Genomic DNA, 121,697 nt, shown 5'->3' with positions numbered 1-121,697 from the left:
GAAAGAGGGAAGGCGAGAAATGCGCGCAGCTGCGTGGAGCCTGGGAACCGAGTGAGGAGCCTGGGGCCGAGGATTTGAAGGGTAGCTGCCCGTGTTGAGAGAAAACTCAAAGGTCCGCGTCAGGCTGGCGGTCGCGGCTGAATCACCCAAGCCCCCCAGCCGCAGCCTGAACCCCTTGGTCCTTCCTGAAAAAATGGGCTGATTCGCAGTTCCAGCTGTGAGGATGAACCTCAGGGAGCTTCGAGGAGTTTCTTGCCGAAGAAGCCACATAGCGCATCCTTTCGGGGTAGATCCAGGCCCGGGCCAGGCCGGGGGGGGCAGTGGATGGGGGGAGGGGAAGGCAGCACCTCGGACGTGCGGCGTCCCCGGGTCCCCGCGGCCCCCAGTGCCCTCCCAGCAGCCCGTTCCCTGGTGCCTCCAGGGTTGGCCCCGCTCACCAGTCCCAGCCCCGCTTCGGCCCCGCCCGGCCCCGCCCTCTCCCCACCGCTCAGGGCAGACCCGCCCGCCCGCCCCAGCCGTAGTTACAAGAGCCGCCTCCGCGGGCGGGGGCCGGCCACTCGGAGCAGCTCCGCCGCGGGGACTGCACCGCCCGCCCTGCCGGACCCGCCCCGACCGGGGCTCGCCGCCCTCAGCAGCCGCAGCACCGCGACCTCGGGCCCCGCGCTGGCTATGGCTGTGCCCTGGGGCTGAGCGCGCAGGTAGGGGCGCCGGGCGCACCTCGGCGCGATCGGGGAACGGGACTCCGGGAACGCGCGAGGGGAGGTGGGTGGCAGGGCTTGGGCGAGGCGCCTTGGCGGGTGTCACTGGGAAGATTCAGTTCGGCGCAAGGTGGGCAGCCCCGGGCAGCTCGGGGAGGCGACGCGTCGCGCCCTGGGAGCCGAGCTCTGCTTCCGGAGTTGGGGCGCTGCTAGGGGCGCAAGTTGGGCAAAGTTGGAAAATCGCTCCGAGGTGCGCTTTGCTCCAGTCTGTCTTTCTCTCGAGGGCTGACTGCGGTCCCTGCTGCACGGCCAGGCGCCCGTTCTTGGCCTGGTGGCCCCTGTCCCACCCCCTCCTTCTCTGTGGGGCGGTGGCTCAGCGCGCTGCTCCGTTCCTATTCCATGTTTACTGGAGAAGTTTCCGAGATCGCGGCGCGGCCCCTCGGCCCCGCCCGGCGCCCCAGCGCCCCCGCGCCGCGCACCCCCTCCGCCGTCCCTCCCCGCGCCCCACACCTCCGCCCCTGACTTCGCGTCCCGGGTCCTCCCGGCCCCACCCAGTTCTGCACCACTAGCCTCTCCTTTTCTTGCTCCGGGCGGCCCCTCAGCCTCCCTCCAGCTGCCCCGCCCTAGTCTTGCCCCTCTGTGTTCCCAGCTCCAGAAAACTCTCTTCTTCCGCTGGGGCCGCTGAGCCTAGGAGTTTGCAGCTCGCCCGGCAGCGGGACGGGTGGGAGTTGGGGGGGGGGGACATAATTGGGGAGATGCCTGCACTGGGGTGGGCGGGGAGGGGGGCTGTGCCGCGGCATAGCCCTCGGGACCGCCCCTTCCCCTTCCGAGGCGGTGCTCTCTCCCCAACCCCACTCCCAGACCCGGCCGGGTGGGACGGCCCCCGCCCCAGCGCCTGGCTCGGCGCCAGCAGCCTGAGGAATGTGGTGGTTGGAGCCGGTGACTAATTCAAACCAGAACTCGGGGAGGAGTGGTGAGGGGCAAAGGGGAGGGGGGCGAAGGGGCTGGTTAGGGAGGCGGGGGCAGGAGCCCGGCTGGCGTGGGAGGAGGGCTCAGCTGCCCTCCCTGGCTGGAGCCCTCTTCTCCAGAGACGCGCTCCTGGAGAGGCGGCTGGGGGGCGAGGTCCTGCCGTGGAGTTGGAAAGGCACTGGGCTTAGGGTGTGTTCAGAGAACTGTGTTATGTAAGGCTTTCCCATGCAGGGAGAGGGTGTGCAGTGTGCGAGGGCCGGCCCTCCGCTGGCGGGCTCGGCGCCCCCTGCAGTGCCAGGGCCTTGGGAGGCGGGGGCGCAGCCCTTTGGCGTCTCCGGCCACGAGGGACACGTGGGCTCTGAGCAGGGCTGACTGTGCCGCATGCGTGGGAGGGGAGCCGAGTGGGCAGTGGGGCATCTCACGGCACTAGCTGGGCCCCAGCACCACGTGGGGACAGCTCTGGCGCCTCTGCACGTCGTGGCCACGGAGAATTGTGTGCCTTGTGTGTGTGCCTTTCACAGGGCGTGGCTGCCACCGAGGAGGAGGTGAGGCGCCCCCAGGGAGCCTGCCGCTGGGTGCCCTGCTCTGTGGAGTGGATTTGTGGAAAGGCAAAGTGGGATCCTCCCATGGCAGTGAGGTCCTTAGAGAATGACCTGGACTTTCAGGAGGAAAAGGGACCCAGATATTTACCTCTGGGTCCCCAGCACAGCGCTGGGCTGCCAATAATTGGTTTTGAAACAGTTTATTGGAAGCCAACCTCTGACTGCAGGGATCGCATGCCCTGTGCACAGCCTAGCACATGATAGGGATTGGATTGATTTTGTGGGACACAGTGACGCATTGGAGGGCTGCGGTGACAGGTGACGGTGAGGGATTTCGGGGAAAGGAGGGAGAGACTGAAGATGCCTTGGAAGGCATTTTAGGGCCTCCTCACCTGTAATGGGTCTAAATTCAGGGAGTAGATTCTGCTTTTATTCCCCCTCTCTTCCCCTGCCCCCCATGAGGGAAATCCCTGGGGCAGGGTGTGGCACTCACTTCCTTTCTGAGGCTGAATGGGGCAGCTTCCTTCTCCTTGGCACCCAGGGATGATGGGTTGGGCCAGCACTTGGTTGGTGTGTGTGCAGAGTGGGGAGTAGAAGGGAACCCCAGGCTCAGGGGGTACCTCCTTGCTCTGAGCTGGGAGCTGTGGGATGAGGTAGGGGGGAGAGGACCTGGGACCGTGAGAGCTGGGCTAGCAGAAGTCAAAGGGTCTGGAGTGTTGGCAGTGGGGATTGAAGGGTGTCTGAGCCCCTCTCCAAAGCCCTGTCTTTAAAGGTTATATGCAGGGACATTGTTCAGAGAACCAGGACACAGAGGGAGCCACAGAAGTCATGTGGGGCTTAGTGCTGCAGCTGTGGGCCCACAGCAGTGATTCAGGGGTCCTGGTTTGGGCAACTTCTTGCAGAGCTAACCCCACAGAGCTGAGAACTTGTACCAGCCAGACTTGGTTGAGGGGCATGCGACTACAGGTCCAGGGCTCAAAGTGGGACCCAATAGAGTGAACCATGGGAGACCTGTGGAAGGAGAAAGCCAGCATCAGTCAAGGGCAGGGAATGGGCTGGGGGTCCCCGGGGTCACCTTAGTCCCAGGAAGGCCGTGGGTGGAGGTGCCCGGGCACCGCTGGGCTGGATTCTTAGGCTCACTTGGAATTGGCTGGCTGGCCCTGGCAGAGCACGCCACCCAGAGCCTGAGGTGCTTGTTTGAGAGGTTGGGGCAAAGCTGTGGGAGTGGAGGAGTGTGTGGGGCTCTGGGGTGTGGCCGTCACCTTCCTCAGAACCTGGGAACCGCTGGGGGACGGACAGAGAGGCAGACTGGGAGAGCTAGTCTGACTCCTGCTGGGAACTCTCCCATGCCGGCTGTGTCCTCCCCACCACACCTGGAAGCCCCAAGCTTCTCTCCCTGAAGCTGGGCTGACCAGGTACGTGTGCACACGAGGAAAGGAGGTGGCCCCTGGAGAGCGGTGAGAATGGGACGTTTCAGCTGGTGGGTGTCTAGGGCCTTCTGTTCTCCCTCTGACCCCCATGGCCTTTATCCAGGCTCCCAGGGAGCTGGCATTTCCCTGGGCTCCGACCACCCACTGGGCTCCCGCCACCCGCTGGGCTCCCAGGCCTTCCTGAGAACAAGCGGTTTCCTCCAGGCCTGGGCGAGCCGGAGGAGTTGTGAGGACCACATTGGGGGGAGGGGGCACAGCGGGCTCAGCAGGAACGTGTGTTTTGATTGAGCCCCTCTTCCTCCCTGCTGGCCTCAGTCCACACCCGGGGGCCCGCTGGGCTGTTGTACTGGAGGTCTTGGGTCCGGGGTCCCTGTTTCACTGTGGCCTTGAATCCCTGTGACCGCTAGTGTCACAGCAGAGAGAGATATGTGTTATGACCTATGAGAAGGTGTCTCTGGCTGTGCTCACTGGTCCTGGATGTGTCACCTCTGCTTGCGTCTGGGGTTTATAGGGCAGGGGACAACAGTGGGACTCTGTCCCAGTGGTGGAGCTTTCATGGGGGCTTCAGGGGCTGTAGGTAAGGACTCAAGTAAGTTTCTCCGTCCTGGACAAGTTCCAGGCCCTGGAGTTTGTGTCCAGAGGCCCCAGGGAGGCTGAGCACAGCCGTGGGAGTGAGGCTGCGCCGATCCGGGCTGAGCGAGGCTCCAGGCTGAGCCGATCCGGGCTGAGCCGATCCGGGCTGAGCGAGGCTCCGGGCTGAGCCGATCCGGGCTGAGCGAGGCGCCGCACAGGGCCGGTCAGGGAGGGGCATCCTGCCCGGTCCCCGGGGGCTGGAGCGGAGGTTCTAGGGAAGGGGAAGCGCCTGGTTTTGCGTCCTGGCCGGGCTGGGGGGGTTGGCTCTTTGGCAGCTGAGCCGAGTGGCCTGGCCCCGAGCCCCTGCACTAGCGTGACCCGACCGCTGGGCGGAGAGATCCGCCTTGGTCTTGTCCGCGGGCAGCTCCCAAACTGTAATCTACCTCCCGGGCGAGACCCGGTGAGACAGCGAGCTCTTCTTCACCCCTTGCCCCAGTCAGGAGCACCGCCCCCCCATCCCCCATCCCCAAGCTGCTGTCTTAATCCCAGCCATCCAGGGTCAAGGCCCACTCTTCCCTGGCGAGGTGGCCAGGTGTGGGGACTGCCCGCTGGAGAATGGAAGCTGCCCCCAGTCCCTGCCACAAGGAGAGGGGAGTCCATCTTGGTCAGGGGAGGAAGAAGGAATCTCTCTCCCTGCTGGAAGCTTGAACTTGGAGCGCTGGGCCTGCGGGAGTGGGAGGGGCCAGGGGACAGAGGTGGAGAAAGGCGGCTGGGCGGAGCCCTGAAAGCGGCTGGCTGGCTGGCTGGCTGGCTGGCTGGCTGGCTGGAGTGGGGGTGGGGGGCTGCCCTGGAAGTCGAGGGGCAGGAAACTCTAGCGTGATGGTGAGGGGCCAGGGGAAGGGGCTGACGCGGAGGAGAGGGCTGGAGTGATGAGGCTGGAAAAACTTCCTCCAGGTGGGAGGTGTGGGCGGGGCCAGCAGCCCTGGTAGCCAGGGAGGAGCTAGGCGGGCGCACGCGGTAGCGGGAGGCACGGAATCTGGGCACCAGGTTAACAGGTATAGGCTCCCTCTGTGATGCGCAGGGCCTGGGGCTGCCCAGATAGGTGTCTGTGGTGAGCTGGGGGAGGCAGGGGCTGTGGGCCTGCTCTGGGCTGTGAGGAGGGGGGACTAAGGAGTGTGTCTGCGCGCCCGGGTTGTGGGTGCTTCCTTGTGTGTCTTTCTTTGATTGTTTCTCCAGTGCCCATGTTGCCCGTGTCTTGCAACATGTTCGTCAAATTCTCCCTGATAATTCGACCTCCCCAACACACACATCCCATTCAAGTTGAAAGTGCCCCCTGGGGGTGTGCCGTCCAGAATCAGCTGACCTCAAAGTTCTTGGTGCCAGCTTAGACTCTGAATATAACTGGCGCAGTGCTACTCCAGTTAGAATGGGGCAGATTGTTTTCCAGACCAAGGTCTGGCGGCTGCATATGTGGAGGTCCATTTGGAGGCTTCGGCCCTGGAAGAGGGGCGCCCCTGTATTCCTCCTTGTTCCTCTGGACCTGGGATTTCCCAGTGAGTGGAAATGTTTGCCTTGCCCTGCCGGTGCCTGTCTCTAGAGTGGGCCTGGTGCCTGCCAAGCCCCAGAAGGGGATGATTCTCTTGGTCTTCAGGGGTCCAGAGAGTCTACAGGTGAGCTGGGTTCTGGGTGGCTCAGGGTTTCTGACTCCTGGGGACACAGCGTTGATGAACCTCAGAACCAAAAGGGCCCTCAGATCCTGGGCTCCGGGATGCCCGGGACTCTGCCCATTCTGGGTTAGCTGTCTCCAAGCTGGGCTGGGACAAGGCTGGTGTGTGGGCAAGGAAGCTGATGGCCACTCACCCTTCCTCTTGTGCTTGTGGAGCTTGATGCGCGTCACTGCTTCCTGGGGTCTCTACCCGCGCCCCTACCCGAATCTCAGCCCCTCTCCTTCTGTGTGTTTCTGTCCCTCGGAGACACCTCCTCGCACCATGTCTGCCTCCCTCTGGATGAGCATGGAGGCCTCTCCGCCTTCCTGTGGATGTGTCTCTCCAGCTCTCACTCTGCCCCCCTCCAGTATGGGTCTCTCGGTCTCTCCCTCCCGTGTATCTCCCTTGTGCATCTTTCTCTGTGGTTTCTCATCCTCTGTGTGTGTTTATTTGTGCCTTTGTTCCTGTCAGGGGGTAAAGAGGCCATGGATTCAGAGAACCCCGGGCTTGCATTTCAACTCTGTCTCATACTCGGGCAAGTCATTTTACCTTGGGGCCTATTTCCGCACTCTAAAATAAGGATATCAATTCTTAATCACATAGGGTTGTTTGGGGAAGGAAGGGGACCCCTTGGTGCCCCAGGCATGGAACAAGCACAGTCCTGGGGCACCATAGGAGCTCTGCAAAATTCTCTTTCACTCCCCCTGGGGCAGGGGGGGCTGGCGGTGGCGGTTTCTTTTAATGTGGAGCTTTCTCTTCCTTTTTACTGCCCGGGGAGTGTTCAGGAGCGTAGATGGCCTCTCCGGGTGTGTCTCTCTTTTCTCCGAATATCCCAGCCCCTGGTCCTGGTTATAAGTGTTCACAGCTTTCCCGCTGGTGGAAGTCTCTGGCTCTGGTTGTGAGTCATCTCATTGTTCTGAGCTTGGGGACTGCTTCTCCCTGGCCTGTGTGCGTGGTGGGTCGGTTTGCTCGTGTGCTGGGTGGAAGTTTCATTGCTGTCAGAGTCCTCTCCACCGTGGGTGGGTGTGCTTCTTTCTGCCTTGGAGTGTCACCTCCTACGTCCCGCCTGTGCTGGGCATGTGAACCAACTTCTGTCCCTCTGCTGTGTATCTTGACTTCAGGGTCGGTGCGCGGAGGCCTTGAGGCCCGTGGGCCTGACTCTCGGGTGTGTGTATGTATCAGTTCCTGTCATCTTGACACTGACGCTGGCTGCGAGGTTGTCTTTGGCTGCTGCAGCAGTTAGGCTGGGTCCCCCTCCCTGGCTGTTTTCATACTGGCTCTTGGGCAGAAGGGGCTCTGTTTCCTGGGAGCAGTGGGAGAACATGTTCCTCTGGAGGTAGCACCTGGCGGAGACCATCTTCCTGGGGCAAAGAGTCTGTTTCCTGGGCCTTCTCCCGGATCTGCCTGGGCGTTGCCCCCAGTCTGCAGAGGTGGCACGGGCAGAGCCCTGCTGCTCTGCACATCCTCTTTGCGGTTTTGAATTGTCAGGGCAACTTCGCTCTTCTCGAGCTGCTTCTGGCCTGAATTATACTCTGTCCCTGCAGCCTCAGGTGCGTGTCCTCTCTGCCTTGAAGCTGGAGTGGCCTCACCATATCACTCCTTTTTTGCCCTCCAGGCAGCCCTGTGTCTTAGAGGGTCTCCACTCCAGCCCAGCCCATCACGAAGGTTACTGTGAGCCAGTGTCAGGTGGACTGCGGGCAGGGAGCTAGCAGTCCTGGGTTCTAGGGCCCCAACACTCCCCCATTCTCAGGGCTCTGGACCTCACTCTCCCCGTCTGTAAATAGCAGGCGGTGCTGTCGCACAGGACTTTGCAGCGGTAGAAATGTTCTGTACTTGCGCTTCTAATACGGTAGCCCTGAGTGGCTGTTGAGCTCTTGAAGTGCGGCTACTATAACCAATGGACTAAATGTTTAAGTTAAATTAACTTACATTTAAGCAGCCACATGTGGCCTAAGGTTTCTTCCACTCCGAGTGCTTATGCCACTTGACTGAATGTGCGGAATTCCCCAACGCTCCAGAGACCCTGCTTTGGGTAGCAGCAAGGCGGAGCCCCCAGCCCCCCGGGTAGCTGGCTTAACCTGACTTGTGCGAGAGGAGAAGGAAGGCCCATCTGGGCTCGGTACAGGCCCCAGGGGTGGGCGAGATGGAGGGCTGGGACCCAAGTGCAGAAGATAGGCCCTTGCCACCGTGGCCTCTAATCCCCTATCAGCACCCCCGTGTCCAGCCAGGTCAAATGAAAGAGGAGGGGAGTCTTTCCTGGCTGTGCCAGGAGGTGAGGCCTGAGGCAGAGCAGGCATGGTGGTTGGCAGCCCTGCCTAGCCGGGAAGCCAGCGGGTGCCCTGCCAGGGCCAACCTGCAGCCTTGGGCCCAGCGCCTCCTCTTCTCACGGACTGTGGCCCTTTCTCTGCTCGCGATGGCCTCCTCACTAGCCCCAGGGGTTGAGGCATGTGGCAGGTCCCTCCTGAGCCTCCCAGCTGTGCTTCCCGGGGCTCCGGGCCTGGGGCTCTGTGCCGAGCAGCTGGCAGGGAAGCCCACTGCCTCTCACCGGGCCCCAGCCCCTCTGGCACCCGGGGGTCTGGCCCGTGAAGCACTTGGTCGATCGGGTTTTAGGCCTGACCCTTGGCGTGTCTGGAGCTATTGCGGCCGCAGTGACTCACTGGGGAAGGAGGGAAGGAGGGAAGGTGGGGCTGAGATGTGGGCGAGGGTGAGCTGTCTGGCTTGCTGCCCCATCGCCGCCTGCTGGCTCAGCACCAGGATGCTGGGCTGAAAAAAAGGGGCCCTGCTCAAGGAGGAAGAGGGGCGTGCCAGTGCAGTCGGTGGCTTCGGAGATCTGAGAAGCCCTCGGGTGGAAGCCCTTTCCTTCCCTGCCCTGCCTGGCTCCTTGTCTGCAGGGCTGGCTTCTCAGTGCTGGACGCCGGGGGAAAGCACCATTTCAGCTCCAGCTTGCTGTTTCACTATGGGTAGGGTCAGCGGGACTTCCAGTAGGAAGGGAGGAGGTGATTTCCACAGCTCACACCTGTGCCTACTGGCTGCCTGCTGGCCTCCTAGCCGGCACCTGTGCTGACATAAATACTGCGTGAGCGAGTGCAGGTGGTTGGCGAATAGGGTGTCTGCGGCTGTCTTCACCGGTGTTGTGATCTGCCTGACACTGGAAGGCCTAAGTGCCTATGAATTTCCATGAATCCCGTCCTCAGAGGCAAACTCAGCACCTTCAAGACTCCATGTAGATTTCATTCCCCCAGAAGTCTCCCAAGCCTTCCGGAACATTCAGAGGCTAAATTGGTCACGCCCAGAGCACCTTGCTCATAACTTATATCCGGGACAGGAGCTAAGTCTTTTAACTCTCCATATCTGGCACGTGGAGTGCATTCAATAAATGTTTGGAGGATGCATGAGTGAAGTTAGGTAATAGCCTGATGAAGTGTACAGTTCAGTGCTGGGCTGAGCTGTGTCCGTCCCTTGCCAGTTTCCTCGGCAGAGTGTCCTGTACAACGTTGGACATACAGGAGACGATCAGCATGCATGTATTTATTGATTGGTTGGCTAATTTCTGAGTGTCAGCGGACTTAGGGCGGAGCTTTGGGCGAGGTTCTCCACGATTTATAGCACCCCCCGCACGGTTTCACAGGCGTACTTCTGGGTGTCTGGAGGCTGGAGGCCTGCCTGGTGTCTTCCCCGGCGCCTCTGCAGCCGACAGTTCATCCTGTGGCTGGAGGGTGTCTTTGCTCCTCAGCGGCCGCACCTATGGGGGCCTGGTTTCAGGGCCCAGCAGGTGCAACCAGATGGGCCCTGACTCACCACGTCCTTGAGGCAGCACAGCTGGACCGCAGCCTCTTGGGCTTGGGCGGGTGCTGGGGGGCCTGGGGCTTCCATTGTTTGGCCTCTGCCTGTGGCAGGGCTCCTGGAGCTCCCAGCTGGCGAGCGTCCCCCTGGTTCTGAGGCCGGGGTTAGGGTGACCCAGAGTCACTCACCGTCGGCCACTGGGGGAGGGAGGGCACCACCAGCCCTGCTTGCAGGTGGCCAGCGGCCCCCAGTGCTGGAGACTCTGAGGAGGGGTCTCGCACCGGTTAGAGCGGCAGGCCTGATATGGCATCGGAGGAAGAGTTACAGGCTCAGAGCCCAATAATAGTTGCTCTCTCACGGTGCACCCCTGGCCGGCTGGCCTCTCCGAATCTCGGTTTCCCCACCTGCACTATGCGGGCAGTAACATCTCCCGCCTGAAGCTGTTACAAAGGACCTAATGAGAATGTGGATGTTGGGAGGCTCCGGTGGGCCAGAGCTTTTCTCACATGCTTTCTCTCGCTCCTTCAGTCCTCATGGGAATTCTTTATCGTCTCCATTTTCGCAGGTGAGGAAATGGAGGTTCAGAGAAGTTAAGTGACGTGGCCCGGGTCACGCAGCCGGGAAGATGCAGAGCCAGGATTTGAATCTGAGTCTGGCCTCTTCCAAACCCCCTTCCTGTGTTCCCAGGCTGGAGAGTCATGTGTGAATGGAGTTGATGACAGTAGCGGGGTTGGGGATTTGGTTTGGCCCGGGGGGCAAAACATCCAGCCATCTCTTGCACAGCAGCTGGTCGGGGTTTCGACAAGCCGACTGCTGAGTGTGAGCCTGATTGTGACCTTCTCCCTAGGCTGTGTGACCGAGATTCCCAAGAGAGAGACGCTCCGAGGAGAGGAGAGGAAGGAGGGGCGGGCTTCTGGCAAGGCATCCGCTCCTGAACCACGTCCTGCGAAGGTCAGTAGGAGGGAGGGTGACGAGGGCGGGGGAGGCGAGAGGATGGGGAGGGTAGAGACCCGGAAGGCACGTGCTATCGGGAGGCAGAGCCGGGGGGGACAGGACGAGGGGCTGGTTACCTCCGCTGCGGTTGTGTCCACCATCCACCTTGGGAGCCCACCCACAGTGGAGGCAGGCACCTCGGAGACGGTGCCCCACGCCCAGGGGGATCCCTGGCTTCCTCATCCCCTCATGCCCCCACTGCTCCGTTTCCTTACCTCATCCAGATGGAGAAGGAGGAAGAGACGACCCGGGAGCTGCTGCTGCCCAACTGGCAGGGCAGTGGCTCCCACGGGCTGACCATCACCCAGAGGGACGACGGCGTCTTTGTGCAGGAGGTGATGCAGAACTCCCCTGCGGCCCGCACTGGGGTGGTCAAGGAGGGTGAGTCGCCTCGGGCTGCGGGCTGCTGCGGGGGTGGGGTGGGGGAGGGTGGTGGAGGGAAAGGCAGGGGCAGCACAAGCGGGTGGGTGGTTGTGGAGGGCCGGGTCCCAGTGGCATCAGGGTGGCCGGTACCTAAGCCCTGCCCTCCCCTGCCCCCTCCCTATCCCTCGTTCCCTCACAGTCCTCGCGGGAGGTGGTCCTGAGGGCTGGTGGACACGTCATCCTCTGTGCTGACTCCACCACCCATGAGCTCTGCCACTTTGGGCAAATTAGTTGGCCTCTCTGCCTCAGTTTCCTCATCTCTACAATGGGTGTTACCACACCTGCACGTCAGTCCGAGGGCCCAGCACAGAGTGGTTGTGTGTTGTTTCCCCGAGACCCTGGGTGGTCTTACCCACTTCCTGCTCCTCCCTGCTCAGGGGACCAGATTGTGGGTGCCACCATCTACTTTGACAACCTGCAGTCGGGAGAGGTGACCCAGCTGCTGAACACCATGGGGCACCACACCGTGGGCCTGAAGCTGCATCGCAAGGGGGACCGTTCCCCTGAGCCTGGCCAGACCTGGACCCACGAAGTCTTCAGCTCCCACAGCTCTGAAGTGGTTCTGGTGAGTGCCTGGCTGGCCGGCCGTGCCCTTAGCTCCCCCGACCGCGCTGACGGGCCGGTCCCCCTTCCTGAGCCTCTGTCTGCCTGCTGGACCTTGCTCGCTCGTCCTTCCTGGCTTCTCTCCTGCTCTCTGTAGAGCCAGCCTGTTTCTCCTTTTCACGTGTGGCTGCCGCTAAAAGTCTTCCTTCAGTCTCTTCTGAGGGTCCCCGTCTGGGGACCCACTCATTGGTCTGGTCCTCGGTGCCAGGAGGAAGTCGGCTGCTTTGCAAGCATCTTTGAAATGGTTTCACAGGTGCCCAGCTCTGCCTCACAGACATCATTTTTCTACTTCCAGAGGCCTGGACTCATCTGTGAGTCAGAGGCTGGGCATCAGAGTGCCTGAGGGACATTTCTCTGCTCCTTCTGATGGCTTGTTTATTTAACAAATAATGAGTCCTCAAAGTGGAAGTGTTAACCCCGGCACAACCAGGCTCAACAAGTGCTTTCCGAAGGGTCCCTGGGAGGATTCCCCTCCAGATTAAACAAACAAGCCAGGCAGTCGAGAGGTGAGAGGTGAGAGGTGAGAGCTGAAGGTGCAGTCAACACGGAACTAGTCACCAGGAGGTGTCCATGAGACCTGCTGGGCCGATTCGAATCTAAAATTGATTGTAAATCCTTCTCCCAGACTCCACCGTCCAGGAGTCTGCCTGTCCCCACTCCCCATGGCTTTTGCTTACCAGAGATTCCCCAAGTAATTTCTGTTTTCCTCCTGTGGTGTGGCTGTCAGCCCCTCTCTCAGTCCCCTGTGCTGTGTCCCAGGAGGCTCCGTGGGCCTCCGTTATGGTCCCGGCTTCTTTGGGAAACAGGCAACCACGCTGTGGGCTGGGCTGCGGCCAGGCGGCTGTCACTCACGCAGACTCCGCTGCAACCTGTGGGGGGGCGTGTGTTTCTGCAGAGCGGGGATGACGAGGAGTACCAGCGCATCTACGCCACGAAGATCAAGCCTCGGCTGAAGTCAGAGGATGGAGTGGAAGGGGAACCTGGGGAGACTCAGAGCCGCACCATCACGGTGACTAGGAGGGTCACAGCCTACACCGTGGATGTGACAAGCCGCGAAGGAGCCAAGGACATCGACATCAGCAGCCCTGAGTTCAAGATCAAGATTCCACGGCACGAACTGACTGAAATCTCCACTGTGGATGTGGAGACCCAGCCTGGGAAGACAGTGATCAGACTGCCCTCGGGCTCGGGGGCACTGTCCCCCACCACAGGCTCCACTGTGGACATCCAAGCAGGGTCCATTTCCACTTCAGGACCAGAGCTCCAAGGTGCTGGCCACTCGAAGGTCCAGGTCACCGTGCCTGGGATAAAGGTGGGAAGCCCGGGTGTTAGTGTCAGTGCAAAGGGCTTGGACTTAGGTAGCAAAGGAGGGGTCCAAGTCCCAGGGGTGGACGTTTTGTCTTCTCTTGGGGGTGGGGCAGCAGAGTGGCAGGACCCAGCTCTTGAGAGTGGCAATAATGGGAAAATTAAATTTCCCTCCATGAAGCTGCCAAAATTTGGTGTCTCAACAGGGCTTGAGGGTCAGGCCCCAGAGGCAGGGTTGAGTGTTTCTGCCCCTGAATTCTCTGGGGGGCACAAGGGTGGCAAGCCAGGCTTGACCATTGGCGGGGACATCCAGACCCCTCAGCTAGAAGTCAGTGGTCCCTCTGCCAGTATTAAGGGGCTTGAGGGGAAGCTGAAGGGCCCCCAAATCACTGGGCCATCCCTTGAGGGTGACCTGGGCCTGAAGGGTACCAAGCCACAGGGGAGTTCAAGGGTGGACATCTCCGTGCCCAGAATCGAGGGCAGCATCGCTGGCTCCAGGGTGGAAGTTCAAACTCCTAACGTTGATATTCATGGGCCAGGGGGCAAACTGAATATGCCCAAGGTGAAGGCCCCCAAATTCTCTGTATCAGGTTCTAAGGGAGAGGGAGCTGGCATTGATGTGACACTTCCTGGGGTCTCTGGGGATGTTGGCCTGCCTGAGGTTGCTTCTGGGGGGCTGGAAGGGAAGATGAAAGGTCCTAAAATCAAGACTCCTGAAACGGTTGTTCAGACACCTAAAATCTCCATGCAGGATGTGGATCTGAGCCTCAGGTCCCCTAAACTGAAAGGAGACATTAAGGTTTCCGCTCCTGGGGTTCAAGGTGATGTTAAAGGCCCTCAAGTGGCAGTTAAAGGCGCCAAAGTGGACATAGAGACACCCAGCCTAGGGGGGACCGTGACTGACCCCAAGTTTAGTGGTACTTCTGGGAAAGAAGGAACCTGCAAGATCTCTGTGGCAGACGTAGACTTAAATGTGGCTGCACCAAAGGTGAAAGGGGGTGTGGATGTCATGCTTCCAAAAGTAGAGGGGAAAGTCAGTGTCCCTGAAGTTGATGTCAGAGGCCCCAGAGTGGATGTCAGTGCCCCAGATGTGGACGTTCATGGTCCGGACTGGAACCTGAAAATGCCCAAGATGAAAATGCCCAAGTTCAGCACTCCAGGAGTCAGAGGGGAAGGGCCAGATGTAGATGTGAATCTTCCCAAAGGTGATGTCAGTATTTCAGGGCCCAAGGTCAGTGTGGAAGCCCCAAATGTCAACATAGGGGGCCTGGTGGGCAACCTTAAAGACCCTGATGTTCAGCTGCCTGAAGTGAGTGTCAAGACACCAAAGATCACCATGCCTGATGTAGATTTGCACGTGAAAGGCCCAGAGGTAAAAGGGGAGTATGATGTAACAACAACAAAACTTGAAGGAGAGCTGAAAGGCCCCAAAGTGGACATTGATGCCCCTGATGTGGACGTTCATGGCCCAGACTGGCACCTGAAGATGCCCAAGATGAAAATGCCCAAATTCACTGTGCCAGGGTTCAAAGCAGAGGGCCCCGAAGCGCATGTAAACCTGCCTGCGCCTGATGTGGACATTTCTGGGCCCAAGGTAGATGTCTGTGCTCCAGATGTGAGTATTGAGGGACCAGAGGGGAAATTGAAAGGACCCAAGTTTAAGATGCCTGAGATGAATATCAAAGCCCCAAAGATCTCCATACCAGATGTGGACTTACATTTGAAAGGCCCTAGTGTAAAAGGAGAATATGATGTCACAGTGCCGAAGGTTGAAGGTGAGATTAAAGTTCCTGATGTTGAACTTAAAAGTGCCAAACTGGACATTGATGCTCCAGATGTGGACACTCACGGCCCAGACTGGCACCTGAAGATGCCCAAAATGAAAATGCCCAAGTTCAGCATGCCCGGCCTCAAAGCAGAGGGCCCAGAAGTGGATGTGAACCTGCCCAAGACTGACATTGACGTCGCTGGACCTAAGGTGGATGTTGAACTTCCAGATGTGAATATTGAAGGACCTGAAGGAAAGCTGAAGGGTCCCAAGTTTAAGATGCCTGAGGTGAATATCAAGGCCCCCAAGATCTCCATGCCTGATGTAGATTTGCATATGAAAGGTCCCAAGGTAAAGGGGGAATATGATGTTACAGTGCCAAAGCTGGAAGGGGACCTGAAGGGGCCAAAGGTAGACGTCAGTGCCCCAGATGTTGCAGTTCACAGTCCTGATTGGAACCTAAAGATGCCAAAGATGAAAATGCCCAGATTCACCAGGCCCAGCCTTAAAGGAGAGGGCCCAGAATTGGATGTGAACCTGCCCAAGGCTGATGTCGACATTTCTGCACACAAGGTAGATATTAGTGCTCCAGATCTGAGCCTTGAAGGACCAGAAGGGAAGTTGAAAGGCCCTAAGTTTAAGATGCCTGAGATGCACTTCAAAGCTCCCAAGATGACCCTGCCAGATGTTGACATGGATCTTAAAGGACCCAAAATGAAAGGGAATCTAGATGTGTCTGCACCAAAAATAGAAGGTGAGATGAAAGCTCCACATGTGGACATCAAAGGCCCCAAAGTAGATGTTAAAGCACCAGATGTGGAAGTTCAGGATGCAGACTGGAGTCTGAAAATGCCCAAGATGAAAATGCCTAAATTCAGCATGCCAAGCTTCAAAGGCGAGGGCCCAGATGTGGACGTGAACCAGCCCAAAGCTGACATTGATGTCTCCGGACCCAAGGTGGACATTGAAGCCCCAGATGTGAGCCTTGAGGGGCCAGAAGGAAAGCTTAAGGGTCCCAAGTTTAAGATGCCTGAGATGCACTTCAGGGCCCCCAAGATCTCCATGCCTGATGTGGACTTACACTTGAAGGGCCCCAAAGTCAAAGGGGATGTGGATGTGTCTGTGCCCAAGATAGAAGGTGAAATGAAAGTGCCAGATGTGGACATCGAAGGCCCCAAAGTGGATGTTGATGTCCCAGATGTGGACGTTCAAGGCCCCGGATGGCAGCTGAAGATGCCCAAGATGAAAATGCCCAAGTTCAGCGTGCCCAGCTTCAAAGGAGAGGGCCCTGAAGTGGACGTGAACCTGCCCAAGGCTGACATTGATGTCTCAGGACCCAAGGTGGACATTGAAGCCCCAGATGTGAGCCTTGAGGGTCCAGAAGGGAAGCTCAAGGGTCCCAAGTTTAAGATGCCTGAGATGCACTTCAAGGCCCCCAAGATCTCCATGCCTGATGTGGACTTACACTTGAAAGGCCCTAAAGTCAAAGGGGATGTGGATGTGTCTGTGCCCAAGATAGAAGGTGAAATGAAAGTGCCAGATGTGGACATCAAAGGCCCCAGAGTGGATGTTGATGTCCCAGATGTGGACGTTCAAGGCCCCGACTGGCACCTGAAGATGCCTAAGATGAAAATGCCCAAGTTCAGCATGCCTGGCTTCAGAGGAGAGGGCCCTGAAGTGGACGTGAACCTGCCCAAGGCTGACATTGATGTCTCAGGACCCAAGGTGGACATTGAAGCCCCAGATGTGAGCCTTGAGGGGCCAGAAGGGAAGCTCAAGGGTCCCAAGTTTAAGATGCCTGAGATGCACTTCAAGGCCCCCAAGATCTCCACGCCTGATGTGGACTTACACTTGAAAGGCCCTAAAGTCAAAGGGGATGTGGATGTGTCTGTGCCCAAGATAGAAGGTGAAATGAAAGTGCCAGGTGTGGACATCAAAGGCCCCAGAGTGGATGTTGATGTCCCAGATGTGGACGTTCAAGGCCCCGACTGGCACCTGAAGATGCCTAAGATGAAAATGCCCAAGTTCAGCATGCCTGGCTTCAGAGGAGAGGGCTCTGAAGTGGACGTGAACCTGCCCAAGGCTGACATTGACGTCTCAGGACCCAAGGTGGACATTGAAACCCCAGATGTGAGCCTTGAGGGGCCAGAAGGGAAGCTCAAGGGTCCCAAGTTTAAGATGCCTGAGATGCACTTCAAGGCCCCCAAGATCTCCACGCCTGATGTGGATTTACACTTGAAAGGCCCCAGAGTCAAAGGGGATGTGGATGTGTCTGTGCCCAAGATAGAAGGTGAAATGAAAGTGCCAGGTGTGGACATCAAAGGCCCCAAAGTGGATGTTGATGTACCAGATGTGGATGTTCAAGGCCCCGACTGGCACCTGAAGATGCCCAAGATGAAAATGCCCAAGTTCAGCATGCCTGGCTTCAGAGGAGAGGGCTCTGAAGTGGATGTGAACCTGCCCAAGGCTGACATTGACATCTCAGAACCCAAGGTGGACATTGGAGCCCCAGATGTGAGCCTTGAAGGTCCAGAAGGGAAGCTCAAGGGTCCTAAGTTTAAGATGCCTGAGATGCACTTCAAGCCTCCGAAGATCTCCATGCCTGACATTGATTTAAACCTCAAGAGCCCCAAGGTGAAAGGTGATGTGGATGTTTCTCTGCCCAAAGTTGAAGGGGGTCTGAAAGGGCCAGAGGTTGACATCAAAGGTCCCAAAGTAGACATTGATGTCCCCGACGTGGATGTTCATGGCCCAGACTGGCACCTGAAGATGCCCAAGATAAAAATGCCCAAGATCAGCATGCCCGGCTTCAAAGGAGAGGGCCCTGAAGTGGATGTGAACCTGCCTAAAGCTGACATTGACGTCTCAGGACCCAAGGTGGATGTTGAAGTTCCAAATGTGAATATTGAAGGTCCAGATGCAAAACTAAAAGGTCCTAAATTTAAGTTGCCAGAAATGAATATAAAGCCTCAGAAGATATCCATGCCTGATGTTAGTCTGCATTTGAAAGGCCATAAAGTGAAAGGAGATTATGATGTTACGGTTCCAAAAGTAGAAGGAGAGATTAAAGCTCCTGACGTTGACATCGAAGGTCCAAAAGTTGACATTAATGCACCAGATGTGGGAGTTCATGGTCCAGACTGGCACCTGAAGATGCCCAAGATAAAAATGCCCAAGATCAGCATGCCTGGCTTCAAAGGAGAGGGCCCAGAAGTGGATGTGAACCTGCCCAAGGCTGACATTGACGTCTCAGGACCCAAGGTGGACATTGATGTTCCAGATGTGAATATTGAAGGTCCAGAGGGGAAACTAAAGGGTCCCAAGTTCAAGATGCCAAGCATGCATATACAAACACACAAAATCTCTATGCCTGATGTTGGACTTAATCTGAAAACCCCTAAACTGAAAACTGATGTAGATGTTTCTCTTCCCAAAGTGGAAGGAGACTTGAAAGGTCCTGGAATTGACATAAAAGCCCCTAAAATGGATGTGGATGTTGGTGATATAGATGTTGAATGTCCAGAAGGAAAGCTTAAGGGTCCCAAGTTTAAGATGCCTGAGATGCACTTCAAAGCCCCCAAGATCTCCATGCCTGATGTGGACTTAAACTTGAAAGGCCCCAAAGTCAAGGGGGATGTGGATGTGTCTGTGCCCAAGATAGAAGGTGAAATGAAGGTGCCAGATGTTGAAGTCAGAGGACCCAAAGTAGACATTGATGTCCCAGATGTGGACGTTCAAGGCCCTGACTGGCATCTGAAGATGCCCAAGATGAAAATGCCCAAGTTCAGCATGCCTGGCTTCAAAGGAGAGGGCCCTGATGTAGATGTGAACCTACCAAAGGCTGACATTAATGTTTCTGGCCCCAAAGTGGACATTGATACTCCTGATTTGGATATTGAGGGACCAGAAGGAAAATTAAAAGGTTCTAAATTTAAGATGCCTAAGTTGAATATCAAAGCTCCCAAGATATCCATGCCAGATGTGGACTTGAATTTGAAGGGACCCAAACTGAAAGGAGAGATGGATGCTTCTGTGCCAGAACTAGAAAGTGATCTCAGAGGTCCACAAGTTGATATCAAAGGTCCTAGTGTGGATGTGGAGGTGCCTGACGTTGATCTGGAATGTCCTGATACGAAGTTGAAAGGCCCTAAGTTTAAGATGCCAGACATGCACTTCAAAGCCCCCAAGATTTCCAGGCCTGATGTAGACTTACACTTGAAAGGCCCCAAAGTCAAAGGGGATGTGGATGTGTCTGTGCCCAAGATAGAAGGCGAAATGAAAGTGCCAGATGTGGACATCAAAGGTGCCAAAGTGGACGTTGATGTCCCAGATGTGGACGTCCAGGGCCCCGACTGGCACCTGAAGATGCCCAAGATGAAAATGCCTAAATTCAGCATGCCAAGCTTCAAAGGCCAAGGCCCAGATGTGGACGTGAACCTGCCCAAGGCTGACATTGATGTCTCAGGACCCAAAGTGGACATTGAAACCCCAGATGTGAGCCTGGAGGGGCCAGAAGGAAAGCTTAAGGGTCCCAAGTTTAAGATGCCTGAGATGCACTTCAAGGCCCCCAAGATCTCCATGCCTGATGTGGACTTACACTTGAAAGGCCCCAAAGTCAAAGGGGATGTGGATGTGTCTGTGCCCAAGATAGAAGGTGAAATGAAAGTGCCAGATGTGGACATCAAAGGCCCCAAAGTGGACGTTGATGTCCCAGATGTGGATGTTCAAGGCCCTGACTGGCACCTGAAGATGCCCAAGATGAAAATGCCCAAGTTCAGCATGCCTGGCTTCAGAGGAGAGGGCTCTGAAGTGGATGTGAACCTGCCCAAGGCTGACATTGACATCTCAGGACCCAAGGTGGACATTGAAGGCCCTGATGTTAATATTGAAGGACCAGAGGGAAAGTTGAAAGGTCCTAAGTTCAAGATGCCAGAGATGAACATCAAAGCCCCCAAGATCTCCATGCCTGACTTTGATTTACACCTGAAAGGTCCTAAGGTGAAAGGAGATCTGGATGTTTCTCTGCCTAAGGTGGAAGGTGACCTAAAGGCCCCTGAAGTTGACATCAAAGGCCCCAAAGTGGACATTGATGTTCCAGATGTGGACGTTCACGGCCCAGACTGGCACCTGAAGATGCCCAAGATAAAAATGCCCAAGATCAGCATGCCTGGCTTCAAAGGAGAGGGCCCAGAAGTGGATGTGAACCTGCCCAAGGCCGACATTGATGTGTCAGGACCCAAAGTGGACATTGAAGGCCCTGATGTTAACATTGAAGGGCCAGAAGAAAAGTGGAAAAGTCCAAAGTTTAAAATGCCTGAAATGCATTTTAAGACTCCAAAGATACCCATGCCAGATATTGATCTTAATCTAACAGGTCCAAAGATGAAAGGAGATGTGGATATCACATGCCCCAAGGTAGAGGGAGATTTTAAAGTACCTGAAGTTGACCTCAGAGGCCCCAAAGTGGACATTGATGTCCCTGATGTGGATGTTCAAGGCCCAGACTGGCACCTAAAGATGCCTAAGATGAAAATGCCCAAGTTCAGCATGCCTGGATTCAAAGGAGAGGGCCCAGAAGTGGATGTGAACCTGCCCAAGGCCGACATTGATGTGTCAGGACCCAAAGCGGACATTGAAGGCCCTGATGTTAACATTGAAGGGCCAGAAGGAAAGTTGAAAGGTCCTAAGTTCAAGATGCCTGAGATGAACATCAAAGCTCCCAAGATCTCCATGCCTGACTTTGATTTACACCTGAAAGGTCCTAAGTTGAAAGGAGTTGTAGATGTTTCTGTGCCTCAGGTGGAAGGTGACCTAAAGGCCCCTGAAGTTGACATCAAAGGCCCCAAAGTGGACATTGATGTCCCTGATGTGGACGTTCAGGGCCCAGACTGGCACCTGAAGATGCCTAAGATGAAAATGCCCAAGTTCAGCATGCCTGGATTCAAAGGAGAGGGCCCAGAAGTGGATGTGAACCTGCCCAAGGCCGACATTGATGTGTCAGGACCCAAAGCGGACATTGAAGGCCCTGATGTTAACATTGAAGGGCCAGAAGGAAAGTTGAAAGGTCCTAAGTTCAAGATGCCTGAGATGAACATCAAAGCTCCCAAGATCTCCATGCCTGACTTTGATTTACACCTGAAAGGTCCTAAGTTGAAAGGAGATGTAGATGTTTCTGTGCCTCAGGTGGAAGGTGACCTAAAGGCCCCTGAAGTTGACATCAAAGGCCCCAAAGTGGACATTGATGTCCCTGATGTGGACGTTCATGGCCCAGACTGGCATCTGAAGATGCCTAAGATGAAAATGCCCAAGTTCAGCATGCCCAGCTTCAAAGGAGAGGGCCCAGAAGTGGATGTGAACCTGCCCAAAGCTGACATTGATGTGTCAGGACCCAAGGTGGACATTGAAGGCCCTGATGTTAACATTGAAGGACCAGAGGGAAAGTTGAAAGGTCCTAAGTTCAAGATGCCAGAGATGAACATCAAAGCCCCCAAGATCTCCATGCCTGACCTTGATCTTAATCTGAAGGGCCCCAAAGTGAAGGGTGATGTGGATGTGTCTTTACCAAAAGTGGAAGGTGAGCTTAAAGTTCCTGAAGTTGACATGAAAGGCCCCAAAGTGGACATTGATGCTCCAGATGTGGACGTTCATGGCCCAGACTGGCACCTGAAGATGCCCAAGATAAAAATGCCCAAGATCAGCATGCCTGGCTTCAGAGGAGAGGGCCCAGAAGTGGATGTGAACCTGCCCAAGGCTGACATAGACGTCTCAGGACCCAAGGTGGACATTGATGTTCCAGATGTGAATATTGAAGGTCCAGATGCGAAACTGAAGGGTCCCAAGTTCAAGATGCCAGAGATGAATATCAGAGGTCCTAAGATATCAATGCCAGATTTGGACCTTAATCTTAAAGGCCCTAAAATGAAAGGAGAGGTGGATATTTCACTTCCAAATGTAGAAGGTGATTTGAAAGGGCCTTCTCTTGACATCAAAGGCCCGAAGTTAGATGTAGATGTGCCAGATATTGATATTCATGGCCCAGACGGCAAATTAAAAGGTCCAAAGCTGAAGATGCCTGATATGCATGCAAACATGCCCAAGATCTCCATGCCAGAAATTGACCTGAATTTGAAAGGCTCAAAACTTAAGGGAGATGTTGATGTTTCTGGACCCAAATTGGAAGGTGACATTAAAGCTCCCAAGTTAGATATAAAGGGCCCAGAAGTGGACATTTCTGGTCCTAAGCTCAATATTGAAGGCAAGTCAAAGAAATCTCGTTTTAAGCTTCCCAAATTTAATTTTTCAGGCTCCAAAGTTCAGACACCTGAGGTAGATGTCAAAGTCAAAAAGCCAGATATTGATGTAACAGGTCCAAAAGTTGACATTAATGCTCCCGATATTGAGGTCCAAGGAAAAGTGAAAGGACCCAAGTTCAAAATGCCTTTTCTGAGTATTTCGTCTCCTAAAGTGTCTATGCCTGATGTGGAGTTAAATCTGAAAGGTCCTAAAGTCAAAGGAGACTTAGATGTTGCAGGTCCTAATTTAGAAGGTGATTTTAAAGGACCCAAAGTGGACATTAAGGCACCAGAAGTTCATCTTGATGCACCTGATGTGGATGTTCATGGTCCAGACTGGAATTTGAAAATGCCCAAGATGAAAATGCCCAAGTTCAGTGTGCCCGGCTTAAAAGCAGAAGGGCCAGATATGGCTGTGGATCTGCCAAAAGGAGATATCAACATAGAGGGTCCCAGAATGGACATTGAGGGCCCAGAAATCAATGTGGGAGGTCTAGAGGGAGGCTTAAAAGGTCCCAAATTCAAGATGCCTGATATGAATATCAAAGCTCCCAAGGTCTCCATGCCTGATGTGGACTTACACTTGAAAGGCCCCAAAGTCAAAGGGGATGTGGATGTGTCTGTGCCCAAGATAGAAGGTGAAATGAACGTGCCAGGTGTGGACATCAAAGGGCCCAAAGTGGACGTTGATGTCCCAGATGTGGATGTTCAAGGCCCTGACTGGCAGCTGAAGATGCCCAAGGTGAAAATGCCCAAGTTCAGCATGCCTGGCTTCAAAGGAGAGGGCCCCGAAGTGGACGTGAACCTGCCCAAAGCTGACATTGGTATTTCTGGCCCCAAAGTGGACATTGATGCCCCAGATGTGAATATTGAAGGTCCAGATGCGAAACTGAAGGGCCCCAAATTCAAGATGCCAGAGATGAATATCAAAGCTCCCAAAATCTCCATGCCTGACATTGACTTTAACCTGAAGAGCCCCAAACTAAAGGGTGATATGGATGTGTCTTTGCCAAAAGTGGAAGGTGACCTCAAGGCCCCTGAGGTGGACATCAAGGGCCCCAAAGTGGACATTGAAACTCCTGATATTAACATTGAAGGCCCAGAGGGGAAATTGAAGGGGCCCAAATTCAAGATGCCAGAGATGCACCTGAAGGCGCCCAAGATCTCCATGCCTAACATTGATTTAAACGTGAAGGGGCCCAAGGTGAAGGGTGATATAGATGTTTCCCTTCCAAAGACTGAAGGAGATCTGAAAGGCCCTGAGATCAACATCAAAGGTCCCAAAGTGGACACTGATGCTCCAGATGTGGATATTCAAGGTCCAGACTGGCACCTGAAGATGCCCAAGATAAAAATGCCCAAGATCAGCATGCCCGGCTTCAAAGGAGAGGGCCCAGAAGTGGATGTGAACCTTCCCAAGACCAACATTGATGTGTCAGGACCCAAGGTGGACATTGAAGGCCCTGATGTTAACGTTGAAGGACCTGAGGGAAAATTGAAAGGTCCTAAGTTCAAGATGCCAGAGATGAACATCAAAGCCCCCAAGATCTCCATGCCTGACGTTGATTTGCACCTGAAAGGTCCTAAGGTGAGAGGAGATCTGGATGTTTCTCTGCCTAAGGTGGAAGGTGACGTAAACGCCCCTGACGTTGACCTCAAAGGCCCCAAAGTGGATATTGATGTCCCAGATGTGGACGTGCATGGCCCAGACTGGCACCTGAAGATGCCCAAGATAAAAATGCCCAAGATAAGCATGCCTGGCTTCAAAGGAGAGGGCCCAGAAGTGGATGTGAACCTGCCCAAGGCTGACGTTGATGTCTCAGGACCCGAGGTGGACGTTAGTATGCCAGATGTGGATATTGAAGGTCCAGATGTGAAACTGAAGGGCCCCAAGTTCAAGATGCCTGAGATGAACATCAAAGCCCCCAAGATCTCCATGCCTGACTTTGATTTGCACCTGAAAGGTCCTAAGGTGAAAGGAGATGTGGATGTTTCTCTGCCTAGGGTGGAAGGTGACCTAAAGGCCCCTGAAGTTGACATCAGAGGTCCCAAAGTGGACATTGATGCTCCAGATGTGGACGTGCATGGCCCAGACTGGCACCTGAAGATGCCCAAGATAAAAATGCCCAAGATCAGCATGCCCAGCTTCAAGGGAGAAGGCCCAGAAGTGGATGTGAACCTGCCCAAGGCCGACATTGATGTCTCAGGACCCAAGGTGGACATAGACACTCCTGACATTGATGTTCATGGTCCAGAAGGGAAACTGAAGGGCCCCAAGTTTAAAATGCCTGACCTGCACCTCAAGGCACCCAAGATCTCCATGCCTGAAGTTGACCTGAATCTGAAGGGCCCCAAGGTCAAGGGTGATGTGGATGTTACTCTGCCCAAAGTTGAAGGTGACCTCAGGGGCCCTGAAGTTGACGTCAAGGGCCCCAAAGTGGACATTGATGTCCCAGGTGTGGACGTTCATGGCCCAGACTGGCATCTGAAGATGCCTAAGGTGAAAATGCCCAAGTTCAGCATGCCTGGCTTCAAAGGAGAGGGCCCCGAAGTGGACATGAACCTGCCTAAGGCTGACATTGACGTCTCAGGACCCAAGGTGGATGTTGATGTTCCAGATGTAAATATTGAAGGTCCAGATGCGAAACTGAAGGGCCCTAAATTCAAGATGCCAGAGGTGAACATAAAAGCCCCTAAAATCTCCATGCCTGACCTTGACTTTAACCTGAAGGGCCCCAGAATGAAGGGTGATGTTGATATCTCTCTGCCCAAAGTTGAGGGTGATCTCAAGGCCCCTGAGGTGGACATCAAGAGCCCCAAACTGGACATTGACACTCCTGATATCAATATTGAAGGTCCAGATGGAAAACTGAAGGGGCCTAAATTTAAGATGCCAGAGATGAACATTAAAGCCCCCAAGATCTCCATGCCTGACTTTGACTTAAATCTGAAAGGGCCAAAGGTAAAGGGGGATGTGGACTTTTCACTGCCTAAGGTAGAAGGCGATCTGAAAGGGCCAGAGGTGGACATTGAAGGTCCTGAAGGGAAACTCAAAGGACCCAAATTTAAGATGCCTGATGTCCATTTTAAAACCCCACAAATCTCCATGAGTGACATTGATTTGAACTTGAAAGGACCTAAGATAAAAGGAGATTTGGACACTTCCATCCCTAAACTGGAAGGAGATCTGAAAGGCCCGAAAATAGATGTTAAAGGCCCTAAGTTGGACATAGACACTCCTGATTTTGACATTAATGGTCCAGAAGGGAAACTGAAGGGCCCCAAGTTTAAAATGCCTGACCTGCATCTCAAGGCACCCAGGATCAGTGTGCCTGGCTTCAAAGGAGAGGGCCCTGAAGTGGATGTGACCCTGCCCAAGGCTGACATTGACGTCTCAGGACCCAAGGTGGACATTGATGTTCCAGATGTGAATATTGAAGGTCCAGATGCGAAACTGAAGGGCCCCAAGTTCAAGATGCCAGAGGTGAACATCAAAGCTCCTAAGATCTCCATGCCTGGCGTTGACTTAAACCTGAAAGGACCCAAAGTAAAGGGAGATGTGGATGTTTCTCTGCCTAAGATGGAAGGTGACCTCAAGGGCCCTGAAGTTGATGTCAAGGGCCCCAAAGTGGACATTGATGTCCCAGATGTGGACGTGCATGGCCCAGACTGGCACCTGAAGATGCCTAAGGTGAAAATGCCCAAGTTCAGCATGCCTGGCTTCAAAGGAGAGGGCCCCGAAGTGGATGTGAACCTGCCTAAAGCTGACATTGACGTCTCAGGACCCAAGGTGGACGTTGATGTTCCAGATGTGAATATTGAAGGTCCAGATGCGAAACTGAAAGGCCCCAAGTTCAAGATGCCGGAGATAAATATCAAAGCTCCCAAAATCTCCATGCCTGATGTCGACCTGGATTTGAAAGGATCCACAGGCAAAGGAGATTTCGATGTGTCTGTCCCTAAGATTGAAGGGACTTTCAAAGGCCCAGAAGTAGACCTTAAAGGTCCAGGTCTGGATTTTGAAGGCCCTGATGCCAAACTCAGTGGCCCACATTTGAAGATGCCATCACTGGATATATCTGCCCCTAAAGTAACTGCTCCTGATATTGATTTGCATCTCAAGGCACCCAAAATTGGAGTTTCTGGTCCCAAATTAGAAGGCGGTGAACTGGACCTCAAGGGACCCAAAGTTGATTTAGAAGCTCCAAGCTTAGATGTACACGTGGAGAGCCCAGATATTAACACTGAGGGGCCAGATGTGAAAATTCCCAAATTTAAGAAACCCAAGTTTGGGTTTGGGGCAAAAAGCCCCAAAGCTGACTTCAAATCACCTTCGCTTGATGTGACAGTTCCTGAGGCAGAGCTGAATGTTGAGGCTCCTGAAATTAGTGTTGGTGGCAAGGGCAAGAAAAGTAAGTTTAAAATGCCTAAAATTCACATGAGTGGTCCTAAAATTAAGGCCAAAAAACAAGGATTTGATTTGAATGCTCCTGGGGGTGAGATTGATGCCAGTCTCAAGTCTCCTGATGCAGATGTCAACGTTGCAGGGCCGGATGCCTCACTTAAAGTCGACATGAAATCTCCCAAGACCAAGAAACCTATGTTTGGAAAAATGTACTTTCCAGATGTAGAATTTGACATTAAATCACCTAAATTTAAAGCTGAAGCTTCCCTCCCTGGCCCCAAAATGGGGGGTGAAATCCAGGCACCTGACCTGGATATTTCCTCACCAGGGATTAATGTGGAAGGTCCTGACATCAAGCTGAAGGCTCCCAAGTTCAAGGTGCCAGGTGTGGATGTGTCAGGGCCAAAAATAGAGGGCGACTTGAAAGGCCCCAGGGTGCAAGCAAACTTGGATGCATCTGACATCAACATTGAAGGCCCAGATGCTAAAGTCAAAGCACCGTCATTCAGCATTTCTGCCCCTCAAGTCTCCATCCCTGATGTGAATGTTAACTTGAAAGGACCAAAGATAAAGGGTGATGTCCCCAGTGTGGGACTGGAAGGACCAGATGTAGATCTGCAAGGTCCAGCATCGAAAATTAAGTTCCCCAAGTTTTCAGTGCCCAAGATCGGCGTCCCTGGTGTGAAGATGGAGGGTGGGGGAGCTGAGGTCCAGCTGCCCTCTCTAGAAGGAGGCTTGAGCGCACCGGATGTTAAGCTTGAAGGGCCCGATGTGTCTCTGAAAGGGCCAAAAGTAGACTTGCCTTCAGTGAACCTCTCTGCGCCGAAAGTCTCTGGACCTGACCTTGACCTGAACTTGAAAGGACCAAGTTTGAAGGGAGGCCTGGATGTATCTGTTCCCAGCATGAAGGTGCATGCTCCCGGGCTTGACCTCAGAGGTGTCGGTGGAAAGGTGAAGGTGGAAGGTGATGGTGTGAAAGTGCCTGGAATCGATGCCACAGCAATGCTTGACGTCGGTGCGCCGGATGTGACCCTGAAGGGACCAAGCCTGCAGGGAGACCTGGCTGTCTCTGGTGACATCAAGTGTCCTGAAGTATCAGTAGGTGCTCCTGATCTAAGCTTGGAGGCACCTGAAGGTGGTATCAAACTTCCTAAGATGAAGCTGCCCCAGTTTGGCATCTCCGCTCCAGGGTCCGACTTGGACATCAGCGTCAAGGGGCCACAAGTTGCTGGAGAACTAAAGGGGCCCGGCATAGATTTGAACCTCAGAGGCCTGAACCTGAAAGGGCCTCAGATCTCTGGCCCTCAAATCTCAGCACCAGATGTGGACTTGAACTTGGAAGGACCAAAAGTAAAAGGCAGCCTCGGGGCCAGTGGTGAGATGAAAGGCCCCACGGTTGGAGGAGGTCTTCCGGGCATCAGTGTTCAAGGCCTAGAAGGAAACCTCCAAATGCCTGGAATTAAGTCATCCAGATGTGAGGTGGAGCTGCCAGGTGTGAATGTGAAACTCCCAACCGGGCAAATTTCTGGTCCTGAAATCAAAGGTGATCTGAAAGGTTCAGGAATGGGTTTCCACGGGGCCTTTCCTGACATTGGCATGAAAGGGCCTTCATTTAACGTGGCATCTCCTGAGTCAGATTTAGGTGTCAGCTTGAAGGGCCCGAAAATCAAAGGAGGCATGGACGTTTCAGGGGGTGTCAGTGCCCCAGATATCAGCCTGGGCGAGGGGCATGTGAGCGTCAAAGGTTCCGGGGTAGAGTGGAAAGGACCCCAGGTCTCCTCTGCTCTCAACTTGGATGCACCTAAGTTTGCCGGAGGACTTCATTTCTCAGGACCAAAGATAGAAGGAGGTGTCAAAGGAGGCCAGACTGGACTTCAGGGTCCTGGGCTGAGCGTGTCTGGGCCTCAGGGTCACTTGGAAAGCGGATCTGGAAAAGTAACATTCCCCAAGATGAAGATCCCCAAGTTCACCTTCTCTGGCCGTGAGCTGGTTGGCAGAGAAGTAGGGGTGGATATTAACTTCCCTAAAGCGGAGGCCAGTGTCCAGTCTGGTGCCGGAGAGGGCGAGTGGGAAGAGTCTGATGTAAAACTTAAAAAGTCCAAAATCAAAATGCCCAAGTTCAGCTTTTCCAAACCTAAAGGGAAAGCTGGTGTCACCGGCTCACCGGAAGCATCCGTTTCAGTGTCCAAAGGTGACCTGAAGAGCTCCAAGGCCAGCCTAGGCTCTCTGGAAGGAGAGGCAGAAGTCGAAACATCTTCGCCCAAAGGCAAATTCTCCTTATTCAAAAGCAAGAAGCCACAGCACCGCTCAAATTCCTTCAGTGAAGAAAGGGAGCCCTCTGCATCTTCTACCCCTCCGGGAACTTTGGAGTTCGAAGGTGGGGAAGTGTTGCTGGAAGGCGGGAAAGTCAAAGGGAAACATGGGAAGCTGAAATTTGGTACCTTTGGTGGATTGGGGTCAAAGAGCAAAGGTCATTATGAGGTGACTGGGAGTGATGATGAGGCAGGCAAGTTACAGGGGAGTGGAGTGTCCTTGGCCTCTAAGAAGTCCCGACTGTCATCTTCTTCTAGCAGTGACAGTGGGACTAAGGTTGGCATCCAGCTTCCCGAGGTGGAGCTGGCAGTTTCCACAAAGAAAGAGTAGCAGGTTTCCGTGTGTGTGTGTGTGTGTGTGTGTGTGTACATATATGTATAAAAATACATCAGCCTTGGGTGTGTTTGTATATAAACTCCAAAGAGAAACACGCCAACAGCCTCAGCAATAACGCAAACATCTGGCCTCTGGCAGGGGCAAGCGCTGAAAAGCCAACCGCCTTTAGGCGCCTCCTGGAGCTTTACGGATAGGTAAAGAGTTCTAAGTTCTTCGTCCAGCCCGTGTGCAGAGTCAACAGTATTTGCCTTAAGATTTCTGTTTTTTTTTTTTTTTTTTTTGCATCGAACGCTGAGAGCTCCTGTTTACTAAGCAAGCTTTTGTGTTTATTATCCTCATTTTTACTGAACATTGTTAGTGTTGGGGTCATGGAAACCCACTTTTTCATTGTAATGACTTTTGGGGCTTATGTTAGTAAGGGTGGGGGGTGGAGAAGGCAGTAGAGGGGGGCCAGACCTTCATTTCTCCTACCGTCGGATCTACTCAAACAGGAAACACCCAAAGATGGCTGCGAGGAGCCGCCAGGCAGGGCGTGTGGGTGTTTCTAGAACTCTTTAGCGTTGCTTTTTCTTCCCCAGGGGTGGCGGTCCCAGCCCGTTTGGTGCTCACAGGTGAGAGGGAATTTAGAATCTGTTTGCAAATTAGCCAACCCACCAACTCAACACGAGGGCCTTCCATTCTGTGTGTTGTAAGAGAAATGTTTTCTTTGTGATCGCCACGTTCCTGATATTAATTCTGATTTCTTTTAACCAATGTTATCGTGATTAAGAAAATTTCCAGCACTTTAATGGCAAATTAATTGAGAATGTAAGAAAATTGATGCTGTCAAGGGCAAATAAAGCTGTTTATTAACCCGGATGTCCTGGGCCTTTTCTATTCTGTGATGGGAGGACGAGGCTTAGGGAGGCTGCCCATCCAGCCCTGACAGGTCAGACTGGGTCCGCTCAGGGGCATTGCTAGTTGCATTAGTGGGTAATGGGAGGGATTCTTTGCTTCTCGATTCTCATGGTGAGGCTGGTTGCACCACTGCTGAGAAATCAAGAGAGGCTGGGCACACTGGCAGCCCGAGCCCCAGGACCTGCCCACCAATTTGGCATCCTCAGATAGGAATATATGATTCAGAAATGGTTCAGACATGAATGGAAACAAAGGCCTATTGGAATGGCAGAAAGGGATCTGGCCGTGGGTCACAGGCCTGCCAGCTATTCCGAACTTGGCTGTAGGTTTGCTGGCTGGCCTCGTTACCTGCCCTTCTGGGCCTCAGTTTCCTCTTCTTTGAAATAAGGGTGCTGATCTCGAATTACATGTGTTTCTGGTTCCTTCTAGTCCTTGTGAGCGCTAAACTTTATGAAAGATCTCTTCTGACAGAAGTCCCCTCCCCCACCGTTTTTTTTTTTTTTTGGCCTTCCCCTGGCAGCATGCAGGATCTTAGTTCCCCGACCAGGGATCGAACCCACGCCCCCTGCATTGGGAGCACAGAGTCTTAACCACTGGACCGCCAGGGAAGTCCAAAAGTCCCCTTTTGATTTCCAGCTCTGTAGACAATACACAGTGGGGGGGGGGCCTTCTAGAAACTGGCTTCTGATGTTGGTCATTGCTGGGCAGAGGGCAGTGCCTTCTTAGGCCAAAATGATAGAACCAAGCTCATCCCCCTTGCCATTCCCCAGAGCTGCTTCCTTTCTGCCAGTGGAAGCAGCTCTGTACCTCTCCCATCAGCCCTGGAGCGGAGATACCAGCTCCAACCCCCTCCTGCCCTCTCCAGAGCCAGCTTGTCTGCGGGTCTCAGCGCAGCACCTGCCCTTGCTTGGATTTCAGACGGGCCTTTGCCAGCTTCATCCACTCCCACCTCAGCCAGCAGAGCCTGTGTCCCTGGGGGGGGTTTGGAGCTCACGGGTGGCTCTTGGTTTTGGAAAGAGATAGGTAACAAGGGAGGTGCTTGATCCCCTGTGGCTTTTTAAAAAAAATTTTTTTAAATTTTATATTTTTATTGAAGTATAGTTGATTTACAATGTTGTATTAGCTTCAGGAGTACAGCAAAGTGATTCGGTTTTAGATATATAAATATTTATATATATATATATAAATATATATATAAATATATATATATATATATTCTTTTCCCTTATAGGTTATTACAAAATATTGAATATAGTTCCCTGTGCTATACGATAGGTCCTTGTTGGTTATCTATTTTATATATAGTAGTGTGTATCTGTTAATCCCATACTCCTAATTTATCCCTCCCCCAGCCCCCGTGACTTTTTAAAAGCTGCTTGTGTGAATTGGGCAAGAGTTTCCTCACCCATAAAACAGGGGTAGCACCCACAGGACCAGAGTCTGTCTGTCCAGGTATTCGGGTTGTCTGTTGTGCAAGGGCGTCGCATTTAAGGGTATAGCATTCATGTCACAGCCATATGTTTGTTTATTGAGAGCATGAGGGTGCGCATGGAGTCCTAGAGAGGTGGGTGTGAGCCCCTGCACACACACTGAAAAGCTAGAGTGTGCACACGCCCACTGGCACACGTGCCTACACGCAGCTGCCTTCCGTCCTAACCAGGTCTGGGCTCCCCACAAGTGTGCTTCTTTCAACCACGGCTCAAATCCCAGTTCTCAGTTCTGAAGCTGATGAGTGTGGAGTGGGACAGAGTGTGCCTGCTGCCTGAGATGTGTGGTCCTGGCATCTGGAGGGGGGATAAGTGGGTGACAGTGCGGTGCACCTGTGTACACAGCCAGGGGGATGCCCACTGGGACGCTGGAAAGATCTCCCGGGCAGAACTACCCAGGTTGTCCAATAATATGGCAATTAAAAAAATTTTTTTTAGCTTGAGGAAGGGGTGATGTACACTAGTGTGGCCCTCAGCGTCCATTCATTCAACAAGTATTTTTAGAGCATCACGTGGTTAGATGCTGTCCCTGCCCCCCCCCCCCCCCCCCCCCGGTCTCAGAATCCTCCTCTGCTGACCTCCACAGACCAAATGATGTGATGGATGTGGGACACTGGAAGACTGGAAATACACACGTGTAAGTGACGCTTCTACCGGGGATGATGAGGATGATGGTGATGTTTCCTGGACCCTCAGGGTGAGACCTCATTGGCTGGGACAGTCGGGGTAGTGGGTCAGGTGGATCAGGAACATGGCAACGGGCCATTCAAATGTGAGAAACTTCCCAGCTGCCCTCCTCCCACATCAGACCCAGGCTGGAGGCAGTGACCACAGGACAGGAGTCCTCCCTGCTGCAATGACTGTCACCACCGGAAGGGGAAACATGGAGGAGGTGCCAGGGGGTGGAGATGCATATGGAGGGCCCATCCCAGCGAGCTTTCCTTTGCTTGTTCTGCCCACCCACTCTGAGTTCCCCCCTTCCTCCGTTCTTCCTGACGCCTTCTCACCGCCTACCTGATGGGGATGGTCCAAGTTATTCCCCAAAGTCCTGCAGGGCCCAGATTCAGGAGGTCTTAATACTCTGAGGTCCCAGTTCCTGCATTTGAGGGTGGGAGTGGTCTCAGGAGACCTGGAGGGGGCTGGGCTGGGCTCCTCAGGGTCCTTCCTTGGAGTTCCAGCGCGGAGCCACGGCAGGGCCTGCCGTCTGGCAGTGCACCTTGCTTTAAGCAGTGTGACTGACTGTGGGCGTGGCTAAGGGGACATTTGGCAAATTCAATTCTTTTTTTTTTTACTTTTTTTGGCCACACCCCACAGCATGTGAGATCTTAGTTCCCCGACCAGGGATCGAACCTGAGCCCCCTGCATTGGAAGTGCAGAGTCTTAACCACTGGACCGCCAGGGAAGTCCCAAATTCAATTATGTTGAAATGCACCCCATGCTCACAAAAGGCAGTGTATGTTTTTCAGCAACTCAAACTTATTTCTGTACGTCAGGGTCCCTACAGGAAATGTTCGTGAAGACAACTCGGCCACAGAGAATTTAACAGTGGCTGTTTACGCAGTAGTGGGCCAGGACCAAGCAGCCAACAAGGGGTGGTGAGGCCCCCAGGGACAGCGGGAGGCTGGTGCTACCCCTGGGCCTGAAGGGCCCTGGGAAGAGATGGTATTCCTGGAATCTAGCCACGAGGGGCCACAGCATCTGCCAGAACTGCCCACCATGAGAAGCAGGAATAAGCACCCTGACCTTTCCTTCTGCTGGTGCCTTGCGCTGAAGGGCAAGCGAGCCCAGGTCTTTTTTAAAAAAAAAAAAAATTATTTATTTGGTTGTGTGGGGTCTTAGCTGCAGTAGGCGGGCTCCTTAGTTGCGGCATGTGAACTCTTAGTTGCGGCATGTGAACTCTTAGTTGCGGCATGTGAACTCTTAGTTGCGGCATGCACGTGGGTTTTAGTTCCCTGACCAGGGGTCGAACACGGGCCCCCTGCATTAGGAGCACTGAGTCTTACTGCGCCACCGGGGAAGTCCCAATCCCAGAACTTGCGGGTAGAGGGATCGGCCTTCTGGAGGCACACAGCAGGGCAGAGAAGCAGGGAGAAGGGGCCTCAGGGTGGATGGCGAGATAGAGAACGACCAGGACAATGCCCTCATCCTCATTTTTCTGTTTGGCAAGTGTGACTTTCTATGTACTGAGGTTTTTTAAAATAGCCACAGTTATGTGGGATGTATCTAAGGTATGATCATAAAGTAATATGACAATTTTTGTTTTAAACAAACACACTTATACTAGGAGGTGCTACACTTACTTCTGTGAAAATTTTACTGTTAAGAATATTTTTGTCCCCTCTCTTTTGGAACTGCCCTCAACATCACTTGTGCATTAAAAAAAAGTAACAATTTCCTTGGGGAAGCACAAATCTTCCTCTCTTGAGGCCTGCAAATAGCCAAAGGGCCTGGAAGATCCTCCAGGGTTCCCAGGACAAAACCCTGAAAAAGACCACTAGCCTGGGAGTCAGTGGGATTCGCCATGACCTTGAACAAGTGAAGGTCCCTCTTTGAGCCTCGGTTTACTCATTTGTAACATGGATACGGCACGCATTCTCTAAGGTCCTTGCCAGTTCCAATAGTCTATGATATTTTCAGAAGCAAGGCTGGTTAATTAGGTGGCTGGGGCTGTTTGGGGTCAAAAGCAAGGCATGATTATAATGTAGTGCAACTAATTTTCCCATGTGGCTGGTAAGCCAACTCAAATGTTTTGAGTAACAGAACTGTTGAAATACTGCTATGTCTCTAGTGGCCCAAAGCCAAGGCACTGCACCCCCAGGACTTTGCATGTTGCTGGCACGTGCGTCTCATTTCTCAAGTCCCATCTTAGCTCTCTGGCGTTGCGTATTAGCTGTGACGTGAGAGATGCTGCTCAGCTTGTAACTGACGTTCCTATTTTTTTTTACAGTGTATTTATTTTGAATTCAAACCTACAGAGAAGTTGCTAGAATGACACAGTGAATATCCATATAACTTTCACTTAGATTTCCCAGTTTTACCTTGTTGGTTTTAATCTCTCTCTCTCTAGATGTTATAATTATCATTATATCTGCTGAATCATTTGAAAGTGAATTGCAAACATCATGACCCTTTACTCCTAAATCCTTCAGCAGGTATGGACATTCTCTTATATAACCACAAGATAAGAGCCAAATTCAGGAAACTTAACATTGTTATTATTATCTGACATATTGCCCATATTTAAATTTTACCAATTGCCCCAGTACTTACAATTTCCTTGTATCAATGTCTTTTTTCCCATTTAGGCTTCAACCATCTGTGATCCCATGTGACATTTAATTGTCATGGTCTCTTTAGCTTCTTCAGTTTGAAACAGTTCCTTTGCTTTTTGCTGTCATTTGTGACACTGAGATTTTTGAAAGTGTACACGGCCAGTTGTTTTGCAGAAACATCCCTCGGTGTGGGTTTGTCTGAGGATATTTCCTCATGCTTGGGTTCAGGTTATGTGTTCTGGGGCAGGGATCCCACAGAAGTGGAGTGGGGTCACTGCTCAGGACCCTCATGACTTGGATCCCTTGGTGAAGGAGGAGATTGCCAAGTTTCTCCATTGTAACAGCGCCGTGTTATTTTCCCCTTTGGAATTAAAAAGTAAACCCAAGTTTTCAAGAAAGAAGTCCAAGTTTGGGCAAGTTTATTCTGCAAGCACACTTGAAAGGGCTGGTGGCCTGCATGCCTCGGCCTTGGTGTGCTTTACGGCTGGGGTTTGGAAACGGGAGTTCTGGCTTTGGGCTTTGCAGGACAGAGCAGCTCTCTGTCCGTCCTCATCAGGACAAAGAATTCAGTGCATGAATGCTTGCCACGGGTTGGGAATGCCAGAGCTGTTTACCGGCCTCTGAATCGCCCCGTGGCGTCAGGCATTTGCTAGCGCTTCCCAAGGCTGACTGATGCCAGCAGAGGTGCTGCCGTGCATGGGCCAGAGCAAATGTGTGTGGACCATTCTGCTGAGGCCGGTGGTTTCAATTCCCTTTAAAAATCTCTGTTATTTTCCACCACGAACTTGAGACCTGGCCTTAATGGAAAAACCTCCCAGCAGCGGGGCCGAGGATCGGAAAGGGTTAAGAATGAAGAGCTTCTCTCGGGACAGGGCCTGGTGGTCCACAAGGTGCCCATCTCTTGAGATCTCATGCTGAGTTCTCACTCGGCCCCTGGCCAGAAGGCTATAGAAAAGTGAGGTTCAGAGAAGTGAAGCAATCCGTCTCCACCCTTAGAGCTGGAAGAGGTGACTCTCTCTAGGTCAATCCAAGCTTTCTAATCTAAAAAAAAAGCATTTTGGGACTTCCCTGGTGGTCCAGTGGTTAGGACTCCATGCTTCTACTGCAGGGGTTCCATCCTTGGTTGGGGAACTAAGATCCCACATGTCAGGGTGCGGCCAAAAAAAAAAAAAAAATTTAAAAATTTAAAAAATTTAAAAAAGCATTTTTCCCCCTTTCCCTGATGCCGTTGCTGCTTCCCTGAGGAACCCGGGAATTTTTTTCTGGGGAGGTTTTAGGAAATGGAAGCTGTCTTTCAAAATTTGTAGGGCCTTGACCTTTTGAGAACTGAAGCAGTTATTAAATACTTATGGGCAAAGCCCGTTTCCTCAAGGAGCCTACAAGGGAATAAGTAAGGGAATAATGATGATGGAATAAGGGAATAATGATGATGATGATGATGATAAAGATGATGATGATGGTAGCTATCAGTTCTGCCACTTCCTAGCTGTGTGATCTTGGGCAAGTTATTGAACCTCTCTGTGCCTCACTTCCCTTATCTATAAAATAGGGATGATACATTATCTCTCTCATAGCAGTTCTGTGAGGATGATGTAAGTTAACACATACAGTATAATGTATTTGGCATATAGTAAGTACTGGAAGTGTTAGCCATTTCTATTGAATACTTACTTTGTGTTAGGCATTGTATATGTATTGTACGCACTTTATCTCTTTTGATTTCTACAACCCTATGAGGTGGGTATTACTTTCCTCAGACATAGAAACTGAGGCTCAGAGAGGTTAAGCAATTATGTTCAGGGTCACACAGCTAGTAAGTAGCAGAAACTGGAGACCCCGGCAACTTGGCTGGTTTCTGGTCCAGCCCAGAAAAGGCTCTTATTCACTTGCCCATTTGGGGGGTAGGGGTTAGGCTCCAGGCCTGAAGTGAAGTGAACCCTTGGCCCAGGTTCAACCTTGTCAGCTGCTGCCAGCCCCTCCTCCCCAGTGTTACCCTGGGTCTTTTCCCCTCCTGAGTATTCACTCTTCCAGGATGATGATAAACATGGGAGAAGACAGTCAAAACACTTGCATTATAACTACCTCACCCACTGTCCCTGACGGCCGTCCAGGAAGCCTGGAGGCCCCTTCCACCACCCCGTCCCCTGGGCTGGCTGCCCCCCAGCTGCGGGAATGCAGGCCAGCTGAGGCCTCTGGGGATCCTCTCTTGGGGAGGACCCGGGAATGTGAGGGGGCCCCAGAGAGGAGTTTTGGGCAGGAGAGTTGTTCCCAACCGTGGACAGTCTCCCTCATCCCTTCGCCTGCCGGCCTCCTGGTCTCCACAGCTGAGGCCAATCGGGGAGCCCAGCTTGGGAACTCGCTAACCATCAGCGGTGTGAGCGGCTGAGCGGAGCACTTGCTCTGTCCCACCCACCAGCGGCGCCCCGCCCAAGGGGAAGGAACTGAGGCCTCCACGAGTTTGGACCACTGGCTCTTTGCTCCGGAGATTATGGGGGCCCGAGGGGAGAGGGAAGTAAAAAGCAATCTATGGGGAAAACAGAACAGCGAGCCCGGGACCGGGCAGAGGTGGATGCGGCGTGGCCGGTGCCGGGAGGGAGAAGGCAGCTGGGGAGGAGCAAAGCCCCGGGAAGGCGGACGATTTGGAACGAGCAGCTGGGAGCGCGTCAGGGCGTGCGGAGGGAAGGACAGGAGAGAGGACCTACAGGGAGCAGGGGCTGCGCCCAAGGGCTCTGAGGGGACTTTAGCCCCGCTCCCTATCTAAGTCCCTCCTAGCGCCCCAAATGAATTTACCACCTAAATAAAACAGCATTCTTGCAACTTCAAGCTCTTCCGCTCCAACCAGAAACCAGGTGACACCCTTAAGCCCCCCATAATGTAATCGTGGGGCCGCCATTTTCCAGGGAGTAAGAGAGCCTTCCGGAGACTCGCGGTCCCGGAGAAGTGAGAGGGAGCGTGGGAGGGAGGGACGGGGGGGGGAGGGCCCCCCCCCCAGGACAGTCTCTAGGGAGCATCTGACGCCACGCCCCGTTCGGCCGAACTGCCAATTGCCAGGCCGCATCCAGGTCCCCGTGACTCGTTGCCTGGCAGATTTCTATCCACCTCTGGGCTGCTGCGAGCCACCAGCCCTGCTTTGGCCGAGTGGGGTAGGGCGCGGGGCACAGCAGGGAGGAAAGAGGGGAAGGAAGACCGGGGGTGGGTGAGGGGGGCGGTGCGTCGGGAAGTTGCTGGAGGCCAGGTTCACACCTCCAAGGGAGGGCGCGGCCGTGGGAGCTAGCCACCTTACCCCGGTGGGTCCCTAAGCCCTAAGCCTTGCAGGGACACAAGCTTTTCCCTTAGTCAATCGACAGCTTTGTACTCTGAGAAACTGCTGTGCTGGAGAGTGCCAGGGCCCTGTATGTTAATTCTTTGGGATATTTACATTTAAAAAGAGGACTTTTGGGCCCTGAGATGTGGGTCCCTCTTGGTGGTTATTTCAGGCCTTTGGGCAGGCCAGCTCTGGGTATTTTGGGCCTGGAGAGCCTTTTAGCAAAGCCTCACAAACAGCATGGGTAGGTGCCCGCCTTGCTTTCCCCTCTGGGGGCCTGACATGGCCCCTCGCCTGTAGCCCGGCTTTCAGACTCCTGCCTGTCTTTTTGTTTGTTTTGTTTTGTATGGCCACGCTGTGCGGCTTATGGGATCTTAGTTCCCCGACCAGGGATCTAACCCATGCCCCCTGCAGTGGAAGTCCAGAGTCTTTACCACTGGATCGCCAGGGAATTCCTGTCCCCTGCCTGTCTTAAGGTCCCCCACTCCAGGCCAGGTGAGGGAGAAGGCTTTTGACAACCCCTGGCTTTCTAGCCAGTGCCCTGTGGCCTGGGTTTGGGGTCTTATCTGGGGGTGTGGTCTCCACCGGGGCGCAGGGCCATCATCCTGGCCTGCATCATCTGGCTTAGTGGCCAGGCAGTGGGGAGGGCTGGAATGTGAACAGGCAGGAGAGAATAATACCAGGGCTTTTTCTGCTTGTAAGAGTACAAGTTCGCTCACAACTTGAATTTCAAGTGGGCCCTTCAGGCAGATTAGGGATGTTAAGTGAGAGAGTGGAGGCATTCGGTGTGGATTGACTAAATTCCTAGAAAATAAATTCTAGGAATTTAGCTGCGGGAGGGAGAAGTGCCAGGTGGGCATTGTCGGTGCCAAGCGTGACTGGGGTAAGAGCTGGTGGTCCAGGAGGCCTGGAGGGGAAGAGGTGGTTTTTTCCTTTCCTTCTTCTATTTAAACACCCTGTGTTCCAAAAAGTACTTGTTTCTTGAATCTTATCTAAGAGAGAAATGAATGCTTTTAGCTAAAGTTAAAAAAAAATTATTATTATTTTAAAAAGCTGAGCTGCAGTTCTCTTACGGAGGAGAACCTGTCCCTCTAAATAATGTAACCGCCCTTTGGTAACTGCCATTTGTTTGAAGTAATTATTGTCCCTAAAAATGGGAAATTACACGTTACTGTTTATCAAAAGGAAATAAACACCTTGGGCTAACAGGGTTCTTGCCGCTGGATGGTGATTCCAGACCTTGCCAGCGACCCAGGGAAACAGCCTGCACTGAATGTTTTGCTCACACACACTTTCGGTGTTTTGCGATTTTTAAAGGGGAAACGGCTGGATTCCGTGTGTCCCCCAAAGCTTGCTTGCCCTGTTCTTGTTATGTAATCATGGAGAACCTTTGCTAGGGCTTTTCTGGCGGCCGAAATAAGTACAGGAAAAAACATGGGGAGTGGGGCGTGTCTCCCGCTCCCTTTGCTCTGACGTGGATTGGCCGCTTCTCACTAAGTGAGTGAAGAGTTGGCTAGGGATGCTTTATAGAGACAGCATGTAGGTTCACAGAGGGAAGAAAAGGTCTTGGAGGTGGCTCTGGGCGTGTCTCAGCCTTTCCGGCTCCACCCAAGGCCCCAGGGAGTCCTCAAGCACTCCCCTATTTTTTTTTTTATACTTTTATGAATTTTATTCAATAACACATGTATAGATTCATGTAATTACCACCACAATCAGGAAAACCTCCTCACCCCCTGAGACCCTTAGCTCTCCCTTTATAGTCACACCATCCCTTGATTCCCTGGTAACCACAAATCTGTTCTCCCTCAGTATAGTTTTGTTTTTTTGAGAATGTCATATTAAAGGAATCACACAGATCATGTGGTAGGTAACCTAACACTGGTTTATTTCACTCAGCATAATGAACTTGAAATGTATCCAAGTTGTGTATATTGATAATTCATTCCTTTTTATTGTTGAGTAGTATTCCATTGTATGAATGCTGCCATAGTTTGTTTATCCATTAAACTGTTGAAACACATTTGGGTTACTTCCAGTTTGGCACTCCCCTCTTTTTAACTCTGGTCCTTGTCAGCCCCTGCAGCCTCAAGCCCGGCCTCTCCAGCCACACCCAGCTCTTTCATCTCCTGCTCTCTGGCCCACTGGCTTTCAACAAGCTTCTCTTCCGCAATCCTTCGGGTTTCAGCTTAGGGAGCGTTTCCTCCTGGAAGTCTTCTTCCCCTGACACACAAACACCCCCCACATCCTCCCCCCACAGTCTGTGCACCCGCGTTGCTCTGTACTTTCCTGTTCTCAGCACTATTCATATTAGATCATCAGTAACTGGTTGCTTGTCTAGCTGCCTCCGCATCAGACTGTCAGCTCCGTGAGGGAGGGAGGCGGTCAGCTCATCCACCATCATATCGCCAGCGCAGTGCCAGGCACATGGTGCACAGCTTGTGGCAGAAACTCCATCAGCCCTCCTATCCCTGTCTTATCATTTAATACACTTCCCCTTAGCGACATGGACTCCTATTTTCCTTCTGTCCATTACTGCATAGTTCTCTGATCTCCAATGCATTCCCTTAGACTTCGGGTAAAAACAATCCAACAAAAACAAACAAAATGAAATCCAAAAGCAAACAAAAGAAACAAACACCAGAAATGATTCCCTAATAAGTTATTACGCAAGTTGTGCAAATCAGCTGTTCTCCTTGAGCTGTTGATGAGCCTGATTTAACTTCAGTAAAGGATGGAAAGTCAGCAAACTTCAAAACCCACACTTTTCCAGCATGTGGGACTGCCTTGTTGGGGTGGAAAAGGAGGTAAAGCAAAAGCTTGGAGACTCAATCTTGTAATAACCTATAATGGAAAAGAATCTGAAAAAGAAATATATATATATATTTATATATGTAACTGAATCACTTAACTATACATCTGAAACTAACACAACATTGTAAATCAACTATACTTCAATAAAAAAAAAAGCTTGGAGACTGAAAAAGTGAAGAGCTGATCTAAGAAATGTGGGGTGGCTGCTTCAGAGGGGGTGCTGAGTGGGGAAGAGACCTGTGGGGCTTTGGTGGGAGACGCAGGTAGGTCAGGGGTGGGTTGGAGATGGCCCCCACCAGAATTACAGCAGAGATTTGATGGCCAAGAATTGTAGTTGACGAAGGGGGAGGGGAAGAAAGCTGGGGTGTGGAGGAGGAGGGGGGTCCCCAAATCTGATCAGTTTGGTCCAGTACCGGTGACTGACATCTGAAATGTCAATTAAGTCTGGAAAATGTGACTTTTGATTATTCTGTTCCCAATTGATTATTTTGTTTTTATTTAAAAAATGCATCTTTCGGATGCGATCCTTTTTTAAAAAAAAAAAATTTATTTAGGGACTTCCCTGGTGGTCTGGTGGTAGAGAATCCGCCTTACAATGCAGGGGATGCGGGTTCGATCCCTGGTCAGGGAACTAAGATACCACATGCCGCAGGACAACTAAGCCCACGTGCCACAACTAGTGAGTTCGCACACCTCAACTAGAGAGCCTGCGAGCTGCAAACTATAGGGCCCACGCACTCTGGAACATGCGCGCCACAACTACAGAGCCCACACGCCCTGGAGCCTGTAGGCCACAACTAGAGAGAAGCCTGCGCGCTGCAACGAAGTGCCCGCATGCCTCAGCGAAGATCCCGCGTGCCACAGCTAAAACCCGATGCAGCCAAAAATAAAAATAAATAAATAATAAATAAATCTTAAAAAAAAAAAATTATTTATTTGGCTGTGCCGGGTCTTAGTTGGGGCACACGGGATCTTTGTTGCAGCAAGTGGGATCTTTAGTTGGGGCATACGGGATCTTTAGTTGTGGCATTCAGGCTCTTTTAGTTGTGGCATGAGGGATCTAGTTCCCTGACCAGGTATCGAACCTGGGGCCCCTGCATTGGGAGCACAGAGTCTTAACCACTGGACCACCAAGGAAGTCCCTCGGGTGAGATTCTGATGCCCTGACCAGGCTTTGTTATTTATTTATTTATTTATTTATTTATTTATTTATTTGGCTGCGTTGCGTCTTCCTTGCTGCGCGTGGGCTTTCCCTAGTTGTGTCGAGTGGGGTTTACTCTTTGTTGTGGCTTCTCTTGTTGCGGAGCACGGGCTCTAGGCGCGCGGGCTTCAGTTAGTTGTGGCACACAGGCTTAGTTTCTTTGTGGCATGTGGGGTCTTCCTGGACCAGGGCTTGAGCCCGTGTCCCCTGCATTGGCAGGAGGATTCTTAACCGCTGTGCCACCAGAGAAGTCCCTAGGCTTTGTCTTATTAAGAGAGTAATACAAAAAAAATCACCTTCATTTTTCTCCCCCATCCCTTCCTTCCTAGTGAGATTTGTGACCAGAAATCCCAGCCAGGATGTGCAGAGTTGTGTTTTCCCCCTGAAGCAAGGTGGGGCTGACCCTCTCTCCATGGCAGCTCACTGCCACCCTCCACCCAGCTGTTCTTTCTGAGCTGGACAGACACAGTGACAGTGGTTCCGATGCCAGTGCAGACTGTTGCAGATTGAGACAAAGCCCTTGTGTATTTTGCTGGGAAGCACTTGGCTGTGAAATAGTGACATGTGAGCAGGGGAGCATATGCGGTGTCTGAGCACATGGCACTCACATCCACGCCTTTCAGGGCGTTTCCAAGCCTCTGTTGAGGACAGTGAGGCTGGGGTTTGCCAAATGTGTTTATCTTTCTCAGGTTTGGGCAAAGTCCTTCTAGAAAGTAGATTTGAAAAAAGAAAAAAAAAACGAAAAGAAAGATTTGGAGGCATTGAGATCAGAAATCTCCTGGGGAATTGTGTATTTTAAAGCAATGCCATGTGTTTCAGCAATGTACACCTCGAGTTGCCAAGAGAGAAACACCATTGCCAGCCCCATGCAGACTTGTGCAAATGGTAGCTGACCCAGGTGTCCTGTGCTGGTTCCTTGTTCACAGAGCAGACTCCTGAGCTGGGAAGGACTTGCCAGCCGAGAGCGAGAAGAAAGCATTATTATTTTAAAAATTAAAAAAAAATTTTTATTCAAGTATAGTTGATTTACAATGTTGTGTTAATTTCTGCTGTACAGCAAAGTGATTCAGTTATACATATATATATATACACATTCTTTTTAAAAAAAATAAATTTATTTTTGGCTGCGTTGGGTCTTCATTGCTGCTTTCATGCAGGCTTTCTCTAGTTGCGGCGAGCGGGGGCTACTCTTCGTTGCGGTGCGCGGGCTTCTCATTGCGATGGCTTCTCTTGTTGTGGAGCACGGGCTCTAGGCGCGTGGGCTTCAGTAGTTGTGGCACATGGGCTCAGTAGTTGTGCTCGCAGGCTCTAGAGCTCAGGCTCAGTAGTTGTGGCACACGGGCTTAGTTGCTCCGCGGCATGTGGGATCTTCCCAGACCAGGGCTTGAACCTGTGTCCCCTGCATTGGCAGGCAGATTCTCAACCACTGTGCCACCAGGGAAGCCCCATGTATGTACATTCTTTTTCATATTCTTTTCCATTATGGTTTATCACAGGATATTGAATATAGTTCCCTGTGCTATACGGTAGGACCTTGTTGTTTATCCATTCTCTATTGAAAGGATTATTTACTATGTGAAGTGGTGGGTCAGGAATCTCCCGGTTGATTCTCTGAGTTCAAAGTGGAAAAGAAATGAAGTGGAGGTGATTCTTTAGCTTGAGGTCCAGTCCGGTCAACTGGGCATGGCAGTTTTAAACCCACTTGGATCTTATAAATCATCAGACCTCTACAAAGCAGCTCACACCGCCCTGCGTTTCTCCCCGTCTTGCTCTCTGAGGTACAGCACGTGGGTCTGGGGAGAACAGGTTCAAACCTGACACTGATCTTTAACAGAGCCAGTCTTCCCTAGCAAACATGACTTTCCAGAACAATCAGATTACCTTTGCCTCCCAGCACCCATGTGAACTGGTATCACATGACGCTGGCTGGGTCAGGGTCAGTTGGGGCATCCCTGGGGCCTCTGAGGGATGATTTGAAGGCCTCAGGAGAGGCTGCCCGAGCCTGAAATCTCTCCCTTACTGGCTTTTTAAGGATGTCTGCCATTTCACTATTATTGAGTCATTCCTCTGTGTGTACCCCAGGGCCCCCTCCTTGCCATCATTCTGTGGATGCAGGTTGTTCTGGGTTACAGGATTCCCTTAACCCTCTCTCCTTCAACTGTATGTTTAATCTCTTGAGTAAACCACAAATTCAGTTCCACTTTTTCTTTTTCCAGTTTTATTGACACGTAATTGACACATAATGCTGTGTTAGCTTTAGGGGTACAAGATAATGATTTGATCTATGTATATACTGCAAAATGATCACTATGGTAAGCTTAGTCTCAGTTCTGCTTTTTCAGGTTAAACCTCTCTGGAGTCACTTCACCTATCCTATTCCCTATTCCATTCAGCTCAGACAGGAAGCAAAGCAGAAGCCAGGTGGCCTGGTGTGGGGGACAGAGGGGCAGAAGGGGGGGAAGTGAGGATGCTGAGGAATGGCAGCCTCTCACGTAGCTCCCAGCACACTCAGGGCTGCTGGGCCTTGCTCTGGCGCCAGATGACACTTGAAGGGAGAGATGGTCTCCCCGCTTTTGACCAAGGTGGAGCAACGCCTCCTCCTCCACGAGCTCCTTTCCTCTCTAATCTTACTTCCTTCTACTCACTTTCCTCTCACTCTCTGTCCCTCTGTCCCCCTACCTGTTGGCTCTCAGCCATCATCATTCTAAGTGGCCCCGTGCAGGAAGCGAACTCTCCTTGGTAGCCCTGAGGACCCAGGCCTCCTAAGCCAGACCAGAGCTTGGCTGTCCCCTTCCCTCCTTCCATACTTGGTTCTCAATCCCTTCACAAGGCCTGGGGAGTGGCACTGGAGCTGCCCAACTGCAGACACCTCTTCCTCTTTCCCTGGCCTAGAAGAGCTGACCCTGTCTCTGGGCATATTTTATCAACCCCCCAGCTTCTCTCCCAGAGACACTGCCCCCTGCCGCCCCAAGGAGATGATGCCATAAACTCCCCTGGAATATAAACTTCCATGAAAGCAGATATTTTTAATATTCCCCAGAGTCTAGAACAGTGCCTGGCCCATAGTAGGTGCTCAATAAATATCTGTTGAATGAACCTCCTCTTGTTGAAGTAATTACAGCTGGTAAAATACTTCCAACCCTGATGGACACTCGATTGGGCAGGTAGACATTTTTACAGCTAACATTTTCAAAGATTTAATTTTTAATTACACCTCATAGCAAGTCATTTTTATAAAAAAATTAAAAAAGGGCTGTTCTCCTTGTCCCAAGCCCACCTGCACGCTCCTCCATAGTGCTAACCACTGCCATAATCTTGGCATGCCCGCTGCAGACTTTGCTCGAAGCTTTTGGGCATACCTGTAGTGTAACCCAGACATCTATAGTCTGGTGGGTTAAAAGAAATCATAAATAAGACCACAGCATATTGTTTTGCAATTTGCTTTTTTCCCCTTAACAATATGTTTTGGAGATGTTCTGTGTAGGTAAATACAGATCTGCTTCATTCTCCTTCACTGTTGTGAAATATTGCATAGCCTAGATGAAATATTGTATGTTGCATGTTGTTTCCCGTGTCTAGGAACATCCCGGCACATGCCATTTTGAGCACATGTACAAGGATTTCACTCAGATACTTAACAATGGAATTGCTGGGCGAAGGAGCACATGCGTTTAACATTCTAATAGCTGCTCCCAATCGCCCTCCCAAAAGGCAGTATCTATGTACATTCTGGGTATGAAAGCCCCTGCTTTCTCTATACCCTTATTTGTTTTTATTGAGCTCTTTTATTTTTTACCAATCTGTTGGTCAAAAAAACATGATTTCATTGTTAAAATAAAAATTTCAGTTCAGTCTTCCTGGCCAGGAAACTGTGAGTGATTCACATTAGTAGCATAATAACATGTATAGTAATAACACTATTTAACCACTATGTGCTTTGTTACTGTTTTACAGGGAGTGAGTAACTAAGCCGGTCTCTACCCTGTTGCAGGGGAATCTCGTTATGTATCAGTTTTCTCCACACAGTTCACTGTACCTTTTAGATGTAAAACGCCAGCGTGTGGGGGTCTTGGAGGGCCTCTGGGGAATGCCCCACCCAGCCCCCCATCCTCTCTTCTCTGGAATGGCTCCAATGAGTTCTTTGGCCACAGCCTGCCCTTCCTTCACGTCCGTTCCTGCCACACAGTGGTCATGCCCTGGAATGACGAAGCCAATTGTCTGGTCTGACACAGCAGTGCATTCTCGGCTCCCGGCCTCTGGGTTTCTCCTTTGATCAGCGTGGGACACGTCAGCAGAAGTCGTTGGTTTTGTCCCTTGCTTGACTTAGATGATACCAGGCCCATCTTCTGGTACATCAGAAGCTGTACCACCGGCTGGATCCTGCCTTAATCTTTTCCAAGCTCACACGTCATCTAGTACAATGTTTTCCACAGAGGAGTCCCTTTTATTTATTTTTTATTTGTTTTGGCCGCGGTGTGCAACATGCGGGATCTTAGTTCTCTGAGCAGTGATGGAACCCTGTGCCCCATGCAGTGGAAGTATGGCGTCTTAACCACTGGACCGCCAGGGAAGTGCCGGGGAGTCCCTTTTAAAAGGAAAAGCTTTAAGAGCATTTAAATTTTTACACCATTTAATTTCATGACTCTTTCTCTTCCCCATCCCCACCTCGATGTCTTGGGTTCTTTCTTCTATTTTTCTCATCCTCTGTATTCAGGAAGACACCAAAATGGTGGCTGTGAAAGGATTTTTCTCCCTGAAAATTTCCTCTGGGCACTGTTCTCTGTTACTAACAAGATACACGTTAGAATCACTTAGTGCCTTAATATTAATCTCTGGGGATTGAATTGGACTCACCACTCAGTACGGCTGGATTTAATAATGACTTCCTTCCGAGGTTTACATTTTTAGAGGAATCATAGGATTTTAAGGCAGGGTGACTTGTTCTGATGGTTTCAGATTAATTTCCTATTTGTATCAGATTAATTTCGTATTTGTATCAGAAAACCATTTGCTTGATGATTTGATTATTTCCTTTCCTAAAGTCAATTGAAACCGAATTTGGTTTTTACCCCTTTATCCAGTCCAACTACTACAGAATCTTTGTTTTGCTAGTTTAGTAATATTATTCTCTTGTTTCTAAAGTGCTCTAGTTTTGGCTATGAGTTTTGCCAACAGGACACTGTGAGGCAATCTATATAAGTAGCTAAGAACCATATTTTCTTTAGGATAACTTCTTCTTTTGGACATTTTGGTAACTTTGCCTTGGACTTTTTTTTTTCTTTCATATTTTCTAGTATATGCTGCGAAACATAAGTAGATGGTTTAATAGTTTTGAGTGTGGGTTCATGAACCAGGTGGCCTGGGTTCAAATCCCAGCTCTGTGACTTCCTAGCTGTGTGATCTTGGGCAAGTTACTTAAGCTCTCTGTGTCTCAGTTTTCATGTCAGTGGTTGTTAAAGAAATGCAAGTATCATTCAGTCGAAAAAATACTCCTTTCTTCCCTTCCTTCCTCCTCCCTCCCTCCCTCCCTTCCTTCCTTCCTTCCTTCCTTTCTTCCTTCTTCAGTCATCTATCCAAGCCACAGACTTTTCCAGAGTGCCTGGGACAATGTGCTAGGCTCTATAAACAGGGATACAAAGACAAATAATCCATGGTCTCGGCCCTTAGGAAAGTCTAATGAGGGATTTTCTTGTTACTTATGGTGAGGATAGAGCACCTGGAAGAGGAAAGCATGAATAAGAAAACTTACCAATTTGAAGTTGAAGATCCAGACTCATTCCATACATCAATCTCCAAGTTACTTTCTCCTGAGAAAGAGTAATTTCTTGGGATGATGTTCAACTTGAGCAAACACATGAAAAGAACAGCCTGTGGAAGCTATTGATAGTAACTCTGTTCTCCACAAACCGGTTTCCATGTTGTTGCGGGACAGGATTCCGGCATTGGCCAGGGAATCCCGTGCTCAGGTAGGCTTTCCTTCCCCAGGGGATCGCCTACTCTGCCATGGTGGTGACCCCTGCATTGGAGATCTACCACATAGGCTTCAGGAACTCTTAGTGGAATTCAGTCCACTGGTTAGAGCTCCTGCCGCATGGAATCCAGGTCAGTTGTGGTACACAGAAAAGATGCACAGTGGATAGTAACTCACACCCTCCTTTCTACACATTCCTCACTTGACAGCATCTTGTTCCTCAGTATTGAATTGCACCTTATCTCTTTTCTTCTGCCACCGCCAAATCCTTGAGGCCAGGGACTGGGTCTGCCGTACTGATGAACGTGAGATGGCATTGTCCCCTTTGTACGAGGGTCACTGGACTTTCACAGAAGGATGTCTTTCAGCTGATGCCAGCTCCCTTCTTAAGATCCTGTTATCTCTTCTACAGGCAGAGCTTCCAAGTGATGGGTGGGCTGGACTGAGATGCGGTGGGGCGTAAACGTGGGACCCCTCGTTTTTTTATATATTAGGCATTTGGGAAACGTTAATTGGTTGGGTGATTGGTAACAATCCTTGTCCTTGTTAGAATGCACCACAGCCATCAGCCCTGGAATGCAGAGACCAGAATAAACCTGAGGAAGCCACCAGCCAAGCCCTGGCAGAGTCAGTCTCCACCCCAAAAACAGGTGAGAGGAGTTTCGTGGGGACCAAAAGAATGATAACTTTAACTGTAATAATGATACCTCCATCCAGACGTGAGGCTCATGGGAACCTCTGCAGATGACCCTGCCTCCCTGGACCAGAAGTCACACTCAGGAGGGAGCTGGCTTGGAACACCAGGGGCCCTGCCCTTTCCTCTCTAGGACCGAGAAATTCAAGTCTTCCTCTCTCCTTTCAGCTGTTTGAAAAGCCTGTGGAAAATGCACAGAAGAATTAGAAGAATATAGAAGAATAATTGACTCCTTCCAAAGGAGTCTCAAGGGTTTCTTTGTATGTAGGGCTGTTAACATTTGTGGCATATGTGGAACATTTACACGGCTTATAGGACAGTATCTGTTGAATTCAGGGTGGGGCAGAGACCAGAGACTTAGAACTTCAGGGTTAGTAGCTACTTCTAGTGAAGATCCACAGAGTTTAGGAAAAAGTATTTTGGATCCTGTAAAGGAAATGCTTTCTCCAGAGGGGAGACGCCCACATGAAGGGGGAGATGAGAGGAAGAAGTAACTGTGGGAAGTGGAAATCCTGGTCATAAGGATCTTTTTTTTTTTTTTTTAAATTGGGTTTTTTTTTTTTTTAAACTTTTGGGTTTTATTTATTTATGGCTGTGTTGGGTCTTCGTTTCTGTGCGAGGGCTTTCTCTAGTTGTGGCAAGTGGGGGCCACTCTTCATCGCAGTGCACGGGCCTCACATTATTGCGGCCTCTCTTGTTGCGGAGCACAGGCTCCAGACGCGCAGGCTCAGTGATTGTGGCTCACGGGCCCAGTTGCTCCGCGGCATGTGGGATCTTCCCAGACCAGGGCTCGAACCCGTGTCCCCTGCATTGGCAGGCAGATTCTCAACCACTGCGCCACCAGGGAAGCCCCCATAAGGATCTTAATTTGGGCCATAGTCAGGTTTGGGGCTTACTGTATTTGAGGTAGTTGCGAACATTTAAAAATCAGGAGATTTCCAGAAAATCGGGAACGTATTCAAGAGGAATAGCCTAGCTTCTCTTGAAATGTTGACATCTTCACCCAGCCTGCATCTCACATGGCACCACCAGCTGGAGCAGCCGCTGTTCGTCTCTGGGGAATTGGGGTTTCCTGTCCCTTCGCCCCCGCAGACGCCCCCCCCCCCATCTTGGCTCCGAGGCTAATCCCCCCAGGAGTTCTGTGCATACACTTCCCTCACCTCCCTCAGTCACCCCTGCTCTCCTCGGCACCCCACCTCTATCTTGGCATCTCCTTTCGGCAGATACATATGCTCTCTCCCTTCCCCCTTTAAAGCAACCCTCCTTCAGCGCCCACCCCCCCTTCTTGCCAGTGGTGTTGTCCTTGAAGAGCCGACCTGCTTGAAAAGGTCGCCTGCTTTCTCTGTCACCTCTTCCTCGTGCCAGTGCCCCACCCACTGCCACGGGGCTTCCCCCGTCTCCCCCCAGACCTGTTCTTGCTCAGCCTTCCTTCTGCCCACGGTAGTCTCGGGGCGCTTGGTGTTGTGTCCTCTCCCTCCTGGAATCCCCCTCCTCCCTTGGCTTAGTGATTTCTCTCTTTTTTCTTTTTCTTTTTTTTTTTTGGCCTCACTGCACAGCTTGCGGGATCTCAGTTCCCCGACCAGGGATCGAACCCAGGCTGCAGCCGTGAAAGTGCCGAGTCCTAACCACTGGACCGCTAGGGAATTCCCTAGTGATTTCTCTTTTGTCTGCATGGTTAGGATCACTTTGCCCCCTCTTCCCAGGCCCCTCATGGCCCCCTCTCTTCCCACGAGCTCACAAATAGCAGAATTTCCCGAGGACCTGTCCTGGGCTCTTTATTTTTCTCGCTCTGGACTCTCTGGGCAACCTCTTGGGGCCGCTGATTCTCAAGCCTGTTTTCCAGCACTGGACCCACCTCCGCCTCCCCTCACCCTGCCAGCCGGACCCCCGTCGAGTTTTCTCTGTCTCTGATCAGCTCTGTAACCATCTGGTCGCCACACCAGCACCCCCTCTCCTTAACATCCCTGACATCTTAGGTTTTCATTATTTACTGCAGTCGCCACCATTATTTACTGGTCCGCCTGTCTTAGACCTTTTCCTCCACAGAGGGAGTGAGCTTTAAGTACAGGCCATTCTAAAATAAAAATCAGATCATGTTACTCCCCTGCTTATAATTCTTCAGAGGCTCCTCTTGGCTTTCAGGGTGAAGTTCATGTCTTTGGCTTAGCACCCAAGGCTGCCATGACCTGCTTCCATTTCAGCACCCATGGCTTTCCCATGTGCACCTTTCGCCCCAGGCATACCAAAGTGCTTGCTGGTACCCAAATTCATGATGTTGGTCCCTGCTCCTGTCTTCACAATTCTCCCCCACACTCTTTCTGTCCCTCGTTGTTCTGGGCCTTTGAGTCACTACCTCAGACCCCCTGAGCCTCTGGGTCTGGGCTCAGTGCCCTCCTGTGGTGTCGGGCACCCCCGTTTCAACTCCCACACTACTGGGCTTCTGCGAGACTTCACATCCCCTGGGGACCCGGGAAGGTCCCCTGCACAACATGCCTGGCACATAAAATAGAGAGATGATGGCAGGAGCTTCTGGCCGGCCTCCCAGCGCTCACGCGGCTGCATACTCCTCTCTCGTCCTTTTGGGAGCAGCTTCTGGCCCCTCACAGTGTTTGCGTTTCCAACGCAGCACTTTTTTCTAGTACGACGTACTTCAACATTTATTAAGTGTCTCAAGATTTAAAGATGATTGGGATTTGACCCCTTTCCCCAGAGGACTTGTTATACACTGGATGCATCACATCTATTCATTCAGTAAGCATTTACCAACAGCCAGCACAGAAGGAGGTAGAATTAATGCAGCCAGGCACGGGGATTCACATAAAGTCTGCGGAGCTTAGAAGAACTTGCTGTGGCTTTTCATCTTCACAAGCTTTGCTTTAAACGGCAGGAGAAAGATTACAGCTATCCTTGCTGGGACTCCTCTACTGGCCAGGTCACAGGCTTTTCCCTGATCACAAATGTTTCCTTTGAAACCTTCTTTCATGGCCCTCACTTTCATGGACTTTGAAGTCGGAATTTCAGGTAAACGTGACTTCAGCAGAAACGAACATTTCCTGCCCCTGCCATTGGCCTCTGGCTTTCTCTACTTCAGTTTCTCAAGAGGATTCTGCCGTGTCCCTTAATAGTTAAAAAACAGAACAGAGCTTGGGATCGGCTTTCTCACAGCAACACTTGCTGTCAGCTGTTGTCATAAAGAGCCATTTTGGTAAATAAGCAGAAAATCAGTGCGTTTGATCAGAGAGCCATGGCTGGACTTTGAGATAAGACTGTGACGTTCAGACCAGTGGGGCTTTTGCTCAAGACATCTCTCTGGCCACGTGGTGTCTTAAGTGCCTAAGAGGGTTTTGAAAGATGAAATGCTGGAAAGTTGAATCTATAAATGTCCACCCCCAAAGTCACAATGTTTGCACGTCACACTGTCTGGCATTGGGAGCTGGGTAGCCTAGTGGTTAAGAGCTCCACTCCGGAACTGGACTGCCGGGGTTTCAATCCTGTTTCTGCTACTCTAACCTTCTGATGGGACGGGTTCTTGTTTCCCCATTTGTGAAATCAGGATGATTAGAGTATTTCCCTTGTGTGGTGGTTGTGAGGATTAAGCCAGTAAGTAGCTGTGCAGGGCTTAGACACAGAGTAAGTACTCAGTAATGTGAGCTCTTGTAATTATGCCCCTTTATCAGCTTCACACAGGATGTTAAGCACGATGACTTTCTCTGGGTCCCAAAGCCGTCATCAGATCTCCCCACCTTTGGTGGTTCACAGCATCCCTGCTCCCGTTGTTTCAATCTTCTTTGTTTCTCTGGCCGTCTTATTCAAGTCCTCTCTCTCTCTCTCTTTTTTTTTGGCTGTGCTCCGTGGCTTGTGGGATCTTAGTTTCCCGATCAGGGATCCAACCTGGGCCCCTGGCAGTGAGAGCACCGAGCCCTAACCACTGGACCACCAGGGAATTCCCAGTCATATCTCTTTCATATTGTTCTTTCTGCCTGGAATCGGCTTCTATTTCACCTCTGCCCCTCCCCCAGTGCTCTGTCTCTCCCTGTTGAAGCCCTCTTGGTGGATTGGGTGCAGATATTCCTGCAACCACCACTAACCATGGGGAAACTCTAGGATGATGTTTTCTTTTTTTTTTTGAGTTTGTATTTATAAATCTCTAAAGCCTTTATTTATTTATTTATTTATGTTTTGCACATTCGGGATCTTAGTTCCCTGATCAGGGATCAAACCTGTGGCCTGTGCAGTGGAAGTGTGGAGTCTTAAGCACTGGACTTCCAGGGAAGTCCCTCTAAAGCTTTATAGAGCCCTTGCCAGTGGACTAACCTGTGAGATTGCCATCTATTTTTTTTTGATTGTAAAATATACATAAGATTTAGCGTTTTAACCATTTTTCGGTGTACAGTTCAGTGGCATTAAGTACATTCACATTGTTGTGCACTCATCACCATTCTCTGTCCCCAGAACACTTTCATCTTCCCAAACAGAAGCTCTGTTCCCATTAAGCAATAACTTCCCCTTTTCTCCTTCCAGTTCCTGGCAACCACGATTCTGTTTTCTGTCTCTATGAATTTAACTACGTTAGGTGCCTCATATTGGTGGAGTCATACATTTGTCCTTTTTAAAAAAAAATTATTTTATTCATTTACTATTTTTGGCTGCGTTGGGTCTTCATTGCTGCACGCGGGCCTTCTCTAGTTGCGGCGAGAGGGGGCTACTCTTTGTTGCGGTGCGAGGGCTTCTCGTTGCGGTGGCTTCTCTTGTTGTGGAGCACAGGCTCTAGGCACGTGGACTTCAGTAGTTGTGGCTCGCGGGCTCTAGAGCGCAAGCTCAGTAGTTGCGGCGCACGGGCTTAGTTGCTCCGTGGCATGTGGGATCTTCCCGGACCAGGGCTTGAACCCGTGTCCCCTGCATTGGCAGGCGGATTCTTAACCACTGCGCCACCGGGGAAGCCCCATACATTTGTCCTTTGATGGCTGACTTACTTCACATAGCATAATGTCCTCAACGTACATCCATGCTGTAGCATGTGTCAGAACTTCCTTTCTTCTATAGGCTGAATTGTATGTATAGGTCACATTTTGCTTATCCAGTCATCTGTCGATGGACATTTGAGTTGTTTCCACTTTTTGGCTACTGTGAATGGCACTGCCACGAACATTGGTGTACAAGTATGAGTCCCTGCTTTCAATTCTTTTGGGTGTTATGCCCTGTGGTGGAATTGTGGGATCATATGGTCCATCTCGTATGCAAGGTTGACTTTATAAATCAAGATCAGAGCTTGAACACCTGGTGGGAAAATTTTCTCTTTACCTCCCTTCTCCCCCACCCCCATCCCACCCCAGGCCCTCCCACAGACTTTATCTCCATCAATGTCAACTCTACCCTCAGGTGCTTCAGGCTAAAACTCTGGTGTCATCTTGGACTTCTCGAATTCTTTTACAGCTCATGTTTAGACAATGAGCAATTCCCATCGGCTCCATCTTCCCTATCCAGAATTGAGTCACTTCTCCCCAACCCGAACGTTGCTGCCGGATCCAGGCCACCACACCTCTCATCTGGATTATGACAATTGTTTCCTAACTGCTCTCCCTGTTTCAGTCTTGGTTCCCCTCTCGTCTCTTCTGAGCACAGCAGTAGGTTCAACCCTTTAAAAACATTAGTCAAATAATGTCATTCCTCATTCCAGCATCTCACTCCCCATCTCACTCGAGGCAAAGTTTAAGTGCTTGCTAAGGTCTGTTAGCCCTCACTGCTCTTCTGACCCTAGCTCTCCTTCTCTCAACAGCTCAGGCCACAAGTGTCCCCTTGCTGTTCCGCCTCAGGGCTTTTGAGTTTGTGGAGAACTATGCCTAGAATGTTCTTCCCTTGACAAACTCTTCGCCTTCCAATTTCACCTCTCTAGAGACCCCTTCTCTGAAAACTTACTTAAAGTAACAAGCCCTTGCTCTCCTGATTCCAGGCATCACCCACGCCTTTTACCCACTTACTTATCACTGTCTGACACATATTCACTCCCTAATCTGTTCCTTTCCTTCCTCCTCACTAGAATGTAAGCTTCATGATGTCAGGGGCTTTGTTTGGTTTCCTGTCATAGCCTCAGTGCCTGTAACAGTGCCAGGCACGCACTAGGTGCTCAATTAGTATCTGTTCAATGAATGGATGGATGGTGCTTTGAGGTCCCCCCCTTAACGGCCCACAGATGTTCCTAGTCTCTGAGAGTTATGCAGACGTATGGAAGTCCCATGACTACCAGGCTCCAGTCTCATCCTTCTGGCCCAGGGCAGCTTCAAAATGAAGCAAACTGGGTTGATCACTTTTTGCAGCTCCCTTTAGCCTTAGTAGTTCTTGTAAAGGCCCCGATCACTGCAAGGATTTATCCTATAACAAACAGCCCTTCAAAAACCTGTGCCATATTTGAGTTCCCCAAACTGGACTCTGTGGGTATCTTCTCAGGGGCTCAAAGAGTCTACACAAATCAAATAGTGTTTTTACATTTTGATGACAATCTGAGGGGAAAAAAAGGCAACAAATTCTTGGTCTTTTGATGACTGCCTTACAGCTGAGGAGTGTCATATAAGTGGTTCCAGGGTGGTTGCATTTGCGTGTGTGGTATTCTTGGTGCCCAGGGATGCCCTGAATAGATCGTCTTTAATTTTTATTTGTTCAAACTGGGGTCACTGGTTCGTGGATGTCTTCTTGCAAATCCATGATAATTTTTTTCCCCTGTAAACGTGTCTGAAAGAGATATATTCAGACTGCACAGCTAATAACCATGAGCTACTGTGCAGGCTGAAATACAACACCAGGCTAGAAATCTTCCAGGCTCCAGGCCTCAATTTTACATGGGTCTGAGTCAGCTTAGGGCAACAGGGTATGAAGCAGAGGCAAGAATATTGGTCTTAGTGTCAGGAGACTGGAGGTGGCACCAATCTCGGTCTCTGAACTAACCGTGTGACCCTGGGTTTGTCGGCCCGCATTTGTGGGTTTCATTCTTCCTCTATAAAATGAACCAGAGAATCTGAGTCTCTTCCAACTCTGACACTCTCTTTTGTGAGATATGTTGGGGAGAAATGCCCACTTGGACACCAGGAAAAATACATTGTTGGCACCAAACCCTGGCGCCAACAGGACTGGCCATGAGGATAATAGTGACATTTACTGAGGTGTCCATTCAAGGCTCGTCTTCTCTGAGTGGACTTTGCTGAGGATTCTACCCAGAAATCACACCTCCTTCTCTATCCTATTTACCCTAGTTGATTTTTCTTCATATTCTTCTCCTGTGCTTTTGAGGAAATCTGACCTTTATTAAGGTTGTTTCTTATTATCTGTCTTCTCCTTCTAAAAGTAAACTCTATAAGGGGGAGTTTTTTTGTGTGTGTGCAAGACTGTGCTCCAGTGCCTTGGAATGGTGTCTGTCCCTTAGTGGGTACCTGATCAACATTTTCTGAATGATTTGGGCACCTCCTCTGCTTTGGGTCCTGTGCAAGGTGCTTTACATTTTAATCAATAAGTGCATGAAGTAAGTATTATTATTAGCCTTGTGTATTGGCTGAGAAACTGAGGCTTCACAAAAACCAGGTAACTTGCCTGTAAGTGTCAGAGCTGAAACTTAAACCTGGGTAAGTTGCACACCTTGTTGTATTCATCCCTAGCTTTGGCACCTCTCAGCCAGGAGGGCTCTAGTGCCAAATGCGTGAAGCAGAGATGAGCTATTCTGTGGCTCTGTTTTTTTTTTCCTTCTTTTGTGCAGCTCTGTGTACGGGGAAGGGGAAATTAAACTCTCATTTATTGAAGAGACTATCTTTTTCCCATTGTATAGTCTTGGCTCCTTTGTTGTAAGTTAATTAACCATAAATGCATGGTTTAATTTCTGGGCTCTCTATTCTGTTCCATTGATCTATGTGTCTGTTTTATGCCAATACCATACTGTTTTGATTACTACAACTTTGTAATATAGTTTAAAACCAGGAAGTGTGATGCCTCCAACTTTCTTCCTTCTCAAGATTTCTTTGGTTATTCGGAGACTTTTGTGATTCCATAAAAATTTGGGGATTTTTTTTTCTATTTCTGTGAAAAATGCCTTTGGAATTTTGATGCGGATTGCTTTGAATCTATAGAGTGCTTTGGGTAGTATTGATGGAAATCAAACTCTCAGAGTCCTCCTTGACTGCCTTTGCTTGCTCTGACTGTGCAAAGAACTCACTGTGCAGAACTGCAGAACTGGGTGGTTTGTTAGCTATCCTCTGGTTCCACCAATCCCTTCATTTTAAAGTGGAAGAAATAGAGACCTGAAACAGCTGAGTGCTGCATAACTCCCGTATTGTCTTGATCTATGGACTGATTCATGAGCTTTCAGTGGTTTGGGTGGTAAACCAGAAGGCCCTTGGCAGCAAAGCTGGGAGCCTGCACAGCGTCAGGGGCCCACCCTACCTTGATACTATGGCCATCTGCTGGCCCCTTGGGCCCTGGGCCTTCGGGGTCTTCTGTTACTTGGGTGCTGTTCAGTTTCCAGGGAGCAGACACTGGCTGAGGGCCCTGCCTCTGGTCAGACCACCCCCCAGACAGTTCTTCTTGATGTGAAAACCATGTCTGTCAAAATGTCATCTTCTTGGTGTTCAAATGTTCCAGGAGGATGGGTTTCAGGACCATTCTGTGGGCATTTTCATGTCTTCCTGTTCCTGACACTTTGTCCCTATCTTTTTCCTCCTGGGTCTCTTAGGGGTTAAATGCTACCAGGAAGAAGCAGGGCAAGTTCTCCCCCTTACGCTGCAAGTAAAGAATGAGGAATAGTTTATGTTCATGAATAAGCTATTGCTTATTGATGTTCTGATCACAGATAAAATGTTCTTGTTCCTGTTTGTTACACATGAAATTGCAGCAAACAGTACAAGACTGACTATAATTAAGTACTTGAATGATGTGGTCTCTATTATACCAGGTGTAGAAGTTCAGGGGAAAGAGTCTTGGAGAGGGATGAAATGGTCAGGTAATAATAAAAATGGAATAAGAACTAACCCTTATCAAGTGCTTTCTATGTGTGGGGCACAATACAAATGCTTTACGTGACTTAACTCATTTAATCTTCACAATAACCCTGTGAACCCTGTTCATCTCCATTTTCCAGTGGAGGAACCTGAGGCACAGAAAGATTAAGTAATTTGTTCAAAGTCATACAGAGCTGGAAGGGCAAAGCCAGGATTTGAATCCAGACAGCCTGGCTCTGGGTCTTTTCTCTTAAATACTGCACCCAATGGCCTTGATGAAGGCTTTGTGAAGGAGATGAGACTTGAGCTGGACCTTGAAGAAGGAAAGGTCTGACAGCGTGGGGACATATCTGAGTGATGGAGTGGGCATGGCAGACCCCAACAGGGAGGAAGGGACTGGCCTCACTCGGCAGAGCGCATGTATTGGGGAGCAGCAGGGAAGACGGCGGGGCAGTAAGTTGGGAACAGGTTATAAAAGGTCTTAGCATCTAGTCAGAGGGTTTAGACTTGATCTGGAAGGACCCAGCCTTTGAAGTGTGCTGAAGGATGACTTGCTAGAAGCAGAGGTTTGGGGAGGTTTTTTTGGTGGCAGTGGTAGGTCTGAGGGTAGGAGGTGCGGAGGCAGGAACGAGGCGCTGGAGGGTCGAGCCTAGGATGCTGGTCTCGGCTGGGCCAGCTTGGGAGGGAAGATGCACGCAGAGTGGGAAAGATGGGGGACAGACCGGAAGGGCTCTCACCACCTGAGATCACCATGATGCAGTGACATTCGGGGCAAGCAGGGGCCCCGCACCCCAGAGCTGCACACACCTGGCCCAGGAGTGGAGGGGCTTCGGGCCAGTGGCTGCCCCGACACTAAGAAGTATGCCTGAACTGCCCCGCATCTGTCTGCCCTGCTCCATCCTCAGAGCACAAAAGGGCTGCGCTTCCCCTGCACCCTCCAAGTCCTGCACACCTTCCTCGTGGCCACCCCAACCCAGGACCCCACATGGAGGGGAATTCTGGAAATTCCACATACAGAGCAGATTCACTTTTCTTTCATTCTTCTCTTTTCCTCCTCAGCGATTTGACTGAAAGGGCTTCCACAGATGCAGCATAAATTTTCTCAGTGAATCAGTTGTAGCCAAACATCATATCTGAGGATCTCCCACCCTCCCTGCAAGTTCTTAATAAATCTCACCTCTTCTCTGAACTTCCTGAAGTTTCATCTGTGCCACTCGCATCCGGGGCACGTAGTTTTCTACAGCTGCATCTTCTGTACTAGTTTGCTTGGGCCTCCAGGACAAAGTGCCATCGACCAGATGGTTGAACAACAGACATTTGTTTTTTCACAAACCTGGAGGCTAGAAGTCCAAGATCGAGGTGTGGTAGCGTGGGTTTCTCGAGGCCCCTCTCCTTGGCTTATAAATGATGGTCTTTTCCTGTCTCCACGTGGTTGTCCCTCTGTAACTGTCTGTGACCTTATTTCCTCATGTTATAAGGACACTGGTCCTATGGGGTTAGGGCCCACCCTAATGATCTTATTTTAACTTAACTGCTTCTTTAAAGACCATCTTCAAATACAGTCACTTTCTGAGGTACTGGAGGTACTTATACATGTGAATTTGGGGGGCAGGGGACAAATTCAGCCCATAACACCTTCCTTCTCATCCAAGTTACCTCAGGGTGAAGGGTCAGCCCAGCAACTACCCAGGCTGCGCTGTTCTTACATCCAGTCCCTCATGGGAGACAGCCTCTGGGCTTTTCTGTGAAGGGTGTTATTTACTGAGGTCCGGTTTCCTTCGCAGTGTTGCCCTTCTCCAGGCCAGGAGCGTTTCTCCATGCAGGCATTCCAACTTGGTCAGATCAGAAAGTAGTAAATCCAGGGGAGATTTTTTTTTTTTTTTTTACTGTGTGCAGAATTCCTGGCATAGCAGAGAGCTCAGGAAGGAAAGCCCTCTTTGGGGCCAGAGATCAAGGCTTTGGAGGCTTAACCCTTTGAGAAAGGGTTAGGCCCTCCTCTCACTAATCCTGTTTGCTTGATTAGCCTCTGAATTGATGTACCTAGAATGATGCACTTTGTCACAACCAATGATTTAATGTAACCCTTGAGCTTTTTTTTCTTCCACCCTTAGAGTATCAGTCACTGGGGGATCTAGAAAGGAGTAGAGAGGCAAGATTGGCAAAGGGGAGGGTTCTGTGGCTCTCAGGGTCCAGGACAGGCCACTGGGTCCAGTCTGCTCCCCCAGCGGGCACCAGTGGGGGCCAGAGGGCTGCCTGCCTGGCAGGAAGGGGGGGGTCTGGGCGAGGCAAGGCTTCCCAAGCCCTGCCTACTGTCCTCCTGCTGGAAATGGGGAGAGAGCGGGTGACAGCCTTCTACAGATCTGGCAGAATCAAGCCACAAGGGCACCGGGCATCTTACTCCCTCTTCTCTGGATTCCAGCTCCCTGGCACCTGCCAAAGTTGCCATCGCTTTTTATTAAAGTGAAAAACACTTCACTGAAGTGAAATATTCGAGATACGAATATTCTCCAATGCCATTTTGGAAAATTTTCAAGAATAGTTTCTTAGGCAAAACAGGGAAAAGGACAAGATTGCACACAGGGCTGGATCACCCACTTGGAAAGCCGGTTCTAGAAAGAGGACTTTGATTTTATGCTACGGCCTCACGCAGAGGGAAGGAAGGGAGCGGGAGGGTTGGGTTGGAGGGCTGGAGGCATGGCCCTTCTCCAGGGTGTCCTCCTTGGACGTGACAGGCCCTTGGGGAGACACCTTCATAAATGGGTCACGAGCAGCCTGGCAGCCTTCCGACCCTCCTGGTACCCAAGACAAAAGTGTTGGCCTGATGTGACTCTTTAGGTAATTTCCTAGCACATTTACTCCTTTACAGACCGCAAACTACGCAAGTAAATGGACCTCTTTAAAAAAAATAAAGATATTAAAAACATCCAACTATTTTATTACGGTAAGTGCTGAAGTAGATGCACTTTGTAATCTTAGCTGTCGACATTAGTGAAACACTTTTATCCCAAAAGGCCTGGGAGGTATTATTTTAAAGCTATTTTTGTACTAGTGTAGACTTTCTTCTTTTCTAAACATGGCTAGAGGTGGTCAATTTGGGAAAAGTAAAAGAGGAGAAAAAAAGAAAAGAAGAGGCACTTTCCTACCAGTGCTCTCCTGAGGTCTAGAAGCTGGTAGAAATGGCCCGAGTGAGAGCTGAACCAAGTGCCCTGGGTCGGTGACGGAGGCCGGGAGGAGCAGTGGCAGGGCCGGAGGGGTCCAGCTTTGGTGTGAGGAGGCCTTGGGGCCTGCCCCGCCCCTCCCAGCCCCTGGGCTCTTGCTGGGAGAAATGGAATGTGTGTGCGGATCGGACCTGCCAAGCCGAGGCCTCTGAGAAGTCAGGAACCTCCTTACCTGTTGCCAGATGTTGTTTCTGGCAGGTAACTCTTCGGAGGCCTGAGCATGGGGGAAGGGAGACCCCTGCGGTGTGCAGGCGCTGGGACTTGAGGGATGACTGAGGGCAGGTCCCGGCTCAGCTTGGTACCCAGGCTGCTCAGTAAGCGTTTGTGGACCGACTGTCAAGTTCACTTTTGTAGGGCAGCTCCCACACTCCTGGCACTTTGTATTCCTCATCTCGTGTAATCCGCACAAGAACAGGTGAGGAAAGTCTCATGTCCATTTCCAGACAAGGGACTTTGGGATCTGTACGTTCTGTGACTTGACTGAGGTCGCACAGCTAAGAGGCCATGACATTCCCGGCTCTCATGCTGAGGGGGCATAAGAACCACTGGGGAGCTGGTTAAAAACGTGGGTTTCCCCGCACCACTCTCAAGATTCTGATTTTGTCACAGCATTTTAAAAAAATTGTGGTAAAATATAGAGAATAGAAAATTTACCATTTAACCATTTTGAGTGCATAGTTCAGTGGCATTAAGTACATTCACAGTGTTCTGCAGCCATCACCACCAACCATCTCCAGAACTTTTTTCATCTCCCCAAACTGAAACTCTGCCCCCATTAAACAACCACGCCCCCTCCCCCTCCCCCAGTCCCTGGTGACCACCGCTCTACTTTCCGTCTCTGAATCTGACTACTCTAGGGACCTCTGTAAGTGGAATCATGCACTGTGGGTCCTTTTGCGTCTGGCTTATTTCACTGTCACAGTATTTTAAACAAGGGCCCCTGGCAATCCTCATGTAGGGGTCTGGACCTCTCTGAGGAATTCTGGCAGAGGCTGGGAGGAGGGTGAGGGGAAATGCCTTCCTGGCACAGGCCGTGCTGGCTGAGCTTAGATGCACGGGAGGGCTGGGATGAGTCAGGGAGTGCTGGTTGAGAGGTAGGAAGTGGGGGGTGACTGTATGGTGTCAGAGGGACCCTGGGGTGGGCAGTGGCTGGTTTCTGGCAGGTATTGCTTAGGGTAGGGTGTTGACCAAGGCCTAAGAGCTCAGGGCGGGAGGACGGGAGGGACAATTGTGTGGACTGGTCAGTTCAGGGAGGGTTCATGAGCCCTGGGTCCCAGGCCAGGGTGAGGAGCCCACCAGGGGAGGCCAGAGTAGGGCAGGGGCTCAGGGTGGGGAGGGGTATGTGGGGTCCACAGCGGTGAGAAAAATCAGGGGCGCTGGTGTGCGAGAGCCACGAGGGCCAAGCCAAGTGGAGACACCCAGAGAAGCAGGCGCCAGATCCGCTCCAGGTCTAGACCACGTGGGAAGGCCGAACAGGCTCAGGAGTTGTGGGAAAGGGGCCTGTGGGCACAGGAGAAGGAGTTGATACGGAGCCAACCCTGTGCCTCAACCAGGAGATTGTGCCTCCTTCCTCTTGAAGAGGCAGACTCCTGACCCCAGGGAGCTGTCCGGGGCCCTCGTGGGGCGTGACAGTGGCAAGGAGGGCACCCCTCCCCCCACCACAAGGAGCATGGCCAGACGGGCCTTTCCCGTCTCATCTCTCCTTATTCATGCTCTTCTCTCTTCTCTGGCTCCCCCTTTCTTCTTAGCTTCTCTTTCTCCTAACTGCTACGGAGGATGGAGGCGAGGCGCGCATGCACTGCTCCTGCGCGCGCATCGCGCTCTTCCGCCCCCAAACCGCGGATCTGGCTGCGGTCTGCCTGGCTTCCTATTGGTTGCCTGGCCCCGGGCAGGTCTCCCGCCGTCTCTGTACCGCTCTTTCCCCATTTATGACATTTATAGTTACAGTACCAATCGCATAGGTGTGTCGTAAGGATTAAAGGAGAGAATTCCTGCAAGGGCTTAGAACAGTGCTTGGCACAGATTAAGCGGCCAATAAATATCCATCATAACGCACAGGTTTCTGGTGGGGGTGTGATTTGCCCCGACTGTTTGTTTTTTTCATAGTAACGCAAATACAGACTCAGAGAGGAGGTGGAGGACTTGTAGCCGCAGGGTGTACTGATAACATGGGTGGTGAGGGTGGGCGCTGGTGGGTGGTCCCCTTGCCAGCCTGAGCCCGCGCCTCGTCTTCTGCTTCGTTTCAGCCTCTCTTTCTCTCAGCCATATGAGGATATAGCAAGTAAGAGGTCGTCGGCAAACCGGGAAGAGGGTTCTTACCAGAACCCTACCATGCTGGCACTCTGATCTCAGACTTTCAGCTTCCACAGCTGTGAGACAGATTTCTGTCGTTTAAGCCACCCCGTCTATGGTTTACAGTATTTGTCACAGCAGCCTAAACCGACTGAGACACAAGGGATGGGGCTAGACATCCTACAGTGCACAGACCCGTCTCCCACAACAAAGAATTATCCAGCGCGAAATGTTTTTTATTTTTTATTTTATTTTGGCTGTGCCAGGTCTTAGTTATGGCACGAGGGGTCTGTAGTTGCAGCGTGCGGACTTCTTAGTTGTGTCATATGGGATCTAGTTCCCCGACCAGGGATCGAAACTGGGTCCAGGCCCCCTGCATCGGGAGCGCGGAGTCTTACCCACTGGACCACCAGGGAAGTCACAGCAGGAAATGTCGGAATGTCGCTTCGAGAAACTCTGCTCAAGGGTGGCTTTTTTTTTTTTTTTTTTTTAATATTTATTTATTTGGCTGCACCGGGTCTTAGTTGCAGCACACAGGATCTTTAGTTGTGGCATGCGGGATCTAGTTCCCTGATTGAACCTGGGCCCCCTGCATTGGGAGCATGGAGTCTTAACCACTTACCACCAGGGAAGTCCTGCTTTAGGGTAGCTCAAGCTGTGCTTGCAGCCAGAAAGCACTCCTCCAAGGACTGCCGGCCTCCCCATGGCTCCAGATAGTGACCCCTTGGTCCTCATCCCTATGGCTGCAGGGGGCTGAAGCTCATGCCCAACTTCTCCCATAGTGGTGCAAATAAACTCAGAAGTTCTTTAACTTGCAGCGGTAGACCACAGGTGGAGCGGGCATCTGGGGCGTGGCAGGGAGGGTTAGGCCCGAGGGGTTGCAACAGACCCATTATCTCGTATTATCTATGTACTGAATTGACATTCACCAGCTGGGTTGGCACAGGGTTATTGTGGATAACGGGGCTGTTTAGACGTCCCACTGCTCCCCCCTCCCCACTCGGAAAGAACAGAGATGAGTTGAAGATTGTCAGGAGATGATGATCTGCTGCGAAGGGTCATTCACCAAGTTATTGACCTGCCCGCCTGCGATGGCCACTCATTGGACCCTTTACTCAGCACTCAAGCCTCACTCTGTGGCTGCATGACAAAGCAATTGGATGATTAGATGAGTTTTAAACTTCTCAACTTTTGTGGTTTTGGTGGCTAGGAACCAGAGCCCTAGTTACGGGAGTGTTTTCTAATCTCTATGGGGTTTTTCCACATAATTTTTTGTTTATGATCCAGCGTTCATATGTGGTTGAGCTGTACTTTCTGCTTTCCCCGTGTTGTCCGCCTTGTAAACTTGAATGGTTTCACATGTCACCTTCTCTGTCCCTGACACCTCTCCCTCTTGTGGAATGACCTGTTCCTTTACCTGTACCCACACAGCCCGTTATGCTGTGAGAGCCCATAGCTCTCATTATAGTCTGGTTATGTCAATATAATTCCAATATAATGAATATAACTCATACAATTCTCCCCAATGGAAGAAGATTCTGGAGGGGAGGGACTACATGTTTTCTCATCCTTGAGCCCTCAGTACAGGGGCTGCATCTGACCCAGGATCAAGCTGCAGGAAGTGTTTGCTGAGCTGAACTGAACTTCAAAAGAGTTAAACATATGCAACAATTTGATGGTGAAAATGGCAGATCTGGGCCACTCGATATATATATGGAGGAAAGAAAGACACTGCTGCAAGTTCTAGCAGGGTACGTTGGAAACTGCCTGAGAGCGTGTCCATCTTTCTTTTTCAAACCAACTACAGCTGCTAGCATGCATTCCTCAGTGTCAAAAGGCTTGAGTGTTTCAAGATGCATTTTTGGAATACTGGGCTAGCCATCGAGAATTTAAGATGTTTGTAGGATATGCTTTCTGGTGAGATCACTGCAAAAGTCTGAATTGTAGAATATGTATTTTCTTTTAAAGAAATGCAATTATATTACTTTGAAGACTATACTAAGTGTAATTGAACTAAGCTGCGAGGAAGGACCTAGGCTTTGCATAACCACCAACTAAACTAGGTCTTTTAGAAGAGAAACTTGGGGACCGTAATGAGTATACAAATGATTCATAATTAACAGGCATGTTGTTTGTAAATAGTTTATTATCCCATATAGTTTAAATGCTTCCTCATTTTAGATATACTGTCAATTTGCTTAATAGCCTCTGTTTAAACGATCACAAATACTGGATCAGGGACATTAAAAAAAATTTTATTTTTTATTTTTATTTTATTTTTATTTTTGGCTGCGTTGGGTCTTTGTTGCTGCGTTCAGGCTTTCTCTTGTTGTGGTGAGTGGGGGCTACTCTTCGTGGGGTGCGGGGGCTTCTCATTGCAGTGGCTTCTCTTGTTGCCGAGCACGGACTCTAGGCGCACGGGCTTCAATACTTGCGGCATGCGGGCTTTAGAGCACAGGCTCAGTAGTTGTAGCACACGGGCTTAGCTGCTCCGTGGCCTGTGGGATCTTCCCGGACCAGGGCTCGGACCCATGTCCCCTGCATTGGCAGGCGGATTCTTTTTTTTTTTTTAAACTTTGGGTTTATTTTATTTATTTATTTATTTGTTTGTTTATTTATTTATTTATTTATGGCTGTGTTGGGTCTTCGTTTCTATGCGAGGGCTTTCTCTAGTTGTGGCAAGTGGGGGCCACTCTTCATCGCGGTGTGCGGGCCTCTCATTATCGCGGCCTCTCTTGTAGCGGAGCACAGGCTCCAGACACGCAGGCTCAGTAATTGTGGCTCACGGGCCTAGTTGCTCTGCGGCATATGGGATCCTCCCAGACCAGGGCTTGAACCCGTGTCCCCTGCATTGGCAGGCGGATTCTTAACCACTGTGCCACAACGGAAGTCCTGGCATGTTTGAATTGATAAGTTTTTGTTTCATTCATTGATCTAACCAGTATTTATTGAAAGCCCATTATGTTCCAGACCCTGGGGATAGCACTGAGCAAGATCAAGTCCTTGTCTTCTTGGAACATTCTAGTGAGGTGAGGCGTGATAAGGGTTGCAAAAATCCAAATGGCTAATATTCTGTAAAATTAACTTGTTTCAACGTAAGGCACTTTTGTGTTGTCCTGGAATAGCTGAAGATGGATACATCATTAGAAACACATTCCTGGTCTATAGGACTTGGAGATAAAAACAGAGAGAATGACACCTTCACTCTCACCTTGGATTTCTTCCATGAGGGACTGCTCATACTTTTAGTGCAAACCCTTTAAAACCACATCACCCTTTGGTTCATCCGCAGAAATGCGTTGGTGGCTTGTTTATACCCAACACTTCTTTGCAATTAACAATTACAGTGATTTGCATGAGCAACGATTTAACACTCATGGGAGTAAAAAGTCATTGTCAGGCTTGATTCCACTGATCTTCATATCAAAGGAGCTCAGCTGGATTGCCAGTTTTTACTTATTCTGCCCATTCTTTTGGCAGATTTTAGATACCAGATATTTTCAGAGTTGGTGATTCAAAAAGTAGCAAAATATATGGATTTGGAGTTAGAAGGCCTGGATTCACGTTATCCACCCGCCATTTATTGGTCAGGTGACCTTATGAAGCTCCTCTAACCTGTAGACCTTAGTTTCATCATAAAAATGTGGCTAAAACTGCCTGTGCTGGTTACTTCGGGGGTGTAAGTGCTTTATAATAATTTATAAATGAAAGTGTCCTATGTTGAATGAACGTGGGCTGTTGCTATGATAATTTATAACACAGTTCCGTGACTTTCTTCAGTAGTTTTCAGTTCTGTAGCTTTAATAAATAGGGACAGAGAAAACTGCTGACCCACTGGACGTGGCAGCTGAGTTTTCAATAACTGTCAGTCCTAAGGAAGGATGAGGTGCAGGACTAGAGGCCAGAGATGAAATGAGAGGGGAGGGCAGGGGTGGTGGGAGTGAGGAACAGCCAGTGGCCGGCCGGGGAGCTGTGGTTATAGAGGGAAAGCTCTTATTTTTTTTTTTTTTGTTAATTATTTTATTGAAGTATAATTGATTTACCATGTTGTGGCAATCTCAGCTGTACAGAAAAGTGACTCAGTTATACACACACAGACATTCTTTTTTTAATATTCTTTTCCATGATGGTTTATCCCAGGATATTGAATATAGTTCCCTGTGCTATACAGTAGGTCCTTGTTTTTTATCCATCCTATATATAATAGTTTACATCTGCTAATCCCACACTTCCCTCCCCCACCAACCTCCCCCTTGGCAACCTGTGGTTCTCTATGTCTCAACCTGTCTGTTCTCTATGTCTGTGAGTCTGTTTCTGTTTTGTAGGTAGGTTCATTTGTGCCATGTTTTAGATTCCATATACAAGTGATATCATATGGTATTTGTCTTTGTCTTTCTGACTTACTTCACTTAGTATGATAATCTCTAGTTGCATCCATGTAGCTGCAAATGGCATCATTTCGTTCTTTTTTATGGCTGAGTAGTATTCCATTGTCTATATGTACCACATCTTCTTTATCCATTCATCTGTCGATGGACATTTAGGTTGTTTCCATGACTTGGCTATTGTGAATAGTTCTACTATGAACACAAGGGTGCGTGTATCTTTTTGAATTATAGTTTTGTCCGGGAATATTGCTGAATCATATGTTAATTCTATTTTTAGTTTTCTGAGGAAGCTCCACACTGTTTTCCATAGTGGCTGCACCAACTTACATTCCTACCAGCAGTGCAGGAGGGTTATAGAGGGAAAGTTCTGCATGTAAGATACTGAAAGTGGAGTAGTTTCAGGCCCTCTTAAGCCCTAGGGTGCCGCCTAGAAATGGGGTTGCTGAAACGAGGTCCCAGCTACCCTGTTTTAGAATGCAGGAGGCCAAGAGGCCATTTTAGAAAGACTTCTACTTAAAAGTTTAAATGTCTATCCCTTAAAGGTTTCATCTTCAGCCATTCAGGAAATTCTACTCTATAAAGTGACTCATTCATTCCCCGAGGGTTCCACAATGCCAAGGTTTTACTGGGCCAACCACAGAGACGTCCATTCCTGGAAGATTGTTCCCATTTTGTCATGGACTTGGAGGGAATATTTTTGAATTCTTAATTATGGAGAACTCAAAACACTTTTTTAGAAATTAGTTCTAAAATCCTTAGGTATTGTCCTTCTCTTACTCTCGAGTATGAAAATTGGAAATGTTTTATGATCTCCAGATTAAATAATCTTAATGTGCTTAAAAAGGCAATTTAGATTCCAACCCTACTGCGATACAGACACCCCCTCTCCAGGACATCCCAACCACCTTCCCTCCAGTTAGTGGGGGATCCTTTGATCTTCTTTCTTTCTTTTTTTATAAATTTATTTATTTATTTTGTTTTTATTTTTGGCTGTGTTGTGTCTTTGTTGCTGTGTGCGGGCTTTCTCTAGTTGCAGTGAGCAGAGGCTACTCTTCATTGCGGTGCGCGGGCTTCTCATTGTTGTGGCTTCTCCTGTTTCGGAGCTCGGGCTCCAGGTGCACAGGCTTCAGTAGTTGTGGCACACTGGCTCAGTAGTTGTGGCTCGCGGACTCTAGAGCACAGGCTCAATAGTTGTGGTGCAGGGGCTTAGTTGCTCCGCGGCATGTGGGATCTTCCCGGACCAGGGCTCGAACCTGTGTCCCTTGCGTTGGCAGGCAGATTCTTAACCACTGTGCCACCAGGGAAGCCCTGATCTTCTTTCTGTAATCTCAGCCTCGACCTTAAAATCCCACTGTCCTCACCTCTCTGTTTCCAAAGCTCAGGGCTTAGCCTCCTGCTCCTCTCTATCCACTAAAGAAAGACTTATTTTCCCTTGAATCATTTTTTTTCTTTTTTATTGAAGGATAGTTGGTTTACAATACTGTGTTAGTTTCAGGTGTACAGCAAAGTGATTCAGTTACACATATACACATATGTATTAAAAAAAATTCTTTTCCATTATAGTTTATTACAAGATAGTGAATATAGTTCCCTGGGCTATACGATCATTTTTTAAAGATATGACAAAAAAGCCAAGCTTTTACCAATTATTTCAGTCAACTCAAAACTGTTGAAAGGGAAAGGTGGACGTCACCCCCGATGCCCTCTCCGAGGTCAGCCCCACTTGGCCTGGGTAGGCACTCTTTCTGGGAAAGCTCTCCCAGGCTGAAGGCTTCGGGACAGGGTCTCTGGATCCAGGTGTCCAGCTCCAGCTCCCTGTGGTCCAGCCCACATTTCTGCTGGACACTGTCACGAGAGTCCCTCATTTCAGATACAGCAAATCTTAAGATGTGCTGGCAGAATCCACTTCTATAGCCACTGTGGACAGGCCTTAAGTGACCTGCAAGGCAGGTTTCCTGTATGTAACCGTGGGAACTACCTTGGACCTCTGTGTGCCTCAGTTTCCTCATCTGTAACGTGGGTTAGAACACCATGATCCCTCACACACTCTTTTGCTCTGATCAGTCTCTGCGTCCAGCCTCCTCCTCAATTAATATTTCTAGTTTCCCTTCCTGCACGGGTCATTTTGTTGCCCAGCAGAAGGGCTTGTGGAGCAGTGTGGAGAACAGGAAGGCTGAGGTCTCCTTTGGGCTGTTAGCTGTGTGACCCTGCCAATCATGTGGTCCACTGGACCTTAGTTTTCTCATCTGAGAAATGGGGGACCAGGGCTGTCTGATCTCCAGGAGACGTTCTGGTTCTCATCTGAACCCCATGATTCTCACGACCTCCTCCTGCCCAGGGTGACCCCTCTGATCCGAAGGGAAGAGTCAGCTCAGCGTAGGTGTTTGCTGCTTTCAGCACACGGTGGCGATGGTAGGTTTTGGGGAGGGGACAGTCTGGGGAAGATGGACCCTTTTCTAGAGCCCCTGAGTCAGTTCCTCATGGTCTGACTTCCTTTTTTCCTTTGAAGTGTTGTGAAATCTCAGCATAATCACCCACGCGCACATTCGGCTCTGAGTGCATCCCAACGCCATTCCAATCCCAAGTACGTGTGATTGGGAGCTAATCTCTCACCTGTGAGCTTGGGAACCCCTGCTCTTTGTCCCTGAGTGGGGTTTTGAAGGGGCTAGGATAACCAACCATCCCGGCTTGCCCTGGACTGTCCTGGCTTTAGCCCTGGAAGTCCCATGTCCCAGGAAACCCCTCAGTCCACACCAGGATGGTTGGTTCCCCTCCCTGTGGTCCCCATCAGGGCCTGGCTGATTTCCTCAGTGGGACGGGCCACGGTTAAATAAAGGAGCCAGCAGGGCAGTGAATCTCAGAATCAGCTGGGGTTCTGGATACATACAGATTCCTGGGCCCCATCCTGGAGGGTCTGAGTCAGTAGATCTGAAGTGGGGGCCAGGAATTTGATGTTATCAGGCCCCCAGGTGGGTCTGGGGCAGGTGGTTCAGGTACCACACCTGCTAGGCTTGGGGAAATGGAGGAGACAGAGCCAGCTCCTGCTCTTCTGACACAGGCAGGAGCCAGGTAGAGCCAGAACTCCCTCTGATATGCAGGGGAATGAAATCAGAGCTGTCAAGTGAGTAACATGAGTACTGGCCAATTTTTTCCCCTCCTCCCACCCTCCAAAGTCATTCAGTGCTTACAAAGCTTGGCTTTGTTCATTATGAGGGCTGACGTGGCATTTTTTGGCAGGGGACCTGCACAGAGGGTGAGTTAGTTGCATGAAATGGCCATTGCCTGAGGCTCACATCAGACTCTCCTGTCTCAAAACACCCCTGCACCGGGTGACCCCTCTGGTGAGGGGACTGCGGGGGACCATCACTAAAGCCACTTGCAGCTCTGACGTTCTGGCCCCGGGTGGTGAGGAAGTAGCCCTGTCCTTATTCTTGGTGGGCAGCTGTCACTGCTGTCGCTTACAAGCTAAGCCTTATACTAAGGTGAAGTGACGCTCCGGTGTCCTCAAGGGCCCTTAGTGATAGGGATGATGGAGCAGGACCTGGAGGTCGGGTGGCTGTAAGGGGCTCACTTATTCTCTGGGTTCGGGGATGCTCCCTCGTCCCTGATGCCAAAGGCTAAAGTGGCAGAGATGTCCTTCTTTTTCTTTTTCTAATTGAAGTACAGTTAATTTACAATGTTGTGTTAGTTTCAGGTGTACAGCAAAGTGACTCAGATATATATATATATTCTTTTTTCAGATTCTTTTCCCTTACAGTTTATTACTAAATATTGAGTATAGTTCCTGATGTCTTCTTATTCACACCTTGCGTTGTTATTTCAATGGTTTGGTTTTCCAGAGTCTCTCTGTCCATGGTCATTCTGAGGGTGATGGTTGGTGGTGGAAGACGGTATTCTTTCCAAATCCTTTGGTGGCCTCAGAGTTAACTTAGAGCTTCTTTTTTTTTTTTTATAAATTTATTTATTTATTTTTGGCTGCGTTGGATCTTCATTGCTGAGTGCGGGCTTTCTTTAGTTGCGTCGAGCTGGGGCTACTCTTCATTGCGGTACACAGGCTTCTCATTGCGGTGGCTTCTCTTGTTGTGGAGCACAGGCTCTGGGCGCGCAGGCTTCAGTAGTTGTGGCATATGGGCTCAGTAGTGGTGGCATGCGGGCTCTAGAGCGCAGGCTCAGTAGTTGTGGCACACGGGCTTAGTTGCTCCGCGACATGTGGGATCTTCCCGGACCAGGGCTTGAACCCGTGTCCCCTGCATTGGCAGGCGGATTCTTAAGCACTGCACCACCAGGGAAGCCCTAACTTAGAGCTTCTGACTGTGCACATGGCAGTGCGTTTAGACATAGTCCTCTCGCTGAGATGTGTTCCGGGAGCAGAGCCCCTACGTCCGGACCTACAATTCAAACTCCAACTCCTGCTTCCGGTCTCCTCCAGTCTCCACTCCTCTGGGTGAGCTGAAACCCCCCTGAGGGCTCTCTCCCCTCCTGTGGACACCAGACTGTGACCTTCTTGGAAGACAGTGGTGCAGTGCCAAGTTCAAGTGCTGGGTTCAAATCCTGGCTCTGCTGTTGACTAGCTGGGTCTCCAAGATAAAAACACGGCAGGGACTGTGGTGGCTCTAATGAGGGAGTCGCTGGGAGGCTGTTCTGCCAGTTCCTTCCCACCCTCCCCACCCCCCAAATAATAGCAACTAGGAAGAAACTGCAGGAATCTAACAGACCCCCAGTCCACTAACCCCTTCTGCAGACAGTGCAAAGGAACAGGCTGTGCAGCACCGTGGGTAGGACCTCTGGCTCCAGAGGGGGGCTGCCCGCATCCAGTGCCAGCCCCCCCACCCGCTACAAGCTGCTCTTCCTCAGCCTCAGTTTTCCCCTTGCCTTCTAGATAGGGTTGTCTTATTATTAAATGAGGGAGCATACGTGAAGCATTTGGCACAGTGCCTGGCACGTTGTAAGTGCTCAATAAACATTAGCCATTGCTATTTTTGTTACTGTTGCTATTGTCTGCTTTAGAGAGGGCCCCCTGGCATGCTGGGTATTGGCTGGTGCGGGTGAACTGTGCCAGTGAAGCCAACCCCGGCCAGAGATGGATGCTTAATAGGATGTATGACCAGCATCTGCCGCGCCCTCCCCGGTTGCCGTGGTTACTGACCTGGGCACCTGGTTCTCTCTCTGTTGCTGGTGCCTCTCCAGCTCAGGTCTAGGTGACCCCATTCCAACCTGGTGTCGTTCCATGACTGCTTCTCTGTGGTCCCCTCCTGGACGCTCTGGTTTCAGTTTTGCTCCAGCTGAGCAGAGGCAGACCCCACAGGTGGCAGAGTGAAGGGTGAACTGGAGGGACCAAAGGCCAGGTGTTGGTTGAAAATCTCCAGGGGAGGCACGGTGAAGGCTGGAAGGGCACCAGCCATGGCAAGGGAGAGAGGACAGCTTTAAGAAGTGTTCTGAATTTAGAACTGATAGGATGTGGCATTCTAACACATGAAGAGAAGAGAAGAAGTGAAAAATAAATGATACTTCTAACTTGAAAAGCCCTATTCTATTCTTTCTATGCTTCACTCAATGGATCTCATCAAATCCTGTGACTTTAAAGACCGTTTCTAGGCTGATAATCTCCAAATTCTCAACTCCTTGAACTCCAGCCTTGCCCCCTTCACTTGGATGTCTCTGGAGGCATTTCAAACTCAGCATTTCCAAAATGAAACTCCAAAAATGGCTTGCCTCCCTCACTCCCAAATTCTTTTCTCCATCTCAGTAAATTGTGCTCCTCTCCCTTGTGTCCAAGGTAGAACATATGAGTGTCACCCTCCATGCCTCCCTCTTCCTCATCCCTCGTATCCCACTCACCAGCAAGTCCCATCATGTGCATCTTGGGACTACATCACAAAGGAGACACACCATCTCTCTCCATCTCTACTGCCACCATCCAAGGCCAAGCCACCACCATCTCTCACCTGGGAGACCGTGAGTCCACACTGGACTCCCGCTTCCACTCTGGCTCCAAATTCCAGCCATTTGTTTTAGGAACGCAAATTTGATCGTTAATCCTCTTATCCAGTGATTTCCAACTGCACTTAGCATGACAATCACCACCATCCCATGGCTTACACTTTTCTATCCTGGATCTCGGCTTCATCTGACTTCCCTCCTCCCATCACTCTTCTTTGGCCTCACTGGCTTCCTTGGGGTCCCCATGACGCGCCAAGTCTTTCCTTCTTTGGGTCCATCATGGTTCCCACTGTCTGGAATGCTCTGCCTCATCTTTGCATGGCCAGCTTCTTCTCGTCCTTCAAACTTCAGCCTAAGTGTTCCCTCTCAGCTCACTGCCCAAGACCTAAAGAGGCCCCACATCCTTCTCATCATCCCCTTTAGCCAATCATTTCGCTCAGAGCCCTCACTGTTCACAACTTGACATTTTCATTTGTTCATCTTGTTTACTGTTTGTCTCCCCCACTGCAGTGTCAAGCCTATAGGGCAGCCTGGCACATAGAAGGTGCCAACAGGTATTTGTTGAATCGAGGAACAGGTGGCTGATGGGGCTATGCACTTAAGGAGCACAGGGGGCCAGGAGAACGCTGATAGTCAAGGGGTGGCAGAGGGGCTGTCAAGGGGACTTGAGACCAAGGGATAGGAAGGTAGTGTCAGTAAAAAGAGAGGAGTGCCACATTGGTAGGGTATACTTTTGGCTGCAGGTAACAGCAAAGGTGTCCAGTGGTGATGTAGACAAGAGGGATTATTTTTAAAAATTTAAAAATTAAAGTATAGTTGATTTACAATATCGTGTAAGTTTCAGGTATACAGCACAGCAATTCAGAATATATACATTCTTTTTCAGAGTCTTTTCCCTTATAAGTTATTACATAATATTGAGTGTAGTTCCCTGTGCTATACAGTAGGTCCTCGTTGGTTATCTATTTTATACATAGTAGTGTGTATATGTTAATCCCAACCTCCCAATTTATCCCTCCCCCCACCCCCTTCCCCCTTTGGTAACCATAAGTTTGTTTTCTTTGTCTGTGAGTAAGAGGGATTATTTTTCTCGTGGTTGAGATGGTCGGTAGCAAATCGCTGGTCAGTGTCACTGAGGCCCTTTTGACCTTCCCTCAGCTTCAGGCATCACATCCTCACATGACTGAGTTCAAAGACAGAAAAGGGAGCAGCCTGGGCAGACATTGTCCTCACAGCTCCCTCTTGTTGGTGGGGGTGGGTGGTGATAGAGGGGTTGTCCCCAGAAGACCCCCACTGATCTCCCCCTATATCCCACTGGTCAGAAAGGAACCATGCTGCCCTTGGACCAGTAGCTGTGCCCATCTTGCTGAAATAAAAGAATCTCTTTCCTGTCCTTGAACTAAGTTGGGATTCTGCCAGCTAAAGAGAAGGGAAATGGCTTTGAGTAAGCAACAAGCAGTGCTGGCCCCAAGTACATCTCACAAGAAAGAGTCTTTTCCGTTGGGTTCACTGCTGCAGGGAGGTCAAATGGGATGGGTGTTGAGAAGTGGCCGCTGGATTCAATGCTTGTAGACTATTTGTGGCCCTTGAGAGGCAGTTTCCATCGATTGGCCGGGCCGTGCTGCACCCGGCAGGGGCTTAGGAATCCCTGGGAGAAGTTCAGGAGATGAAAGTGGGCTACCAGGAAGTTTGGAGTTAAAGCTAAAAGGAGAGATGGGACGGTCTCTGGGCACAGGAGGCAGACACAGGAGGTCTGACTTTTCATCCAGGACAGACATAAAGATGTTTATAGGCGGAGCAAAAGAAGCCAGCAGGAGAGAGAGGGTAGGGATTTTGAAGCAAGATGGGATAGTTGATTCCTGTGCTCTGAAAGAAGCATGGGAATGGGATCAGTGCACAAGAGTTGGTGGCTGTTACTGGAACAAGTGGGGAGGCTTTTCTGAAGAGACTCAGATGCCTTCTGAGACTGGGGGGAAGGAGGGCAGGACGGTGAAGACCCCCAGGAGGGACAAAGATTCCTTATTTTCCTTGATGTGACAATGGGCTCACTTAGAGATTGAATTCATGATCTTGATCTTTCCATCAACCCATCATTTTAACATCTGCTATAATAGACTCTAAAGAGACAGATCACGTTCGTGTGGTCGTACACTGGAAAGTCCAAGGACAAAACCTATCCTTGAGTTTTCTTGTTCAGATGGATGCAGCCACCCAGGACATGGTCAGGGGCGTGGCTATTACATGATGCAATCCAGAGGGTGGAGGTCACTTCACACACAGCATGGAGCTGCCAGATCCTGTAGCCGACGGGCAGCAGGGTGGAGAGGGAGAGTCCTGGGCTGTACAGAGAGGACTTGGGATCCAGGTCAAGGTCCACCACTTACAAGCTGGGGTTCGCTGGCATCTTCCAAGCCTGACCTCATCTGCAGGGGTGGGTGGGTTATGGTGCTTGTCTCCTCCCTCCACTGCCCACAGTTATAAAACGTGCTGGCTCCTCACAGGGATTAAGGGAATGCCTTCTTGCCCCGTCACCACCCCTCTATGGGGAGTTTTGACCCTGCTCAGTAGCCCCTGGAATAGGATGGCAGTTTTCTTCCCCATTAGCCCTGGCCTGTCACTTCCGGCATCTTTCCCCTTTTGTTTTGCGGGATGATGGCACAGCGCCCAGCTCGTAGAACTGGGAGCCAAACCCTCTCTTCTGTTTACTCAGATCGTAGCTATGGCTGCAGCAAAAAGCAAACAGCAGTTTGACTAGATGCATGAGCTCAATATTCCACAACATTGGAAGCTCGTGTCTGCTTACGTAGGAGGCATAGAACACAATATTATGTTGAAATGACTAATAGCCCCAACAGAAAAAAAAAATGCATTTTTAAGAAAAAGTTCTTAGCAGGAATGTTCAGATGCTGAGTTGGTAAGACTGACACTAGTTCTGTGTGTCTCCCCTTCAAAATCTCCTTCCCGTCCATCCCCATCATGTGCTGCCTCGGGGTGTGGGTTCTGAAGGGGACATGTCTGCCATGTGGTCACCCTCTCTATCCAGCCCGTGGGGTAGGACTTCGGGCTCCACACACATTCACGGAGTCGCTGGGGGAGGCTGATGTGGGTAAGAAGTGGGGAGCAGGATCATTTGATCCCATTAAAGCTGCTGTCATTGGATCAGTCCTGCCCATTGGCTGGGTCGCCTGGACCCCACTTCGTCATCTGTAAAATGGGACTAACGATAGTTTCTCTGTCACGGGATGGCTGTGGAGAGTCAATGAGTTTATACCTGTGAAGTGTTTAGGAGGGTGCCCAGAGGCAATCAGTTACTCAATCAACCAACACAGAGTGCCTGTAACTTGTCCCTGTTGTGACTTGTGGGAAGAAAGCCCCAGATGCGTCTATGCCCTCGAGGAACCAGCATCTAGCTGGAGAAGGAAAATTGGACACTGTGGACATCAGTAGAGAACAGTGAGGCCTGGGGGAACAGCCTTTCCCGTGGCGAGGAAGTCCTGGAGGGCGAGCAGCTGCTGGGTGGGGTGCGCTGTCAGCCGGCCCTGCTTAACCTCCTGGCAGCCGAGGCAGGGAGAAAGGAGAATCTGGTATTCATTGTGTGGTTGTTTCTGATTTCCTTCTGCTTTTGAGATCCTCTTCTGAGGGAGAACAATGGCCCAAGAGGCTCAGGCTTCCTTGGCCAGGTACCCGCCAAGCTCTGGGGGAGGCAGCGCCCAGAAGGATGCAACAGCCAGCTGGGCACTCGCAGGCAGGTGGCGTTTGATTCCCGTCTTCTGAGAATCTCTGGTGACACTGGGTTTTGGTGGCTGGTTCGAATCCCAGCCTATTATTTATCACTATATCCCTGGGGCTTTGAGTGAGTCCTCCCAATCTCATTTACGAGTATTCTTTTAAAACTTTCTCTATTTGCTGAGGAAGAGCAGTCCTTCCTGTACCACCAGGAAGGCAGTACCGTCAGAGGCTGGGTGAGCAGAGGGGGCCGTCGAACACATGGGACTCCCTGTGGGCTCTTGATTTTGGAGCCACGAGGTTGCTCCCTGCCACTGTGTCCCCAGCAGGAGGTGGAGAGTGCAGGGTCCTCGAGCACATCGTCCAGCTCACAGACCAGAGCCGGGGAGGGACCCTCTGCGGAGGACCCCGGGGCTGGCGTTTCCCCAGCTGGTGCCTCATAAGGCCAGCTGGGGGTAGAAGGCCCAGGACTGTGTCCAAAGAATGGGGTGGGGTTTCCTCATTCCTCTCTATCATCACACTTGGCCTCTTATTTGTGGATTTTAGTACATTTAGCGGCCTTGCTGGATTACTCTTTCATCACCAGAAAGCAGAGAGAATCCAAAAGTGACTGACCCACATGTGGAAAGGGGCAGAGACAGCCGGAGGGCTATTGGATTATGATCTTCAAGTCTATTGAGAAAGAGGCTCTGAGGATGGCAGGTCAGAATAAGAGGAGGGAGGAGGCGACACAGCCCTGCAGGGACTAGGGCAGGGGTCAGCTGTCTTCAGGATGAGACAAGACCAGAGCAGGGTTGCCCAAGCTTAAGTCACTCCAGTGTCATCATCACAATTTCTGCCACATCCACATGCCATCGTATACTATTTGTTTAATAACTGTCTTTAAGTAGGTGTATTTTAAAAACCTTATTTTTTTTTTTTAAAAAAAACCTTACATTTAATTAGAAAAAAAAATCTTTATGTAATTACCATAAATGAAACCCAGAATTTTTCTAATAAGCACTGAAACAAGTTCATAACTGTTAAAGTAAAAATATTGATCGTGTACCACTAAAATTTTGACTGCCACCCAGAGCTTTGTGTAAGTTCTTGGTGTAGGCTTTCTTTTTGAAATTTATTTTTATTTAACAATTTTTTAATTGAAATATAGTTGATTTACAGTATTCTGTTAGTTTCTGGTGTACAGCAAAGTGAGTCAGTCATATATATATATATATATATATATATATATATATATATATATTCTTTTTCAGATTCTTTGTCAGATATATATATATATATTCTTTTTCAGATTCTTTTCCATTATGGTTTATTACAGGATATTGAATATAGTTTTCTGTGCTGTACAGTAGGGCCTTGTTGTTTATCTATTTTATATCTGTTTTGTACCTGTTAATCCCATACTCTTAATTTATCCCTCTCCCCCCTTCCCCCTTTGGTAACCATAAGTTTGTTCTCCATGTCTGTGAGTCTGTTTCTGTTTTGTAAATAAGTTCATTTGTGTCATATTTTAGATTCCACATGTAAGAGATATCATATATTTGTCATTCTCTGTCTGACTTACTTCACTTAGTATGATAATCTCTAGGTCCATCCATTTTGCTTCAAATGGCATTATTTCATTCTTTTTTTTATGGCTGAGTAGTATTCCACTGTGTGTATATATATCTTGGTGTAGGCTTTTACACACCAGGGGGTCCACGCGTGTCTGATGGGGGTGAGGTTGACATTAGCTACAAGTAAGGAGTAGGGTGATTTGTGTTGACCTGTGACCCCATAAAGATGCTCCAGGAGAGCGTCCTGCTGCTTGACCAAGGTTTCCCCAGGCCCCATATCGCATCTCCAACATGGGAGAATGACAGTGTCTCCGGGGGAGGATGGACTGAATTCATGTATTTACAAGGTATTTAGAACAGCGTCCAGTGCATAGTAAGGGCTCAACAAGTGTTAACGCCCACCATGACTTGGGAGATTCTGGCTGAGGGCTCTCGGCTGCCTTGGGCATCCCATCGCCTGTCTTCTTGGAGACAGGGCCGGGACTGACATGGTCTTGGGGTTTCCTCCCCCTCTCATGGTTTCTTGCTCTGTAACTTCTCCACTGGGACAGGCGTGGCTGGGTGGCCTGACCATCATTTCCTTCATGATTATAGGATTAAGTTAGGATGCAGTCATGGCATTAGTCATCATGAAACATCCCCGTTGGAACTGGTGGTCATCTATGTCCACTGGAGGCTCTGGCATGGGCTCCCAGGGAAGGGCTCTCGTGTTGGATCTGGGTCTGCACCTCCATCTGAGCAGCCCCGTGTTGTTTCTGGAATGGGACTCACAGCTTGGAGAGAGAAAGGAGCTGTGGGAAGCAATCCCAGGTTCCCCGGTGGGACTGGAAATACTGCTTCAGGCCCTGGAATTTTACTTTCCTGTTTGGCCTGGCACTTGTCCTCCCCTCCCCCAGCCCACCACATATTCCTCTCCGATGCATCCTCTCCCTCCCCCTCTCGAATCCGTTTCCTCATCTGTAAAAGTGGGGGTTGCACTAGATCGTATCTGAGGCCCCTTTGAGCTTGAGAAAGCTATGATTCACCTCTCAGCCACCCCCTCACTTTTCCCGCGGGCCTCTTGATTGACACTGAGAAGAAAGGTAGGAAGGAAAAGAGAGAAACAGGGAGAGCCGTGCATCCTACAGTGTAGGCACCGGCCCCCACGACACAGAAGTATCCGGTCCAAAGTGTCAGTAGTACTGAGGCTGAGAAACCCTGCTTTTTAGGGAAGGAGAGACAGAAGGGAAGAAATGATTTAAAAGGCAAATGTATAACAAATGCCCCCCAGATGATAAGTGATTAGACAAATGATAATGAAAGGGAAAATTCAGGGAGCAAAGGAAATGCATGGGAAAAAGGTTTATAAATGGGGAGAGAAAACATCGCTAGGGTGGAGAAGGAGGTGTTTGTAAGGCGATCACGGTGTGGGTTGTGAAAGCGAGCTGCTGGCCTGAGAGTATAAACCAGCGCTGGGGGGACTGCCATCCCCCTTCCTTGGTCACTCTGGAAGGTGCCGCTCCTCTGCAGGCCCCCCTGTGGAATTTCAGCAGTGCCGCCAGTCAGCAATGGTGCCTGGTAATGCCACCGAGTGGCTTTAAGGTAACAGGCTGGATGGTCCAAAGACTTAGGCAGTCACTACCATGTGAGCATTATCATGTGAGTCGGTCATGCTTCGCTTTTTCTGTGAGACCTTTGCTTCTCATTGAATTAACAACCACTCAGTTCTCTCCAACTCGAGAGGAAGACACCACGAACACACGATGCAAAGAAATCAGCATAGAGTGTATTCATGACCGCGGGGGTAGGCAAACATTTCTAAAAGAGAACACCAAAAGCACTTCTAACCATAGAAGAAAAATGGATACATTGGACTTTATCAAAATTAGAAGGCTCTCTTCATCAAAAGGTACCATTAAAAACATGAAAAGACGAAAACTCTAATTCAAAAAGATACACGCACCCCAGTGTTCACAGCAGCACTATTCACAACAGCCAAGACATGGAAGCAACCTAAGTGTCCATCAACAGATGAATGGATAAAGAAGATGTGGGTATATGTGCATATATTTACAATGGAATGTTACTCAGCCATAAAAAAAGAATGAAATAATGCCATTTGCATCTACATGGATGGACCTAGAGATTATCATACTAAATGAAGTCAGACAAAGAAAGGTAAATATCATATGATATTGCTTATATGTGGAATCTAAAAAAATGATACAAATGAACTTATTTACAAAATGGAAATAGACTCACAGACATGGAGAACAAACTTGTGGTTACCAAAGGGGAAAGGGAGGGGAGGGATAAATTAGGAATTTGGGATTGACAGATAAACACTACTATGTATAAAATAGATAAACAATAAAGCTCTACTATATAGCACAGGGAACTATATTCAATAGCTTGTAGTAACGTATAATGGAAAAGAGTCTGAAAGAGAATATATATGTGTGTATATGTGTGTGTGTGTGTCTGAATCACTTTGCTGTACACCTGAAACTAACACAGCATTGTAAATCAACTATACTTCGATAAAAAATAAATTTTAAAAGGCACCATTAAAAACATGAAAAGGCGAGTCTCAGTCTCAGAAGAAGATGTCTGCAATACATATAACTGGCAAAGTATTCATTTCCAGAGTAAATGAAGAGCCACTATAAATCAGTAAGAAAAAGGCGAATGACCCAATAAAAACTGGGCAAACACCTTACAGACACTCACAAAAGAGCATATCCAGATGGTCAAATAAACTATGAAAAGGTGCTCAACATCATTACTCATCAGGAAAATGCAAATTAAAACCACAGGAAGCTACCACTACACAGCCACCAGAATGGCAAAAATAAGAGCGAGCACCAGGCGTCACTGAAGATAAGGAGCCACTGGAACCCTCATGCATTGCCGTGTGGGGTGTAGAAATGGCACGGCCGCTTAGGAAGATTGTTTAGCAGATTCTAGTAAAGCTAAAGCTTTCCCACTCTAGAAGCCAGTAATTCCACTCACAGGTACACATACCCAGTGCCTGAGCTGACAAAAAGATATGTACAGAGCGTTCAAAGGAGAAATTCCCTGGCGGTCCAGTGGTTAGGACTTCGTGCTTCCGCTGCAAGGGGTACAGGTTCGATCCCTAGTCGGGGAACTAAGATCCTGCGTGCCACGTGGTGCGGACAAAAGATTAAAAAAAAAAAAAAAAAAAGAATATTCAAAGGAGTTGTCTCCAAATCCCATCAACAGAAGATGGGACATAGATTGTGGTATATTCATACAGTGGAGTGCTACACACACAACCATGATGGAATACACATTGCCTGAGTCCATTCATGTGAAGTTCAAGAAGAGGCAAAGCAAAAATATGAGTCAAATCATGGTCGTATCTGGCGGGCATATGGATTGAGATGGTGGAAGGGGGAACTTTTTGGGGTGCAGAAATAGTCTATATCTGGACTGGGGTGGTGGGTATATACATGCATATAAATGTAAATGATTATCAAGCTGTCCATTTAAGATGAGTGAGTTTTATGTACTTTACTGTATATATATTATGCTTTGATTAAAAAAAAATGAAAAGATGCAGATTCTTATGTCCAAGTGAAGTAATAACAACAATAATAATTTATTGAATACCTTATATGTGCCAGGTGCTTTATACAGATTATTTCACTTCATCCACCGAAACTCACCTGTCGGCCAGGTTTTATTCTCATTTTACACGTGAGGAAACTGAGACTTAGAGAGGTTCACTAGCTTGTTTGAGACTCACAGCTAGTAGGTGCAGGGGCCAGGACTTGAGCTCCACAATCCAAGCTCTTGCCACTCGGCTTGAGATCTCAGAGTGATTCTTGGTTCACCATCAAAGCTCTCTGTTTCACCTGTTACTCCTCCCAAACACAGAAGCCTTAGATACCATATTTTAAAGAGAACTTCATCGTGTATCCTGATATTCCAGGAACACAAATCCCTCTACCTTCTTTAAAAAAAAAAAAAGAAAAATCCCCTTTATGCATCCTTTCCATGAATTTGTTCCAATCAGAAGAACTCATGGTTTCCTACCCAACCCGTTCATTTTAATCGTTCTGTGTTGTAAATTCTCTGAGAATGAGGCACTGAGTATTGGCTATAGCGGTCAATGTTGTGAGTCAAGCTTGAACGCCAACTCTGCTCCCCTTAAACAGTGAGGCTCTCAGGAAGTTAATTTCTCAAAGCCCTTGTTTCCTTGTCTGTACAAAGGGGACAGTGGTACTTACCTTACAGTCTCATTGTGAGGGTAAAATGAGGTCCTACGTCAGAAGTGCTCAGCTCTGTGGCAGCCCCATAGCAAGTGCTCAGAAAAGGGTGGTGTAGAAATGTCAGGGCTTTCCCTTTATTGATGCCCAATTCCTTCCAACCCTCTTCTTCTTCTTCTTATTATTATTTAAAATTTGTAGGCTGTGCCGCGCCAGCATGTGGAATCTTAGTTCCCCAACCAGGGATCAAATCTGTACTCCCTGCATTGGAAGGTCGGAGTCTTAACCACTGGGCCACCAGGGAAGTCCCCCGACACTCTTAAAAACACTTAGCACTTTGCTCCTCTAAACATTCAACACATGTTTGAAAAAAAAAAAAAAAGTTATGCTTATGATTTCTGCAGAAAGTGGAGATGCAGAAAGAAGGGGGCAGAATCTCAGTGCTTTGGTGAGGGAGAGGGGAGGGAGGTCATTTTCAAGTAGATCGGTATTGGTATCTGTATCAGCGAGAGGGTATTATTTGTGTGGATCTTCAAAAATAGGTAGGATTTAGTCCCAGAGAGAGGACCAGGAAGGTCATTCTAAGTTGGGGGAGGGGGAGGAGGTGGTACCTAGAGGAGGTGGGGGCTGGGGAATGGTGAGCCTGCCATTTTGGTTGGCACCTAAGATTTATGTTGGGACTTGTGGAAGATCAGGTTGGCTCCAGGTGAGGTCCCACCAAGAAATGTGGACATTTTCTATAGGACCTGGAGTCGTGGAACATTTTTGAGTAGGGAGGTGTACGAGGAAGCCCGGACGTGCACACCCACATGTGAGGTGAAATCGACTCGGTCAGGAGGCCAGTGAGGAGAGAAACGTGCGGGTCCAGGTGGAGATGAGTTGGGTGCACCTCAGGGTGGAGGTGGTGGGATGGAAGGAAGGTGCAGGTAGATGGGGAAGGGGGGGTGAAGGACTCCTCAAATCTGGGAGCCACTCTTCTGAGCTTACGAAGCAGGGAGAAGGTCAGTTTGGAGATGATGGTGAAAGGGATTCCTTAATGGCTAAGACCAGAGGGCGTGCATCTCATCTCGCCCTGGTTCCTCACCTCCTTCGGCCTGCTATTGGCACATTCTCAAGAACACACTGTCCTCTTCTGGCCTCAGACTTGCACAGGACACCCGAAGGACAGACACTGGCTTTCTACAAGCTTCCTTTCCACCCTTGCCACACGGGAACCCACAGGGGGAGGCGTGTCAAGACCCAAACAGATCCCACAGCGGAATCGTTTCCAAATAGACCCCTCCCCAAAGTAAGAGTCTGTTGAGGTGCTCTTCCAAGGGGTGGGGGGACCTTTTTTATTCAGCCTGTGAAAAGTTAACGAAAGGCGTCCCGATTTTATGGAGAGGTGCAGTGTTTTGAATAAAAATCCCTTTGTTATTGTTGTTTTACAGAGCTGTAGCCGTGGCCAGGAAGAAATCCGCCCCCTCAGAAGGTTGTTTTTGTGACTGTTCTTGGGAGCATTGTTCTAAAAATGGGAAATTACATATCACTGTGCCAAAGGAAACAAACACCTGCAGTTAAAGGAATACCTTCCACAAGGTGGCTTTTAGAGTCCCAGCCAGCTCTGGACGAAGGGCTGCTGCACCAGTTCTTTTTGGTGCATTTCTTCACTTCTAAGGGAATCGGGTTTGTAACCAGAGTGGGCTTTGGCAACGATGGGGCTCGGGTGATGGTCCTTCACTTATTCACTCAGTAAACATCTATCAAGCATCTGTGCTGGGTCAGTCTTGGTGGTTTTCACTACTCCCTTCCCTGGCGTTGTTAAAATTACTGGGAGCGTTGGCTACAGGCAGCGACTTTCTGACACTGTTTTTCAGAGTCAGTATTTGACTTCTGCCCCCAGATGATGGGAGCCAGAGAGAACATCAGCTTCTTCTCTCCTTCCTCTCCTTTCTTTCTCCCCTCCCTCTCTCCCTCCTTTCTCTTCTTTCTTTATTAGTCAACAGAAGTAAAACCGCTATTTTCAACATGTCAGTCAATACACTTCTTTAGGCAAAGGATTTTTCTTTTCTTTTCTTTTCTTCTTCTTCTTTTTTTTTTTTTTTTGTGGCCACGCCACGCGGCAGGCAGGATCTTAAGTTTCCCCACCAGGGATGGAACCTGTACCCCCTGCAGTCTAACCACTGGACAGCGAGGGAATTTCCAGGCAAAGGATTTTTCAAAGTTTCCGGTCACTGGGGTACAGTCTGAAATTCTTGTCTATGGTGTTAGATAGCGAAAGATAAATTTTTGGTTATCTGGTTAATATTTAACATTTTCAGCGTCAATATAATTGCAAAATAATCAGGTCTTGAAATTTATTGATCGTGAAATGAATACATTTCAGCTGGATTTGTGGTTTCAAAGAATCCAGTTTCATAAGCTGATCTCATCTTTATGAGAAACACGAATGAAGAAGGGAGCAATGGGAAACAATGAGCTTCTAACTTTTGGGAATGCGTTGACTTTGGTTAGAACTTCCTGCCCATGAAGTGCTTGCCTTCTTCCAATGGGTTGGCCAGAGAGTGATGGCAGATCTTTGGGAGTCAGGGTTATCTCCCTGGGACCCATTGGTTATTGATGTGGTCCCACCGGGAAGTAGAGAGATGGAATAAAAAGGCTCTCCAGTACTGTAATGTACTTAATCTACTGTCTTAGTTTCCAGATGGGTCTTAACTTAGCCACTAGAGGAAGAGCCTAGTAGCTGAGTCTTGAAGGAATCTTAAGGTTGCCAGATTTAGCAGATGATAATACAAGACGTCAGGTTAAATTTGGATTTTTTTTTAGGTTTTTAAAAATATATATATTTATTTGACTGCACTGGGTCTTAGTTGTGGCATGTGGGATCTTTAGTTGCGGGATGTGGAATCTAGTTCCCTGACCAGGGATCGAACCCAGGCCCCCTGCTTGGGAGATCAGAGTCTTAACTGCTGGACCACAGGGAAGTCCCTAAATTTGAATTTTAGATAAATAATGAATTTTTTTTTTTTTTTTTAAGTATAGCTATGTCCCAAACATTGCATAGGGCACGGAGGATGGAGCTTGGGTCTTCAAGTGACTTTGGGAAGGGGAGACATTATAGTCTGTGGAGGTGGGAACAGCATGGGTTTGTTGCCTGTTTAAATATTAATGTGTGTGCCTCATGGTAATGCAGGGAAGTGTCACCCGAGGAAGGAGGTCTGCCCGCCAGGAAGATGGTCTGTTCTGAGCCGGTGGCATCAGGAGATTGACCCTTTGTTCTCCCTTCTCTGGGTTGGCGGGAGACAGATGAGAAGTGGGTCCTGGTTGTCCCTAGACAGCACTGCCCGGGTCTGCCTTGTGGTTCTGTGGCATCAGGACCTGCCTGAGGGACACAATGAGAAGGGCTCCATGTCCCGAAGGCGGCTGCACGCTAACTGAGCATCCACACTGACAGCTTCAACGAGAAGCACGTTGGTGGATTAATCAATCAGAGGCTGGTGGACCAGACGGCGTATCCTCCCCTGTGGACGAGCGTCAGGAAGGTGGGGAAGTGAGCACAGACTTAGAACCAGTAAGCGTTCTTCCATTGCTTTTTCTCCCTGCTCAGGACCTCTGTGCCTCCCTCGCACTGCTATCCATCCCCTTCTCTTTGGCACAGGATATCAGGTTAGATTTCCACGTCCTACACGACACCCAGATTCTGGTCCTGCCCCGCAGATGACTCCCGCATCACCTTGCTGGAGTGTAGGGTGTGGCTGCATTCTTTTCTCCTAGTTAGAGACAATCTCTTGGTTCATCCCCATAGATAGCTCACCCCATCCACCATCTGTGAATTTACCAGCCTAACCTGGAGGGCAATCTTTTTTTTTTTTTTAAACATCTTTATTGGAGTATAATTGCTTTACAATGGTGTGTTATTTTCTGCTTTATAGCAAAGTGAATCAGCTATACATAAACATATATCCCCATATCTCCTCCCTCTTGCGTCTCCCTCCCACCCTCCCCATCCCACCCCTCTAGGTGGTCACAAAGCACCAAGCTGATCTCCCTGTGCTATGTGGCTGCTTCCCACTAGCTATCTATTTTACATTTGGTAGTGTATATATGTCCATGCCACTCTCTCACTTCGTCCCAGCTTACCCTTCACCCTCCCTGTGTCCTCAAGTCCATTCTCGACATCTGCGTCTTTATTCCTGTCCTGCCCCTAGGTTCTTCAGACCCTTTTTTTTTTTTAGATTCCATATATATGTGTTAGCATATGGTATTGGTTTTTCTCTTTCTGACTCACTTCACTCTGTATGACAGACTCTAGGTCCATCCACCTCACTACAAATAACTCAATTTTGTTTCTTTTTATGGCTGAGTAATATTCCATTGTATATATGTGCCACATCTTCTTTATCCATTCATCTATTGATGGGCACTTAGGTTGCTTCCGTGTCCTGGCTATTGTAAATAGAGCTGCAATCAACATTGTGGTACATGACTCTTTTTGAATTATGGTTTTCTCAGGGTATATGCCCAGTAGTGGGATTGCTGGGTCATATGGTAGTTCTATTTTTAGTTTTTTAAGGAACCTCCATACTGTTCTCCATAGTGACTGTATCAATTTACATTCCCACCAACAGTGCAGGAGGGTTCCCTTTTCTCCACACCCTCTCCAGCATTTATTGTTTGTAGATTTTTTGATGATGGCCATTCTGACTGGTGGGAGGTGATACCTCATTGTAGTTTTGATTTGCATTTCCTGGAGGGCAATCTTATTTCCAAACCTTGTCCACTGCTGTACCCGCAGCGTAGGTGGGGGAAGCAGCAGGATTTGAGTCCAGAGCACCGGGGAGGGCCAGGCTCTCAGGAGGGCCTCCTGGGCCAGGCGAAGAGTCTGGAATTTATCCTGTAGGAGCCTGTTAGCAAAGGGAAATGAAGGTTGCAGATGGAATTAAGGTTGCTAATCAGCTGATGCTGAGATGAGGAGATCATCCTGGATTACGGGGGTGGGCCCAGTGCAGTCACAAGGGTCCTTCCGCATGGGAGAAGGAGGCAGAAGAGGAGGCCAGAGGCAGAAGAGGAGGCTGCACTGCTGACTTTGAAGGTGAGAGAAGGGGCCCCGAGCCAAGAATGGAGGTGGCCTCTAGAAACTGAAAAAACAAGGAAACAGACCTCCCTTAGAGCCTCCGGAAGGAGCACAGCCTGCCAACACTTTGATTTTTAGTTCAGTGAAATCATTTTGAATTTCTGACCTCCAGATCTGTAAGATAATAAATGTGAATTTTAAAAAAAAGCCATTAAGTTTGTGGTGATTTGTTATAGGAGCCATAGGAAACTAGGTTAGAGGCTGTTTGCAATACTCCAGGCCACAGATGGTAAAGACCTGCTATTGGAATCAGAGTAGGGAGAAGGGGACACATTCAAGGTAAATTGAGAAGAGACGGACTCAGAGACCGATGGACGCATAGGGCCAGAGGTCAAGAGATCCTTCCTCTGGCCCCAGTGCCCCGAGGCCTGGCCTTCATCTTATCTCTCCCAGGGAGTCCCTGACCAGCATCTCCATCCTGTCCCAGAGCTGGAGGAGTATCTACATATGTCACCAGGGCCATAAGAGGGAATTTTAAAGGACTCTTTGTAGCTACATGTCTCGCAGTCACACAGGATACTTGGGTGCTGCAGGCACATAACTTCAGATATTTTAGGAGTTATCTAGGCTACTGTCATAGACTAGGAATCCATTCACTTGATGGGGGACAAATCTGAGTTCCAAACGCCTGGTTTATCCATTCTGATGCTTGCAACCGTGCATGCTAAGCTGAATCTATTTTCAGATTTATTTATATTTGCACGTACTATAGCTTTATAATTTTAGTTTGCTCACAGAAATACGTTGGGTGGCTAACTCCTAATGATTCATGCTCACACTGTTTCCACGTGCCCGCTGGTGTGTTCCGTAAGTGCCTGGGAGGAACGTTCCCTAATTACACGTTGCAGAAGGCATTGTTTGTGTGGCCCCTTCCTCATCAATCAAGGTTTTCTTTATCATTTGTCTGAAGCCATTCTGAACAGCAATCACCCTACAGTGAATTACTACCCACAAATACCCTGGCATTCGCCAACAGCACGCTTGCATTAGCCATAAACTAGACATCATTTTATCCACATCATCTTCATAAAGTTGGTAAGGGCTGGTTTCACTTCCTCTTCCTGCCTTGTGAATCATTTATAGATTTTTCTGCCAGGCTAACATCAATCCACTCACATGTTGAGGGGTGTAAAACTGCAGCTTTCCTACTGATCCATCAATTTAGGCATTGACATAGCAAGGGCAAGTCTTTGGATTTTGTAACGTGGTGGCAATGTTTGGTAATGACCACTCCTCTTTAGCTTTTTTTTTTTTTTAAACATCTTTATTGGAGTATAATTGCTTTACAATGTTGTGTTAGTTTCTGCTGTATAACAAAGCGAATCAGCTATATGCATACATATATCTTTAGCTTTCTTCAAGAGTAAACGTTCCGGGCTCCCCTGGTGGCACAGTGGTTAAGAATCTGCCTGCCAATGCAGGGGACACGGGTGCGAACCCTGGTCCCGGAAGATCCCACATGCCGCGGAGCAACTAAGCCCGTGCGCCGCAACTACTGAGCCTGCACTCTAGAGGCCGTGAGCCACAACTACTGAACCTGCGTGCCCCAACTACTGAAGCCCGCGTGCCTAGAGCCCGTGCTCCGCGACAAGAGAAGACACCGCAATGAGAAGCCCGCGCACCGCAACGAAGAGTAGCCCCTGCTCGCCACAACTAGAGAAAGCCCACGCACAGCAACGGAGACCCAGTGCAGCCAAAAATAAACAAATAAAAATAAATAAATAAATTTATTTTAAAAAAAAAGAAGAGTAAATGTCCCTTTGGTGGCAGATTGCGGGAGTAATATACTTTTCAAAGATCAATTTCACCCAGATTCACGGTTTCATTGACAACGTGATCAAGAAAAAATGTGGTCTTTCCCCTGGGTTCCTCAGAGGTATGAATGCTAAAACATGCTAAAAGTAATATAGTGCTAAAAATACATTTCTTGTTTTTAATCTTTTTTTTGGCTTTATTGAGATGCATTTTACATTTTTTTCTTTACACAGTTTGTGCGTAATACTTCTCAAATGCAGGAAGCTTATATTCATACATTGGCCTCCTTGTGTTTTAGAGTTTGGCAGACTCATAGTGAAAAAGGCTGATTATATAATTATATATTTATATGATCCAGGGCTGGACACACTTTTTCTCCTCCTCCTTCTTCAAATGTACAAATCATTCTTAGCTTGAGGTCTGTTCAAAAATAAGCCATGGCTTGAGTGTGGACTGCCAGCCATAGTTTGCAGACTCGCGCTATAACGTAGGCCAGGAAAAAAAAAAAAAAGACAAAAAAGAAACCCAGTGACATACCTTCATTTCTCTAATCTCCTTCTGCTTTCTGGCAACATGCGTCACACAGATACGTGCTCTTTCTGTGGCTGTGATCAGTTCATCTTGCATTCTGCTCTTTTAAAACTAAATGTATGTTTCTGTGTGCTGACAGCTCACATTCTTTGGATTGCCTGCCTCTGCAGCTCCCTTGAGGTGGAGACTCCCTTTTATCCGAAGATACCTGTTGTATTTGCCCTAGGTAAATATTTCCCCAGTTGTGAATAGGTAATTAAAATTCTGAACCTTTTATGACCCTGGATCCTTATCTGTTTGAACAATACTTATCTAGGTGGATGGCTCAGAGGAGCCCCGGGGACTCCTCAGTGAGGAAGTGGGGGAGGAGGGGGAGGCAGGAGGCCCCCCACCAAGGCCCCACCCTCTACCAAGAATCTTCTGGAATTGCCAATCCCCCTGACCTGCTCTGGAATTTTTACAGTCACAGGCCCTCTTTTGTGGCAGACAATGAGGGAGGGGTGCAATGGCTTTACGGTTTGTGTGTGTGTGTCTGCACAAGCATGCACACATGTGTGTGTTTGGGGCAGGGTGGGTGGACATTTCTTACCGGTATCACTTCAGTTATTAGCTCAGGAAATTCCTGCGTCTGGGATCCTACTCTCTGTAGGGCAGGGGTTGGGGCCTGGGCTCTGGAATCCGGGTTGTGTGAGGAATAAACAAGAAATTGCAAAAATGCCTGCCAGCGAGTAAGCGATCAATAAAAGAAATTGTTAGGTTACTTGAGACTTTAAAAATGGGGTGGATGCAGGTCAAAGGTCAGCTCCACCAGCGTCCCGCGGTCCTCTGTACCTCCGGGGACATCATTGTAGATTACGTTGGACTTGCCAGTGGAATTGTTTGGGAATGGAATTATTACTAATTCCAAAAGTGCTGACACATCACTGGCAGGGTTCAGCGGGCAGCAACTTTGTGTGACTGCCCTTGCTTTTCCTCAGAATTCTGATGAAAAAAACCCCTGAAAAATCAAGTTAAAGCAATCAAAGAAAAGATCCCTAGAAAGGAACTGTGCTTCATCATCTGTCCCGCGGAGTGAGCCGGGCAGTGTGGAGCGGCAGGGCTCAGAAGCTCCAGGGCCGGACCAGCGCGTCCGCTCCGGGACACCTTGGTCGACACTGCCCCCCAGTGGCCTCGGCGGCACCGGCCGCCGAGGGCGGGGAAGGCGCGTCCCCGTGGGACCACGTTGCTTCTTGGAAAAATCCGGACGGAAGAGGTTTCTCTCTCTCTTCAGACCTCTCCTTGCGTGCTCTCTGCTTATGCCCTCTCCATTCCCGCTTCCCCTGTGCGTGTCCTCCACTTTCATTCAATTGCTGGGGATGGTGTGGCCTGGACAGATACCATTTGCCACAGGGATGGGGGATGTTTGGGGGATATTTATATCCCCATGGGACCCATCTTTAGGACGAGTTCTAGCCTTTGCCCATTTTGCTCTAGGGCGAATCCCCCCCTCCCCCGCACCAGGAGGCATGTGGGATCTTAGTTCCCCCTAAGGGGATGGAACTAAGGGATGGGAGCCGCACCCCCTTCATTGGAAGCGCAGAGTCTTAACCACTGGACCTCCAGGGAAGTCCCTAGGGGGAATTTTTACAGCAATCATCAATAGTTTTTGAGCAGCTTATGCCGTGTGGCCTGTGCAAAGGCCCTGAGGTAGGAAGGGGCTTGGTGGCTTGGTTCTTAAAAAAACTAAAGGCCAGAAGGGTGGAGTGCAGAGATGGAGTGAACAGTGGGGAGGAGGGTGGGAGATGAGAGCCAGCGATGAGCACCTGCATTTGGAGTTATGAGAAGAGTGCTGGGAAGCTGTGAAGGGCTTTACTTGGTTGGGGTGGGGGAAGTGGCCCAGGAAGGGGGTTTTCATTTGATAAAAACTGCTTTGGCCTCAGTGTGGAGTGTGGACGGCAGGGGCGCTGGAGTGTGAGCTGGGAGCCAGTAAGGAGGCTCCCCTCCCCCGGGTTGTGCGGTGGAGGAACGGGTGGTATGGCCCAGGGGGCCTCTGTGGACATGGAGACAGTTCCCAGAGGTGCTTTGGAGGTAACCTGCTTGGCTGGACGTGACAGTGCTGGAGAGGGAAGGGCCGGGGATGCCCCTCGGACTTCAGGCCAGAGCAACTGGGAGGCTAGGGATAGAATTTACAGAGATTGGAAAGAGATGGGGGTGGGGTGGGGTGGGGGGAATCAGACTTCTGTTGGACAAGAGGAGTTTGAGATGTTGGGTAGACGGTAGGATATAAGGGGAAGAGGTCTGGGCTGTTTTGGTGGCAGGTGATAGAAACCTGGAGGTAAAGTTCTTTCTTTCCTTTTTTATTTTTACTTTGGCTGCACCACACAGCTTGCAGGATCTCAGTTCCCCAACGGGGGTTGAACCTGGGCCCTGTCAGTGAAAGCCCAGAATCCTAACCACTAGGCCACCAGGGAACTCCCTTTAGAAGGTTCTGAATTTTCTCCTGGGGTCCAAGGGCAGGGCTCAGTGGGGTCTCAAGAAGGGCAGGGGCTCGGGAAGAAGCCCAGGCAGCCTCCCCTCTTCCCTCTTGCTTCACCCTCTGCCTGCAATGCTCTGTCCGCCTCCCCCCATCTCATTGAATTCCTCCCATCCCTGCTCAGACCCTGAGCAGGGGGGCTCCCGGGCTGGCCTGTCCATGCTACTCTTGCTCGCGTCACTCCCTGTATTTCTTTTATGCTTTTATCAGAGTTCTGTCTATCTGTCTATCTGTTTGCTTGTTGATTTGCAGGGCGCTGACCATCTTCCCTGCTAGATTGCCAGCTCCCTGAGGGCAGAGGCCAGTGTTTTCTTCACTCTGCTCTACTTGGGCCTCAGTGTGGTTCTGGCGCTGAGCAAGGGCTTCATGCATATTTGTTGGGTTACGAAATCTGCTCCCGGGTTCCTCAGAGCACCCAGCACCACTATGAACACATCGCGAGTGCCGGTAAATACCCAGGGATTGATTTCACGCCTGAAGACTCCTTCGCCACAAGAAAAAAAGGGGATGGCGTGAAAGTTGGCTGGGAGGGGACTCGGGGAACGGCGGGAGGCGGGGGCAGGTCAGAGAGGGGCTTCGGGGTCGAACAAGAGCATCATTGCCAGTGGACGGCAGTAATTAGGTGCCGACCAGCCTGGTCCCGACCCACCCCCCACCCCCACCCCCCAGCCTCCTCTTCTGGGCAGAGACTGACGTGAATGGACAGTTTGACACATAGGCCTCTGCAATTTCAGCCTGGAAATAGGATGTCCTAACAATGATGACTGATAAAGGATCTAGAAAATGCATGAGTAGAGGGTTTTTGCTTTAAACAATAGTTTGACAAATAATTTCATGTAGCAAATATGAAGTGAGCGAAACAACCTGCCTTCTCTGGGGACGCCCCTCAGAGTCTGCTGCTCCTTGAAATCACCCCCAGGGACCCTGGATCCCTGATCAAGGAATCGAGTCTGTTCCTTCCTCCAGCCTTTGTTTCCTAAGTTTCTTAGGAATCTGATCCTTCTGTAGGTGGAGGGCGTCGTCGTGTGCTGGGTGTGATTTGCAGGACTGTCACAGGGCCACTCAGCCCCTCATAGCGCCCTACTGCTCTGTCAAAATGCTTGAAACGTCCACCATTTATCTTTGGGAGACAGAACTCTCTGGAAAACTCCATCTTTGTTTGCAGGCATGTCTGGGTAGCATAATCACCTGAAATATTTCTTTTTCCACCCAAGAGTGGGATCCCAAAGGGTCTGGAAGAAACAGAACACTTAATTTCATTATGAAATGGGTGTTAGGGGGGTCAGCCTGAGGTCAGCTGCCACCCTGTCTAACCTCCCCCCCGCCTTCCCCCATAGGTCAAGTTTGAGCAAGGCTCTGGGAACGTTTCCAGGCCAGCTCTCTGCCCATGGAAGGGAGTATGTGCTAGAAGCTGGTCTGGCCACCTGCGGACCGGAAGTGAGACAGGGCCTGGGCCCCTTGGGGACGTGTTTCCATGGCCACAGCTTTTTTTTGCTCTAAACCTACCGCAGCAGTGGCACACCTTCTCACTCTAGCAGGTGAATAAAAAAGAGATGGGGACACAGAGGTGTGATGCTTGTACTTTATTGCAGGGAGCCGGGCAGGGCTGGTGGGGATGGAGTGAAGGAAACATCCGGGGAGCGGCGGGGCCTCGGCAGGTGGAGATCTTCAGCTTCTAAATCCTAAGCACAGTGTGGGCTCTTGATTATTTTGTCCTAAAGCAAACAAACAAAAAACCCAGTACAATAGTGAATGAACGTCAAAGTCAGACCCAGAAACTTTAATGTCACCTAAGAGGTTCGGTATTTCTGGGAGGAGCTAAGCTTAGACTATTTCTCAGAAGCTTCTTTATTTTTATTTTCTTATTTTATTTATTTATTTATTATTTTTTTTACTTTTTGGCCGCACGGCATGCAGGATCTTAGTTCCCTGACCAGGGATCGAACCCACACCCCCTGCAGTGAAAACGCCGAGTCTTAACCACTGGGCCGCCAGAGAAGTCCCTCAGAAGCTTCTTCTTTTTTTTTTTTTTAAAGTGTGGGGAACTCCTCCTAAGAGTGGGCTCTTAAGAGTGGTTTTTTTTTTTTTAATTAATTAATTAATTAATTTATTTTTGGCTGTGTTGTGTCTTCGTTTCTGTGCGAGGGCTTTCTCTAGTTGTGGCAAGCGGGGGCCACTCTTCATCGCGGTGCGCGGGCCTCTCACTATCGCGGCCTCTCTTGTTGCGGAGCACAGGATCCAGACGCGCAGGCTCAGTAGTTGTGGCTCACGGGCCCAGTTGCTCCGCGGCATGTGGGATCTTCCCAAACCAGGGCTTGAACCCGTGTCCCCTGCATTAGCAGGCAGATTCTCAACCGCTGTGCCACCAGGGAAGCCCAGAAGCTTCTTTAAAAAAGGTAAGATGGCTGTGCCTGCTTCCCTGGGGACATTTGCACTGTGGCTCTCCTCTCTGGATTAGAAAAGGGTCCCCAAAGGGAGGTGACACTGCAGCTGAGGGATGTGGGAAATGCCCCGCTGGGTAGTGAGAGTGGAGGGAGCCGTGTACCATGAGCTTTATCATGCTGTCCTTGGCCTTCTGGGGGAGGGTGTCCAACAGCATCTTCAGCTGGGCCCCTGCATTTTTCATGTCTTCCTCAGGGCTGAAGGGTTCAAGGGCAGCCTCATAGCTGGAAAGTGTGCCCATGAAGAGGTTTTCAATGACGTGTAGAAAGTTCAGGCAGACCTCTGTAGATGCTGGAGCACAGAAAAGAGAGAGCGTGTGTATCCAGGCCCTTGTCTACACTGGCCAGCTTCCTGCCTGGGCCTGGCCCAGATGCACATAGCTGGGCCTGTCAGCAAGAGATAGCGGCCCTTTCATCGACGGCCTTGAATGTGAGACCTGGTGGCGCTCCAAGCAGTTGACTCTTCGACGCCATGTGGATGCCTTCTGGGTTGCGGCCAGCTTTCCGTGGCTTGCCTGAGCCTCCCTTGTACTTCCTGGGTTGCGGTGGGCAAGGTGCTACTGGCTCTTTCTGATAGAGTTCTAGGCAGGGCACTGAGAATAGAAGCTGCTGATCTTGGTGTGCTGTGCGGGGGCTGGGAAGAGGCCGTCGAGGGTTTTGGCTCCCACCAGAAATATGCCTCTTACCGATGGTTAGTGATGGTCTGAGCCACACGTGACAAAGTCAGGCTCTGGCAGGAAGAGGCACTTGTACCAGCCAAGCATGAGCCCCCGAGCCTGGCCCAGAAGAGGAATCCGCTGTGGGCGCCAGGCCTTGTGGTCTCATCCACACAGAGACACACCTCTGCGTCTATTCCTGGCCCTGCCGTGTTCCCTTCGTGTTCCGTTCGCCAGAGTTCTCCCTCCCCCACCTCCGGTTGTGCTCCTTTTTAGGTCCCTGCCCCCAGGAATGTGGGGAGAGTCACCATCCCCTACTCCCTGCTTGCCCGTTTTCCTACTGAGTCTCAAATCCCCGTCCTTGAATTAGCTGCCTTGTGTGCAAACTCCCCTGCCTGGGCTCCAGGGCCCCACTCAAAGTGGCCACTCCAAGTCAGGCCCTCTCCAGAACTTAGATCCCTGCTTTGCAACTTACTATGTCATCAGCCAAGTTACTTTATCTTTCTTTAGCTCAGTTTTCTCATCTGTAATATGGGGATAATGTCCCCACTTCATAGGGTTGTTGTGAACGGGGTTCAGCACGGTGATGGGCACATTGTTAAGTGTTAAATAAATGTTAGACCTTATTACTGGTATTATTATATGTGCACACACAGGAACATACCAACACATCCCAGCCCCACCTCCTAACATATTTCAGTCCTGTCTTGCTGAGCCACCCTCCTCTGTACCTGGCATTGAGATCTTCTAATTAACATACGTTTCAGTCCAAATGATGTTATTTCCCCTTTGAAATAGACATCTCTGCACCATAGTTGTTCCCACTGCCTCTTGGTCTTGGTTTTCTAACTCCCCCGCCTCGTCAAGGTCATAAAACTTATCTCCATGGTTGTCAGGAAACTTTGAAAGTGAACTAACAGGAATTTGTTTAAAATTTTTTGTTGTAGAAGAGGCTGATACAGAGTAAAAAACAGTTCAGTAACCCAGCTCCCAAGAGATCAGGGGGTTTCCGGGGAGGTGTGATTCACCCCCCACCCCATTCCTTTCCTCTTAGTGACAGCTGCAACTCTTCAGAGACTCCTAACCCTTTTTTTTGCAGAGGACAGAAAATGTTTAGAAATCTCCATTCTGAGTTGGCAGCTTCCCAAAGGGAAGAGCCCTTTCTAGAATATTCCTCTCTGCCCAGAATGGGAGACCTTGCCTTGGGTTGGGTTTCTTTGGAAACCATGAGGCTCCTTCCAGCCCCTCTGGCTGCCAGAGTGGTGTGTTGACCCCAAATCTGGAGGCAGCACCCAGGTCTCTTGGCATCTCGGGGTCTGTCCAGGCCTGGGCTTTGAGAAGCTTGTTTGTTACTCTTATTCTGCTGGTCATTGCATCTAGGTGGGATATTCTCCATCCCTCCCTCCAGTCTGTTCCATTCCCTGCACTTCTGAGGTTGTTGGATATGGAAGATGGGGTCCTTTTCAGGTTTCCCCACAGCCTCGGGGCTCTCCCCAAGTTCCCAGGAGGAGCTTGCTTGCTAGACCCAGCTTCCTGGCTGGGAGTCAGCTTTCCCAGCTGCTCCCGGCAGCTAAACAGAGGGCACGGACAGCCGTCCCCTCTCCCGAGCAGAACTGGGAGAGTTCTTGAGCTCGGCTTGGGGCAGAGGGCTCTGGACACTCACCAGGGCTGCAGAAGAGAGTCAGGGTGACCAGGGTGAGGGCAATGGCGAGCTTCATGGTGGGAGGGAGGCTGGTGAGGGAGGCTCTGTCCCTGTCTCTGAATCTGGTGGTCTTGTGGGAGATGTGCCCATCCGGGTATCTTCTTATATGCTCCTGGAGCGGGGAGGGCAGGGCGAGGGCTCCACTTATGGGACCACACTGTTTACATGGGCATCAGCTCGGTGGAAAAAGTAAACATTCTCCTTTCTCAACCCAGACCCAGAAACCATGGGGTTTCTGTCCCCATGGAAGCTGAGCTCACACACTAGGCCATTTGGGAGGGGGGAACCCAGGGTCCAGTGCGGAGGCAGCAAGGGTTCCCAAGTCAGAGGGTCTGGAGAGCTGGCCGCCTGTGCCACTCTCTTTGAACCTGAGCACTGGGCAGTCCAGATCGACAGACAGAAGCAATTGTAGAGCCCACCTGGGCCCATCACCCTGGGAGAAACTGAGGCTTAAGGCCCCATAGCAGTGGCAGCAACAGGACTAGGACTCGGGACTCCTGATACTTCAGTGGGCTCCTCTCCAAGGAAATGGCTGGACCTTAAGCTTCCAGGGTCCCACGGTCCAGAGCATCTCGTGGTCAGACTTGGGGGAGACCCTGGACTGAAGCACGTTGACAGGTGAAGGAGTCCCAAGCCCCAGGTCAGGCTGGAGGACGCACTGCACCAGCTGGGTCTGGAGTCCTGCCCTCCTGACGGCAAATCCACGGGCACTTTGGGCCTTATTGCACTTGACCTCTTAATGGCCTTGACCCTCTTGCCGTTTCCTTCTTGGACTGTTCTCTCGCCTGCGCTCCCACGACTCAGTCCTTTCCTGTTTTCCTCCCTGACCGACCTTCTTGTTCTTTAGACGTTGATTCTTCACTGACTTAGCTTACGTATTGGTGGTTCCAGGCTGTGGCCGTGGCCCCTTCTGGCCTCCTGACGCTACATCAGAGGCTGCCTGCTTCTCTCTGCAGTGCCTGTGCCTTAGAACACAGGCCTGCCCGGGTCAAAGTCACTTCCTAAACGGCCTTCTGCCTCCTAACTCGTCCTCCTTGGCCATCCTGGGAAAGGCCACCAGAATGACCTTCCTAAAGCCTGCTGGTCACATCCTCCGCCTTCTTGAAGCCCTTTTAAAGCTTCCTTGGGCGGATGGGATAAAATTCAAGTGTGATTTATTACAAGGCCCTCGTCCACTGGCCTTTGCTTACCATTTCAGCCTTATTCCTCTGCTCACCTGCGTGGGGATCTAACCCTATCTTAGTATTTGCCGATTTGGGAACATGCCTCGTTTTTCTTCATGCCTTTTTACCTTTGTACAAGCTGTGCCTCGTGCCTGGAACATGCATCTGCCTTGTCTCTTCCAAATCCTATCTGTACTTCAAGATTCAATCAAATGTTCATTCATTCATTCATTCAATAAGTGCTGACCACCTGCTAGGAGTTTCAGGCCCTGTGCTAGGAGTTAGGCGTTGGCTTAGACATGAAGCAGCCCTGCTTTGGAGCCCCTTCAAGACGAAATTGCCGCTGGGCTTCGAGGAGTGAGGTCAGCAGAGAGCAGCCAGTGACCAGTCCCAGGGGTCTGCCCAGGCCCTGGGGGTCTGCTGCAGCCGCAGGGAGCTACCTTGTTCAAGGTCACATCCTCCCCGGGGCGCTCGCACCTGGTGACCGAGCAAGAACGGCACTTCTGTGCCGTGTGGGACAGGTCCAGCAGGTGGTCCTTTTACTCCAGAGCGCTGTGCCTGGCTGGCCAAGTCTTTGTTGGGCCTGCGTGGCCTGTAGGCCGGTTTTCCCCTCTGCCCCACCCAGATTCCGCCCATTTCCCTTCACAGTTATTGATCCCTAGTAATAATCTTGTACCCCAGACTCCAACTCAGCATCTGCTGTCAGGACAACATCAACCCACAACAGGGATGCAGGAATGAACCAGGCGGGCCCAGGTCCCCACTGCCGTGGAACTTCACTCTGGTGGGGAGACAGACAAGCAGACGGTGAAACAAATGAAACACTCGCAGGTGTGCTAAGCGCTAGGGGAGAACGAAGCGGGGACCCTATGGTGGAAAAGGAGAGTGAGACTACTTAGTGGGGGGATGGGGCGGTCCTCTCTGAGCAGGTGACTCGGTGCCGAGATCTACAGGGGAGGGGCCTGGGCAGAGGGGGTGCCCAGCACTGAGGCCCTCAGGTGGGAAGGACCTGGGCTTGTCCGGAGCACTGAGGGGCATTGTGCCTGGAGTGGGGAGTGGGGACCAGATCCCGAAGGGCCTCCAATGAAGTTCTTTATGCTCTGGAAGGGGTCTCCTTTTTCATTGCTTTAAAAAAATTGTGTTAAAATGCACATAACATAAAATTTACCATCTGAGCCGTTTTTAAGTGTCCTGCTCAGTGGTATTAAATACTTTCACATTGATGGGCACCCATCACCACCATCCACCCCCATAACTCTTTTCATCTTGTAAAACTGAAACTCTACACCTGCTAAATAGCAACTCCCCACCCCGCTTCCTGCAGCCCCTGGCAACCACCGTTCTATTGTCCATCTCTATGATTTTGACAAGTCTAAGTACCTTATAAAAGTGGAATCATGCCATAATTGTCTTTTTGTGACAGGCTTATTTCACTCAGCATAATGTCCTCAAGGTTCATCCATGTAGCATATTGCAGAATTCTTTCCTCTTTGAGGCAGAATAAGATTCCATTTTATGTCTAGATCACATTTTTTTTATCCATTCATCTGTCGATGGACACTAGGGTTGTGTCTGCATTTTAGCTATCGCGAATAATGCTGCTGTGAACAGGGGTGTACAGTCTGGAAGGTGTTAATAGGGAGTGACGGGGTCTGATTTCCCTTTTGGTGAGATGTCGCTGACTACTGCTCTGAGGGGAAAGGATGGGGTGGGGTGGGAGTGACTGAGCGGCTCAGAAGGGATAGTTGGTTTGGACCAGCTGATGGCAGTGGGGTGAGGATGTGAGAGACCCAGGGACAGGCTTGACGTTGGATAGAATAAGACGGGTGGGGGAGGGAAGCATCAGGCTGGGGCAGCCAGGGGCCGGGGGTGCTATTTCCTGACCTAGAAAAGACTCGGGAGGAATAGGATGGGGGTGGGATCAGAGCGAAGCGTTCTCCAACCTGCGGTGCCCGTCAGCCATCACTCTCACTGTCAGCCTCTGCGTCCCTCTGTTTTGTGCTTTAACTTTGCAATTCTTTACTTGTTCTAACCTCTTACATAATGTTTGCTAAACAGGAGTCCGTGTGGCATTAATCGATGAATGTGAGAGTTGGAGGCTCAGAGCCGCCTTCACACGGTTAAAAGCACAGGTTCTGAAGTTGCCATCATGTGGACTCATGGAGTAAATGACTGTGTAGCTGAAAGATCAGGAGAGGAAGGTATTCTGAACTGATCATGAAACGATCTCCGAGGCAGGCTGCAAAGGAGGAAAACAAACAAACAAACAAAGACAAACAGGGGACTTCCCTGGTGGCTCAGTGGTTAAGAATCTGCCTGCCAGTGCAGGGGATACGGGTTGAAGTCCTGGTCCGAGAAGATCGCAACTAAGCCCGTGTGCCACAACTACTGAGCCCGCGTGCCACAGCTACTGCCACCCGTGCACCTAGAGCCCACAACACCTGTTGCTCCACAACAAGAGAAGCCACCGCTCGCTGCAACTAGAGAAAGCCTCCTCACAGCAACAAAGACCCAACACAGCCAAAAATAAAATAAACAAATAAATAAATTTATAAAAAAAGCAGACAAACAAAAACAAAGTGGAACAGAGTAAAAAACAGAATATAAGAGCAGAAGAATCCACATATGTAATTGTTTGTCTCTGCAGAAGACATCTCTGGAAGTGGATGGTGCCGGCTGCTTCCACAAGGTGCATGGAGGGGACCCAGAGAAGGAGACTTCACTGTAACACACTTTGGTGCCCTTTGAATCAGGAATTATGTAAAAATATTATCAATAAAAAAGGAAGAACGGGTCTGACACTTGCTACAACATGGATGAACCTTGAGGACCCAGAGCTAAGCGAAATAAGCCAGTTACAGAAGGACACATGCTGTGTGAGTCCATTTATATGAGGTACTGAGGGTAGTTGGATTCATAGAGAGAGACAGAAGAATGTTGGGTGCCAGGGGCTGGGAGGAAGGGGACGGAGAGCTATTTTTGTTTAATGGGGACAGAGTCTCAGTTTGGGATGATAAAAAGTCATGGAGGTGGATGGTGGTGATGATTGCACAACAATGTGAATGTGCTTAATTCTACTGAAGTATATACACTAACAAACGGTTGAGATAGTAAATTTCATGTTGTATGTGTTTTGCCATAATTAAAAAAGAATAATAATAAAAAGGAGAGAACAGCTCAGACAATGAGCCTGTCTGAGTTGAATCCCAGGCGCATCGCTTACCAGTTGTACTCTCTTGGGCAAAGTACTTCACTCCTCTCTGCCTCGATTTCCTTGTCTGTATGATGAGCATAATAATATTATCTATTGCATTTGGCCATGAGGATTAAACCTGGGTGATGCACGTTAAGGGGTGCCTGGCATGGAGAAAGTGCTCAGTGAGTGTTGGCGAGTATCATACTGGCGTGTCTCCACGTTGAAGGCACAAGAGAAAGTCCTTTCAATTGTGAATTTCCTGGGCTTCCCTGGTGGCGCAGTGGTTAGGAATCCACCTGCCAATTCAGGGGACATGGGTTCGAGCCCTGGTCCGGGAAGATCCCACATGCTGTGGAGCAGCAAAGCCTGTGTGCCACAACTACTGAACCTGTGCTTTAGAGGCTGCAAGCCACAACTACTGAGACTGCACGCCACAACTACTGAAGCCCGTACGCCTAGCTCTGCAACAAGAGAAGCCACCTCAATGAGAAGCCTGCGTACCGCAATGAAGAGTAGCCCCTGCTCGCCACAACTAGAGAAAGCCCGTGCTCAGCAACGAAGACCCAACGCAGCCAAAAATAAATAAATAAATAAATAAACAAATAAATAAATAAATAAAAGAAAAAAAAAAAAGAAAATGCATGGTATTAAAAATTTTTTTTTGAGTTTCCTTGTTCAAATGAACCCACGTGACTCTGGGGGACGCAGAGGATCTTGGGTAAACTATGCTGCTTTCACGCTGGGCCTGGGCCCCCAGGATGAGGGTTTCCTTTGTTCCTACTACACTGCTGTGTCCGTCACATACACCTGTGGGCTTAGCTGACTCCCACGTTCCTGACCTGACCCCAGGGCAGGGCTTGATAGGCAAGGTTACATGAACAAAGAGTAGTTCTGAGGTCCCCCGGTAGGTAAGCCACGTAAAGAGGCTTAGCTCCCTCTTATCCTCATCCTTGAGCCATAGAACTAGGGTGTCTCCATGAAGCCTCCCCCAAACTGGCTGTCAGACAGGGAGGGCCTTCTGGACACATGGCCTGTCTCCTTAGTGACACCGCCCAGGGGCTGTGCAGAGAAGGGCCCTATGAGTGTCATCAAGACAGTTCATCAGGTCAAAAACCTTCAGCCTTCGTGAAAAACCTTGATCTAATCCCTCCGGAGCAGTCCGTGTGCCGTTCTCCGGGGCTGTGTCGTGGGGAATCGTGAATGTACTGGTGTCGCTCCTGCTCCTCTCTCTGGATACTCCGTTCCTGGTTCCAAGTGTCCCAAGATGGGCTCTTCCATCCTGGCCCTTGGTGGGATCGGGGGGAGGGGCATTTCTCTCCCCCGCCCGGGAGCCTGCAGAACAGCTGCTTCTCTGCCTTGTCCTGTGGGCAGTTAGGCAAAAAGGGTCAGTCAAGGCTCAGAGCCCAGAGCTTCTTAGACCCTAACAACTGCTCCTCAAATCCTTAAACACCCCCGCACTGCGAATTCCAGGCCAGAACCTGCAGCCCGCCGTAGCACATGGTGAGAGCCAATTCTGGCCGCATGTGGGCAATCACCTGGTCACTGTGCAAAGACAAACTGTCTGCAGGAAGACTCTTGGTTATTAGCACCATGGGTGTGGCAGTGAGTTGGCACAGTTCCTGCTGGGTCCCCCTAGCAAAGACTGTACCCTGTGTTGCCTGGGCCTGGCTCTGGAGCTTCAGGGAGAGGGCCTGGCCACAGCTAGGGCAGTGGCCAAGGAGCCTGCCCTGGGTGCAACCTTCCCTGGGCTCCAGCTCGGAGGGTGAGAGCACCTTGTGCCTGACTCCAGCCTCCGCTGGGGCCCGAGGGAGGGAGGGACCCAGGGGATCTGGAAGCCCTGCTTGGGGATCTGGATTTTAAGGTATGCTGGTCCCTCTCCCCTGCATGCGGCATGTGTGTGTGTGCACACGTGGCTGCCAGGTTGGTGAGCTCTGTTCAGTGCCCCTTGGGGACCCTGCCCATGTCCCCACTTAGAGGTCCGGTAGGGATGGTGGTGGGAAGGCCTAGGCCAGAAGCGGCCCAGGGAAGGTATTGACTGTGACCTGCTCTTCGCCCCTGGGCTTGGTGCTTGGGGTAGACTCTGAGCCAGAAGCTGGGGTGCAGCCTGGGCTGGCATCTGGCCTATTGCAAGTCCCAGCCTGGCCCAGAAAACAGGTTGGAGGCTGTGGGAGGGCCATGCTCATCCTATCCATCCGGCTGGGCCACCAGACTGGGACTGGTCAGGCCATAGGCTCATGGGGTCAGCTCATGGGGCAAGCTGTAGAATGTTCAGCCTCCTCCCTCCACCCTGGGCTTCTGGCTCCATGCCCGTTCAGGAAACAGCCCCTGAGCAGAGCGGAATTTCCCTTGTGGTTTTGCTTCATTCTTTTCTGCCTCAGTGGCTCCTGGGGATGGCCCCTGCTTTGACCCAGCCCTACCAGGAGGGGTCTGGCAACTTCTGCACATTCCAGCCAGAATGAACAAAACTCCACTGGCCATGATGCCTAGGGCCTGTGAGCTTTCAGAACACCTAAAAAATTGTCATGTATCTGTTGGATTCCAAGTATAAAAAGAAAATCAAAATTGTTATTAATGTATATTTATCTAGGTAACATTATTTCCTCTAGCTTACTGGGACTCTGTTCAACCATGATATAGTTATATGTGGATGCAGTAAACTTTAAGTTGTATGAACCCAATGCATAATCCAGTCTTAGGATCAGAATTATTAAATTTATACAAGCCTCTTTCAAAAGTTTATTTATTGTGGCCAATATTGTGGCCAATATTTATTTATTGTGGCCAATGTGCCAAAATTATATTTATTGTGGGAAGAGTATATACTTTAATGTGTTTGATATGATATGGGATAGAAACATCAAAACTAATAGGGCCTCACAATATCTGCAGCTGTGGCCATAGCAGAACACAGCCACCATCCGAACAGGCAGGGAGGGACCAGAGAGAAGAAATACCCCAGCTTCTCTCTTGTCCTGTCCTCTGATCTATAGCCAGAGCCTTCCATTGGCCTAACCAACTGGCATCAACCAGCAAGGAAGCCCCAGTTTTGTGGCCCTTAGAGGTCAGCCTCCAGGGACGTAGAGTAGATCATGGAAAGGTGGAGAATGAATGGGGGGAGGGGGTGAGTGTCAAATATAAGAAAACCAGCCTTGGGACTTCTCTGGGGGACCAGTGGTTAAGAATCCATGCTTCCAATGCAGGGGGCTTGGGTTCGATCCCTGGTCAGGTAACTAAGATCCTGCATGCCACGCGGTGTGGCAAAAAAAAAAAAAAGAAAAAAGAAAGAAAGAAAAACCAGCCCATAATAGTATCATTCTACATACGCAGCTCTGGATCTCACTTTTCCCACTTAATATATGTCTTGGATATCTTTCAAAACCTCGGCACTTACAGATTTTGATTTTTTTCATGCTGCAGAATATGCATTTGCAGGATGTAATAAAATTTAAGTTACCAGTAACTTTTTGATGGACACTTGTATTGTTTCCAGTTTTTCTGCCATTATAAACCACTCGACAACTACATACCTCTTTCTGCCCAACGCCTGGATTTAGATGTGCTTCTCTCCCCACTGCTATTGACGTTCTCTGCGGAGGGGTTGGTGGTGGTGAATGACGGGGCTGGGGAGGTGGGAGTGGGAGGGTGTCGGGGTGGGTGGGGAATAGGGGATCTGATTTGTGCAGGGATCTTGATCACCTTCCCAGGGGCAAGTTGTCCCTCAACCCACAGAAGAGGGCAGTAGCCAGCCGAGATGCTCACGTGGGCCGCCGTGCGCCATCCTCCTGTGAGCGCATTACCCATCCATCAATTGCGGGTTGTACCCAGGTATAAAAGTGACCTGGCTTTTGCTGTTTCTGGAGTTTCAGGGAGGGGTGGGGTGCGGCAGGCTTCAACCCGCTGAGGATCTGAGACTTTTCTTGGCTCCCCAGCCAGGCAGGCTCCTGGAGCTGAAACTTGGGGGGGCGGGAGGGTGGAGCGGGGCTGGGAGCTGGGGATGGGCCTTCCTGAGACCGGGGGCCTGGCAGAACCAGCAGGTTCTTGGCTCTGGGGGCAGCTGCCTCCAAGGGTGGGGACAATAAAGGTGATGGAAGGCCCTGTTCTGCAGGGTGCAAACTGGTTTCCCCTCCGTTTTACTGGCAGCTCTGGGGATTTGGGCAGCAGATTTGGGTTGACAGCATGTGACACGATTCACTTCCTGACCCTTCGCAGGGAGCTTGTGCACTTGATTGCTGAATTCTGCAGGCTCTTTGTTCAGCAGTGAGTCACCAGGTCCTGCCCTCCACGTCTGTCCTGCTCTGAGCTTCTGCCCACTATGGACTTGGCAGGTCACTGCCGAGGTCCCTCTGCCCAGCGCCTGACGGCCCTGCCCTCAGCCGTCAGGGGGGACATAAGCCCACGTGGTCAGCAAACGGGGGTCAGGGACCAGCTCTGCTGCTGGCTGGCCGAGAGGCTCTGCAGGGCTGCGGTGGTCCCACACGCACAGGGAGGGGGAGAGAAGACCACCACGGGCTCCTTCAGGCTCTTAGTCTGAGACCCAGCGATGTCTCGCCCAGAGGAGCCTGGTGAGTCCCTGGCCTGCGTCCTCCACCCACGGCCTACACTATCCCCGCTGGGACCCACATCACTTTCCGTCCATCAGGGTGACGCAGCGTCCTCAAACACAGGTGTTCACGAAACGAACTAGAACTTTATTTATCATCTATCTCTATTTTTATAACTAAAATAGTTACAGTTTATATTTATATATTTTATATGTAATGTATTTTATCACATATACATATAAACATACCTAATACATACAATAATAATATATAATATTTATATGATAACTAAAATAACGAAAATAAAATGTAATTTCAGTCTCAAGCCTTCACTCTGCTAAGGGGGGTGGAAACTTAGTCTCGGCCCCCTTGGGGCTTCTCCTGTCCAGAGCTGTGCCTAACTTCCAGGGGGGCTTGTTCAGAACCAAGGCTTTGGTGGGGTTTGTGTGGTGAGAGCGTCTGGTGCTTGATGTCACCGGTCACCAGCTCATCTCTTGTTGCTGGCCATCAGCCTGTGCAGGCCTCCAGTTCACGGGCTTTCTCTGCCGCCTCGGGGCCACTCCTGGGTGCACAGAATCCCACAGCTGCTCCCACGTGGTGCGGGGCTGGGAGATTCTGCTGTGACACCACCTAAGATGTTATCACACATCCGTTTCTTCTTTGGGGGGTTTTGCTCTCTGCTATCATATTCTTCAGACCCATCTGAGGACTTTGCCATCTCACTAAGGCTTGGTCTCTCTCGTGGCTTACCTGGTGGATTTGATAACCAGAGAGGATCCGTTTTTAACGCCTCCCTACTGTAGGCAACAAAACTTATTCTCATTAACAACTGTGAAATGAAATGAAGAAAAGAAATGAAATGCAGACAGTGATCACTGATTTATTTATCTGTCAAGATCATTTTCTTTTATTGAAATACACACACCCTGCTGGCAAATATAAATATCAGAGCACACAGATATTCACACATTAAAACACAGCTATTCAGCACTACTTACAAGAGCCAAGCAACCTAAATGTCCATCGACAGATGAATGGATAAAGAAGATGTGGTACATATACACAACAGAATATTACTTAGCCATAAAAAAGAATGAAACAATGCCATTTGCAGCAACATGGACTAACCTAGAGATTATCATACTAAGTGGAGAAAGTCAGAAAGAGAAAGACAAATACCACAGGATATCACTTACATGTGGAATCTAAAATATGACACAAATGAACTTATTTATGAAACAGAAACAGACTCACAGACATAGAAAACAAACTTATGGGGACTTCCCTTGTGGCCCAGTGGTAAAGAATCCACCTTCCAATGCAGGGGACGCAGGTTTGATCCCTGGTCGGGGAACTAAGATCCCACATGCTGAGGGGCAACTAAACACACATGCCACAACTACTGAGCCTGCACGCCTCAAGTAGAGAGCCCGTGTGCCGCAAACCACAGAGCCCGCGCGCCACAATTACAGAGAGGAAAACCTGCACGCCACAACTAGAGAGAAGCCTGCGCGCCGCAACGAAAGATCCCGCATACCGCAACGAAGATCCCACGTGCCACAACTAAGACCAGATACACCCAAAAAAAAAAAAAAAGAAAACAAACGTATGGTTACCAAAGGGAAAAGGGGTTAGGGGAGGGATAAATTAGGAGTTTGGAATTAGCAGATACAAACTACTATATATAAAATAGATAAACAACAAGGCCCTACTGTATAGCCTAGAGAACTACATTCAATATCCTGTGATAAACTATAATGGAAAAGAATATGAAAAAGAATATATATATGTATATATCTGAATCACTTTGCTGTACACCAAAAACTAACACAACATTGTAAATCAACTATACTCTAATAAAAAAAAAAACCCACAAAAAAACAAAAGCACAGCTATTTATTCAATAGTTTGTATATTTACCTAATGAACTCTGATCCTTTGGTTATAATCTGCTACATTAATATCTTATGTAAATAATTATCCAATTAAAATTCAGCCAGAAGTAAAGTTTTATAAAACTGAAATATGTACCTGCAAAAGGTAAAATTAGGCAACTACTAAATTGTACCACTGATGTACTGTTTTATTTATTTGATTTGTTCTTTAGTTTTAAAACAATCAGCAGTTGAAAAAAGAATACATTTCAACTTTAAAGATATTAAAATTCAGTCCAATATTTCATGTATGAACGAAAATGTTCACTTCCTAAGCAAAAAGATTATACCTTACAGTGTTTTACTGTTTAAAATTTTAAACCCAAAGAAAAGCTCAAGTGGCCTAAGATGACAGAAATGAAGCAATTCAAGTTCTCTTTCTTGCTTTTTACAAGCACAGCACTTTTGGTTGTTTACTTTGAATTTGCTGTTTGAGCACAGTAGTACGTAGCACACAGGAGTTGGAGACGAACTGAATCTGAGGCCAGCTCCAAGGATTCTGCCCCTTCACAAACTTACTCTTTTTTTTTAAGCCACTGATAAAATAATGTTTTTTATTACAACAGAATAGAGTATACAGATTTATAGCAAAACAACATAAAAAAACTAGATAAATGAAAGAAAACAAACTGTAAAATTGACTCAAGTAAACTTAAAGATATGCTAGCACAGTAACCAAAGAAATCAAAGAACCCTAAGAATCAGAAGGTCCAGCTGATTTTACAGGCAAGTTTTACTAAACTTTTAGGTAATAATAATAGTGATAGTAATAATAGATAATGTATATTGAGCTGTATCTATGTTCCAGACAGTATGAAGTGCTTTACATAGTGAGCAAATTTAATTTTCACAGCAATCTAAGCAGATAGTCAGTGGCTTCTATGTGAAAACTTTCAACGTTGGCAAGCTTTCTACTTTGTACTTAGCCTGTTCTTTTGTTGAATAGCTTTAACCAACAATTTTCTTTTTACATACATGCAAGTATCCTCTATTATTCCCACCTATTAGCTCTAGTTCTGCCTTTTAGAGCTATATGACATAAGTGAACCTCTTCTTTCATGTGACAATCCTTTATATCCTGGAAAGCCATTATCATGTCTGCTTTCTCTTGTTTAAGAGACTTCATTTAAGATCGTACAGGGACTTCCCTGGCAGTCCAGTGGTTAAGACTCTGTGCTTCCACTGCAGGGGGTACAGGTTTGTTCCCTGGTTGGGGAACTAAGATCCTGCATGCCACGTGATGCGGCCAGAAAAGAAAACAAAAGAAACGTTTTGGGTTTCCCTGGTGGCGCAGTGGATAAGAATCTGCCTGCCAGTGCAGAGGACACAGGTTCAATCCCTGGTCCGGGAAGATCCCACATGCCATGGAGCAACTAAGCCCGTGAGCCACGACTACGGAGCCTGCGCTCTAGGGCCCACGAGCCACAACTACTGAGGCCGCGTGCCACAACTATTGAAGCCTGCGCACCTAGAGCCCGTGCTCCGCAATTAAGAGGCGTGCGTGCAGCAACAAAGAGTAGCCCCTGCTCGCCACAACTAGAGAAAGCCCGCGTGCAGCGAAGACCCAACGCAGCCAAAAATAAATTAAAAAAAAAAAAAAAGAAACGTTTTGTATAAACTATTTAATATCCATGTTTTCCCACCTTCTAGTCCTGTAGCCCTCCTAATTTCCTGCATGGGTTTACAAAGATTGCTATTAGTAGTTTTGTGTTCCTGTCTTCACGACAAACTTACTCTTGACATGAACCCACTGGAGACCAACTGTATAACTGGGAGTTCTTAGAAATAATTTCCACGTAGAATACAATGTCTGTTAAAAGATAAGCAATAAACATGTGCTAATTTGGAGCTTACATGTATATTATGAAAACTCTACATTACCTGTATCAGATGTTTGCAACTTGGACTTAGGAGAATATTCCAGGTAGGAGTATTTTATCACTGACATTGTTTAGAATGGCTGGTGCATGGTGATAGTATATAGACATAGAGAATGGACTTGAGGACACGGGGTGGGAGGGGGAAGCTGGGGCGAAGTGAGAGTAGCATCGACATATATACACTACTGAATGTAAAATAGCTAGTGGGAAGCAGCAGCATAGCACAGGGAGATCAGCTCGGTGCTTTGTGATGACTTAGAGGGGTGGGATAGGGAGGGTGGGAGGGAGGCTCAAGAGGGAGGGGATATGGGGACATATGTATGCATATGGCTGATTAACTTTGTTGTACAACAGAAACTAACACAGTATTGTGAAGCAATTATACTCCAATAATGATCTATTAAAAAAAAAAGCATATAGACTTTTAGGGAGTCTTATCATTGTTTTTAAATCCTCTTACTGCCTGCACTTGGAGGCCACTAGTTTCAGCAGGGACCACCAATCCGTGGTAATACAGGCATGTCGTTTTATTACGCTTTGAAGATTGTGTTTTCTACAAATTGAAGGTTTGTGGCGACCCTGTGTTGAGCAAGTCTATTGGTGCCATTTTTTCCAACCACATTTGCTCGATTCATGTTTCTGTGTCACGTTTTGGCAATTCTTGCAGTACTTCTAACTTTTTCATTATTGTTTGTTATGGTGATCAGGGATCAGTGCTCTTTGGTGTTACTATTGAAAAAACATTATGACTCGCTGAAGGCTCTCTGGTGGTTGGCATTTTTAAGCAATAAAGTATTTTTAAAATCAATTTTTATTGGAGTACAGTTGCTTTACAATGTTGTGTTAGTTTCTACTGTACAGCAAAATGAATCAGCTATACATATGCATATATTCCCTCTTTTTTGGATTTCCTTCCAATTTAGGTCGCCACAGTGCATTAAGTAGAGTTCCTGGTGCTATACATTATGCTCTCATTAGTTATCTATTTTATACATAGTATCAATAGTGTCACACATATCAATATGTGTCAATCTCAGTCTCCCAATTCTTCCCACTCCCCCCTTTAAGCAATAAAATATTTTTTGATTAAGGTATGTACATTGTTTTTTACTTGTTTGTTTTCTTCTACTTGAAGTATAGTTGATTTACAATGTTGTATTACTGTCAGGTGTACAGCTGTACCTTTTTTTAAAACATAATGCTATTGCACACTTAATAGACTACAGTATAGTGTAAACATAACTTTTATATGCACTGGGAAACCAAAAATTCGTGTGACTTGCTTTATTGCGGTGGCCTGCAACTGAACCCACAGTTGTACCTGTTCTGGCTCTGTGCTTCCCCGCTGCCCTGGGAATCCTTTCCTAGTCTGGGGGTGCGGGGGGCTCAGGAAGCCTGGCTCTTACACAAAACGAGTGCCTGGAGCTCTTTCCATTCCTCTGAAAGCCTAGGCTTTTGATCTGCAAAAGCCGGGAAAAGATCCCCCCTTTCTCTGCCTTCTCTGTCACAGCCCTTCCCTGGGGCCACCTGGATCAAGGCAAGAGGCAAGAGAGGAAAGTAAATAAGAGGAAAAATAACATAGGTTAATGTTTCAAAAACTTGCCACTGCGAGTGAATGTCTTGGGAAGAATCTCCTCCACTGGTGCCCCAGGGAGTGGGCAGACACAGGGCTGCTGCCCCCCAGGGGGCGACGTCCCATGAGGTCCTTGCTGTCCCTCCAGCCGAGACAGTGTGGAAGAGGCCAGGTTGCCCGGGCCCCAGCCTCCACGATCACCCGGTGGCTCTCCGGTGGCTCTCCGCAGCTGCCTCTGGCTTGCCGCAAGCTTGAACTCCGGGAGGTTCTGCCTCTGGGGTCTGGAAGGGCTAGAGGGAGCGAGCATCAGCTCCATCCTCTGCTCTGGAGAAGGGGTCTCAGGCCCAGAGAGATGCCGTAAAATCATCAGAGGTTGCACAGAGAGTTGGGGCAGAGACAGGACTTGAGCCAGGCGTCTTCCCGCTGGTCTGAGCTGCAGAGCACAGCTCGGCTGGTTGCTTATTGCTCAGCTCTAAGTGCACCCAGCGTCTTACGACCGAACAGTTTGATGCGTTTATGCTGTGAACCTCATGCGTCCTTGGGGCCTGGAAAAATGCGGAAAAACAGCCTCTGATGCTGTCATTTACTTTCCTCTAAACTCACTGGTGGTCTTTCCCCGGTAGATGAAGAATGCCAGGAAATACGATAACTAGAGAACAGGTGTCCCTCCGTCCCAGGGGCTGGAGAGGAAGACGCATTGGTCAGGCGAGGCCAGCTGGGAGCAGTCTGTCCCACAGTGGCCCCGAGAGACCTGTGCCGGACAGGTGTCCTGGCCTGAGGGGACAGAAAGTACGGGGGCTCCTCCTTGGGCCTCTGGCGCAGCATGGGGCTCACGGCATGTCCACAGCTCACTCCTGAGGTCCGTCCTCCCCGGGGCAGCCAGCGCGATCTTTTAAAAATAAATCAGATCATGTCACCTCTCCGTGTAAGCCCTTCTTGGCTTCCCACAACACTCAGAATAAAATCTCAAGTCTCACCTGGTCCACATGAACTGGTGTGACCTGTCCCCACCTGTCTCTGCAGTCCCATCTTGTGTCACACATCCCCCCCCCACCCCCCAACTCAGTACCCTGTGGCCACGCTGGCCTTCCTCCCTGCAGGGCACGTGGAGGGCAAGCCCACCTCTGGGGCTTTGCTTTCGCTCTCCCTCTGCCTGGATGCTTCATCCCAGATTATTTCCTGATTGCAGCTCTCACAGCCCCTCTGTGGATAAGCCTTCCCTGATCACTGCGCCCCCTCTCCCCAGTCGCTCTGGATTTCAGAATCCGGCTTTCTTTCCTTTAGAGCCTTCATTACCATCTGAAATGATCTCATTTATGTGTTTGTCTATTATTTGTCTTCCCCTCCCTCCCCCAACGTAAGTTCCATGCTCACCTATGATTCTCCAGGGCCCGTGCACATAGTAGGTGCTTATTAAGTATTTGTTGAATGAATGGATGGGGCTCTGAGCCTCACACCCCACCAGCCTCAGCACCAGGTGTTCTGTGAGCGTCAGTGGTGGGGAGGACGAGGATGGCACTCAGAGCAGGGCCTGGCACATACTAAATACTAAAATACTGTGTTTCCTGTGACAATTATTGCACCCAGGCCCAGGGGCTTGGCCTCAGTAATTTCCCCATTTCCTGAGATGCACTCAGCTGTCCTTCCCCGTCTTTACCTGCTGAGATCTCCCTGCGTACACCGACCTTCCATTCTCATCTCCACTTGCTGAAACCCTTCTCACCTTCGAGACTCAGGCCAAAGGCACCTTCCACTAAGACTCCTCTCACCTCTTCAGGGAGAATGTGGCATCAGCAGTGACGGCAGTAGCAATAACTCCCACCCGCCCTCTGCCCGGCACCGCACTCAACTCCATCTCTCATTCGGCCTTACAACAGTCCTACGAGGTAGGTTCTGCTCCCGTCCCCATTTCAAAGATGGAGAAACTGAGGCTCAGGAAGTTGCCGGAAGTCTCGCAGTCACAAGTAAAGGAAGGAGTAAGTCAGACAGAGAAAGACAAATATCATGTGATATCACTTATATGTGAAATCTAAAAAAAAAAATTGTGAAAATGGACTTATTTACACAACAGAAATAGAGTCACAGATGTAGAAAACAAACTTATAGTTACCAAGGGGGAAACGGGGGAGGGAGGGATAAATTGAAAGATTGGGATTGACATATACACACTACTATATATAAAATAGATAACTAATAAGGACCTACTGTGTAGCACAGCGAACTCTACTCAATACTCTGTAATGGCCTATATGGGAAAGAATCTAAAAAAGAGTGGCTTCACGTATATGTATAACTGAATCACTTTGCTGTACACCTGAAACTAACACAACATTGTAAATCAACTATACTCTAATAAAAATTTAAAAAAAAGTCAAAGTTTAAACAAAACAAAACAAGTAGAGGAGGGAGGATCTAGACCCCGGGAGGCTGACCCCGGCCACGATCTCCAGCCCCTGTGCTGAGGGCCCCCACCCTGCCCCTGCCATTGACCATCCCACCTCCAGCCCCGTGTTTTGGAACCTGGGACATCGCTGGGGGGGGGGGATTAAACCTAATTCTGGCCCTTCCTCCCTCACCCCGAGCACCTGCTGTTTTTATTGCCAAGAAAAATTGGTTCCATAGAACTATTGTGAAAATTTTGAAGGAAAAGAAGATCAGGTGCGGGGAAGGGACTAACAGAACTTGGCAAATAGAAGGCAATTACTGTAAATCGCATCTTAACATTTTTGTGTAATTACATACTTCTCTGTGGTTCAAACTGCTCAAGAGTTAGTTTTAAAATACAATCCTGGGACTTCCCTGGCAGTCCCGTGGTTAAGACCCGGCACTCCCAATGCAGGGGGCCTGGGGTCGATCCCTGGTCAGGGAACTAGATCCCGCGTGCTGCAACGAAGATCCCGCGTGCCACAACTAAGACCCGGCGCAGCCAAATAAATAAATGAGTAAATAAGTAAGTAAGTAAGTAAATAAATAAATATTTAAAAAATAAAATAAAATAAAATACAACGCTGACTGAAATAATTAAGTTCTCCCACCCCGCCCCCATCTCCCCTCTGGAAGGCTGGGCCTCTGTGAGGAAAGGCCCATGACCTGAAGCTGGCCGTCCTCCCAACAGGCGACACAGCGCCCAGCACAGGGATGTTTGGAACGATGCAGGACTTTGAGCTTTTTTTCTCTTAGCCTCAGAAGTGTCATCTGTAAACTGGGGCTAGTGGAGGCCGCCAGCCGTCCCTCTCAGAGGGGCTGTCAGAGTTCAGCAAGTGACGGGAGGAAGCCCGTGCATTCCAGAGGCCTCGGCTTGAGAGGTTTGAGGGGAGCGTGAGGGGAAGAGACTGTGGTTGGCCGGGGCCCAGGGCTTGGCCCTGCTTCAAGGGTCTCACAGGCATATGGGGAGGCAGACAGACAAGGCGACCATGGTTCATGGACTGTTCCCTAGGAGCTGCTCAGAGGAGGAAAAGACAGAAAGGCTTCCTGGAGGAGGTGTCTTTGAGTTGGGTGGGTGGGTGGGAGCTGGAAGGAAGCGAGGTCAGAGCTGGGAGAGGCCGGCCCCTCCACCGGCTGTTCTCCACATGCCGAGCCTGGGGCTGGTACTGGGGACACCGTTTAGAGTGGGAGACAGATGCTAATCGCAACAGTGACAGTTTCCATGAAGGAGAGATTCTGGCATGGAAGAGGGATCACTGGGCCTGGGTGTTGGAGCAAGGGTCCCTTGGGTGGGCTCTGAGATCAGCAGGCGCTGTCTAGTGGGGGGAGGAAAGGGGGCTCTGAGCAGAGGGAAGGGTGTGTGAAGCTTGGTGGCCGGAGGGAGCGGGGCCCTGTAAGAAGCCGGCATGGCCGAGGCCCATGAGCTCGATGAGCCGGAGACCTCTGCGTAGGGGCCCGTCCACACAGAGCCTAGAGTGACAAAGGGGCGTTTGGGTTTAGCTTGGTCACAGGACACCTCGAAAGGTACTAAAGTGGGGTGCAGGGCAGGCTGGAGCAGGGGCAGTGGGGGCAGGGGGCACAGGCGGGGGACGTGCACCTGGTGGATGGAGGAGAATGGGGCTTGTTGGGGTGGGGGAGGGCAGGTGGGCACAGCTCAGTTCACGGAGTCTTCTAGAAGCACCACTCTGGAGGGCGGGCTGGGATTGGGGTGGAGTTTGAGTTCATTGTTATTTCGACTCTGTGGTCATGGCTGTTATGTTTGTTAAATGAATGCAAACAATCCCGCTGATTGGGCTCATGAACTTGGATTCAGAGAGGGACACTGCCCACACATCCACACCCATGCAGGCCTGGGGCTGGGCCTGAGCCTGACTCTGTCCTCAGCCCCACAAGCAGTCTTATCATCCAGATGGGGAGTTGGCTGCAGAAATGGCCCCCCGGGGCCGATTCCAGGCTGGTGACCTGGGCGCCCTAGCCGTGGCCCTGCGTTCTGCCTGTTTCCTGCCCCTCTCATGTTCTCACGGAGCCCAGCCCCGCTTCCCCACCCAGGCCCTGACCTGCTGGAGCCACTGCCAGTAGGGCCTTCACCTCAACTGGGAGCTGACGTCTCTCCTGCAACAGCAAGGGGGCCCCTGACCCTGAGCCCATGGACGGTGGGGCCTGGGGCCTCGTGGTGGGCCCGCCTCTGGGCTGGGGTTAGAGGGGGTGATGGGCAGCGCTGGCTCTGTTTCCCCAGGTCTTGGGTGGGTTTGCCCCCGGCGGGCGCCGCTGTGACTAGGGCTGAGGCATGGGCTGTCATCCAGCCTCCTCAGGCATCCCTGCTTGCTCGCCTGGGCAGTCCCATCTCCCCTGGCCTCGCTTTTCCCATCTGAAAAATGGGCATAGCACCGGGTGGGCAGGGTTGTTGGGGTTAGGGAGGGTGAGTGGCAACACGGTTGGCCTTGGACACTCCTTGTTCCGACCCCGAAGATGAGCGGCCCTGCAGTGTGGCCCAGCTCTGGGGAGAGGCTTTCCCAGGCCCGGGGTCTCCAGGCCTTTCTCAGGGAGGCTCCCTCTGCCAGGAGATGAGCTCACAGGGCGGGCCGGGCCTCGGGGGCCACACATCCGTTGTCCTCCCTTTCCTGGGAGTTGGTCCAGAGACAAGGAGCAGGGTGTCTGGTTTTCATCGGGTGCCTGTTTCTAATTCCTTTGGCCTCTGAGCTCCTTTTCAGAAGGAGGAATATGCACTTAACTGATTGTGACCCAGCACGGTGCTGAGGAAAAAGTGCTGGGCTTGGCATCGAGGAGAGCAGGGTCCGGGGCCTAACCGGGCCACTTACTGGTGTGTGACCTCGGTGAGGTGTTCCCTGCCTCTCAGCATCGAGGGCCCCGTTTGGAAAATGGGACTAGTGATTTCCGCCCTGTCTACTCCACAAAGTAGAGAGAGATGGGAAAGTGCTTTGTAAACTGCAAAATATGAAACTTCCCCTCTGCGGCGGCGTGGTTGTAGGTGGGGTCCTGCCCAGGGGCCTTGCCCCACACGGGGGCAGCCAGGCCTGCTGGCCGAGCCCCGGGTCTGTGTCTCCAAAAGGTCAAAGCAACTTTAGGTCCAAGGAATGGAGACCCATTTTAGGAGCTGCTGGCTGGGGACCCTAAGCATGGCAGGAGCTCAGAAAAGGAAGAGTTCAGTCTGGTTGGCGTGGCCTGGGAACAAAGTAACACACTAATGAGCTAACGCTTACTGAGTGCTCACTACGTGCCCGGCACACTTCTAAGACTTTACACACTTCTGTGTATTAACTGATCGAGTATCACAGCCACCCTCGGAGGGAGGTTACTGTTACTCCCCCTGTAAACCCTTCAAGGGTGGAAAGGCATTTTGGGAGAGGGGAAGGGGTGGGCAGAGGCTGGGGAGCCCCTCGCACGCAGGGGCCGCGGGAGGAGCGGGCCCAGGGGTAGGGGTCTGACACCACAGCAGCAGGAACGCTCCGAGGCTCCTGGGTGACCTAATCCTTGAGGCTGGGCAGGAGGGGGCTCTTGGGAGGACTGGCTGTGGGGCTTCCTTACTCCTCTGGTTTCATACTTGAGCATAGGTCCAGCGGCCACCCACGCGGCCCCCCCCCGGGAATCCTCGACGCCAAGAAGGGCCGAGAAGCCGGGCAGTGCTGGCGCGCGGGCTGAGGCTCTCGGAGCCGGGTGGGCTAGCGTGGCGGCCAAGGGGCCTGCAGCAGGGCCTGTGGGCGCCAGGCCGCACCCCATCCTGGGACCTGACCCCGGGAAGGGCAGGGCAGCCCCGCCTGCCGGGTTTTAGAGGAGCCACGAGCATTCCGCCCACGCGGACGGGGCAATGGTGCCCTCCCGGTCTGAGCCCCCCAGGCGGCCTGGTCAGGGGACTGGCCCAGCTAGGGAGGGGGTGGTAGGGTCATGGCCCCAGTGGTCAGAGAGAGGAAACAGAGCTGGAATCTTTCCTCTCAAAGAAAATGAAGCCCCTTCCAAGGGAGGCCACCCCGGAGCGCCAGGGTGGAGGCCCTCGGCCCGAGACCGGGGGTGAAACAAGGCAGGCGCGTCGCCCTCCCAGGACAGCCGCCCATTTGCAGCCGTGCATCCACGTTAAGGCCTTGGGGCTGGGAGTGGGGGGGTGTGAGTGGGGAGATTCGGCTCTGCAGTGCACCCCACCCTGGGTCCTGACCATTTCTGCTTGAGAGCAGTTGACAAACATGCAGGAATGTCCAACAAAGACGGGGACAGGGTGCGAAAGGGCTTGGTGGGGAGCGGCAGAGCCTTGAGTCTGAGGCATCCAGGGTGTGTTATCTGAGCAAGAGCCAGAGATAAGATGAGCAGAGACGTACGGGAAGATTGGGGAAGCACAAGGCAGAAAGGCTGGATCCAGGGCGGGGTCACCAGGGAAGCAGGGGCCACAGTGAGCTGTGTGGGCTGAGTGGGCCCAGGGAAGGGAGGGGGCGGACAGGCGGGAGGGAGGGACTCGCCTGGGTCTTGCTTACTTTTTCAAAGATTCAAATACTCGGTGTCTGCCTAGAACACTGGGAGGCAGCGTTCCGAGCTCAAAGCCCAGGGGATCTGGCGCCAGTGGGAAGGAGGGTGTTGTTCTCAAGGCAAGAGCAGCCCAGCCTTCGTTCTCATCCCACAGAAATATCCCTGCACTTGGTGAGACGGCCCCCAGCGGGGCCCATTTGTAAATACTTCTGAAGATGCCCTTTGCCCAGGAGGCACTCGTGGCGGAGCTCCTGCTTACTGCTTGGGCGGCAGGCCTCGGGGGGAGGTTGCAGGTGAGCAGAGCTGGGAAGGCAGTGACCTGGGCCCAGGGGCCCAGGAGGCTGGAGCAGGAAGGGCGGCGGGCCAGGCCTTCCCTGGGGGCTGCATGGGGCGAACCCCCTCCCCACCTGCTCGTCCCACTCCAAGTCACTCTTGGTCACATTTCTGGGTGGGGCCCTGTGCTCTGGCACCACCCACGCTTCCCTTTCCGAACCTTAACGCCTGGTCCTGTTCCCACAGCCCAGCACGGCGGGCTTCCACTGCAGAAGCAGAGGAGGGAGCCTGAGCGGGCGGGCAGGTGTGGCGCGGGCCCTGACTACCCGACCAGCCAGAGCCATTAAGACGGGGTAGGACCTGTGAGGAGAGACCGAGGGCACAATCACACATCCGGCCTAGGGACAGGCTTTGGACACAACTGCTGTCGGTGACGTTTTCTGAGTAAACTGGAGTCACCTGAATGTTGACTGAGTATTATAAAAGGTGAAAGTTTATTGACATGGAAAGGTGGATTGTTAACTGAAAAAAACATTTAAAAAGCACGTGGAGTGGCCTCATCTTGGAGAAGATACTCATGAATACACAGTAGGTGTTAGTAGTGATACTGACTAAGAAGTTTTTCCCCTTATTTTTTTCTTATTTTTGTGGATCTATGTTTTCTCACCCTTAAAATTTTTTTTGTCAATTTTTTTCCAACTTCTACAATGAGCATATACCCCCTTTTATTATAGTAAAAGGTTATTTTTAACTAAAAAAATGTTTGGTAAAAATTGCTACCCTGAGAAATAACCACCCTGGGGCTGCCTGAGTCGTGGATGGAGCCACGGTCCTATGAGACAGGAAGAACTAACCTCTCTGCTCCTTTGCTCCCAGCCATAGCTTAGAACCCAAACCCCATTTGAGTGCGGCCTAGGATCCAGAAAGTACTGATAACTGCAGAGCAAAAAACAGAGTTGACTCTGAGATGATCTGTGATTTAAAAAAAAAAAAAAGGATCCCAGCCTGGTCTCCTTTACTGACCCAGTCCAGGCCCAAATGTCTCTTTGTATGAAAATCCAACTCCATTTTAATCGTGGGTTGGGGAAAAGAAGCAGAATTTGAAGGATAAAGTTGTTACATGTGTGCTCTTTTCTGCTGCTCACCCGCAGCGCTCAGGGGGCGGCCCCTACCTACATCTGGGGGGCGCTGGGTGCCACGTGTGACGTGATAAGACCATCACTCAGGGACAGAGGGTTTGGGACCAGGGAGGCCACGACAAACCGCGGTTCAACTGGAGTGCAACGAATGCCCCGGGAAACCTGTTTCTCTGGGCCTTACTTCATCTGTCAGAAGGGCCGCATCGTCCCTGAGCCTCCCCTGGCACGCTAACCCCTCACAAGAGACGAGCTGCATGCCTGTGGCCCAGCTCTTCTGGGTCACGCGTGTGGGCTGGATGAGCTGGACGGGCGGCCTGCCTCTCTAATGGCACCCGTGCCCCAGACGGAACCACCGCTGGGCACCACACCCACCACCAGCCCAGCCCCGTCCCAGCCCCATTCCTAGACCCGGTTTTGCCTCCGTCCTTCTGCCCAGCCCCATTCCTGCCCGGGTCCCTCCCACACAGTGCAGGAGGAGGCGGAGGGCACCACACGCCCTTCAGCTGGCCGCTCTGCGGGCATGCCCCCTGCCCCCTCAGCGCCGCCACCGCCTGTCCAAATGCAGCGACGGTTCTGGGCAAGGGTGAAGGCAGAGGTGGGGCGGGAGGGGCGGTGTCTCCACGGGCTCCCCACGCCTTCCACTTCTGAGGAGAGGGCGACACGGCTGCTTCCCTCCTCCTCTGCCCTTAGAGTCCATAATCTCTCATGCTAGAGAGGAACACGGCTGGAAAGGACATTACTTGAAAAAAACATTTATTGTCCAACAGCTACACAGTTAAGGCCCTTCCTTCCCAGGACTCTTCCATCCAGCTCAGCAGGTGGGCCCAGCTGCACCCGGCAGACACCCACCTGCACTCTTGGCTCTGGGCCCCCATATACTCCTTATTACCGTGTAACCCGCTTCCTGGCTGGAAGGAGCGGCCGGCCCCCGCAGCAGGTGCAGAGCAGGCTTCACTGATTGAAGGGTCAGAGACGTGGTTGATTTTGATGCGTTCTGTGGGGCATTTGCTAGCATTTGGTTTTTTGGACAACTGTGATCTAAAATAAATCATAGTATTTAGATGAAATGAAGGTCAGGAACAGGAATCCCCTTGTGGTTCCAAAATTTCTGAGTAGATTGATTTGATTCAGAGTGGAGATGCGTTATCTCCCCTTTGGGCTGAAACCGGTGGACAGTGTGTGGTTTGCTGCCCTCCTGTGGCAGAGAAGGGATAAAAGGCTGTCGATCCCCTTCAGACACTCCCGTGAGCCTACATTTGTTGGACAGTTAGGGAGCTGCCCCCTGGCAACCTGGGGGGCAGGAGAGACC

General features: G+C 50.2%; 2 protein-coding genes across 4 annotated transcripts; one reads left to right on the top strand and one right to left on the bottom strand.

Moving 5' to 3' along the window:
• Positions 1–539: 539 nt before the first annotated feature.
• Positions 540–102,720, top strand: AHNAK (AHNAK nucleoprotein). 3 transcript variants are annotated; one of them, XM_059931767.1, is made up of 6 exons: positions 540–698; positions 10,549–10,652; positions 10,919–11,075; positions 11,495–11,682; positions 48,633–48,732; positions 101,014–102,720. In XM_059931767.1, the coding sequence occupies exons 3-6, from the start codon at positions 10,919–10,921 to the stop codon at positions 101,121–101,123; spliced, it is 555 nt and encodes a 184-aa protein (XP_059787750.1). In that variant the 5' UTR covers positions 540–698; positions 10,549–10,652; the 3' UTR covers positions 101,124–102,720. The 3 variants fall into 3 exon arrangements, with proteins under 3 accessions (XP_059787750.1, XP_059787751.1, XP_059787749.1); XM_059931768.1 differs by lacking the exon at positions 101,014–102,720 and adding an exon at positions 84,513–84,597; XM_059931766.1 differs by lacking the exons at positions 48,633–48,732; positions 101,014–102,720 and adding an exon at positions 12,616–29,997 and having other exon boundaries at positions 544–698.
• SCGB1A1 (secretoglobin family 1A member 1) lies at positions 94,676–97,808 on the bottom strand. The gene is made up of 3 exons (XM_059929756.1): positions 97,754–97,808; positions 95,539–95,726; positions 94,676–94,708 (listed from the first exon to the last, which is right to left on the bottom strand). Exons 1-3 carry the CDS (start codon positions 97,806–97,808, stop codon positions 94,676–94,678), a joined length of 276 nt encoding a protein of 91 aa, XP_059785739.1.
• Positions 102,721–121,697: the final 18,977 nt, after the last annotated feature.

The sequence above is a fragment of the Balaenoptera ricei genome, chromosome 8 (assembly GCF_028023285.1).
Source record: "Balaenoptera ricei isolate mBalRic1 chromosome 8, mBalRic1.hap2, whole genome shotgun sequence".
NCBI classification, from domain to species: domain Eukaryota; kingdom Metazoa; phylum Chordata; class Mammalia; order Artiodactyla; family Balaenopteridae; genus Balaenoptera; species Balaenoptera ricei.
Note: the sequence above shows the minus strand (reverse complement) of the source record. Positions and strands in the feature narration are given on the sequence as shown.

Bases quoted from the DNA above. Each gene is read 5' to 3' on its own strand.
- AHNAK (XM_059931766.1), top strand. From the start codon at position 10,919: ATGGAGAAGGAGGAAGAGACGACCCGGGAGCTGCTGCTGCCCAACTGG. The intron at 11,076-11,494 runs GTGAGTCGCCTC...CTCCCTGCTCAG, and splicing joins CACTGGGGTGGTCAAGGAGG to GGGACCAGATTGTGGGTGCC. The intron at 11,683-12,615 runs GTGAGTGCCTGG...GTGTTTCTGCAG, and splicing joins ACAGCTCTGAAGTGGTTCTG to AGCGGGGATGACGAGGAGTA.
- SCGB1A1 (XM_059929756.1), bottom strand. From the start codon at position 97,808: ATGAAGCTCGCCATTGCCCTCACCCTGGTCACCCTGACTCTCTTCTGC. The intron at 95,727-97,753 runs GTGAGTGTCCAG...TCTGTGCTCCAG, and splicing joins GACTCTCTTCTGCAGCCCTG to CATCTACAGAGGTCTGCCTG. The intron at 94,709-95,538 runs GTACACGGCTCC...TGTTTGCTTTAG, and splicing joins ACAGCATGATAAAGCTCATG to GACAAAATAATCAAGAGCCC.